Source organism: Lissotriton vulgaris, chromosome 3_1 (genome assembly GCF_964263255.1).
Source record: "Lissotriton vulgaris chromosome 3_1, aLisVul1.2, whole genome shotgun sequence".
Classification (NCBI taxonomy): Eukaryota; Metazoa; Chordata; class Amphibia; order Caudata; family Salamandridae; genus Lissotriton; species Lissotriton vulgaris.
In genome coordinates, this window is record NC_141689.1 from 2,016,342,531 (window position 1) to 2,016,486,709 (window position 144,179).

Here is a 144,179-nt window from a genome sequence, read left to right on the forward strand (position 1 = left end):
TTCGATCACTTTTGGGACAACAAGAAGAACCTTTGCTGAGGAGAGGAACCAGAGAAACTGAGGAGGAGACTATCCCAAAACTGAGTGCTGTTTGGGGGATTGGCCTGCAGTGATTGCCTGACTGCCAAAGAAAGGAGAAAGGACGTTGTGCTACTTTCAAATCAACTTGTAAAGGATCTCCAAGGGCTTGAGATAGAGCTTGCATCCTGCTGAAGTCTCATGGACAACAGACTTCACCAACCAGCTCCCCTGCCTTCCCTTGCTGGGAATTGAAGTGCCTGCTGTTGAGCTGGGCCTTCTGAGAGACTGCGTGTCGCTGGGAGCTGGAAGCTGGACTCAAGACGAAGAAGTGTGTTGCCGCCGCAGCCGTTGTCGTCGCATCACCGGAGAGGAGTGTCGCCGTTGCAGCAGACGTCATTGCATCACCGGAGAAGCGTACCACCGCTGCCAGCATTGCATCACCCAAAGCACCTCACATCACCGGAGAAGAGTGTCGCCTTCGCAGCAGACACCGTCGCATCACCGGAAAAGCGTGTTGCAGGGCCTATCGCGGCTCAGAAGAATCATTGAGTCGCCGCACGGCCGTCGGTCGTGCACGCATCATTGTCGCATCAAGAAGAAGACACCATTTTGTTTCATTACACCGGATCTTCATAGCATCATAGCATCACGGCTCTGCTGGCCACATCGCCACAGAAGTGCAGTAAGACACCGATGCATCACCTCCCCATGCTCAGAAGAACCCTATTATTGCGTGTAAGGAACCGACGTATCACCTTCCCTGCAACACTTTCGTTGTATAGGGTTACGCATCCAAAGGTACATTGAACTCAAAGTGTTGCATTTTAGATCTACAGAAAACTAAGTTTTTTCTACCATTTTTGAAGTACAGTATTGTGGATTTTTGTTGTTGGTGGTCTTGTGTTAAGTCTATATAAAAAAACGTATTTTTATACTACAACTGGTGTGGTGTCCATCTGTAGTGTTGTCACTGGATTACTATATGTGTTCACAAATGCTTTACACATTGCCTCTGAGATAAGCCTGCCTGCTCGTGCCAAGCTACCAAGAGGGTGAGCAGGGGTTGTTTTAGGAGTGTACCTACTTACCCTGACTAGACGCAAGGTACCCTATTTGGTCAAAGGTACCTAACTCTGCCAGCTAGAGACCCCCAAATCTAACATTGGTGGTCAGTGGTGAGGATTCTGAACTTGAATTTGTGACTCATATACAGCGATTGGTGAACACTACTAGTGAGTGCAGACCAAAACGCAACCACATACTGTTGGTAGATTGTTTTTCCTGGGATTTTCTATTTTTGCCAAGAACTGTCAAGTTTAACCACCATGGATAAAGAAGCATCTATATCATCTGTTGATTTTGATTGGGAAGAGGAGAAACTAGAATGCTACAATGTGAAACAGCTGAAGCACTTCTGCAGGAGATTTAAAGTTGCTATGATGGATCTCTCCAAGACGGAGGAGTTCCAAAAGGCGCTGAGGGCCTGGGTCAAAGCAAGGAATACCCTTGGGAATGAGGAGAGGGCTGAAAATGCAGAGGAGCAGCTGGAAGGGCTATTGGGTCCAGGGGGAGGAGAGCACCTTCCACAGCATTTACCAGTGTTTCTGCCAAGGGCCTGTCCCCAGAAGAGCTGGAGGACAGACATTGGAGGCAGACATTTTGGTGGATTTCAGAGGGTCTGGAGAGGGATTGGGGAGTGATCCTAAGAGGAGTGGCTCAGGTATCTTCCATCCCAGAGTGGTGGAAGTGGCTCAGAGTCGCCCAGCTTGGTCCCGGTGTAGTGGGAGGGTTGTAGGGGCTCACGTCCTGTCTCAGTGGAGATGGAGTGAGTGTGGGGCTGCATGTCCCAAGGTGCCCGAAACTCAGTCTCAGGGCCTGGATGGTTCTTTAAAGGAACACCAGGTGGGAAGCCTAGTCTGTCCGGATGGGCCACCCATTGAGGGGGTCCCCTAGTGTCTGGTGAACTGGGAGTGTCTGTAAGCAGGCCTCCATCAGTTCTAGTGTCTAGCAGTACCACTCCTCCGTGGAGAGTGCGGAAGTCCAGAGTGGGGGGGGGGGGGTGAGAGGGGGAATGAGTCCCCAGTGGAAGCACCAGTGGGTCAGGGGCCAGCCAGAAGGGCTGAGTCACCAAGGAATGACCATGGTGACATCACTTTTGTCCTGGGGGATCTAAACATATGTCACCCTCAGGGGGGCATATGTGCTCCCAATTAAGTTCTGGTGCGCCAGGCATGTGTTCAACCGCAGGGGTTGGTCCCTGGGTTAGGAAACCAGGTTCAGGTGTTGTCTGACCTGGAGGGTGGGACAACTGTAAACAGTGTCCTGACCGGTTGGTCTTCTAGGGGTACTACCCCTGAAGGGAGGGTGTAGTATTGTGGAAGGGGGTGCAGAGGGAGGGAGTCCTCACCTCTGACCCCAGTTCAACTGGAGGGTTTAGACCCCAGGTTGGACGACCAGGTTCAGGGTGTCCCCCCTAACCTGGAAGCCCAGTTGCAGGATAGAACCCCTGAACAGGTGGGTGAATTATGCAGGACTCCTGCTACAGGCACCCTGACAATTCTGGAAGGGGGTCCCACTCCAAATGGGAGAGTGCAGAGCCCAAAGGAGGAGGATCAGGTGTGGGAGAGCCCACCCCAGTCTCTTGTCCAGCCACCGGATACAGGCCCGGGGCTGGTGGGTCAGTGTCAGGATGTCATACCTGACCTGACAGGAGGGAGAGTAAACAATGGGTACCAAGCACCTGGGGCTACTACCCCCTGCTCTCTGATGCCACAGAGGTTTGAGAGCCCTGAGAGGCATAAGGCCTGGGTCTCATCACTGACAACTGTCAGTGGCCATTGTGGCTTGCTGTTTGTCGGGACACACCTGTGAGCAAGCTAAGGTTAGGTGTTGCACATATGGTGTCCACAGTTGAGGAGAAGGGTTCCCCATGGGTTAGCATGGTGGGCCCTGAGAGTATGGACAAAGGGATCCAAAAGGGTTCAGATTGGCGTAGAACTGGAATATGCCCGGCTGTTACGGGCCAGGGTCCATGTTCTATTGCCCAAAGCAGAGAAGCCCAACAGGGTAGTGTTTGACTTGGCCCTTTTTGCAGGGTCATCCCTGAACTTTTTGCCTTCCTCCTATATTCAGTTCAACCAGTTTTTGTTGGTTTTATGACTCTGGGAACTTTACCACTGCTGATCAGTGCTAAAGTGCATATAGTCTCCCTATTATAAATTGATGTATGGATTAGTGACTCCATGATTAGCTAGTTTGGTTTAATTGTCAGACCCTAGTACAGTGCACTGCATGTGCCCAGGGCTTGTAAATCAAATGTTGCTGGTGGGGTTGCAGCACCAGTTGTGCCAACCACAGAAGCAGCCTGTAAAATGTGTCTCAGGTCTGCCATTGCAGAGCTTGTGTGCAGTCTGGTACTGCCATGTTGACTGGGCAAGTGTACCCACTTGCCAGTCCCTGAACCTTCCCTTTTCTGCATATTAGTCACCCCTATGGGTGGCCCAAGTGCAGGGTGCATTGTAGGTAAAAGGTAGGACATGCCCTAGTGTGTGTGGCGTTTCCTACTAGTGAATTACAGCCATTTTTGTTTTTCACTATTGCAAGGCTACCTGTTCTCCATAGACCAGAATGCGCAGTTTGATTATAACAACTTATAGTGTTAAAGTGCATATGCGCTCTGCTAGAAATGGGGGTCCCATAGCGCACGCCAGCCGCAACGCAAGATGGCCGCCACCTGAAGAGCTCCGTGATATCGAGCTACACTCATAAACAAAGGGACCCCTTTTCTGCAGCGCTGCTGCACAGCAACAACGGCCTCATGCACCGGAGACAGCTGGGCATGCTGTGGCAAGTTTTTAGACCATGAAACGGTCTATTTGACTCTTTTTCCGCTCAGTTTGTTTTTTCCTCAATGCGGCCGCCATTTTGAGCATTTTATCAGTGCAGCAACTCATACGGCCAAAATGCTGTTTGTCTCTTCCCTTCAACTGTAATCTCTCTCCTTCTTCATGGCAGCCTGATTTTTTGGCCCTTACCATGCTGGTGGGATTGTTTTTGGCCACATTTACCTACATTTTTGTTTTCTAAATTTCCTCATTTTTAATTACAACAGTCTTGGCCAGCAGAGGAGATTTGGTCTTGTGGCTAGGGGTTCGTCCTGTGGATTACGGTTGTGCTTGTACCATTTCCATGCACTATTTTTTACGTGCACACCTTTTTGACCTGCAGTGGAACATCCTCTATCACCGGACCTTGTTAGCAATTTGCTACTCCCTTTGGACAGTAGCCTATTGGTGGCCTCAATTTCTGGCACCTCTTCCTAGTTACACCAGCGTTGTTCTTCCTCCTGCTTTTTGCATAATTTACGGCTGCATCTTTCCTATTGTACTTCAATTGCTGCTCCATTATGGAGTCTTCACATTCAAATAAATCTCAGGGGACCTCGTCTGGAGGGCGTAAAGAATCAACCACGGGTTCTGGTAAACGCATCAAGAAGGACCCACCCTCTCCCTCGAAGTCACTGCTTCCTCTCACGTTAGAGGATATGATGAAGGAATTACGCCTCATTCGTCCCTTTATGTCGGATACTGCTTCTACTCTCCAGAGGATAGAGGAGAAATGGTCCGGCCTTGATTCGAGACTTTCAGATGTAGAGCAAAAAGTTAGTGATGCTCACGGTGTTGTCGCTAAAGATGATAGTCTTACTAAAGAAGTTAGCCAACTTAAAAAGACCACAGAGGATTTGGAAAATCGCAACAGGGGAAATAACTTGCACGTTTATGGTATTCCGGAAAGTTCCAAAGGATCGGATATGATTACTTTTTTGAAAACTCAAGCCCTTCAGATCGTTGGTCTCCCAAAATCCATGGATTTTAATATCCTAAGAGCACATCGATTGAGGCCAGGCCAGAGATGCATCTTCTTCATCCAAACCAAGAGGAATAATTACCTATTTCCTTCTATACTCAGACATCATGGCAATTCTCAACGCTGCTAAGCAAAATAGGCAGATGCTCTGTTCTGGCCACAGAGTTTTCTTCAGTCAAGATGTCTCCAAGCCAACTGCTAACCGGCCAAAAGAATGCCTCAACCTCAGACCTGCTTTGAGATCCAAGAATGCCTGCTACGGTCCAATCCACCCTTGTTTCTTCAAGGTCACCTATAAGGACAGAATTCTGAGTTTTGAGGATCCAGCTGATCTCTGGAAGTTCATTCATTCTCACTAAAGAGAACTTATGGAACTGAGCAAACCTTAATTGTTTTATTACTGGTTCTTTGGTCTGTTATGTTGAGTTTTTTAGTATGTACTTTGCAAACTCTAACTGTGTCTTTGTTTGTTCTTTCCCATGTTTCTTTGGCCTCCCCCTTTGCAGATTTGCTGCTGTAGTGTTTTACCAGTGTTGCCCCTGTGTCAGTAATGTGCGATTCCCACTGCTGTATTATTCCCTATTGTTTGGTAAGTTCCCTTCATTTTGTCTCATTTGTTTACCTCTTTTTTGCCTTTGGACTGGACTTCCGTATCTCTATCTGTTATTGTGTGGTAACTTGTTTATCCTCGGTGTCTCTTCTATGTGTGGTTGTCTTGTTCTTCGTCGCCCCCCTCCAACTTTAATGTCTTTCCTTGTTTTGTTCTTTATGACTAAAGCCTTCTGGCTTTTTGTCATCCTCTTTTTGATATCCCTTTTAGGGGGACTATACTTCCCCCCTCTTGTCTCTTTCTTCTCCTCTTACCTTTCTTCTATCTCCTTCTCTTTAGGGTCCACTCCTGTTCTTCTTATACTTAGACTCTTTCAATTTTCCTTAAATATATTTCTTTTTTCTTTCTTTTGCTTACTACTATGGTTTCATCAAGTTAAACTCCTTACTCTCTTTACTCTATGCTACGCTTTTCGTTCATGTTTTACAGGCATTTTTCTGCTTTCTTCTATATTTATCCACTTGCTCTTCTGCACTGCAAACTCCTCTCCTTGTTGGTTCTTCATATCCTTTCTCTCCTTGTTCTTTCCAAATATAATACACTTTCCTGTCGCTTATTTTTCTATACATTTTACTCATGAAAGGTCTTTTCATGATTTCATGGAATGTTAAAGGTATGCGCAACCCCGTTAAGAAACAACGGGTATTGTCTCATCTTGCTAAATTGAATTGTCATGTAGTGCTGTTACAAGAATCACACCTTAAGTTACAAGACCTACCTTCACTACGTAAACATTGGGTGGGTGAAATCTTTTGCTCTCCAGCTGTGAATAATAAGAATGATTTGATAATCTTTCATAAATCTTTGAATGTTTTCCTACAAAATGAATTTACTTATACATATGGTACATGGTTATTTTTAAATGTCAAAGTTAATAATACTCATTTCTCTTTTTGCAATGTTTATGGTCAGAATAGTGTTGATCTATCTACTTGGAGTGACTTTTCTATTATCCTCTCCTCCCATTCCGCTGAAAATCTGACTGTGGGCTTAGACTGTAACCAACTTATGGACCCTTACCTTGATCGGAAATCTCAGACCAAATACGTCCCCAATAAGATGCAAAAAGGATTCTTTAAGGCTATTAGTACAAGGGGACTGGTTGACGCATGGAGCACAATCCACCCAGATGTTTTAGAATTTCCTTTTTTCTCACCTGTCCACAGATCTCATGAACAATGTTGAGATTGGCTCCATTCTTATCTCCGATCATGCCCCCGTCATTTTAGATATAGATTATCCCTCTTCTACGCCCATGTCTCGGCATTGGCGCTTTAATAATTCCCTTCTTTTGGACTCTCAATTTATTGAACAGTTCTCCCTATTTGCTCAAGAGTTTTTTCATCACAATTGCTCCTCAGTTTCTTAATATCATTTTCTTTGGGATGCTTTCAAGGTGTCTGCCAGGGGCTTTATAATAGATTTTGTGTCCCAGAAATAAAAGAAAGCTCTCTCAAACTCAACTTTGCTTTTAAAGGAAATTAAAACTTTAGAACATAAGTACTTGACTACCAATTGTCCTGACACATTATCACTTCTCATTAAAGCACAATGCAATACAACAAACAATCTTGGGATTCCGCTTGTAATAATCTTCTCAAATTCAATGCAAAAATGTATGGTGGTCGGAACAAGGCAGGAAGATCCTTAGCAAACTATCTAAAAATTAAAAAACAAAAATCCTAAATTACCTCCATTAGGGATAATTCTGGGGCTCTACAACTTTCAGATGCCAAGATCCTTGACTGCTTCACCGACTATTACACCTCCCTTTACACTCTCGAATCCCCCCTTCTCCAGATCATATAGATTCCTTTTTTAAAAATATTCCCAAATCCCCTGAAAGTCACCTTGACCTCACATCTTTGAATGTTCCTATTTCAGAAAAATAAATCATTGAGGCTATTACTCTTTTACCTAAGGACAAAGCACCGGGGCCTGACAGCTTTACTGTTCTATTCTTCATGCCCTTCAAACAACTTTTGGTCCCCCACTTCCTTTCATTGATCAATCATTTTCTCGCCATTGATGCATCGCAGGCAACGCTCTGCTTAATACCCAAAAAAGATAAGGATCCCTCTTTGTGTAAAAATTATAGGCCCATCTTCCTGATAAATATAGACTGTAAAATTTACTCTAAATTACTTGCCCTTCGCATTAACAAAGTTATTCCTGATCTAGTCTTTATATACCAATCTGGCTTCGTCAAAGGACGTTCTATCACAGACAATTTACATACTTTTCTTAATATCATTAATTTGGCCTCCAAGCTTGACTCACCTATAGCAGCTATTACCTTGGATGCTGAAAAAGCATTTGACAGGGTTAATTGGGAATGTATTTATATCCGGTGCTTTAAGATGGCATGGTTTTAGTCCTCCTATTCTTAATTATATTCAACTCTTATATTCTGCCCCCACTACTTCTGTTTGGGTAAATGGTTGCCAATCTCGTTATTTCCCTCTCTGTAGTGGGACTAGACAGGGATGCCCTCTTTCCTCACTCCTATTTATCCTTGCTTTGTAACCCTTCCTAGAAACACATCGACGCTCACCACATTACACAGGTTTTCAATTTCATAATCTTGACATCAAATATACTGCATATGCAGAATGCATTTTGTTATACATTTCCAATCCATCCGTTTCCTTACCGGTCTTCCTTTCCCTTGTATAAGATTACTCTAGTGTTTCCGGTTATACATTGAATATAGATAAATCGGAAATCCTGCCCCTAAACAAATTCTGTTTCCCTTCTATGTTTCTTTTTTTTAGGTTTCAAAGACCTTTATTGGTAGTTTACATGGGTACACAGCTCTTTACCTACAACCAGTTCTGTCCGGCAGCGTCATAACGTCACTGTCAAATAAACAAAATAAAGAGTACAAAACATAATCAGGATAACACAGCAAGTCGCCTACAACCTTTTTTTTTTTAAGGCTGGCCGCGTTGTACTAAAAGGCACTATGGCTTCCATCTAGAACGTGCACACAAACACAACATTCAATAAAATAGACAAGAATAGTGGTCGTGGGTGTGCCATAAACCTATCTCGTGACACTCTAACGTAAGGGGATATGCCAGTATTACACCTATGGATGTATTAGCTGTCTCCACCCTGGCTCCCCCTTCTATGTTTCTTGATTCAGGTTTTGCTTGGAACTCCAAACATATTAAATGTCTTGGTATTCTTTACTCCAATACCATCAGGGAGACTATTAAAATTAATCATTCTGATAATGTGAAAAAACTCTCCACTCTTCCTCTCTAGGTGGAATAGATTAGCTGCAATCAAAATGATGCTTCTCCCAATTATTAATTTTTACCTCTCTATGCTTCCTGTTTCTCTTCCTAACACCTTTTTCATTACCATTAACAGTTCCTTATCCAAATTTCATTGAAACAATTGCAAGCCTAGGATTTCACTGGCTCGTCTTCAACTCTCTAAGGGACTGGGTGGTGTCAACTTTCCTAATCTTAGACGATACCATTTGGCATTTACCCTGAAACTGATTTGGACCTTCTTATCTGAATCCACAATTCCACCAGCGACAGCATGGAGCCCTTTGGAACAGGCCCAATATTCTCCTTTCTCTTTTATTTCAGCCACCTGTATTTCCCAACCCCCGAAACGTTTCTCCTCTCCTATTTTAATTCACTCCAAAAAACGTACAACTTCCCTGTGTAGCTCTTACCTCCCTCCTGTAGATCGGTCCCTAGGCATTCCAATTTGATATAACAAACATTTATTGATCAATAATCGCGCTTTATTTTGGAAGGAATGGATTGACAAAGGCATTATCACATCTCAACATTTGATGAAGGATGGGTCCTTTATGCACTTTTCTGAACTTCAAACATCCTATCTCCTCTCTACACGTCTTTCATTATTCTTTAATTAAGGATTCTCTTACTCGTTTATACCTCCAGGAAAGACCTATGGTTACACCTGATCAACCGTCCCATCCCTCTATTGACTTTTCCACCCAATTTAAAGCTGCTACTATTTACAAGATATTATCCCACCCTACTAAGGTTAGAACCAAATCCAGTTTGGAACTCCTATGGGAAAAAGACCTGGACCTTGATCTTCCCCTGCATACTTGGGGCTCCCTATGGTCTAAAATTCATATCTCCTGACACTCTGCCTGCACCATGCAGACTTTATACTATTTTTACAACAGATTGTTTTTAACTCCTAATGAGCTGCAAAGATTTAAAGTAATAGATTCCCCAAAGTGCTGGTCATGTCCAAATGATAATGGCGATTTTCTCCATATGTTTTTCCATTGTCCTTTAGTTAAATCATTTTGGTCTCGTATTTGGTTGAAATTGAATGACATTCGGTTGACTAACGTTCCCTTTCACATTACACATGTTTTTCTGGGTAGCTATTCTCCTATTTGGGACACTCACAGTAATGTTGGCAACAGCATTGACTTATTTTTAGCCATCTCATTTCAGATCATTACCACAAATTGGAACAATACTTCAAAAATTTCGTTCCAAGCCTAGTGGAATCTATTGTGTCACCATCATAGATTAGGCCGTGCTTATGCTACCTCCACTGCTTTGGTGATTAAAAAAGATTTGTTATGGTTGCCACTAACTTCTTTTCTTTCTAGATTGCATAATTGATTATGCTTGGCATTTGCTACTGTGCTTTTATCTTTGATTTTATTTTATTAGTTTTTTTTGTGAACTGGTTTTGTTTACCTCATTCATTGGACTCTTCCTTTCTTCTTATATTTTTTCTTTCTTCTTCTTTCTCTCCCTCTTACTCCTTCTCTTTTTTCTTTTTTCTTTTTTTCCTTCTCTTTTCCCCTTTTTTTCTCAATTTTTTAAAAAGTATTTTCTCTTTGTGCAGCTTTTATCTTTTGAGGATATTGTTCTTGTTATTTTTTCCATGAAATACTTATGTTTTATGCTTATCCTCTTGCTACATGACTTTGTTGATGTTTTACTTTGATTACTACATTAATAAAGCATTCTAAACTTAAAAAAAGAAATGGGGGTCTCTAGTTGGCAATGACTGGCGCCAATGTCCAAATAGGGACTCTTCTTCCTATGTTATGGCAAGTCGGCTACCCCTTTTGACAACCCTGCTCAAACCTGTGGTAATGCAGCACAAGGAGTTAGGCCTATCTCAGAGGCAGTGTGTGAAGCATTTATGACCATGCACAATAAGGCAGTAACAACACCTCAAAAGGACACAACTCAAGGAGGTATAGAAAAATAGTATCTTTATCTAAAGCTTAACTCAAGACTCTCCAAACGTTTTAACAAATTATAACGCACGTAAATCAGTAGGGACTTAAAAAGGAAATAACGAATTCACCAGAACGTGGCACTGACTGTGTTCAAGGCCGGGACCTACGCGCCCCGTTGCGCACCAGATACCTGCTGTTTGAAGGGGACTCAGCATACAGCTTCTCGAAGAAGCAGAGACGGTGACATGCGGACTCCCAGTAACCACAAGTCCTGGCTGCCGTGGTCCGCAGCGTGCACCCACAATGATTCGGGCACCCTGGGACATATGGGCTCTCAGCGCCAGCAGCACGCGGCTGCGGTGGCCCGGGCTGGTGATGACAATGACTCTCATCATGCAGCTGTGTGGTGGGCTCACAGTGTCAGCACCTCTCTCTTAGCTGCAGTGGCCCACGAGACGATGGCGACAATCCTCAACAATGGTGAACAAGTTGCGGGCACACAGCGACGGCAGCTCTCCCTTAGCTGCGACAGTCCACAGGACAAATTACGATGATGCACAGATGGCAGCAGCTCTCTCTTAGCTGCAGCGGCCCACTGGACAGATCACGATGGCGCAAAGTTGGCAAAGGTGCGGGCACTCAGAGACAACAGCTCTCTCTTAGCTGCGATGGCCCACAGTACGATTCACGATGATGCACAGTTGGCAAAGTTGCGGGCACTCAGCGGCAGCAGCTCTATCTTAGCTGCGGCAGCCCACAGGACGATTCACGATGATGTACAGTTGGCAACGGTGCGGGCGCTCAGCAGCAGCAGCTTTCTCTTAGCTGCGGCGGCCCACAGGATGATTCATGATGATGCACAGTTGGCAAAGTTGTTTCAGCATTCAGCAGCAGCAGCTCTCTCTTAGCTGCGGCAGCCCACAGGACGATTCACGATGATGCACAGTTGGCAAAGTTGCGGGCACTTAGCGGCAGCAGCTCTCTCTTAGCTGCGGCAGCCCACAGGACGATTCACAATGATGTACAGTTGGCAACGGTGCGGGCGCTCAGCAGCAGAAGCTTTCTTTTAGCTGCGGCGGCCCACAGGGGATAACTGACATAATATCGACGGACACAATATCGAGTAGCAAAAATATCGGCGATAAATTATCGACAGCAATTATATCAAGTTCCTATATTTATTTAGGAAACTTCAAAAATATCGAGGACAAAATATCGAGTATATAAATTATCGACAACACTGATATAGATATCCAAAATATAGACTACAATAATATTGTTTTCTTAAAAAATATATAAAACACTACAAAAATATCGACTGCAAATATATAGAGAGCAAAAATATCGAAAATAGATGATTATCGACAATAGATTAAATACATTAAATATGTAAAATACTATAAAACTCTAGATTTAAAATTCATTATACACTCCACAATACATATAAACTTATAAATAAACATTTTTTGAAACACATTAAAATATTTAACCATTTTAGCCACATATCATCAAAACATTGCAGCATATATATAAATAAATACTATGCTTTCTACATATATTATCACATTATTATTACATATATTTGAAAAACATTAAAATACAAACGAGCTTTAATGCAGAAATCTTCACTGATTAGCATTCCCACAACAACAAACCAAGCAATTAAATGTAAAACAATTCAAACAAGCCAATGAAATGCTCCCTTTCTTAAAACATCCAATCAAATGAAAGAACAAATAAAATACACACTATAAAAGGAGTACATTCCTACAGCTATTTCCTGCTGCTAACTATATAGAAAAAAGAAGGCTACACTTTGACAAGGTTATTCCTGAGAAATCTACTTCAGAAAACAAGATTGCTACATAAATAATTCAAGTAAGTTAAACATTATTTTTATAAAAAAGCAAGTACTAGTCTAGAAATGTAACTATGTCTCTTAACAGTTTAAATAACATTTATTTTTCAACTTTAAGATTTCTTCTACAGAAATCTCTAAAACACATCAAATAACCTGTTACTAATTCTTTGCCACTAAATACTGAATGTAAGTATATATAAATGTTCTCTAACACACCAACTGCATTTCTTTAAAACTCTTTTGTAATAGCCATTTCTTCTTTATTCTATCTTCTTAACAGATATTCAGAATACATCCTAAATCTACTCCACCAAAGGCAAAGACTACACAATTTAAAAGAAGTAAGTATATCTGTTGGCTTCCTAAAAGGCCCTAAAATGCTAAAGCTTTTTTCTAATAGCCATTTTTTCGTTCTTCTATCTTCTTCACAGATAATCATCATCCATCATAAATCTACTCCCCCAAAGCCAAAAACTACATATTTTTAAAGAGTACGTATATCTGTTGGCTTCCTAAAAGGCCCTAAAATGCTAAAGCTTTTCTCTAATATACATTTTTTTATTTTCTATCTTCTTGACAGATATTCAGAATACATCCCAAATGTACTACATCTAAGGCAAAGACTACACAATTCAAACAAGTAAGTATATCTGTTAACTTCCTAAAAGGCCCTAAAATGCTAACTACAAAACAGCTTCCCCCTAGAAAAAGCTCCAAATATTATAAAAGATTAGTTTATACAATTCTTGCATTTCCTACCAACAGAAATAAAAGAAGAACATACAAGAAAAAATTTGAAAACATCTTTTCAGCATTTCTCTAAACAAGAAAAAATAACTGTAAGTATAAACAGTGAAATATAAATTCCTAAAACACATGTAGAACTATATTTTACATTCAAATATTTATCTTTCTAATTTTTCCTAGCACAAGTAGTAGAAAAATGACTGAAGGTGCTGAATTTGTAATGTCACAGAAAAATAAACTTCTGCTATGCTATATGGGGTATGTTTATAATCAGGAAAGACAAACAGGAAACAAAGGGCCACATTAGAATGACGGGCGGACTTTGCCCGCCCGTCATTCCATCGTAAATCGGGACCGCCCGCCATAAGGGCGGGGGTCCCGGGGGTGCTATTAGGATGTGCCGGTCACAGTGGCGGGCACATCCTGTATTTTCAGCATTGTGGCGGGCGGTGCTTTCTGCACCGCCTGCCACAATGCTGAACATGCACATTCACATTGTCATTTACGAACCTGCAAGCACCGTGCGGTGCCTGCTGCTTTGTAGATGACAATGAAGGGGGGTACCACAGGTACCCCCCATGTGCACCCCCACCTGTACTTCAGTCTGGAGGCCCGCAGGGGGCCCCCACAGTGAAGACCGCATGCCTTTCCGTGGCGGCATCGCCGACGCGGAAAGGCACTGTAAACCAGACATCATAATATGGCTGGCGGTGTCTATTAGACACCGCCACCATATTATTCCTTTTCTGCCACGGCCGCAAGGCGACCGGGGTGGAAAAGCGGCGGACGGTCTTTCCGTCTGCCGTGGTCCCCCCCGCCATCCTAATATGGCGGGGGGTAATCTGGTTATGATATTGGGCGGATTGCCTCCGCCAGGCTGGCGGAGGCAATCCGCCCGATATCATAATGGACCCCAAAGTATTTTGGAAATATACTAAATACTATTCAAATAAATGCTATGGTAGGGCTACTACTGAAGAAGCAAATGTATTATTTACTAGAGAGCACAATCACCCCCCTTATGTCACAGAAATGGAGATCAAGAATGCTTTGGAAAGTATCAAAGAAGCAAGTACTGGGACTAACAAACTAACAACACAGATCCTAAAAGAGGAACTTTTAAAAGTTCCTGCCCATGCTTCAGGTCAACTACCCTCAATTGACTCCCTAAAACGCACAATAGCACGCCAAAAAAGACTCACAAATACAACTCAACCTAACCCTAAAACATTTGAAGAAATTGTAATTTCCCCAGAAATGAGCATAACACATAATAAGGATAAATTTGCACTATTTGACAACGAAAGCCCTACCAACAGAATTATTATGTTTGCTACTGTAACAAATTTAAGGAAACTACAACAATGCGAACACTGGATGATGGATGGGACTTTTAATCCATGTCCTAAACCATTCTACCAACTTTATAGCATACATGGATTGTACCATCATTACAATATACCATTTATTTACTGTTTGTTACCTAACAAACAACAAAACACATATACAGAAATGCTAATTATTTTCCCCAGAAAATAATTATAGATTTTGAGCTAGCAATGATTAATAGCATTTTAAAAACATTTCCCCACACAGCAATACAAGGTTGTTATTATCATTTTAACCAAAGCATAGGGAGACATCTCCAAAAATCCACATTAGGGCGCCGATTCCGATCCGGTAAAAAGCGCTCCGAATTGCTGTACGGAGCGTTTTTCCCCGTACGAATGGTACCAGAAGGCGTCCCCGTACGAATGTGCAAGTACGATCACAACCTAATGCGGCACTCCGTACGCCCCGTAAAAAACGCCGTACGAATCGAAAGTCCATACGAATAGCAGTCGGCTGACGCTCGACGCTACGTCCGAACGTAAATAGACCGCGTCTCCCGAACCACAAAGTACGATCCGTGTTCCACACACTCCGTACGGCTCTTTTCCTACGAGAGCTCAAAACTACCGTAAAATCAAACTCCGGCACGACCCGCACCCCGGTACGCGACAAGCAGGACATGGACATCATCGTCCGTGTAATCCCTATCCTGTACGCCCACCACCTCGTACTGAGAAACCGACGACGGCGCAGAAGGTGAGTACAACGAAGTTTTACATACCTGTACATCTTGGAACACGCACACATCTCCATTTCACGATTGTAATGTCTAGCCATGTTGCGCCACACACTCCCGCACATCACCAGTGAAATACGGTGACCGGCCGTACCTAACACCCCCCCATGCCCACCAGTGCCCAGCATCAGAGTGTGTGCCTAACACCCCCCACCTCTGCCCCCCAGTGCCCACCAGTGCCCAGCATCAGAGTGTGTGCTTAACACCCCCCCACCAGTGCCCCCCAGTGCCCAGCATCAGAGTGTGTGCCAACACCCCCCCACCAGTGCCCCCCAGTGCCCAGCATCAGAGTGTGTGCCTAACACCCCCCCACCACTGCCCCCCAGTGCCCACCAGTGCCCAGCATCAGAGTGTGTGCCTAACACCCCCCCACAGTGCCCACCAGTGCCCAGCATCAGAGTGTGTGCCTAACACCCCCCCCACCACTGCCCCCCAGTGCCCCCCAGTGCCCAGCATCAGAGTGTGTGCCTAACACCCCCCCCCCCCAGCAGTGCCCCCCAGTGCCCCCCAGTGGCCAGCATCAGAGTGTGTGCCAACACCCCCCACCAGTGCCCCCCAGTGCCCAGCATCAGAGTGTGTGCCTAACACCCCCCCACCACTGCCCCCAGTGCCCACCAGTGCCCAGCATCAGAGTGTGTGCCTAACACCCCTCCCCCCACCAGTGCCCCCCAGTGCCCAGCATCAGAGTGTGTGCCTAACACCCCCCCACCACTGCCCCCCAGTGCCCAGCATCAGAGTGTGTGCCTAACACCCCCCCACCACTGCCCCCCAGTGCCCACCAGTGCCCAGCATCAGAGTGTGTGCCTAACACCCCCCCACCAGTGACCCCCAGTGCCCCCCAGTGCCCAGCATCAGAGTGTGTGCCAACACCCCCCACCAGTGCCCCCAGTGCCCAGCATCAGAGTGTGTGCCTAACACCCCCCCACCACTGCCCCCCAGTGCCCACCAGTGCCCGGCATCAGAGTGTGTGCCTAACACCTCCCCACCAGTGCCCCCCAGTGCCCTCCAGTGCCCAGCATCAGAGTGTGTGCCAACACCCCCCCACCAGTGCCCACCAGTGCCCAGCATCAGAGTGTGTGCCTAACACCCCCCGCCACTGCCCCCCAGTGCCCACCAGTGCCCAGCATCAGAGTGTGTGCCTAACACCCCCCCACCAGTGCCCCCCAGTACCCACCAGTGCTCAGCATCAGAGTGTGTGCCTAACACCCCCCCCCACCAGTGCCCCCCAGTGCCCAGCATCAGAGTGTGTGCCTAACACCCCCCCCACCACTGCCCCCCAGTGCCCAGCATCAGAGTGTGTGCCTAACACCCCCCCCGCCAGTGCCCCCCAGTGCCCCCCTGTGCCCAGCATCAGAGTGTGTGCCAACACCCCCCACCAGTGCCCCCCAGTGCCCAGCATCAGAGTGTGTGCCTAACACCCCGCCCCACCACTGCCCCCCAGTGCCCACCAGTGCCCAGCATCAGAGTGTGTGCCTAACACCCCCCCCCCCCCACCAGTGCCCTCCAGTGCCCCCCAGTGCCCAGCATCAACGTGTGGGCCTATCACCCCCCCACCACTGCCCCCCAGTGCCCCCCAGTGCCCAGCATCAGAGTGTGTGCCTAACACCCCACCACCAATGCCCTCCAGTGCCCCCCAGTGCCCAGCATCAGAGTGTGCGCCTAACACCCCCCCCCACCAGTGCCCCCCAGTGCCCCCCAGTGCCCAGCATCAGAGTGTGTGCCAACACCCCCCCACCAGTGCCCCCCAGTGCCCAGCATCAGAGTGTGTGCCTAACACCCCCCCACCACTGCCCCCCAGTGCCCACCAGTGCCCAGCATCAGAGTGGGTGCCTAACACCCCCCCACCAGTGCCCCCCAGTGCCCAGCATCAGAGTGTGTGCCTAACACCCCCCCAGTGCCCACCAGTGCCCAGCATCAGAGTGTGTGCCTAACACCCCCCCAGTGCCCACCAGTGCCCAGCATCAGAGTGTGTGCCTAATACCCCCCCACCACTGCCCCCCAGTGCCCACCAGTGCCCAGCATCAGAGTGTGTGCCTAACACCCCCCCCCCACCGGTGCCCCCAGTGCCCAGCATCAGAGTGTGTGCCAACACCCCCCCCAGTGCCCACCAGTGCCCAGCATCAGAGTGTGTGCCTAACACCCCCCCACCACTGCCCCCAGTGCCCACCAGTGCCCAGCATCAGAGTGTGTGCCTAACACCCGTCCCCACCAGTGCCCCCCAGTGCCCAGCATCAGAGTGTGTGCCTAACACCCCCCCACCACTGCCCCCCAGTGCCCCCCAGTGCCCAGCATCAGAGTGTGTGCCTAACACCCCCCCCACCAGTGCCCCCCAGTGCCCCCAAGTGCCCAGCATCAGAGTGTGTGCCAACACCCCCCCACCAGTGCCCCCAGTGCCCAGCATCAGAGTGTGTGCCTAACACCCCCCCACCACTGCCCCCAGTGCCCACCAGTGCCCAGCATCAGAGTGTGTGCCTAACACCCCCCCACCAGTGCCCCCCAGTGCCCAGCATCAGAGTGTGTGCCTAACACCCCCCCCACTGCCCCCCAGTGCCCAGCATCAGAGTGTGTGCCTAACACCCCCCCCCCACCACTGCCCCCCAGTGCCCACCAGTGCCCAGCATCAGAGTGTGTGCCTAACACCCCCCCACCAGTGACCCCCAGTGCCCCCCAGTGCCCAGCATCAGAGTGTGTGCCAACACCCCCCACCAGTGCCCCCAGTGCCCAGCATCAGAGTGTGTGCCTAACACCCCCCCACCACTGCCCCCAGTGCCCACCAGCGCCCAGCATCAGAGTGTGTGCCTAACACCCCCCCACCAGTGCCCCCCAGTGCCCCCCAGTGCCCAGCATCAGAGTGTGTGCCTAACACCCCCACCACTGCCCCCCAGTGCCCACCAGTGCCCAGCATCAGAGTGTGTGCCTAACACCCCACCACCACTGCCCCGCAGTGCCCCCCAGTGCCCAGCATCAGAGTGTGTGCCAACACCCCCCCCACTAGTGCCCACCAGTACCCCCCAGTGCCCAGCATCAGAGTGTGTGCCTAACACCCCCCCCCCCAGTGCCCACCACTGCCCAGCATCAGAGTGTGTGCCTAACACCCCCCCACCACTGCCCCCCAGTGCCCACCAGTGCGCAGCATCAGAGTGTGTGTGGCTAACATCCCCCCCTGCCCAGCTGTTTCACAAAAACACATACCATTGTGAACCGCATTACCATCTGGAGATTGACACATATGAACATACCTAAATTACAACTTGACACCAGCTCCCAGGCACACAGCAGTCACAGACATTATCACACAAAGTCAACTTCAGAAAATAACAAGAATTGCTTTATTCAGCTGCTTCAAAAAAGAAACGCAAATAAGAGTCCCTGCTCATTAAAGGCCAATGTCCAGTCCTAAAAAGTCTGAGCAACAGTTTGTACCTCCATGGGTGTGGGCACACCCAAACTTGCCTGCACATGGCGTTTAATCCGCAGTGGAAACGATGTGGCCACCATCTGTGGAATCCTCCGGCACCGCATGGACAGGAGAGGGAAGGACAGGCGGAGTGGGTGCAGGTGTAGTGCATTCAGCCACATTGGCTGGTGTATTGCCAAAAGTAGCTTCGAAAACCTGGCTGCACAACTCAGCCAGTGTGGAAAAACTACCACCTGAACCCGGGGACACATTGGGGGTGGAGGCAGAGGGCTGTGAGTCTGTACTCCTGGGTGTATGGATGCTTGTGTGCGTTGTGTCCCCTCTCCCTGTGGGTGTGCCTACATCCCCTTGAGATTGCGTGCGTGGAGCTTTGAGCTTTTTCTGACGTGTGGGTGTGCTGGGTGTGTGTGACCTGTGGCGTCTGCGTGCATGTTGTGTAGATATGGGAGAGGCAGAGGTGGATGGGTCTGAAGGATGGGGGGGAGACAGATGCTGCTGGGAGTACATTGCTGCCGTGAGTGTTGACTCTATGGCAGCCACACTCCGACATAGATCAGACATGGCCGATGACATGCCCTCCATGAACGACACCAACTGTGTAATCAGTTGTGTATGTCCATGGAGGACAGTCAGTATGGATGTCTGACCTACTGCAATCTGCCGGAGTAGGTCCACAGTCTCAGCACTGAGGGCAGCAGGGGACACAGGGGCAGGGGCTGCGGTGCCGGGAACAAAGGAGACACGGGGGCTAGCACGGACCCTAGGGACACTAACGACTGGGAGGGTGGAGATGGTACTGGAGGAGGGGACGCCAGCCAAAGATGATGGAGAGACCATTGCTGCATATTCCCCCTCCTCCTGAGAGTCTGACTCGGAGTTGTCGGCATGGTAAGATGTGTCAGTCACATGTCGTCCGGCCAGCAGACTCTCATCACCCTCCGTGCCACTGCCTCCCTCTGACTCCTCAAAGCAGGTGGCACTGTCGGTGTGTCCCTCTTCCTGGTCAGCACCTGTGTCCCCTCCAGATTCAGATGATGATGCTGTGGGCAAGGAGAAGAATAATAACATATCAGTCACCTGTACACATCAGACATGTCAGCTACAATTCATTAGTCTTCATTTCTGAACATGGTATGCATCATGAGTCACATGAGACTGAACACTGCACAATGATGTCTAGTTGTGGCCAATTGCGAGAGACACTACACATAATGTATAGTAGGATACAAGCAACAGTGAAGGGAAAAATCTATCATGAGCGACACAATGATGATTGACTGCCTGACAACAGGATAGCTGATGAAGCATCACAGCTCATTTACACACCCTGCCACCCATACCCAGACCTGCACATGTTGAATTTCCTTACACCTTGTGCCACATGGGAAAAGTCCTTCCTGAAGTGACATGTGATGCCATCCTGGGACCTGAACCAAGAGTAACATCACCTCACACTGGCATCACAGCTGTTGACACCCCAAGCCTCATTGTGTGACTGACCATCAATAGTAATTACAAAGAACATTTGACTTATTTGGCAACTATGCACACACGCACTGTCCAGTGTGAGTATGCATAAGCCCAAAATATTGCACATGTACATTAAGCACCTGTAGCCAACACAAGACTATTTGAAAGAGTACCATGGACAAAGGCCACTGAGGCTGACTCGTGCAGAAGACACATGTTTAGACTCAAGATCAGTGCCTAAATATGAAGAACGGCAGACACAGTGCACATGTGGTGCCACATGTAAGGTTCCAACAGGTGTCACAGATCCCCCCCTCCAACATGATGATGTGCAAAGGAAAATGCATACATAGACATTGCACCATAGGAGTACATGTGAAAAACAAACATCATCCAAAGCGCAGGTCAAAAGTGGATTAGGGAAAGGCATGTAAAGAAGCAGCTGCAGAAACTGGGACATTCTGATGCCAATGCATGGAGTGCCTGTCTGACCACAACACTCAAACTATGGGAGTGTAACCATGCCTTTGAGCACTGCATGGAGCATGTGACACACATCACAACAAACAGACATAAACCTACCCACTACTTGCTGCTGTCCCTCCTGCGACTGCCTATGGAGGTCTGGGAACACCACTTCCAGGACCCGGAGCATGTTGGGGGTGAGGTGGCGGGTGCCGCCATGCCGGCGTGGAGCTTCCAGCTTTAGCTGTACTCTGGCGATGCGGCGGCTCCAGCACCGGATGTCCTGCCACCTCTTCTTGATGTTCCGGAGCCTCCTGCGAGGCCCCCCTTCACTCCTGACAGCCCTGGTGATGTCCAGCCAGATTTCATCCTTCTCATAGGCAGATACCTGTCACAAATGTAAAGTAAAACAGCATCAGTACACCTGGTCCATGTTCCAAACACACACATATGTGCACAAAAAACTTGATGATAACAGGGCATTGTAAGCTAAACACATTAGCATTTTTGGCCACGAGTATGTGGCCTGTGAGCAAACACCACTGCATGACATGCCATTAAAAGGCTACAGATGACATGATGGGTGCTAAACACTCTCCGAGCATGGCACTCACTGAGCAATGTATGCTACGTCTGGGTGCACTGCAGCACGTGACACGCTGTCACACACCCCACTGCAACAAAGAACCCTCTAGTAACAACACTGTACACCCTGGCACTCACTCCCAACAACATTGCATCTAGACACTATACATACACAGTGGCTATAATGTCACACACACAACAGGTGCACACTCCAAGGTATTGCACACATCACTCACCTGATCCTCTGGTCTCCCATACAGCTTGCTGTAGTTAGGCAGGAGGGCATCCAGCAGGGCCTTGTTCTTACCATCAGTGAATGCAGGTGCCCTCTCATGCTAAGCCAATCAGGGTCCAGAGGATTCAGAGACAGCAGCTGTGGTTACCACACCAATGTTGTGCAGGCAAGTGCCCTACCACAGCCACATGCTGCCTTATATCTGTGCTGCAGAGGGGCTGTGAGTCCAAGGAGTAGTGTTTGATAGGCCACCATAGTTAGCATCCTACTTTCCATCCAATCACTTCACACATAAGGACATGACACACATATGCATGGTTTGAAAACTGAGCCTGAGCTGAACAACAACTTTTGCAACATTGTATACTTTTGCCCAACTGAATTTTCTCTAACACCTGTAGGAGGCTCAAAAAATTCAGTATCCATGACAACCTGGTTGCATTTTGATCTGTCCACTGTTCCCCTAGATGTTCCCTATGTATTTAATCAAATACCCACACAAGTAAGGTGACATTGCCGTTGCCAATGCAACCCATTCAATGGTGTAACGAGGCGTACACACGCACGTACCATTGGGGTACGCTTTGTTCGCGTAGGGCTGAAATGCAATAGGGAAACGAGGCGTACACACGCACGTACCATTGGGGTACGCTTTGCTCGCGTAGGGCTGAAATGCAATAGGGAAACGAGGCGTACACACGCACGTACCATTGGGGTACGCTTTGCTCGCGTAGGGCTGAAATGCAATAGGGAAACGAGGCGTACACACGCACGTACCATTGGGGTACGCTTTGCTCGCGTAGGGCTGAAATGCAATAGGGAAACGAGGCGTACACACGCACGTACCATTGGGGTACGCTTTGCTCGCGTAGGGCTGAAATGCAATAGGGAAACGAGGCGTACACACGTACGTACCATTGGGGTACGCTTTGCTCGCGTAGGGCTGAAATGCAATAGGGAAACGAGGCGTACACACGCACGTACCATTGGGGTACGCTTTGCTCGTGTAGAGCTGAAATTCAATAGGGAAACGAGGCGTACACACGCACGTACCATTGGGGTACGCTTTGCTCGCGTAGGGCTGAAATGCAATAGGGAAATGAGGCGTACACACGCACGTACCATTGGGGTACGCTTTGCTCGCGTAGGGCTGAAATGCAATAGGGAAACGAGGCGTATGTACAGTGCGTCAGACATGCTCAAGTGAACGTTTGTGTAGGCTGCGTTCCTGACCTCCTTCATGTCACCATTGGGAGAGTGACTCCAGGAAATCACATAGCAGGGATGTAGTCTACCCTCATGTTGACAATGTGGATGCATACATCAGCATGGCATCCTCACATCAGCATGCCCCAGGTGTGGCAGACATTGAAGAAGCACAGGGACTGTGACCTAGTGCCTCAGTTGATGTGTGAAGAGCTGTCAAGACGTGTCATTACTCCTTCAGCACATGTGCATCGCATGCATACAACACTTTGCACCGGCGTAACGTCTACAACATATTGCGATGCACATCAACACTGGACTGCCACACCATTCAGTACAGGGAACTGGCACATGATGACAGCAACATGCCCACTGTGACAGAGGTGTAATAGACGCACAGCATGACCCTGAGTCACCACGTCATGTGTGTGCCATATGTGATATTGTGCCTGCTGTTTGCATATGAAATGTTCAGGACAGTATCATATTACTCACCTTAGAATATCCCCACGTGTCATCTTGGACATGCCAATTTCCGCTGAGTAGTACACTTGTGTGTCGGTAGGCATTTCCTGCGGCCCACCGTGTGTTGTTGGCGTTGTGTGTGCCGTGATGACGTTGTCTGGGTACTCATACGTGACCTCAGCGTGCTGACGTCAGGTCCTCTGTATTAACAACACCTGCGCTGGTCCCGTATAAGTGTAACCTAACTCATTTTTTAAACAAGATCATAGTACGATCACTTCTGACCATTTCACTTGGATTGTCTGACTCAGGACGGTGCCAATAGGGATGTCCATTTCAAAGCCTGTGAGGATTGCAACCCTCTCATGTTGGTGACTGACCCTCACCGTCGGTGTCTTCACAGTGTGCACGTCAAGCAAGACAAGTAGATCTGCTCCGACTGCTGGGACCAGACATATGAATGCAGGTGTGATTGGTCACACATGCCGCTCAGATTCCAGCAGTTGTCCCTGCAGCACAATGGCTCATGGTCTGGACGTAGGAGGAGTGCCTGGGCGTGGGTGTTGAGACATCATAGCCCCTGGATTTTACATCAGTCCTCCAGGGCCAAGTCGTCAGGTAACCCATATATGTGAAAGAGATGTCATCACACTTCCAAATCAACACAATGCACATGCAATGCTGCATGGGATTCGGGTGACATCGCCCACGCGGCTCTGTCAGATTTGCAGCCGTTGTAGCCTGCACCACAACCTGTGGTACTCATGTCCATGATGTCCCTCACACCACCAAAGGCCTACGCGGCGGATTCGGGCCCAGCGGACCCGTCTGGGGGCACTTGCACGTCTGGTGATTTGCCCGTGACGCCATCACTCACTTCGTCCCTGACGCAGGCGGCGCATTTGTGCCAGACCCGCTGTGACAGAAAGGATCTGAATGTTGATCCTGGTCCTCGCTGGTTCATCTCACAACCTCACTGGCAACTGTCTCCCAGGTGCCAGCCTTTGCGCCGTTCTCGGGTGGTGGTGTCCCCGATACCACACCCTGTACGGCAGTGGCGTGGGAACTGTGCGGCAGTATACCGCCATTAATGCTGCAGGGGGAGGTTCAACTCCTACGAGCCGGCCACAGCTCATGACAGGCCTGATTATCAGGAAATGGGTGTCAATGAGTATTGGGAGGGTCTTGAAGACCCACTGACACATGAGTGTTGGTCCCAAGGTGACAGGACAGGTGGACTGGGGCATGCAAGCGGTCTGGACACCTAGCCAGACACTGGTGATGTCTCTACTCCAAACGTGTTAATGGATGAGCGGCCAACGTACAGTGTAATGTTTATGTGGGCGGCCATAGCCTTGCCCAATAATTTCCCCGTTGCCGCGGTGAGGACCAACCTCCTCACTGAGGTCCTTCAAGTGCAGTCAAGCTCCGCTGAGCGTCTGCAGGCCGATCCTGAGGAATGTACTGTATCTATATTGTTCTGCATGTACAGGCACGCTGCATGTTTGGCTGTAGATAGGCACGTTGTCAGACGACCACACCCCTCCCCGGACTGACCATGTGCCCTGTCCTCCCACCCCACCCCAGAGAGCATGGGCATCCAGCCCGCCAAATCACAGACCACATTCCCCGTAGCTCCGCTGTAGAGGGTATCCAAGAGGTCTGAGCAGTACGGACAGATGTCATCATCCTCCCTGAGTCTGGGACTGAGGTCTTACAACATCACATGCCTCTTTGTCCGCTTCCCACACTGTCTGTGGGACATGGTTGTGTAACTGCTGGCAGAGTGTGCGTTGTAGGTACGGGCAATACTTGGCCAAGCACTTGTAGGATGCCAGTCAGCAACACCGTATATCATCCAGTGATGGCTCAATATCCCCAACTCACATAGATGGCATCCAGGGAGGCAAATTTGTCTGATGATTGGTATGTATTCAAAGTCAGGAACATGCTACTTACTACTGTTCCATTATGATATTTTGTTACGAAAGGTAAGTAACCAGTTCATACATTTCAGTACATCTTCTGTAGGAGCATCCATATTGTGTCCTTGCCGTGATTACAGGGTTTCTAATGTACGCACACCATACCACTTGTGTTAATGAAGCGCTCATATGTGTGATTGCATCACAGACCATTTGTGACTAATCAAACATTAATGCAGTATGATGATTGTCATGTAATAGTTAGGGAAATATCACACCGCAGCATGACTATGTCAGAACTGTGCAAATGATGCCACATGTGGTGTGTGTATTGCTGTAAGCTGTCTGGATGTGCAGACAACCTCCTACTGACATTCACATGCCGTGTGTCACTGACATGATAAATTGTCATGCTCAATAAGACCTTTCCATCAGATATTTTGTATGCATGTCATATCCATTCCACAGACCACAGGTCTTGTACTGTTCACGGAGGAGTGGCTGGGAGTTGGAACATGTTACAACAGTGTGTCTCCCATGCCACACTCACACTTGTCTAGATTTGTTGAAGGAGTGTTGCTTGTGCCATGTACATTGTTATTGTCTTAGTCAGACAGTTGAACACATTTCCTAATATTTGTGTATTGCAGGGCACCCCCTCTGGAACGGCCGTTACCTGACTTGGAAGCCATGAGGGAACGCAATTGCATCCGTCGTTATCGCTTCACCAGACAGATGATCAAGGACCTGACGGACAGACTGGAGACTCGCCTGCAACCTCGACACAGGTATCCAACGGCGCTGACACCCAAGGTAAAGGTGATGGCAGCCCTCCATTTCTTTGCCACAGGTACGTTCCAATTGACCATAGCTGATGTGGGAGGGATGTCTCAGACCATGTTCAGCCGTGTATTGACAGATGTTTTGGCTGCGATGTTGCTCCACCTTGATGAATTCATCACATTCCCTACTCCAGAACAGTTGACAGATGTCAAGGGGGAATTCTATGCCCTGGGACGCATGCCACATGAAATTGGTGCAATTGATGGTACACATGTTAGTCTGGTGCCACCACAGGCTCAGGAGCAAGCGTATCGCAACAGGAAACACTACCACTCAATAAATGCCCTGGTGGTGTGTCTTGCCAACATGATTATCTCACATGTCTCTGCACGTTTTCCAGGATCGTGCCACGATGCTTTCATCATGAGGGCGTAGCAGGGTACCACAGATGATGCTGCAGCTGCACAACCACCGGGCATGTCTTGTTGGTGAGTATACTCTGTCAGCTATGTATGTCAGTATGTCACACCTTCTTCATCTGAATCATATTACACACTCATTTCCATGATGTGGATTTGCAGGAGACGCTGGATATCCAAACATGCCATGGCTAATGACGCCACTACGCAACCCCAGGACAGCTGCAGACCAGCGGTACAACAATGCTCATGGGAAGACCAGGCGGGTGATTGAGTGGACATTTGGAGTCCTGAAGAGCCGGTTCAGGTGCCTGGACAAGACAGGCGGAGCCCTCCAATACAGCCCACGCAAGGTGTGTGACATCTTCACTGTGTGCTGCATGCTTCACAACATGGCAGTGGAGAAGGCCGTGCCGCTCTACCTTGACCCTGATGAGCTGGAACATCCGCCCGTAGAGGATGAAGGCCTTGCCCAGGATACCAGTGATGAGGAGGTAGAAGATGATATCCGGAGTCACCTCATCCGCAACTTCTTCTCATAATGGTGAGTCATAGCTGGTTTTATGTAATACATGTAATACAGAGTTGCATGGGTAGCATGATGTGTATGCAGCAGACTGTATGCAATGTCACTTGGATGTCTGTAGTGCTGTGTCACACAGGTGCAGATGTAATGCAATACACATATGTGCTATGTGTCTACTTGGAATGTACAGGTGTACTACAACAACTGGATATTGAACAGGACATTGTCTGAATGACATTGTACAGAATTTGACCCCTTGTGTGCCACTCTCATCCACAGCTCACCCTGCCTGTTGTCCGTTTGGGTCATCGTGGTCACCCTGCTATTGCTGAAGATGATTGCAACGTCAGCCCAATCAACGGAGCATGCATGGACATGTGGAGAAGTCATTTTGGGTAAGGACTCATAAGAGGCTGTTTACCGTTGGTATGTGTTGAAACGTGTGGTACATGTTCATGTGCATGTAGTGCGACCATGAATACATGCAACAACAATATGTTACTGATTACATGTATGCCCACTCCCATGACAGGATAGTTACCCCATCTGACAGTCATCTGTTGTAGTTGTATACTCTGGTGGATGCATCAATGTGTGTAGACATTGCCACTGCAACATTGCATATACCATGGTTTGACATTGTGTCAGAGGTTTCAAACACGGACTCCGTGGGGGATTGCAGCATCACTGTGTGCATTTGAATGTGACTGGATCCTCACCTCCGCCTTGTGGGACAGTCCACTTTGGTTGCCATTCTACCATGTCGTGTAGGTGTTGCCCACTGTATGTTCCACATGTCCTGAGAACTGTCCTGTGAATCTGTGGACATGGATGCATTGCCCCTTGTTGCACTATTTCATGTCACTGTCATGTCGTTACCTCCGTGCAGGTTGAAAATACTGCTCCACCAGCCTTCACAGTGAGTAGCACTTCTGTTTTGAATCACATGATGCCATGTATGTTTTGCTTGAGACATGACAATGTTGGGATGATGCATATCTTAATTATTGTGTTGCACCAGTGGAGTGCGGTCATTCACATGATTCTCGAGTCCCGTGCAGCATTTATGTGCAATGGTAGGGTATCATTTTGTGGTTTGGTTCAACTTCACTTCCAGTTGATATTTCTTCTAACAGCATCTCATGTTTAGCTTAGTAATGCTATGTTGATAGATTAAAAGACTGGCTACAGAGTGCCTTCATTGCATGTAGGTAATTAGCTTCCTCATCATATGTGATTCTTACAGCTGTTGTGGTTGAAGTAAATTTTGCCTACATGGCCCTTATCGGTACACATGATCAATAACAGATATTACAGTCTACGTAAGTAGCATTGCCAACTGTTTTCATTTGTTTGTGAGGTCCACCGCATCTGAGCCAGTGAATGAATTTTTACCAACATACGTCTCATTGCATGATTGCTCACTTGTGAGCGTTTCACAATACTCTAATGGATCACAGACTGTCCTAGGTTTTATGTGTCTGTGTCATTGCATCGGATCTGATGTGATAGCATGATGACTAATGTAATGTTGTCTCCAGTCATTTTACTTCACAGGTGTGACTGGTACAGTGTATCACATGAGGTTTTTGTATTAGCAGTGACATGAGAATGTACACCTAATGGTTATTTGCCTCTGTTTCAGGTCTCCCTCCCAGCAGTTCCCATCCTCTCCTTCCGTCGCCTGATCACCCTTTTGTGTCTGTCATTTGTACTCAGACCAAGGGGCTATTTGGAGGTGGAACCCTTTGAGCATCACACCACTCTGATGAAGAAAGGTACGGCCAGTCCTTGACAGGCTTGTACCCAATATTACTGCTGCATTACAGGTGACATCATTAATAGTGTCATTTTGAGTCCTTGCCAATGCACATGTATGTTTGACAGTGCTCCATGGGCTCACAATGTAATTAGCTCATGTTGTGCATGACGTGTGTTTATTTTTAAGATTCTGCCGCCTTCATGTCAACGGACATGTCCTTCTAATGTGCATGTTTAGTATTTGGCATGTAGTATGCTTATGCTTGTTATGTGTTGATGTGTCCAGCGGGCACATGCATGGTGTTTGGGAAGGCTGTAATACTATATTTTGTGTAAGGTCGATGGCTTTGTAGCAGCTGTTCAGCTTTCCACACCCTAGCTGTAGTCTACACCTGCTGACGCTGTGTGTCCAGTGCCCCACTTGTCTGTAAGGGCCCTGATACAGTGACTGTGATCTTTGGTCATTACTGTGCCATTTTATTTGCATTGACCCCGAGTGAGTCAGACACTCCTGCCTTCACATTCACATGTAACTCTGTGGCTTGCAAATGCCCTTGCGGTATGTGCCCATTTGGCAAGTTGTCACACCCCTCCTGAAGTCATGTCTTCACTCATTGCTGCTGCATGCACAGGCACAATGCAACACACACGATCCAGGTACACAGACACCCACAGGATGACCCTCCTTCCATCCTTTTGTAGAGCATGCTCCTGCCACCCTACACACAGACAACACCAGACAATCACCCTCCTGGTAACACAATGCTTCTGACTCAGCCACTGCAGCTTATGTGTCTGTGTGTGCAGCACATACTGGCACAACTATGCAGATTCACATGACATTGGGTCTACGTACCACCAGGTCATGTGCCGTGTACAGCACACACACACCTTCCATAGGCACAATATTGTACATTGTTACCTTGTCAACACCACAGCAGGAAAAATCATCTTGCTAACAGTCACGTGGCAGTACACAACCTGGTCACACCACTTCGACATAGCTGTCACAGTCAGTCAAGTTGCCACAGGGGACACACACCATGACCACGTCTCTTGGGTGTGGTGTGATTTACCCAGTCTGGTGTAGGTATGTGTCAGACGTGGGTAGTTGTTCTGTATGCGTTGCTCCCATAACAGGAGTCTATTACTTGTAGCTACATAGGGGTAGGTCACCTAGTCAGGTGTGCATGTGTAGAGAGCAACAGCCCATTGCCCACTGTCTGTCCTGCCACCCTTGTCCTTTGCGCCATTCATGACATCCACAGTACTGCATCATGTTGATGATAGTTCACATAACCCTAGGACACAATTGTAGGTTCTCCCTACGTGGACAACTAGTTTTGTCACAATGATCTGTAGACCTCAATGTGACTCTCCTGGGCCTGGCTGTGATAGCAGTTTGGCATCCAAACCCCCCTCCAGCATTTACTATCCCACACAGTTGTGTCTTGCCATCCATGTATGTAGTTGTTAGTGATTTCTGACCGATGTGTGTCCTCACACGGAATCTGATACAAGTATGTGGATTGCTGCTGTTTGTTGTATACCCTTGCATTGTATACATTTGCACACACATATCATTTTATGCTGTGGTTCAAAGATAAATCGACAAATGCGTATGTGGTTCAGTGTATTTATTTGGTGATCTTGTGCATGAAACGTGAATAGGTGCTGTACATAAAGGGGTTGAATCCAAAGTTCAGCGGTGGAGATGAGATGCCTTACAGTTACTCTCAACAAAGTCAAGGCCACAGTGCTTGGCATCATCGGGTAGACTGTGACCAGCAAGTCCATGTGGGAGAGTCGCATAGGGGATACTGTTGCACCCAGGGGCAAAATGCCAGGTCCTGTGTCCTGGGAGTCGTGCATGGGCCATTGCCCCTCAACGTCTTAGCCGTGGACGACCCACCTTCCTTGGGGGGCCCTCAGGTGCAGGCCTGGACGATGCATGGGAAGCTACATCAGAGAGTTCCTCCTCCTCCGCCTCCCCCCTCCCTGCGGCTGGTGTCACACTTTGCCGTGATGTTGATGGCCTTGTGACACAGGGAGGGGGCTGCATGTTGGCAGCTATCTGACGTAGCGATTGGCTCATTTCCCGATGCACCGTCAAGAGCTGAGCCAGACTTTCCTCCACCCGTCCATAATGTTGTTGTTGCCTGGCTATTTGCTCTGCCTGCTGTTCTTTCACCTGGTTGAGGACCTCCGCAAGCTGGCCTACCTCCCTTGTGTCCCGCCGGTATGATGTTAGTGAGTTCAGGCATACCGGGCCCTGCAGCTGGCTGGCCAGATTCCCGCCTCCGCCTTGCACCTCTGCCACCACCCTGACCCACATGTGCACCGCCTGCGCTTGTGGGCACATCCGGTTGACGGGCCCCCCAAGTACTGGCAGAGTGGAGGTTGTCTGCCACCTCAGGGGCGCTCGACAAAGGGTGTCCCTCATCTTCAGACAGGCCCTCTGATGAATCATGTGCAAGGCTCTGACCTGTCTGCTGTGATGTGTTGGGAATGGTTCCGGTGGTTGGCAGAGATGTTTTTGGTACAGTTGCTGCAGGTGTTTGGGATCCAGAGGTGCCAGGTTGGTTGGGGTCATCCACAGTGCGTTGAGTGGCATGGCTGTCGGTGGGGTCTGTGTCCGGCTGAGCCTGGGACTGGGATCCTTCTCCCCACTGGGGGGGGGGTGGGCTCCACACGTTGCCCTGTGTGTGGGAGAGAGAGACACTGTTAAGGCAGTATCAAGTGACATATTGTTTATTTATCCATTATCTGCATCACTGTTCCACATGCTTTACATTCTTGTCATTGTTCAGTTGTGCATGTAGTGGTAGTAAATTGACATGTACTCAGGGGTATTTTCATTGCTGGACAGGCCCCAGGAAGGGCTCGCTCCCTCCCCGCATGACAGAGCCCGGACACCGGCTCTCCAGGTGCTACCCACAGAAGAAACCCGCAACCCGTCCCCTACGGGACGCCTGCCCCGAACATCTCTGTATCACTGGCCCGGGCCACCGTCAGCACCATTGCCTGGGCCCAGCCGCCATCTTGGACACTGCACCACGAGGCTGCATGGCCTCAGCTCGACCCCAACCCTGGGCCTGGCCAGGCCCCGACATCCCGGCACCACCATCCACCCAGGAGGTGAACGGACCACTTGGCAGGTCAATGGGAGGGAGGAGTGTCGATGGCTCTCCCCCGCCCCAGCCTCCCCGGGCGCTGGCTCCACCCCCCTGCTGGGTGTCTGGACTCCCTCATCCCGGACCTCCCGACCTCCAAGTGCGAGGGTCCGGACATCAAAGGGCGCCAGACCTATAACTGAGGCAGCTCCAGAGCAGGAAGGCAGTTGTATCCTGGAGTCGAGAGACACCGTGAAGAACTCATCCTTGACGGACTGCTGGCGCTGCCGCAGCCCTGCCTTGTGAACTGTCGTCCTGCCTGCTGGTGCTGCCGCGGCCTTCTGCAACCTTCATCCTCGTTGGGACCTGCTGGCGCTGCCGCGGCCCTTTGCAACCTACGTCCTCGTCGGGACCTGCTGGCGCTGCCGCGGCCCCTTGCAACCACCATCTTCGTCGGGACCTGCTGGCGCTGCCGCGGCCCGTTGCTACCTACGACCTCCTCGGGACCTGCTGGCGCTGCCGCGGCCCGACCTTCCAGAACGCCGAGCTCGAGGATTGTGAGCTACCCATCATTCCATCTCAAATACCAGATTGGTTACAAGACTGTCCCGCTACCCCCTTTCCCTTCCAGAGACTAGAATTGAGAGGATCCTCGTGTCCTGATCTCCTTGTACCGTACTACCTTACTTCAAGAGCTGCATATAAAAAGCCTTAACCTTATCTTTGTGTGGTGTCCATCTGTGGGGGGGAAGTTACTTGTCTGTACGATCGCTGGAGACGGCTCTCCCCGGAGGCCTCTCCCCTTGTCCTCGGCCGACCCTCCAGGTCCCCGTCTAACATTGGTGGCCAGCGGCGCGATCCGAACCAACGCGTAACCGTACAGAGAGTAGCTCACCCCAAGACTAAACCACAATGACAACCAAAGAGAGCGGATCCACAGAGAAATTCCAGATGGAAAAACTAGAAGATTACAGCCATCGAGAGCTAAAACAATTTTGCATAGAACTAGGCATTGCTACCACCGGTCTGAGCACGAAAGAGGACTTCAAACACGCCCTAGAATCTTGGGCGGAAACCGGTGCCGCCAGACCCCGGGACCAAAACGTCGAAGCACCAGAGACAAACACCACTCCGACCGAAGAAAAGAGAGCGGGTCTCTCCCGGGAAGAGATCCAAGAACGAGAAAAAAACAGACTCCACGAATTAGAGTTGGCACGGCTCAAGTTGGACGGAGAGCTGAAACTGGCGGAACAAAAGATGAACTTAGAACACTTACGGCTCCGAGAAGAGCGGGAAGAAAAGCAAAGACAAAGAGAACTCGAAGAGAAAAGACTGGCATACGAACACGAGCGCAAGCTAGCAGAGATCGAAATGCGAAAACAGAACAAAGAACTAGGGGTGCCCGAGCAACCGCGCACCCCAGGCGCTACAGAACAAAAGGTCCACATCCCCAAAGATGTCGTCCGAGAATATTATCGGAACGACGACATACAACAGTGGTTCAAGGCCTACGAGATCGCCATGACCTCCCACCGGATCGATCGAAGTGACTGGGGAGCCGGTCTATGGGGGAGGTTCGTCAATGAAGGCCGCGATGCCCTGCTACAGCTCCCGGACCATCAGATGACGTCCTATGACCACATGAAGGCCGCCCTCCTCACTCGATATGGGCTCACGCCCGAGATGTACCGCCAGAGGTTCCGCGACTGCACACGGATCCCGGGTACGACTTGGGTAGAATATGTGAACTATTTCAGCCGAGCCTTCGAGGGATGGATCAAGGGTAGCCGCGTAACCACCTACGAGCAACTCTTCAACCTCATTGTGTGGGAGCACCTCTCCAACAACTGCTTCGTCGAGCTCAGGCAGCACCTCCTCGACAGTAAATTGACTGACCCTCGGCAGCTCGCCGCTGAGGCTGACCGATGGGAAAGCACCCGAGTGGCCCGGAGTGGGCCAAACGAGCAGAACCGAACCAACCAAGGTCACCGTAGTCCCGAGGAGGAGGAGGAGGCCAGGGCCAGGGCCGGGGCAGAGATGCCGTCCCGGCAGCTCCCGCCAACAACACACCACCCCCGGCTGGTCGGGGAAACCCCCCGATGCGCCCAGGGTTCCGGGCCAACATTACTTGCCACCGGTGCCAGCGAATCGGCCACTATGCCAGCGACCCGAACTGCCCAAAGAACCAGACTCCCGGGCCCCGCCAGGTCGCGGCCGCCGCCCTAGGAGAAGAGCAAATCTCCGAAGAGCATGAAGAGTACGAGCAGGAGCAGCCCGAGTGGGAACCTGCCGCCATGGTCCTGGCTTGCCTAGGGGGAAGAGACATGATCCCGCGGGTCCCCCTACCCGCAAACACCAGAAAATACAGCCAGTGGGTGAACATAAATGGGCGCAAGGCCGAAGCCCTGCATGACACGGGGGCCAGTGTGACGGCCGTCCGCTGTCACCTGGTGACCCCAGAACAAATCCTGCCAAACGTTCTTTGCCCCGTCCGATCGGCCGACAATTCTGAGAGCCTGTGTCGGATGGCCTGTGTCCCCTTCGAATGGGGAGGAGTGTCCGGCATGCTAAAAGTGACTGTCCGCGATGATGCCCCCGTGGACTGCCTCCTGGGAAACGATCTCGAGAGTTCCCCGTGGGCGGCCGTTGAAAGAAGAGAACACCTGGGGATGTTGGGCCTCCCGGACTGGGCGTGCGTAACAACCCGGTCCATGGCCGCCCGTGCCATCCCCAGACCCGAAGAACCCGAATGGCCAGCACCTCCTCCCCCGATCACTCCAGAGGAAGACACCGTCCATACTGACCCCCCAGAGCAAACCCAAGAGGGGCTCGTTCAGCCCCAAGACCTCCCAGACCTGGCTCAGTGGCGTCAAGAGGGGGGACCCCGGGGGAAGTCCCCGAAAAGTTTATTCGGAGATCGCTCCGAGGAGTGGAGCCCGGGTCGCCCCGAGGAGAAGAGCCTGGAGGCGGAGCATACTGCGGCGCTGTCCGCGCGCCTCGGCTGGGCCGAGTGCTGAAAAGCTGAAAGCCGGAGATCCCGAGGGAGCGGAATAGACGGACTCCGCGGAGTGAGGAGGCTTCCTGACCGATGCCCTGGTGGCAAACACCATTGCTGGGCGACGAACCCCAACCCTGCGCCGGCGACCTTCCCCCAACCCTGGGCTTCGAGGGGTGACGCCTTGCGAACTCCGCGCCTGGAGGCACTGGATGGCGGAGTTCGAGCAGTGCCCGAGCCGGGCAAATCAACTGGTGGTGAAGGGAGACATCGGTCTCGCACTTTCCGGACCCGTTGCTGTTTGAGAGTCGCCCATGGACTTGCTGGCCCGGGCTGCCTCCTTGGGTTACACCCTCCCGCCATCTTGTCTTTGTGTAGCTGAGCCCAGTGACCCTTGCTCGCACCCCTCTCACACGGGAGCCTCGGTTCGTCGGGCACCGACTCATCTGCTGCCCTCCCTGGGAGTACGAGGCTGGAGGCCTCCACTTTGGACGTTGCTGCCTGCCCTGCTGGCCCGGGGGTCGTCTTGCCCAGGCCCGGGCCGCCATTTTGTCGCCTGTGACGCACTACCCTTGTCCCCGACGAGGGCCTCACATCTGGTGCCCGCGAGCGGTGGCGCTCGCCTACAGCAACTGACCCTAGGCTTCACCGGGGGCCAAGATGACTGGGAGACGTGGCGCGGCACGAGGAGATCGCACTTTGCCGGAAATGCTCGGCAGGTCCCAGCAACTACGCGACAGGGCACAGCCGTCCCCGGGGGCCTCCCGGGCATCAACGGACGCAACTGTGGGCGAACCACCAGTCACGAGGTCCTTCATGGAGGACTTATTCAGCTCCCTCAAGGAGGAATTTCAGACTCTTAAGACCGAGGTGGCTGGAGAGGTCCGGGAAGTGCGCAGGGAGGTCGAAGGCCTGGGCGAGCGGGTCGATACGGTGGAGACGGCGGGCCAACGTCGCGATGAGGAGATAACTCATCTCCAGCAGGACGTCCTCCGCCTCCGGGAGCAATGTGTTGAGCTCCAGGCCCACTCGGAGGACCTCGAGAACAGGTCCAGGCGGAATAAGATCCGGGTGCGAGGTGTTCCATCCGCGGATGAAGGTGCGGACCTAGTGGCCTATCTGCAGGACCTGTTCCGCGACATCTTGGAGGAAGAAGCGGATTTCCCGATCCGCATTGACAGAGCACACAGGGTGGGCCGCCAGCGCCAGTCATCGGCACCCCCGCCTGATATCCTGGCATTCCTGACGGATTTCCCCCTAAAAGAGCGCATCATGACGGAGGCCCGCAGGAAGCAGCCGCTGACCTTCCGAGAAAGACCTATGGCGCTCTATCAGGACCTGTCCGCCATCACACTGCAGAAGCGCAGGTCTTTCCGCATTGCTACGGACTTTCTGCGAGAGCATGAGACACCCTATTCCTGGGGTCACCCCTTCCGTCTTATCTTTCGATGGAACGGGGTGCTGCATCAGCTGCGCTCTTTACAAGATGTTTGTGGAGTACTGGGCCTTACTGCTACGGAGGGGGAAGGGGCTACACCCGCATGGCGGCGCCCCGAGCGGCGGGGCCGACGGAGATCGAGGAGGCGCCAATCGTCAGCGACGGCGAGTCGTCCAGACTCGCCCACCATCAGAGCGGACATGGCGGAGGCCCTGAGGACTGCGGCCAGGAACTTGCCTGAAGCTACTGGTGTGGCCCTAACGGCCTAACTTTTCTCCGGGGGGAGAGACTCTTAGCTTTAACGATGCTGGGCTGGGGCTGGGGGCTGGGGGGGCGAAGGGGGGGGTGTGTGGCTGGACGTCCACTTGACTGCTTTCTGCAGACTCGCCCGCTTGGGCTAGACTGAGACTATGGGGTGTTGTTTCCTGTTTTTCTTTGTTTTGGTTGGTTGCCATGGGTTGGCTCTGGGGGGGTTTAACTGTTGGTTTGGTGTGGGGGGGGTCCCGTCCGAAGTTGTCCGAACATGTGCGATGTTGCCTCTGGCCTTCCCTGCTCCCCTGCCCCGCGCGCCCCCTCCACTGATCCCTCGCTCGCTGCATAGCGCGTTGTTTCCCTGGAGGCGATGCCGCCCCTGAAAGTGGTGACCCTTAATGTTAAGGGTCTGAATAACCCCGTGAAGCGTAGGGCGATCCTTTCCTTGTTGGAGGGGTCGCAGGCGGATATCTGCCTCCTGCAGGAAACCCATTTACTTTCCAAAGATTGCCATAGGTTGCGCTCTGCCAAGTTCCCCACGCAACTCTTTTCCTCTGCTGCGACTAAGACTGCTGGGGTGGCCATTCTTCTAGCCAGCTCCTTCAGGGGGGAGGTGTTACATAAACATGCTGAGCAGAAGGGGAGGCTTCTAGTGTATCGCATGCGTCTGGGAGGTGTTGCCTTTACGGTTGGTTCGGTATACAGCCCAAATGACCACCAGGATCGTTTCCTGGAATCTGTGTTGGTGGACGTTACTGCCTCGCCCGATCGCCATATCATCTTGGGGGGAGACCTGAATATGGTCTTCGACTCCACCCTGGATAGGTCTGCCCAGCGCTTTCCGCAGACAGGGGAGCTTTCTAGGGCGGTACAGGACCAGCTTGCGGAAATGGACCTGCATGACCTCTGGCGCGCCATGCACCCCACCGATAGGGACTACTCCTATTTCTCCCACGCGCACCGCACGTATTCACGGTTGGATTACCTCTTGGTGAGCGGACCGCTTCGTTCGGCCGCCACAGCGGTAGACATCGGGGTCTTGTCCCTGTCCGACCACGCACCGGTTTCCGGGATCTTTGCTTGGCCGGCGGCCCCCCCCTCTAGGGGGATGTGGCGGCTTCGGGACACGCTTCTCCATAAGAAATCGGTTGTGAAGCGAGTGGAGGAGGTCATCCAGGACTACCTAACCCACAATAACAACTCTGCCACGTCCCTGGCAACGCAGTGGGCGGCTTTGAAAGCGGTCGTCAGGGGGGAGTTTATCTCCATTTCCTCGGCGGAAAACAGGGAACGCCAACGCAAGAGGGAGGAACTGACAGCGCAGGTTAGGGAGCTTGAGCAGGTTCACCGCCGAACAGGGGCTCCTCGTGTCTGGAAGCAGCTGAAGGCGGCACGGAAACTCCTCTCTGCGTTGGATCTAGATCGGGCGGAGTATGCCGCGCTGCGCCTGAAGCATGCCTTTTACACCGGCGGAGACAGGTGCTGTAAGCTCCTGGCCCATAGGCTTAGGGCTGCGCAGCAACGCAATGTGGTGAAGGAGCTGGTGGGAGTGGATGGGGTCCCGGTTTCCGGTGACGCGGAGGTGGCAGATACCTTTCGTTCCTTTTACGAGGCGCTGTACGCTGCAGAGCCTTCCCCACCGGGAGAGGCTGAGGCCTATTTGGAATCCGTGACCCTCCCGGCCCTGGACCCCTCCCAGGCGGACCACCTAGGGAGGGACATTCACGTGGAGGAGGTCATTTCCGCGATTGCACGGCTAAAGCATGGTAAAGCCCCGGGCCCGGATGGCTATACGGCCTTGTTTTACAAGACCTTCTGTCCCACTGTCGCGCCTCTACTGGCGCGCTTGTTCAACTCCTTCTCCGAGCCGGGAGCCATCCCACCGGACCTTCTCTCGGCGACGGTGTCGGTTATCCCCAAGCCGGGGAAGGACCGGACCCTGTGCGGCTCGTACCGGCCCATCTCGCTCCTAAATGTGGACCTCAAGCTTTACACCGGAATCTTGGCGGCCAGATTGGGTCTACACCTACCAGGTTTGGTGGAGGCGGACCAGGCCGGTTTTGTACCCGGTAGGCAGACGGTCGACAACACTAAGAGGGTGACGCACGTGTTGGAAAAGGCCTCACGCGTCCCGGGGGAGCGGATGCTGCTATCGGTCGACGCGGAGAAGGCCTTTGATAGGGTTCATTGGCCATATCTCGAGCTGGTCCTTGGGAAACTGGGGATCGGCGAGAAGTTCCGCACTATGGTCTTTAACTGCTATAGGAGACCATCTGCGTCAGTGCGTGTCAATGGACACAGCTCCAACAGCTTTGCCATTGAGCGCGGCACGAGACAGGGTTGCCCCCTCTCGCCGCTCCTCTTTGCCCTTTATATGGAGCCGTTTGCACAGAGGATTCGCGATAACCCGGACGCTATTGGGGTGACGATGGGGCAATACACGCACACTGTCAGCTTATACGCGGACGATGTCTTGCTGACCCTGGATGAACCCAGGCGGTCGCTCCCTGCCTGCGTCCGGGAACTGGACGCTTTTGCCCGTGTGGCGGGCTTTAAAATGAATATGACTAAGTCGGCTGCACTGGATGTGTCGCTCTCTGCCGACACCAGGCGGGACCTTCAGAGTCTCTTTCCTCTGCAGTGGTCCTCCTCCACGGTGCCTTACCTGGGAATTTTGCTTGCTCCCTCCCTGCCTGCCATGGTCGCGGCTAACTATTCCTCTCTGGGCAAAAAGATCAAAGAGGAACTCGGCCGACGGAACAAGGGCCTACTCTCGTGGTTGGGCCGTATCGCGGCGGTGAAGATGACGATACTGCCTCAGATTCTGTATCTTTTCCGCGCTCTGCCTCTCCAGCCCCCCGTGGGTTGGATACGGCAGACGCAGGCAGACATCTCCCGCTTTGTGTGGCAGGGCCGTAAACCTCGGATGAAGCGGGTCCTCTCCATGCTTGCCCCGGAGGCGGGGGGTCTCGGAGTCCCGGACCTCCGGAAGTACTTTCAGGCGGCGCAGCTCCGGTATTTGGTGGAGTGGAGCCGGTGGGAATCGGACAAACACTGGCTCTTTCAAGACCAGGCAGTTGCAGGCCGTACCCTCCAGGAGGTCCCGTTCCTGCGGCGCCCTCACCGCCCGCCTAATCTCTATGCCTCCTTCATCACCCGGGTCCCGCTAAGAGTGTGGGACGCGGTGTGTGAGCTGCGTGAGCTCACCACTTTTCCATCGCCGTTCACTCCCATTGCTGGCAATCCGGACTTTACCCCGGGTCTGGAGCCGGGAGCCTTTTCCCACTGGGTGAGCGCGGGTTGTAGGGCGCTTTTCCAGATCTACGGGCCGGAGGGCGTTCTCCCCTTCCAGCAGCTCCGACAGGAGTTTGGCCTGACGGAAGGGGACAGACTGCGTTACATGCAGGTCCGCCACTGGGCTCTTCAACCCCCAGTGCGTGACGCCGCTGCCCGTTCGATTACGCCCTACGAGCGATGGTTGGTAACCCGGACCTCGGACGCCAAGCTCATCACTGATTTGTATAAGTTTCTCCAACCCCCGCCGTTTCATTACCATAACCCAGGGAGGGAGCGCTGGCACAGGGAACTGGGCAGGACCCTAAGTCACAAGGAGTGGGACAGGATTGCGTTTCGGGCGAGGCACTCTGCGTACCACACTGGGCTGACGGAAACCTTCACTAAAGTGTCCACCTATTGGTACTACACCCCGGAGCGGCTCTATGAGATGCGCAAAATCGGCGATAAAGTTTGCTGGCGCGGCTGCGGACAGGAGGGCACCCTCACGCACATTCTCTGGGAGTGCCCGGTGCTGTCGGCCTATTGGAAGGAGGTCTTAGATGAGGTGGATAGGCATTTTGAGATCGAGCTTCCGCGCTTCCCCGCGTATGTCTTGCTAGGCCTCCCCAATGACTTGATGTACCCGCTGAAATCTCGCAGGGGCAGGCAGATTGCGATTGCGCTAGGCTCCGCCATCCAGAACATACTGGTACTCTGGCGCACCCCTACTGCCCCCTCTATCACTGGTTGGCTGCATAGGCTCTGGCAGGTACTGGGCATGGAGAAGATGTTGCTAACGGTGGCTGGGAATGTTGACCAGTTTGAGGAGCTCTGGCACCCCTTTTTGGCACTGCTGTCCACGGAATTTCACGAGCTCACGTGTCCACGGTATTTGCGCCTCCTTAGGCTGACGCCGCCGGCAGCAGCGGCGGAGTGAATGTGCGGATCGGGGGCCGGGGGTTGGGGGCGGGAAGAGAGGTTATATGCTTCTAATGCTGACTTTCGGACGGGGATGTTGGGGTATTGTTTTCTTTCTTCTCCTCCTTCGCTTTTCTTTCTTCTTCTTTTCTGGGGTCGGGGGGTTGGTGGGATGGTATGCTTCTCCTTTACTGTGTTGCGGGGTGCTATTCGGACTCGGCCTTGCCTAGGGAGTGGGGGTCTCCAGGGGGGTCGTTCACAATGCCTTATTGCCTTATGTCTTTGCCTTGTTACCCTCTGGGGCTTCCTGCCTCCCTGCTTTTCTTCTGACTCGCTGCAACGTCCCGCTACTTGTACTGTATGTTTGCTTGACCTCCTGCTCCCCTCCCCGTGTTTTTGTGCCTTAATAAAATACTTTAAACCTAAGAGGGGGGACCCACCCAGGAACAATTCCGGCAGGAGCAAAAGACCTGTCCCTCCCTCGAGGGACTCCGACAGCAAGCACTCGCCCAGAGCGCAGGAGACACCGCAGGGGCCCACTGGATCTATTGGGACAATGACCTACTGTACAGCGAGCAAAGAATCGCGGAGTTGGGGGCCAGTCGGGTGCTGGTGGTGCCTCTCCGCTTCAGAGACTTCCTTTTGAACTTGGCACATGATGTCCCCCTGGCTGGGCACCTGGGGCAAGACAAAACATACAACCGCCTGGTAACCCACTTTTACTGGCCAAAGATGCGAAATGACGTCTCCAACCACTGCCGGGCCTGCCCCACCTGCCAGGCCAGCGGGAAGAGCGGCCGAAAACTCAAGGCCCCCCTGCAACCATTCCCCGTCGTCACCACCCCGTTCGAAAGGGTGGGAATAGACATTGTGGGGCCCTTGGACCCCCGAACAGCACAAGGGCATCGATTCATCCTGGTCCTGGTAGACCACACCACCCGCTATCCCGAGGCCGTTCCCCTTCGAACTGTGACAGCACCAGTGGTAGGCCGAGCCTTAATGGGGATCTTCTCTCGAGTGGGCTTCCCCCGGGAGGTCGTCAGCGACAGGGGCACAAACTTTATTTCCAAATATATGAAATCCCTCTGGCAGCAGTGCGGAGTCACCTACCGATTCACAACCCCCTATCACCCGCAAGGAAACGGACTGGTCGAGCAGTTCAACCGCACTCTCAAGGGGATGATCATGGGGCTGGAGGAACCCCTACGCCGCCAGTGGGACGTGCTACTCCCGTGCCTCCTCTTCGCCTACCGAGAAGTCCCCCAGAAGTCTCTCGGCTTCAGCCCCTTCGAGCTCCTGTACGGACACCATGTCCGAGGGCCCCTCAGCCTAGTCAAAGAAGAATGGGAAATGGCCCCCCTGAAGACCCCTCCAGACGTCTATAAGTACCTCCTGACCCTCCGCAATCAGACCAGGCGATTCAGGGAGATCGCTAAAGCCAATCTTGAGGCCAGTCAGGAGGACATGAAGAAATGGTACGATCAACATGCCTCCTCCATCGAGTTCGAGCCTGGTCAGCAGGTATGGGTGATGTCCCCCATCGAGCCTTGTGCCTTGCAGGACAAATGGACAGGACCCTTCAAGGTGGTCGAGCGCAAGGGTCCCGTCACCTATCTCATTGACATGGAAACCCCCCGGAACCCTCTCCGGGTCCTCCACGCCAACAGACTCAAACCACACTTCGTGCGCTCGGAGCTCAGCCTACTGATGGCTACAGACAGTGGGGCGGAAGAAGACTCCGAGCCTCTCCCTGACCTACTAAGGACCCGTGAAAAAGATGGTTCGGTGGACGGGGTCCGACTCTCCGATGCCCTGACCTCGGAGCAGCGCCAAGACTGTCGGGCCCTCCTGCTGCAATTTGCAAACATGTTCTCCCTCACCCCCGGGGTCACCCCCTGGTGCCTTCACGACGTGGACACTGGGGACAGTCCCCCTATCCGACACCGGGCGTACCGAGTACCAGATCGGGTGCGCACCTGCATCCAAGAAGAAGTCTCCAAAATGCTCACATTCGGGGTCATCGAGCCCTTAGACAGCCCCTGGGCCAGCCCAGTCGTACTGGTCCCCAAAGCTGCTGCCCCGGGCACCACCCCCGAGCTCCGATTCTGCGTCGACTATCGGGGCCTGAACGCTGTCACCCGAACCGACGCTCACCCCATCCCCCGAGCAGATGAACTGGTCGACCGCATGGGGGCTGCCCGCTATCTAAGCATCTTCGACCTGACAGCGGGCTACTGGCAGATCGGCCTCACCCCCAGGGCCCAAGAACGATCCGCTTTCTCCACCCTGGATGGACACTACCATTTCAAAGTGATGCCATTCGGCATGAAAAACGCTCCAGCCACTTTTCAAAGACTTGTGAACCAGGTATTGGCGGGCCTCGAAGAATTCAGCACCGCCTACCTGGACGATATCACGGTATACAGCCGCCACTGGTCAGACCACCTCCACCACCTCCGAGAGGTCCTGCAGGCCCTCCAACGAGCCGGCCTCACCATCAAGGCCAGCAAGTGCCAAATTGGCCAGGGGTCCGTGACCTACCTCGGACACCAAGTGGGGAGCGGTCTGGTGGCCCCTCCCCAGCTCAAGATCGCTGCCATCCAGTCCTGGCAGCCCCCCGTCACCCAAACCGAGGTCCGAGCCTTCTTGGGGCTCACCGGATACTACCGGCGGTTTGTGAAGGACTATGGCAGCATTGTGGGGCCCCTCACGGAACTCACATCCAAGAAACACCCAACCACAGCCAACTGGACCCCAGACTGTCAAGCGGCCTTCGAGAAGTTGAAGGCCGCCATGTGCACCGCCCCTGTGCTCCAGGCCCCCGACTACAGCCGTGAGTTCATCGTCCAGACTGATGCCTCAGACCATGGCATTGGGGCCGTCCTCTCCCAACTGAACCCCGAGGGAATCGACCAACCAGTGGCCTTCATCAGCCGACGCCTACTGGCCCGAGAACAACGCTGGAGTACCATCGAGCGGGAGGCCTTTGCAGTAGTGTGGGCCCTCAAGAAGCTCCGGCCCTACCTCTTCGGGACCCACTTCCGGGTGCAAACAGATCATCGACCCCTGCAATGGTTGATGCAGATGCGGGGGGGAATCCCAAACTGTTGCGATGGTCCATCTCCCTGCAGGGGATGGACTTCACTGTGGAGCATCGCCCTGGCCAGGATCACGCCAACGCGGATGGCCTGTCACGCTTTTTCCGCCTCGACGAGGAGAGTCCCCAAGAGGATGGGTGACTCTCCCCGCCTTCAGCTGGGGGGGACGCATGTTGGACAGGCCCCAGGAAGGGCTCGCTCCCTCCCCGCATGACAGAGCCCGGACACCGGCTCTCCAGGTGCTACCCACAGAAGAAACCCGCAACCCGTCCCCTACGGGACACCTGCCCCGAACATCTCTGTATCACTGGCCCGGGCCACCGTCAGCACCATTGCCCGGGCCCAGCCGCCATCTTGGACACTGCACCACGAGGCTGCATGGCCTCAGCTCGACCCCAACCCTGGGCCTGGCCAGGCCCCGACATCCCGGCACCACCATCCACCCAGGAGGTGAACGGACCACTTGGCAGGTCAATGGGAGAGAGGAGTGTCGATGGCTCTCCCCCGCCAGGTGCCGATCGAGCCCAGCCTCCCCGGGCGCTGGCTCCACCCCCCTGCTGGGTGTCTGGACTCCCTCATCCCGGACCTCCCGACCTCTAAGTGCGAGGGTCCGGACATCAAAGGGCGCCAGACCTATAACTGAGGCAGCTCCAGAGCAGGAAGGCAGTTGTATCCTGGAGTCGAGAGACACCGTGAAGAACTCATCCTTGACGGACTGCTGGCGCTGCCGCAGCCCTGCCTTGTGAACTGTCGTCCTGCCTGCTGGCGCTGCCGCGGCCTTCTGCAACCTTCATCCTCGTTGGGACCTGCTGGCGCTGCCGCGGCCCTTTGCAACCTACGTCCTCGTCGGGACCTGCTGGCGCTGCCGCGGCCCCTTGCAACCACCATCTTCGTCGGGACCTGCTGGCGCTGCCGCGGCCCGTTGCTACCTACGACCTCCTCGGGACCTGCTGGCGCTGCCGCGGCCCGACCTTCCAGAACGCCGAGCTCGAGGATTGTGAGCTACCCATCATTCCATCTCAAATACCAGATTAGTAACAAGACTGTCCCGCTACCCCCTTTCCCTTCCAGAGACTAGAATTGAGAGGATCCTCGTGTCCTGATCTCCTTGTACCGTACTACCTTACTTCAAGAGCTGCATATAAAAAGCCTTAACCTTATCTTTGTGTGGTGTCCATCTGTGGGGGGGAAGTTACTTGTCTGTACGATCGCTGGAGACGGCTCTCCCCGGAGGCCTCTCCCCTTGTCCTCGGCCGACCCTCCAGGTCCCCGTCTAACATTCATTCTTCCATTCTCTTGACAATGACTGACACAGCCATTGCTGTGTCTTGTATTGCCGGCACAACACATGTTAAGCATTGCTCAGGTTCACGCAACATCCAGGATATGGTGAAAATCCTTATGTCTGCGTCAAGCATGCACATAGTTTAGATACAGCATGTTGATGTAAGACACAGGGCATCATAAATTTGCATGACATCAACTACTTTGGGTGTATTTTGCTGTTCCGTGATGGCCACAGAATGCCAACACCCCTGGACCTGTACACACACTTATCGATAATGGCTTTTGAATGTGTCACTTCTCTAAGACGCATCACCTTGTCAATACCCATGTCCATGTTGTTACTTACGTGCATCCACATCAGTCATGAGATGGGGCACGTGCATTGTTTGGAAGGCACAATGGACTGGAGCTTCTGCAATGTGCATGTCTTACTTGTATGCATATTCATATGAGTGAGTGTTTAGTTGTGATACATGACAATTGTGACATTGTTGCACTCCTATGCTTGTCCCCAGGGGATGAGTTTCTGTAAGGGGTGTGTATGACAGGCCATGTTAGTAGTTTGCGTGTGATTAGCAAGCCTCCATCGTTCATTATTTGGCTGCCCCCTGATGTGGCATGCTGGCATATTTGTGATTTTGGGTTCATGCACAGGATGTGTGACCTTGTCCTGGTGTTTGTGTTTGCAGTGATCACATGAGAGACTTGTGGTGCCTACACCTGTGCCCATTGTGTACTACAGACCATTCCCAAATGTGTGTCCTGACACAGTACATTGTCCACTGCAAATGGTGGGTGTGTTGCAGGCAATTAGTAGATGACTGCTGTCCCTGGACATTCATCTCTATGGTGTTTTGAAGGCCTGTGCAGTGCTTGGGTGCAACTGTCTGCGTGCCCAGGGGGCTGAGGTGAGGTGACCGAGGCAGGTAGACAGAGGGATGGAGGGAGACAGAGGGAGGGAGGGAGTGCAACAGGGGGAGGGGGCGACAGGGGGAGGGGGCGACAGAGGGAGAGGGCAACAGAGGGAGTGGGCGACAGTGGGAGTGGGCGACAGTGGGAGTGGGAGAGAGAGACAGGGATGGAGCCAGGTTGTTTGTGCGTGCTTGCTCGCTACACTGCATTACTGTGCCACAAAATGTTGCTTCTCTGGAATGCCGGGCCCCGGGGGAAGCAGAGTCGCAGACTAGTCTTCCCCCGGGGTCTTTTGCGCAGGGGATAGGCCAGGTAGGGGAAGGGGAGGAGTCAGGGGGTGGGTATTTAGGCACGGGGGAGGAAGGGAACTTCCTCTTTCTGTGCCTGGCACCATCGGGAGGGAGATCAAAAGGAGGTTAGTTTAGGGCTAGTTTTTCTTGGAGCTACCGTAGTGTCAGGTTTGGGTAGGAGTTCGTCCGGAGCTGTTTCACGGCAGCTGGGTTCTTTTTGTACAAGCCTGTAGTGTGCTTTTTGGCGAGATGTCGGGGTATCCGCGGAACAGGTCCAGGAGGCCTTGCTGTTGCTCGCGAGGGCCGGTCGGGAAGACCTTATCCAGCCGGGGGTTTTGGACCAGGCCTGGGTGGGGGCCACCAGGGGCACGCGCGCTGCCTCGGCCGGGGTTAAAGCCGCGGTGGTGGCCTGCCAGGATGATGAGCAGGACGCTGCGGGCCCGGATTGACGAACGGAGGGGGGGCGGAGTGCCGAAGGACCCGGCGCGAGGCGGGAAACGCAGGAGCCTGCCCCCGCGGGCCTTCCCTCCGCTCGAGTTTTTGCCTGGGGCCTCGGGGACGGCTGTGAGGGCCGCGCCCCCGCGCTTCCACCCCAAGGGCCTCTGCTGGTGCCGGCCGGCGCTACGCAGGGTGAGGGGCAGGCGGACAGCCTTTCTGGGCCTGCCCTGGAGCAGGCGGGAACACCGGGTGGGAGGGGGCCCTGGGTTTTCCGGGCGGCCGGCTCTCAATGATCCTGGGGAGGATGTGCTTAGGGACGCCTTGCGAGAGTCTGAAGGGCTGGAAGAGGAGGCCCCCATTGACCAGTCCACCGGCTATAGGGCTGGCACGCCGGCCATGGCGAGGCAGGTGGCGGTGGGGGACCTGGGGGGCAGGAGTGGGACCCCCACTCTGGTTCCCATTGGCGGGCCTGGTTGGGTTCCTGGTTTCCCGCAGGTGGGTTTCTTCCCCCAGGGGGCTGAATTTTTTGGCTACTGCCCGCCCCCTCCCCCTCAGATCTGGGGTGCCGCTTCCTGGGAGGACAGGGCCCGGGGAGAGAGGATCTTGGAGCAGATTCAGGAGGTTAGGTGGGCCGAGGAGACACGGGCCAGGGTGGGGGCCGTGTGGGGCCATGAGGTTGAGGGCCCTCCCACCCCGACCTCTGAGGAGGAAAGGGAAGCGGAGAGGGAGGAGGAGTCTAGGAGGGTCAGGGCCAGGAAGGCAGTGCAGATCCACCCCCCCAGGGGGGGTATGGCAGGTGAAGGGACGGCCAGGACAGCTTTGAGGCCCGATGGTGCTGGGGCCCGCTCAGGTTCGAGCAAACTGTCAAGTCAATCAGTCAAGCGTACAAAAGAGCCAGGAACAATTGTAGGGAGAGCCTACTCGAGGACAAAGTAAAGAAGGCGGACATACAGAGACCAATATGTATCACAACATATAACACGAATTCTGATCAAGTCACCAAAATAATCAATAAGAATTGGAAAATTCTGAACAGTGGTGACCTCGATATTCCAAAACCCATGTTCTCTCACAAAAGGGCTCAAAGTGTCAGAGACATCCTGGTACATACTAGACCAAAAGAGGCCAAGACCTCTGGCAAGTCCAGCTTGGCACAAGGACACTACCCCTGCGGTGGATGCAAGGTATGCTGTCTCACCAAGAAAAGTAAGAAACTGACTTTCAAGAATGGAACTACATGGGAGCAGAGAAGCTTCAGTAACTGTAACAGTTCAAATGTCGTCTATATGATCACCTGCCCCTGCAATCTCGAGTACATCGGCATGACGAGCAGGGCGGTGAAAATAAGAATAGGCGAACATAAGAGCACTATCAAGTGCAAGAAGTCAAGCACGAAACTGACCAACCACTTTCTTGAAAGCGGGCATAAACCTGAAGATATAATGTGGACAGTGATTGAGCAGATCGACCACGAGAAATATCTACTGGAGAAGGAACAAAGATGGGTTTTCCGTGTCCAGTCAAACAAATATGGGCTCAACAATGACATTCCGTGGGCCCAGCTGTAGACTACCATAACCACTTTATCGTCCTACAGTAGTGCCAACATGGGACCAACTATCATTTTGTATCCACCCTGAAGGACTGATGAATCTGATAACCATCGCACTCACAATCACCCTCGTTCCATCAAAGATTATGGGTGTACTTTTGTTAACATGAAGCGCGACCTTCGGGCTTAAGATTGTAAATAATTGTGAATTATTTAATAATGCCACTGCAGATACAAAACGGAATAGACATAGTGAAGAGACTACCTAATTTGCACACCCCGCGTTCCACCAGGGGCGGCCATCTTAGGTGAGCGTTCTAGTCTTTCCACACGTGTCCGGCGCTCAGGGAAGTCATAAGCAGCACTGGGCTTCTAACGCGAGCACTCTCCAGAGCGGCAGGACGGATAGAAGTAAGGTATTAACCTTGCGCGGCTACTGTAAGTAAAAGACGCTACCAGACGTCGTTAAACCCTGGTCTTAAAAAACGGCAACATTGCAGTAAGGATGCGTGCTCTGACACTATGGGCGCGGCTCTTTTTCCTTACAGATTACCGCATCGAAACACCTATCGACTGCCAGCTCATGAGGCACATTCATTCCGCCTCAGCAGTATGTATGAATTTCCGTAATGACATCTTGTGTGTGTGTCATGGTTTTTAAACGAACATTGGTCATGATATCAGCACGGTAGATAATTTTGCCGGGTGACTAATTGAAAAACGAATTCCTCTTTTTTAACCTTGTGTGTGAGCCTATGTGGGCATCGAGTTATGAATGAATGTGTGTGATAATATGAATCCGCCCTCAATTATGTGGGGCAACAATATGTTCGTTAAGCAAACGGACTCACAGGGGATGGCAGATTGCATCATCACTCTGTCCATAAAGCTTTAATTATAACCTTTATGAGTTGGGCATAACTTGAATGACCCGTGGGCATTGTGGCGCTACATATACGTCGTGTCTCGAATTGAATGACAATTGGTAAAGATTTGTCCTTTTTGTTTCCTCCTCTTTTCCTTACAGAGACCTATTTAGGTTCTTTTTGAGAATCTTAGCTTCCCTGGGCCAGCTCATGCCCTGAAGCATAAAACTATCAGTTTATTTTTACTGTTAGTTTTTAGGACGACAGGCTTACTATATTTAGCAACTGAGCTATTTTTTAGTAGGGGCCACTAGAAGGTCCTGATGAGTAAGCAGTAGGGGACTGCTTACGAAACATGTAGACCAGGTAGTGGCTATTTGCTCTACCCCAAAACCCCCTTCTTAACGTCCCCAGCTAGGGAAGTGAATAAATTGTTTTTTTTCCACTAGCCAGAGGATTTTTAACTTTTTGTTTTTCCCACACATTATTAGGTCCCTACACTTCACTGACACACCTCACCTTGCACCATCACATAGCCTTGTCACATTATCAGTGCTCCCGCGTAGTTCGCCAGGTCGTAGCACGCCCCGCCCCGTAGAGGGACGGGAAGACCCCAATGATGAAGCATGACACTATTGGATTTTTTTAGTGTGTGAGGGGTATTTTAACAAGCACATTGTGCTCTCATCTTTACCACCTTAAGAGAGAGTGAATCTTCCCACAATTCACAGAAATTAATATTATATTTTTTGTCACTTCACATTGATAGAATCCATTTGTTTATGCATGTTTTTAAAACCTTCAGATGAGCCGGGCATGGAGGGAGTGTAAACAGAAAGTGAAGCTGAGGTTAAAACTAACTCCATGGTATGTCAGTCCAGCTTTAATGAGACATTCAGGGGTCAGGATTAAGAAAAGTGTGGGCTATGGCAGGAAGATTCAACCTGTCATAGTCTCTAACTGGTCGACATGTTTCAGCCATAATGCCCTCCATAGAGATGACATGGCTTTCCTCAGCACCAAAGAAGTGCAAAATAAGGTGAGTCACATAGAAATAGCAAAAACGAGGAGAAATGAAAATATTTCTCCTTGTTACGCCTGCTCTGGGGAGGCACCCAATATTTACACATTCCCAGATGTATACCATCTGGTAAATCTGGTAAAATGTGTCAAAATCCATGGACATTGCGTGGGAACACCCACTGCAACACCCATGGAACGCTTCTTTGACTCTGAGTAAGGTAAGGCAGCGACTTGTGCACCTCTGCCTTACTCCATATCTATGAGGCCATGAAAGCCACGCAAAGCCACTTTGCGTGACCTCATAGATATGGGTCTGCACACTGTGCTTACTGAACGTCACAAAAGTGATACTCCGGCACTGCACCATGCCGCAAGGGGCTTGTAAGTAAACCCCTAAACCTGCATGCTTGCACAACCACGTCTTTTCTCACACTTTTCTTGTACATATGTATAGATGCAATGACATGCTTGCGGCAGCACGGTTTATGCTGTCTCTTCAATACAAATACACCACTCACACTATTCTCTCTCTCTCACACAATTTCTCTAGCCCCATTCATTCGCATCTAGTGCTTAAACGTCCTATCTGTTACTTGTAATTGATGAAAAATCCTGCATAGTTCCGGCAATGCATTTCTATAACGTCACAACTCTAGTGCTCGCACACATTGAAGCACTACCCCATATAGGCAACATGAAAGAGACACGCATCCCTAGCACTCTCCCGGTCTTGCGTGCTACCTATAAGCAACTACTCTTCAGTTCCTTGCTAGGATTCTGAAGAGCTGTATGAATACAGCTGCAATACCATACAAGGCGACTAAGTTTGATTACCCTGATAAATTGGTCGCCGAATCTTATGGCAATGCATGCAAATAAATACTTTATTTTCACTAGTGCGCTATACGCTGCAGATTGCTACGAAACTGTCATACAAGCATTGAGTGAGCAAAAACATACAACACACCCTAAATTGAAACACGCGGCATAAATCAAAATATTCCTACTACAATTATATTTTTTGTTAATTATAATTTTAGTTTATTAGAATAGATTCGTTTACTTAATTAAGAGCACTGTCAACTGAGCTTGAAATAAACGACGTATTAATTAGCTAGCTTCAGTTGTCTAAGATGTATTCTGTATCTGTATCACTAGATGGCGATGCAATACAAAAAATGGAATGCTCTGCCAGCGTATCAGTTGCGCGAATAGTGTTTGAACTAGGGTGACCAGAATTTTAAAAAGCAAAAAACCGGGACATTTAAAAAAAAAAAAAGAAGGACTATATATAATTTTACGTCAAGCGAGCGCATGGAAGGACAGTGCTCCTCAGCAGACAATTACAAAACAAGGAGTAAGAACATGCATACGATGCAATTTTTAAACCCAGAAGCTTGCCTGTGAATTAAATTGCTTTCTTGGAACAACTGCTAACGATCCCTGCTTTGAAAAACATAAAAAAACACCTCCTCCGTTCTTAGTAGACTCTATATAAAAAAAAAAACAGGGACTTGAGCTACATTACTCGAAATCTGCCCGGACAGCTGGTGCAAATCCGGGACGTCTGGTCACCCTAGTTTGAACGAAATAGCTATTGTTTCACTCTCGGGTCACCCCGTAGGGCGGTAATGCTTTAATTACGTACCTGAGTAATTGCATTACTCAAAGTATGTTGCCACCAGGGGCGCAGCTAGACCTAAATTTCGGGGGGTCGGGTGGGGGGGGGGGCGGGGGGGGGGGGGCTAACACTTCAAATGCTGGAGGCGGAGCCAAATTCAGAGTCAGACTAAAAATTGCTGGAGGGCCATCCTGACCTTGTGGTGGTATAACGCAAAGGGTTTATTTTTTTGCCGATACATTACAGCTCAATTCAAAGCACGCTGGGCTCTACCATTAATGTATTCATTATAGTTTTTAACAAGTTTTGCAAGAAGTTTAGGACTTTCTTAAAGGAATTCTAGTAGAACAATTATTAAATGTTGTATTTTAGTACACATTTAATGAGTTTACCTACTCTCACATGACATTTTTTTATAATTACAGTTTTGCCAACAATTAATGACATATGATGCACTGTAAAACACCTGAGGTCAATTGTATTGGCTTCAACCCATTAGCCGTTCAAAATACTTTTAGAAGATTTTTGGGTTCCTCCATCGTCCTACCTCCCAGAGTGGTTCGAAAAATTGTGGCAAATAGTGCAGTTTAAGCGCACTTCTATAGTTTTTATTCTACTGAATGAAATGAATGATTAACACCTTGGCTGCTTTGAGTTTTCCCCTCCTATGCTGAGCTTTGAGTTTCCCCATTGTTCATGACGAGCTCAGCTCGTAATAAGCACAGCTCCACTGAGCTTCATGACGAGCTGAGCTCGTCATGAGCAGCGAAGGGGTTAAAATTAATATGTGAAGTGCACTTTTTCCCTAATCAACCAGCCTGGGGCTGAGCAGTAAATGAAGGAGAGGTGGAGACTGCACTAATTTGGAAAATGCACTTTTTTTTAGGGAGGACTGGAGTCTCTGGAGCTCGGGAGCAAGAGACTTCCAATGCTTTGATGCCAGAAAGGAGCAGCATCAGCATCCAAGAGGTACTTGCCTAATGTTAGGAATGCAGGCAGTTGACTAATTTAAAGCATAGGATTTTGGAAAGAATATATAGAGTGATACAATGGTAAAGAAGCAGAGAATCTGCTTTATGGAGAGTGCCAAGATCTAGGAACAACACTTTGAAGTCACATTGTTTCACGTTCAAAGGCAATAGACAGTATAACAGTGAGTGAGAAGAGATTGTGAAGAAAGGGGGCAGGCCTCAGATGAGGCTTGCAGGGGGTTTTGAATGATTTGAAAGCAGGAAGCCCAAGATAGACTTCCATTATCTGGTTGTGAGAAAATAGTTGAATTGATAGCAGTACTATGATTGCAAGAAGAGATGGTTTTGCATAGCATGAGAATGCTGTTAATGCAAGAAGAAAATGTGCCTGATCTGTTGAACGAATGAGAAAAAGTCGTTGAAAATGAATTTGGGATTTTTTGCTGAGTCAACCTTGAGTGGGCGATGGGTCCAGCTCCCCCACCAAAGTGAAGACCATATCTATTCAGGGAAGGTTCCCTAAAGATGAAGCCCTCTGTGTTGACACTATTGAGTTTTGATTTTACTTGATCCAGGAGGCAACTGTGAAAAAGCAAGATCATAATTTCTCTTGGCAGACCCCAGATCATTGCTGAAGAAAATGATCCTATGATATCATCTGTGTAGGACATCACAGAGAAACTAAAGGGTTGTATAAATAAAGGGAACTTAATAAGATAAAGAGTAAACAATGTAGGGCTCAGAGAAAAGCCCCGTGGGAATCTGCAAGTGAGAGGTCTCGAACATAACTAAAATAGGGGGATGTGGACTGTTTATGCCCTCTTAGATAGAAAAAAGGTAAGACACTCCAGGGCATTGTCTTCAATGCTATATTGCTCCAAATAATTGGTATTTTAATACACATTTTATAAAGTTTAAAACAATCATGTTATTAAAGTGCATATGAATATCACCTTAAAGGACATACATTGTTATTTTAAAATGTACTCTTTCTGTGACATAGCCAATCCTTCTATAAGTGCAGACAATAAGATGTATACCTCAGTAAACAATGCAAAAAAACTGTGTTGGGGTCAGCTTTAACCTGTTTTTAATGGGTGATCACAACTATGCAATACCATAGGATACTGATTTGGACCCCAAGTAAACTGGGTCTCTCACTGGTCGTGAGTCTATCAAACTCAACGGTGTGTCTGCTGTTCCGGTGAGTAGTGTGTGTCCATCCCTTGATTATCTTCTGCCTCTTATACAGTCTATACTTAATTGTTAACCACATACCAGTATAGTCGTTTATGCAGTTGGGAGGACTGGCCATTGAGGGTGGCCTATAATCCGAAAGTCTTTCAGTTTACAACATTATTGCTTCCGCCTATCTGTTCCATAAATGTGTATAACTGAGTTTCTCACTGTTGTACATTCTGCCTCCACCCATTTCTTTGTCTTCCTCAACCAGTTTTTTTTGTTAAGTGCTATTGTTGCTTTTCATGGCATAGCTACGCTACATGTTGCTGCCACTATGGTCAAATCTGCACACCTAAATAGTCTTCCTTCTTTTGGCTCTAGGCATCAACACCATCATGCTCACCCTCCGAGTACAGTCTATTCTTTCACCCACAACTTGTGCTGTTGTTTGGGTCATGTTTCCAGTAGTCTAGTAGATTCCAGCGCTCCTAAAGACAGATGATGATCAAATCTGTCTTTAGACCCTCATGTCTTAGAGATTAATCTTTAATCTCCATATCTTTCTGAGCTTCCTTGGGGTGAGATAGTTTTGATGACAAAACTTAAATTGTATTAATTTGAAAAGGGCAAGGATGCCACTGCTGGCAAACATCTAGGAGGGCTGCCATCGAGTAAACCACTCTCTGAGAGTTCAAGTTCAACTGTCCAAAATGAAGCCATTTTGATCATGAGACAGAGAGCAAAGGCAACAATCTATTTGCTAGCAGCTGCCCCAGGATTTTAAACTGTATATTCATCATAGAGAGTGGTTGTTTCAAAGTCCTATCAAAACTATCACAGAAAAATTGCAGAATCACGACTAGAATCTGTCATTTGCGGAAGCATGATTAAAGTTTGAGCCCTCTCTAGCAGCACTTGTGCCCCAATTACTATGCTGATACACACTACCCAAATCATTAGCTTTAACACTTAGAATTTAGTCAGCACTCTCCATAATGTACCTCCACTTTCCCTACAATAGTCCACATTGGCATCCCTCACAGCCCCCCAAAATGTTGCATCTCACAGCACAGCCACCTGAGGTTTCCATGAGTGAATCCTAAAAGGCAATATAACCCAGGCCAGTTAAACTAAGAGCAGCCAGTGGGCCATCTTATTTTGCATATGTACTGAGCTTCAGCCACGAGTCCCATATTCAGGAAAGTTTCCGGGTCATTTGTGTTGCCACTAATCACCAATGTGCTGTCTCCTAAGGCACTGGTGATAAGCCCAGCGATGCATGGAGGGCCTCCACTGCTGCAGCAGCCCTCTCAGCTTGAGTAGAGTAGCGGATGGTCTGTCAACCTTTTGTGTTTTTCCCCTACGTTGCGGTCGGGATTTCAATCAGTTCTGGGATGACCAATAAATAGGGCTTCCAGAGTTTGTCGGAGCTTCAGCCCATTTCCATACTGCGGGTGTATCAGTATAGATGCGAATTTCCCATTGTACAAGTCTTTCAGGTCCGCTTAGAATGAAAACATGTACTTGAGGTGTAATTCAGGGAGTTTTTTCTTAACTTCCAGATATGCTCTCCTCTGTTGTTGCACCATTGGAGTGTAATCTGCAGAAATCAGTACTTGTGTATCATCAATTGTGTATGGGCCATCCAGGCCAGTCTGGAGCTATGGTGGTGCCCTGTCCCAAAGAACCTGGCTATCTATACTGTCTAAACTGTTTGACCCTGTGCAATTCCTTCACTATGGCTCCTTTTTCAGGATCATTATATTTTAAGGCACCTAGAAATAATTGTTCAGGATGCAAACTGTGCAGAAACCTCTCTTGCATGTTGTTTAACCCGTTAACCGCGGCGGTAATTCTGCCGCGGTGCGGGCGTTTCCGTGCGCAGGCAGGGCCGCGTCGGCTGATGGCAGCACTGGGGGGGGTGGGGTGCTGCCGTCGGCCAATGCCCGTCGGCAGCAAGGAAAGGGTTAATGTTCAATAATGAGGCTGAATCTATAACAATAAAGGTCTCATATAGGAGGCTCAATACACCTACATAGGCATGCTCGCCTACCACAACCTGTCAACTGGAAGCCAGGCTTTTGTCACAGCATGGTCATGGTCTGTTTCATAGCATGACTATGATTACAGTTAACCCTTCACTCTGCGAAAAATGCTGCACATCTTGCCGAAAGTCTCACTTATAGTGCATTGCATGGCCTCTTTAAGGAGCAGAACATGAAGAAAATTGCCATGCCTGCCCACTTTTTGGTAGTGCTGGTGTCATCTTGCCTAGCACACTGCAAGATGATGCTGCTTTGTCTGCAGTATAACAGTTAGCTCTCTTGTGGCAAGTGAAACAAAGTTGAGCAAACTCTGTAGTAGCATCAGATGACATTATTATAGCTCTGGCTGGCCCTTTGGATGGCAGTAGTTATAATATAGGCCTGTGCCTGTTTAACTGAGAAGAATTGTGTCAGGTAATAGGTTGCAAGTGTTATAGTTAGTAACCCTTCCCAAAAACATTCAGTGCTAAAGCTCTTTGCTCGGTGAGGCCCCCTATCTGAATGTTGGTCCTCATACCCTTTCCTTCCTCATTTTCGGCCCAGCACTCAAGGAATGAGATTCTGTCTTGCACATTGTCATAGTGCTTCCTGAGCACTCAGATCTCGTGTGTCAGTTTTTCTTTGGCTTCTGAAACTAAAACTGCCAGTTTCTTTTGATCCGAGTTAATCCTACATCAAGCATTAGAGTGTCAATCTCTGCTACCAGAGCTGCATGAGTATGCTTTAAAATGAGCAATATCGGTTCAATATGTCAGCAGTGTCCGCATTTGCAGTTCACCCCTTACCTCCATGCCCTAATCTTCAACTGTCAGCTCTCCCCTGTCTATTACCTTCTTCCATGCATGTCCACCCTTCCTCTTTCTTGCGGAGCGTGACTTTTTCTCACTGATTATTACCCTCATACACTCACCTTCCCCCTGCTCCCTCCCTCACTCCTATAGCCCGTTACTTTTGCACAGTAGCTCTGCCACACTTTCATCCATGTTTCCCTCCATGCTGTAATTTCCCAGCGGATTGCCACCTGGCCAGTCTGTTACCTAAACAGCGGGTATTTTGAAGTAACTGTTGGTAAAAAAAACCTGGGAACTTAAAAAAAGCTCATAGTTATTTTTGTTCGAAATACGAAGATCAAGCAGTTAATACAGGTATATATCCAGGGCCACTGGAGGTATGCAACTGTATGGCTGTGTTTTTTTTCGCATAGTTAAATATTTGCTGCATTTGCCACAAACTATCATCTGCCTCACAATACGCAGATGTTAACAGAAAAAAAAAATGTTTTTAGCTTAAACGTTCAAAAGTTACTAATAACGCAGCAACATGTTGCCACGCAGTGGGAGGACCTTTGCAAATGGTGACTGGTCACCATTCTGTTGCTTATTTCTGTGTTTGGGTTTTAAACTGGTATTAATGAGATGCAATCAATGTTTAGACAGTGTTAAAAAGTGTCAAAATTACAAACTAATATAGTAATGCTATCACAAAATGTGCAGCATTATGCCACATAATTGCAGCTTCACATTCACTGTGCTCCAGATGATGTCTTATTATTGTCTATAATATCCGAGTGTGCAATGCGAACTCCTCAAGACTACTATACTTTCTCTAACACTCGCTACACTGTGTTCATTTTAAACCCCTGTCATTTTTGTTTGATGACATTATAAAATAAAATGAAATTGCCTTAGCAAAAAAGTTGAGATGTGAGTGATTTCTTTTTTAAAAGACTAACAGCAGATTTGTTCATAAATTGCTATCCACTAACAAGCCTCGTCCTCATTTCCATCTGAAAATGTGGCAACCCTATGTATAGCATATCCCACTTTAGAATCATCTCTCCCCTACATTCTTTGCAAAAGTCTGTTGTGATGTGGTGTATTCCATTTTGTGTTTGCAGGATACTCTGTTCATTCCTGGACGGGGCAGGGGGACGGGGGTTGACTTTACTTCACACCTTTAAACCATTTACCTTTGCCAGTCTCCCAGCTGTTATCATGCAGATGCAGCCATTAAGGAATGAAAGGGTCATGGGGGGGGGGGGGGGGCGGCGAGTCTACTAAAAGAAAGAAAGGTAAATAGGATAAACACAGATGAAAGCTGTGACCCCCAGGGCTTTAGAACGGATCGAGTAATACCCTCGATGAACCTTGACTACTGCCTGGCAGCCTCAGCCCAGCCCACGGAACCTGACGGGGGGGGGGGGGCTGAAGCCCTTTCAGCCCAATGGTTGTTGCGCGCCTGGTTGCCACCCTAATTAATTAATTAATGTGACCAGGCGGCCTCTTTACATAATTAATTAGGGGCAAAACGTAACAAGGTGGTAATAAATTCTCCCTATATGTTCAGGGAGATATTTATGACCTCCGTTGCGTCCGCAACTCAGAAATGAGATTTATGAAGTCTAGCAGGCCACCTTGCCTGGTCCTAAATGGCTTAATAAATCTCGATTAACGCCCATGGTTTTTGACCAATTCCCAGACTTACAAGAACCTGGAGATACGCCAAAAAGATACAGCATACCAAGGAGCTACTTCCTCTTTCTCTATATGATGCATTCCACAGCACATATAGAAAGAGGAATTTGCCTCTCTGCATTGTTTTTGTGCAGAAAGGTGTCCCTTCCTATACAAAAACAATCCTGTCTGCAACACAGGCAAGGGTGCCTGCGTTTGCGCTAGACAGCCCGATTGGAACCAGTGTAGGGACAAGGACAGGAATGGTAGTATTCTTTTAAATACAGCACATTGCTGTCCTTTCCCTGTAACGCAGTGCAGCACAGTAAGGTGACTTGCTGTGCTGTGTTGCTTTACTTTGCCAGAAATATGGCCCTCAGTGTTTCTGTATAGCGCTCAACACATCTTGGGCAGTTCAAAGTGCTGAAGGCAGTAGATACTTTGATTTAGTAAACATCAAGTAAGGTACACGAAATTGTGTAGCAATACAAGTCATTTCTTAAAGTCTTGAACAAGGCTTTACTCCTCTCTTCAAAGAGTTGTAGTACTTCTCAAAAAGCTGTGGCAGGACAAGGAATATAGAGAAGTGCACAAATGCTTGTACTATTTACAAGTGATCTTCATTACTCCAAGTCGCAGTCCTCCTTGTCACACTCCTTACGAATGAGGCTCTTGCCATAGTGCACAGACCATGTTAACTCCCTAAACACAAAAAATATACTGTATAGAAAATGATTCTGCTGAACCACAGCATATTGACGTAAATAAAGGACTAACCCTTCCTCACATCTTGTTATACGAAAGCAACAAAATTAAATTCAGAACTACGAGCAGTACAACATAAAATGGAAAATAGGAGGGGGGGGGGGGTACATAGGGCTGTGACAAGGAATACTCTCAGTAATGAAGATTATCACTAAGTAATCTGAGCATTACCTCCTCATCTGCCTTCATCCTGCTCCTCCTTATTAATGAGATTGTATCCAAGCTAGCATCATTTTATATAAATGTTAAATGTCGTATACTTGTAAAGCGCACAGCTGCCCCAGCAAAGGGGCGTCCCGACGCTGTATACCGCTGGGGAACCCATCCTGGCTTTCCCTGTGAGATGGTCCCTCCTGGGCATCTCCAAGGTGAAGACAAGCATCCCCGGCGCTGATGGGGCCGTTAGTAGAGATTAAGCAAGCTATTGCCCAGAGTTGCTTAGTGGGACCCATAGTTGGAGTAGGCACAGAGGTGAGAATTATCAAGTCCGCTGACCATGGCTCAAGACCCTGCCGCGTCGGGAATCAAACCCTGGTCCAAGGCCGACCTCTGCTTCCGGTCTGCCGCCTCTAACCAGCCACACCACTCCACATATATGGCTACATATCAGATAATTAGAGAGGGTGTCAACAATTTAGGCTAAACCATGGTGCTTTTTTATTTTAGTTTTATATAGCACAAACTCCACAAGAAGGTATCAGAGCATTTTACATGCGCGTTAAAGACTGACATTCATTTTGTTAAGCACCAGGAGATTAAGTGATTTGCCCAGAATCACAGGATGTTGAGAATCCGTGCTGAGACTCGGACCTGGTTCCCCAGCTTTGAGGTCGACCGCTCTAGCCGTTAGGCCGCATCCTCTCCCTGCTTTATTAAACATTAAACAAATTAATGCAAAACTGAAGAGTTCAAAAATCGTTTGAACCATATGTGGGAAGCATTTGAGGAAGCCCAAGTAGCACCATTACAAAAGTCTTTTAGAGACAACTCCTGTGTATGCCATCCAAGAGGTAGATACCCTTCTTGTTGACCTACCCTACATTGTTCCTTGTAGGACAGATCCATTTAAATCATAAGCTAATGGAACAGTTTTCTTTATCCACCTGCTCATGGTATAAGAGGATGGGCAAAGCCCTTTACTGGGAGGGCCAAAAGTTATAAACAAAAATTGCACTTTCCTAAAATATGAAGTATGAGATATATAAATAGAAAAAGCTCTACATACTTTTAACAAATGGAAAAAACTCCTCCCCTTGTAAGGAGGGAGAGGGAAAAAAATCCATTTTAAATGAGAGATCTGGTTAACCACCTCATCTGGAAAGAATGTATCATATGGTTCACTAACCAACAAGGCTCCAATTTCTCCTGAACGCCTACCTGATGTAATGGCAACAAGAACAAAAGTTATGAATCTGGGAGAAACAGGATCCAGTAGTTCAAAAGGAAAATGGTGTAGAGCCCTCGGATCCAATGGTAGATCTCAGGAAGAGATGGGAGAGTTAATGACAGGTCTTTTGTAAGAAAAACGTTTCAAAGGCCTGGAGATATGTTTTTCTAACTCAAAAACATCCATACTTCTGAGGGTTTTAATGGTAAGGTGAAGATGGCTAACCGTAGTGAAAAACGGTTTCTAATGAAGTTCAGAATTAATGTAGGGGAGCAAGAAGAAGGAAGAAACCCATTTGAACCACACCAGTGTTCGAAAACTCTTCCAATTTCTATAATAATTCTTAAGGTGGATGGTTTTCTGAACTTCCCAGTCTAATTATTCTGGTCATGACTACTTCCAGACCCCGACCTCTGTATACCAGAGTCTTCAAGGCCAACAAGGGATTACAAACAGGTCCTGTGTATTCTTCTGAATGATCTTCCTCTGGATTTTGGATAGTAAGAGAATTGGAGGAAAGGCATAAACCAGGCCCTTCGTCCAGAGAACAGACAGATCATCCAGTGTCTAAGCTTCCGTGATGAAAAAAGGGAGCAAAATCTGGAAAGTAGCAAATTCTGCTCCATTGCAAACATGTCCACCCAAGGTAGAGCGATCCTCTGAATAAAAACCCAGCTCGATTGGTGAAGAAGAAGAATTGCTTTTATCTAGAAAGAGAAGATTGGGTTCTTTCCAGCATCCCTCTGAAATTGTGCTTTTCTATTTATCATAGAAAAGAAGAAGATGATCTCTCACTGGCTCAACATGGTCAGGATTTCTGGGTGGAGGAGTATTGTGTTGTTCCTGTTGGTTCAGGTTGGCACCCCAGCCATGCCGCAGGGCCGCAAACGTCCACTAGCCGATTTCTGAGACCCAGCATTTTTTTTTCTTTGGAAACCAGTGACCCCTCGTATGTAGACATGTTGGAGCCATCAACTTCCTAACCCTAGAGTATTTCTTGATCAAATCCTCAAACTGGGCTCCAAATAATGTAAATCCTGTTAAAGGAAGATGCCTCAGCAAAGCCTTTGGTGCAGTGTTTATCTTTCACGAACACAGCCACGTGTGTCCTCTAGCAGATACAGGAGAGGCTGATGTAGAAGCTGAAGTGCTCAGAAAGTCCAAAGAAATATCAGCCCGGAATCTGACATATTCTCCATTAATGAAAGTCTCCCCTCTTTCAATGCGTGCTGCATTCTACAGCACACATTGAAAAAGGAAAATGCCTGTAGTGATTGTTTTCGTGCAGGAAGGTGCCCCTCAATCAATCTCCCTATGTCGCAGACAAGGGTTCCTGCGCCGGCGCATGGCAGCTGTTTATGCACAAGCGCAGGGAAGAGCACAGGAATACGACATATCATTGTAAATATGTTGCATTCCTGTGCTCTGCCGCAGCATGGCGCAGCCAAAGGGCTTGTGGGCACGCTGCAGCACTTTCTTGTAAATCAGCCCCTCAGTATATTGTTTTTGTTCTTAGGGAATTGACATTGTCTGCCCACTGAGGCAGAAGCATCATTAGTAAGGAGTGGAACGAGTAAGACGGATGAGGAGGTAATGTGATTTTAACCAAAAGTTCAGAAAGCTGCTGTTTACGTACCCTACGTGCGGAACAGTTATGGGTGTTATTACGGAATTCTGGTGGGAGAAGGTCAATAGACACAAAAGAGCCGCAGTAAAAAGTCAATCTACGAAGGGGTCTTTTCAGCTTCAAGACGTCCACTAGAAATTCCTGATCAGAGATGCAGCTTGCAGCCGCTCCTCTGGCTGGCTTGAGCTTTTCCAGCGCTTTTCCCTTCACTCTCGCTTCTCAAGATAGAACGCCGACTGTGCAATTAGGCAATTTTATATCTACATCTTTTATTCTGCCCTGTGGGGTGCCACAGGGGTCTTCATTGAGCCCTACGCTTTTTAATATTTATGCATCCGAATTAGCACCTTTGTTCAGAGTTTTGATCTAATACCGACCTTGTATGCCGAAGACACCAATTGATTATTTCAACCATAGACAAGGATGTCGACCACTCTACCAAACTGCATGATTGCATTGTCGCCCTAAGTAATTGGATGAGCAGGCATTGCTTGAAGCTTACCTCGAGAAAAACCGAGGTGGTGCTTTTTGGAAAGATTTCTCCCCTTTGGTCCCCAGTTTGGTGGCCAAGTACATTGGGCCCCCTTTCTACACCGGTAGTAAAGGAGTAAAGCAGGGGTCCCCAAACCGGTCCTGGAGGGCCGGATCCGTGACAGATTTTTTGGATATCCCCATTGAGATACATGTAGTAATTTTAAAAATCTGGCAAGGATCCGGCCCTCCAGGACCGGTTTGGAGACCCCTGGAGTAAAGGAAAAAAAATTGGGGGTCATAATAGATGAGAAGCATAATTTTAAATCGCAGGTTTCTAAGGTGGTGTCATCCGCGTTCTTGACCATTAGAACCGTGTGTAAAATTCTTCCATTTATTCCGAAAATACAAGGAACGTTGTTTTAACCACCTTGGTTTTATCTAAGTTGGACTACTGTAATGCTTTATATATACAAACCTACAGTATAATCATCTTAGAAGATTACAATTGGTACAGAATGCTGCTGCCAGATTGGTGCTAGATGTCCCTAAACATCTGTCCATTAGGGACGGGATACGAGAGCTACACTGGCTGCCAGTTGCCCAACACGTGAAATTTAAGGCACTTTGTATAGCACACAAGGGACTTTAGAGAAGTTCCACGATTTCTATGGCATTCTTTTAGTTGGTACTCCCCCAGCAGACTATTACATTCAGCCAATGCCTTTTTGATGCCCACCTCCAGAGTCAGGACGATGAACTGGGGGGAGGAGCTTCAGACATAGCACTATTAGGCTATGGAATTCTGTCCGGCTTGCTCTTAGGAAGATATCTTCTCTGCTTGAGTTCAGGAAAAATCTCAAAACATGGCTTCTCAGAAACTAGTTTCCCCCTACAGTATGCGGTCCGCAAGCGCCTAGACACCTATGGTTTTAGTGCGCTAAAAACATTGTTATAACATAACATAACATAACATAACCTCAAGCCAGAACTCTGCGGATAACCCTGTGTTTCACGTCATCTATCAAATCTTTAGTTCACCAAGTACAGTTAACATTTGTCAAAAACTTTTAAATGTAGATTTTTGGGGGGAATAAAGTGTCAGTTTGAAAATTAAAAAAGGATCACATTTTAAATAAATTGCAGCCTTTATTTTTGCTTAAATTACTACTTAGAATTTAAAAAACGCAATTTTAAATATTAGAATGTAGAAAAAATATAAACATAGTGAATACCAGGTTGAACATAAAAAACCTGATCCAGTACTTGAAAATGTGTACAATTTAACAGGCTGTATGAAGATTAAAAGGACACCGTTTTTAGTTGTCTGGTTGTCTAAATAGCTGTTATCTGAGCAATATTCTGAGTTTCCACAGCTTAGATCCCTTTACTGGGGTTTTAATGTTCTTTGTCTCACTGGAAAGGCCTTGGCTGGCACTGTACCATGGTGTCCATAGGATGAGGGGATATGTTTGTAATCTATGCGCATTGCAAAGACTTGCGCTCTGCAGATAGAAAGATATTTTACTGGGTATACTCCCAGATTTGGTCCATTTTAATGTTGCTTTCTTTGGACCATGGACGTGGCTTTCATTAGCATAGTTTGTGCAGTGGCACCGGACTCAGAGTTTTGAGTGTCCACTGCACCCCAGTTATGGCCGTACTTTAATTCTCAAATAGGCGTAAGTGGAGCTTTAAGTAGTCCGGGCCCTCCAGATGCTCAGCACTGACAGTTCTAACAAGCATTTACAATGCAATGGTTTTGCCTTTGTTTTTATTTATGTGTTTTTTTTAAAACATAAATAAATGGCATTGTCATTTACAATGCCAATAGCGTAATCGCTCGCAAATGCATGACCTCTTGCATTTTACACCCACACAGAGCCACACACGCAAAGCCACACACACGCAAAGCCGCACTCTGCACTCTGCACTGGCAACAGAGGGTTGGCATGAGAGGGTAGGGAGAGCACATGGACAACGGAGGGTGGGCAGGAGAGGGTAAAGAAAGCACACGGGCAACAGAGGGTTGGCATGAGAGGGCGGGGAGAGCACACGGAAAATGGAGGGTGGGCAGGAGAGGGTAGGGAGAGCACAGGTCAACAGAGGGTGGGCAGGAGAGGGTATGGAGAGCACATGGACAATGGAGGGTGGGCAGGAGAGGGTAAAGAAAGCACACGGGCAATAGAGGGTGGTCAGGAGAGAGTGGGGAGAGCACACGGACATCGGAGGGTGGGCAGGAGAGGGTAAAAAAAGCACACGTCAACAGAGGGTGGGCAGGAGAGGGTGGGGAGAGCACACGGACATCGGAGGGTGGGCAGGAGAGGGTAAAGAAAGCACACGGGCAATAGAGGGTGGGCAGCAGAGGGTGGGGAGAGCACACGGACATCGGAGGGTGGGCAGGAGAGGGTAAAGAAAGCACACGGGCAATAGAGGGTGGGCTGGAGAGGGTGGGGAGAGCACACGTCACCAAAGGGTAGGCAGGAGAGGGTATGGAGAGCACATGGACAATGGAGGGTGGGCAGGAGAGGGTAGGGAGAGCACACTGACAACGAAGGATGGGTAGGAGATGCTGGGTCAAGCAAAATGACAAAGGATGAAATGCAGGAACAGAATGAGTGAGAAACACAGAGGGGGAGAAGTACACAAGGGAGCCAGCTGGAGGAAACACGCACTCTCATAAAGTGGTGCTTAAATAAAAAGAAAAAAGTACCACCTGAAATAGTGAGCCGTGGATGGACAGCAGTGCGTCGATAACGCTAAAGAAGAAAAAAAAAAAGAAATAAAGTAGAGGGAGGAAAACCTACCGAAGCTAAGAATTCCAAGCAAGCAAAGGAGAGTGACAATGAACCGAAGTAGAAATGGGCGGGCGCTAAGTCCACTGTAAAGTACCAAAACGTCTGGCAACAGGCAGAGGTGAGACATAATAAAAATAAAATGATGTACACAGTGGGCTTTGGATCCAGTCAGAGGAGTATTGGTCACTCACCTCCTGGTACAGGACAGCGAGGGGGGGGGCGGGAACGGGGCACAGGACAGCGAGGGGGGGAGGGCGGGAACGGGGCACAGGACAGCGAGGGGGAGAGGGCGGGAACGGGGCACGGGACAGCGAGGGGGGGGGGCGGGAACAGCACACGGTGTTCAATTATTCTCCTGGCGATGTGATTACTGCCAAAAGAGTCCACTTCAACATAAGAAATTCAAGGCATAGTGCATGTAATCAAAAGTTTTCTAATCCTCTTAATAGCACCATGCCCTGCTCCCAATTAGATAAAAGCCATACAGTAAACCTAAACTTGCTCTAAATAGTATGGCAACCACGTGCTTGGGCGATACAAGTCTGAATGCAACCCCCTGGGCACCAAAAACAAACAAGCAACGGAGAGTGAAAGGGGAGGGGGGGTGCGGAACGGACAGCGGGAGGGGGCGGGAACGGGGCACAGGACAGCGAGGGCGGGAACGGGGCACAGGACAGCGAGGGGGGGAGGGCGGGAACGGGGCACAGGATAGCGAGGGGGGGGGGAGGGCGGGAACGAGGCACAGGACAGCGAGGGGGGGAGGGCGGGAATGGGGCACAGGACAGCGAGGGTTGGGGGGAGGGCGGGAACGGGGCACAGGACAGCGAGGGGGGGGAGGGCGGGAACAGCACACGGTCAGCGGGAGGGGGGGCGGGAAGGCAATCATAGATATAATTAAATTATGTCCGACACCTGCTGGCTCATAGAAAGAAAAAAAACATGTTCGACAACAGCTGGCTCAATCTCGAGCCCCCACGGGGCTGCAGGCAGCTATTGGTACCATTACTCAACTGAACTACATTAATGTAATGGTCTTGGGGGTCGAAGGGCGACTGCCCGCCAGGCTGACTGGCAGGGATTACACTGGCAGATGTGTGAACTCGCCAACCTCGGAGGCGGACGGCAGCCCTGCTGTTTGGGAACAAGGCACGGGCTGGGAGGCGGGAGGAGAGAGGTCGGAAATGGAGGAGGTTAGGGCGGGGGCGTCTGGAGCCTGGAGGGTGCAGGTAGAGGGTACCAACGCCGCCCTCAGCAGCCAAGGCAGTGATAACATGAGAGCTTAACTGCTCTCCGAAGGTAAGTAACAGGCAGAGCTCATGCGGGTGACCGGCAAACCTCGTCCCAGACGCGGGATGGAGGCGAGTTACTCGTCAGCAGTTTGGACGGGCGGGGCCGGTGGATTGCTGCGGTTTAGCACAAGTGATTTCAAAAGGATAAGTGAGAGGCCGCCTGCCAGGCAGGGGTGATACGGGTTTCTCTTTCATAACAAGGTTAGCGCACCCTTTCACTGCGTTTGCTTCAGCTCTTCTGTCGCTGGTAACGTCGCAAAAACAGGCGATACCGCTACCGCAATGGCCCCGCCATAACCTAACTTGCCCTAAACTACCCTTGCCAGCAGACCAGTAACCTTTGGAAAGTGCTTTCTCGCCTGGGGGCCGTTCCTGTGGGATGAAGCTAAATGAATTTCCTTTCACTGAAGCCACGCCCAAACATCGACACTAACAAGGCCTTTCTCTTCTGACAGGACTTTGAAATCCTGCAAGTTAAACCCGATTCAACACTTTTAACCAGCCGATTGTTCACCATGAAGAGAGCAGGCCGGGATAAGAAAGGCGAAAATATGCACTTGCGCATTTTTACGTTTTATTTAACTCTTTTCTCCAGATGAGAAAATCATGCAGGTGAGCACGCATGGCAGGAAAAGTCACTTAAAATGTTTGGGAAAGCAAACATGTTACAACCTTGATGTTTTTATCAGCACTTACAAAAAACACTTTTTTGGGGAAAAGTACATTTTTTTGCTCGCCTGCTCTAGATTTACTATTGCGTAAAATACCAGCGACTTGTGAAGTTTTTCAAAGGGGTAAACACAATGGTCAGTAAATTTATGACTGGAAGTCTCATTTTAAAGTTACACATGCAGCAGAGAAAGGTTTATGAATTAGGCCCAGTCATCACTGTGAGCCCCCGTGCTGCCCTTCCTTGGTGAAAGCCTCACACCGGTCACGCTACCTGGTTCTGACTTGCATGGCCCTTACTGTATTATGCTGGCCAGCATACTGGTCAACTAACCCACATTTGGCGGTTGTCACACGCTTTATCGAGTTAATTCCCATTGATGGGATCACAGTCCGAAAGCCAGACTAACCCCACATTTTTAGGTCGAGTATCCCACTAGAGTGCATGTTTAAGCCGCCTAAGTCATGTAGGTCTCTCACCCTGCACTCCATTTTTCTCTCCGTTTCTTGACTGCTTCTCCCCACATCCTGCTGTTGTGCTCGGCGGTCTTCTCTCCTTTGGTTTCATCACACTCGCTCGCTGTGTTGCATTCCCCCCCCCACGATTGCTTTTGCATTCCCTTCAGCTCCTTCCCAGTTGCTTTTGCGCCCCTTCCCACGTGCCCTCCAACTTGTTGCTTCATTGTTTGCCCCCAACCTCCATGTGTTGCTGCGCTGTGCCCCAAGCCACATGTTTCAGCCGGCATAAAAAAATAACAGGTGTTCTAACTCCGCATCCAAAGTAACCCGAGCACAGACAAGGAAGGCGGGCATCAGGAAACAAGCGGGAGGGGGCGGGAAAGGGGGAGGAGAGACGCAGCGCCATTGCGAGGCCAGCATCAGGAACCCGAGCACAGACAAGGAAGGCGGGCATCAGGAAACAAGCGGGAGGGGGCGGGAAAGGGGGAGGAGAGACGCAGCGCCATTGCGAGGCCAGCATCAGGAACCCGAGCACAGACAAGGAAGGCGGGCAACAGGAAACAAGCGGGAGGGGGCGGGAAAGGGGGAGGAGAGACGCAGTGCCATTGCGAGGCCAGCATCAGGAAACAAGCGGGAGGGGGCGGGAAAGGGGGGAGGAGAGACGCAGAAGTGCCGGCAATGCCGGACCAGATTCGGGGGCGTTCCCGGCTTTTTGCTGACGTTGCGTGACGTCGGCAAAAGCCAAAGAATCTCGGGAACGCCCCCGAATCTGGTCCGGCATTGACGGACAGGCCCATCGTCCAATGGCTATGCTCCATTTATGGAGCTAGCCAATAAATGACGAGGGCCGACCCAAACCCACACTACAGTTCTCATTAGGTTTTCGCCTACGCGAAAAAGCTGCGCAGAGCGCAGCTTTCGCCAGGCAAAACCTTAAAAGCAGGTGCTGAGACGGGTCCCTATTCGGCTCTCCATTGTTGCCCTCACCCTCAGGGTGAAAAAAAAATCGTAACTCTGCAGCAATACCACCCTTTACTGCCTTTGATGTAACTTCAGAGACTAGTTAGAGTTCTTTAACAGTCTCAACATTTCAGAAGTTTTTTTTTGTGCACTTTTATATAGTGCGAACTGTACACGAAGGTATAAGGGCGCTTTCTATGAGCACCAGCTACATTGCACAAGGACATATGCTTTTTTTGAATCACAGAATGGTGAGCAGACACGAGGCTCGAACCTGCTTCCCTCACTCCAAAGTCTGCAGGCCTAGCTATTACACCACAATCTCTCCCACAAGAAGTGAGGCATTTTCAATATTGTATACAACAAATCTATAGTTGTTGCCTATTTTTCTTATGCAACTAACAGTCGTTGACAAAGCCAATAGTCCAGGCTTGTTGTAGGTGTACTGTTGCAATGACAGAAGCAGCAAAATATCAGACAGGCACAAAATACCACACTCTGCTAAGCTCTGATTTTTTGTCTGTATGTGTGTTTAAGCCACACCCTACATCAGCCACGCCCCTTTGAGAGACCCCCCCACCCAGTTCTTTCATCCCACTTTATGCCCTGGGCATAAGGAAGCCCATTTTCGGTTCTTGCATTGAGTTCCTCTGACTGCTTTACCACTGCTTTGACAAACATTCCCGTTACCCTGAGACTGGACATCTCTCTACCTAGTTAGGTCTGTGTGTTGTCTGCGTTGTATGGAAGCAGGATCGGACTGGCCTATAGAGTAATCAGGCAGTGCCCGCCGAGCTGTTCTGACATTACAATGTGTGGGCCGGTTTTATGGTCTACTGGGCCTGTTTTAAGGTCGAAGCCTACCAGACAGCACAGCTTTCTAGTTTTCTAAAGACATCTTGGGGACATTCGGAAAGCTTCCCTGGGAATTCATCCCGCCCATTGCTCACCATTGGCTTTGTGGTTCGTAACTCACATTTACTTACTTTCTATTTGCTGGCTTTATTTGTTTTAGGCTTCCAGCTTGAATTTGTGCCTTCCATGGAGCTTAGCCTGTTTCCAAGGGCCCTTGTATTGTTCCACTAGTGCACCTTTATGTAAACAGGCCTTTAAATCTGGTTCTTATCTTGTCACAGGTGCTGTACATTCAGAGGCAGAGGTCAAATGTCAGGCTTTGTCTTCCGAGAGAGCTTGGCATTTACTTTTCTCTCTCTGACTTCAAACGGAGAGGATTTATGTGACAATCATGCTGGGTACTGGGGGGTGTGTGAGGAAGGCTGTACAATGTTTTTTTTCTAGCACACAACAACATTTAAATGTCTGTAAATGAACTGTGCAGACATTTCAGAATATATATTGCCGAATTAGGAAAGAACAAATGAATCACATTTTTGGGTAATTCCTATGTGCTGTGGAGACATATATTTTAATACAATCAACACAAATCAATACACTAGGTGATGACATTTTCACACATTATCGTTTGTGTGCTGAATGGGAAACAGCATTTACAACACGAGGAGAATTTTAAAATCATCAACATTCTCAAAAAGTATTGGAACATTCTTAAGAAAGACCCTGACATCGCTGACCACATTGGAGAAAGACCTAGCGTTACATATCACAAAGCACTGTCAATATGAGACAAATTAAGTAAAAGTCACTTTGTAGCCAACCCCACAAATTGGCTAACAAAACAACAAATGGGCTTCACTCACTGCATCAAATGTAAAGCTTGCCAAGGGGGGAAAATGTAAAGGAGATCAAAGACTTCAGGGGAAGATCATTCAACATAAATAAAAGAATCACATGTGAAACAACATATGTTGTATATGTGAGTGAATGCCACTGTGGACTCCACTATATGTCCTCTTAAAAAGAGAACCCTGGAACATCTTAGAGCAATTCAAAATGGAGACATGAATTACGCTATTGCTAAACCCCCTACAACACATGAAGACAAACACTAGCACTACATCAGATATTTTGGATTAGCAACAATCACAAAGAATGAAAGAGGAGGAAAATGGTGATAAAATCAGTGATGTCACTGACCATTTCATGAATGATGCAATATGTGACGTCATCAGCAGTGCATTGCGGGGGGCGAGTTATAGTTAGCTGAACTAACTATAACAGGGGCATTTCTATGTTTTTTTACAAGTGAAATTTCCAACTAACTATAACATCTCTGAAACCTATGTTTTTTTCAGTGAATTTCTAAGGTTTTTTAAATGCTAATTTCTAACTCTAACGTGCCTGAAACCAATGTTTTTTTCTGTGAATTTCAATGGTTTTTTAAATGCTAATTTCTAACTATAACATGCCTGAAACCTATGGTTTTGTCAGTGAATTTCAATGGTTTTTTAAATGCTAATTTCTAAGTATGCCTACAAAGGTATGACGTGAAGAAAGAGGAAGAACAGCGCAGAAAAAAGCAAGACAAATGCTGAAAGAGTCCACAGAAGTCCATAAAGATGAACAAAAGTGCAGGAAGAAGCAAGAGATGTGCAGAAAGAACCAACAGAGGAGCAGAAAGTCCTCCTGTGCCCTCAACTTTTTACTGATGGGTACTAGTGGTAACTGACTCTGACTAACCAGGACCGGAGCCAGTGCTATGGTAAAAGACACTTAGAATGCAGTGAAAACACCTACATACACTAGGGAACACTATGCGTTGGGGTACCCTTGTGATTAGCATGACCTCCTCTGTATTTGTCATGAGTTAGTGCCTGGGTCATTGCTTAAGTACATGGGAGTGGATGATTAGAGTACCTCAAAGAGAGTGCATGGTGAATTTATAAGTGCTTGGGTTTTGGCGGGGTGATTGGTTAAGTACATGATGCTGGATGGGTGATTTGAGGAGTGCAAGGGTAGTGACAGAGGGATTTCTGGACTGTGTGGGTACAACCTGGGTAATTGGAGGACTGAATCAGTATTGTGTAGGTGGTTAGAGGTCTGCATGGATAGTGCATAGGGGATTGTAACAGTGCATGTGTTAGTGCCTGGGCCATTCCATGAGTACATGGGTACTGATTGGAAGATTAGAGTACTGCAAGGGGAGTGCATGGTGAATGTATAAGTGCTTGGATTTGGTGGAGTGATTGGATAAGTACATGGTGCCGGCTGCATGAATGAAAAAGTCCTTGGGTACTGACAGGGTGATGGCTGGACTGCATGGGTAGTGCTCAGAGGATTGTAGCAGTGCATGTGTTAGTGCCTGGGTCATTGCATAAGTACATGGGCACTGATTGAATGATTAGTGTACTGCAAGGACAGTGCATGGTGAATTTATAAGTGCCTGGGTTTTGGCGAAGTGATTGGATAAGCTCATGGTGCTCACTGGGTGATTGGAGGAGTGCATGGGTAGTGACATGGTGATGGCTGGACTGCATGGGTACTGCTTAGGGTATTGTAGCAGTGCATGAGTTAGTGCATGGGTCATTGCATGAGTGCATGGGTAGTGACTGGATGCTTTAAGTGCTGCAAGGAGAGTGCATGGTGAATTTATAAGTGCTTGGGTTTTGGTGGAGTGATTGCATAAGTTCACACATGTCACATCAGGCCCTGCCCCCTTCCTTCACCACTATGCAAACACACCCCTTACGGGTTTTAAGTTGGTGAATTAATTCTATTTGAAACCTGAGGGTCACTGGGGGCCAACTAGCCCACCAGGTGCCTCCAGTAAGCGCCACAGAGCTGCGTTGCAGAGAGGTGGTCCGAGGCCACGCCCCTTTTTACACCTCTCTGCAACACAAGACACAAGACGTACCTGGTGGGAAGTTGGGCCCAAGGGATCCTCAGAATTCAAGGGGACTTAATTACCCAACTTAAAACGCACCACAGGGCGCGTTTTCACACTTGTCACATTAGGCCACACCCCCTCCCTGCACCATTGTGCAATCGCACCCCCTGATGCATTGTACATTGGGGGATTAAGATCCCTTGAGTCCTGAGGGTCCCTAGGGTCCAACTAGCCCACTAGCTACCTCCACTAAGCACCACAGAGCTGTGTTGCAGAGTGGTGTACAAAGGGGGCGTGGCCTTGGACCACCTCTCTGAAATGCAGCTCCCTGGTGCTTACTGGAGGTACCTGGTGGGCTACTTGGCCCCCAGTGCCCCTCAGGATTCAAGGGGACTTAATCCCCTAACTTAAAACGTGCCACAGGGCGAATTTGCACACTTATCACATCAGACCACGCCCCATCCCTGCCCCACTGTGCAAATGCGCCCCCTGGAACATTGTAAATTGGGGGAATAAATCCCCTTAAGTTCAGAGGGTCCCTAGGGGCCAATTAGCCCCCCAGCAACCCTCAGTAAGCACCACAGAGCTGCGTTGCAGAGAGGTGTATAAAAGGGGCATGGCCTCTCAATACCTCTCTTCAACGCAGCTCCCTGGCGCATACTGGAAGTACCTGGTGGGCTAGTTCACCCCCAAGGTGCCTCAGGATTGAAAGGGACTTAATCCCCCAATATACAATGTGTCAGGGGTTGCGTTTGCACACTTGCTATGTCAGGGCCCACCCCCTTCCTGCGCCACTGTGTAAACGCACCCCCCTGGCGCGTTTTAAGTTGGGGATTAATTCCTCTTGAGTCCTGATGGTCCCTGGGTGCCAACTAGCCCGCCAGGTACCTCCAGTAGGCACCACAGAGCGTCTTTGCAGAGAGGTGTAAAAAGGGGCGTGGCCTCTGAACGCCTCTCTGCAACGCAACTCCCTGGCGCATACTGGAGGTACCTGGTGGGCTAGTTGGCCCCCAAGAACCCTGAGGATTGAAGGGGACTCAATTCTCCAACTCAAAACGCGCCACAGGGCGCGTTTGCACACTTGTCAAATCAGGCTACGCCCCCTCCCTGCACCCTGTTTTAATTTAGGGGATTAGATCCCCTTGAGTCCTGAGGGTCCCTGGGGTCCAACTATCCCACCAGGTAGCTCCAGTAAGCGCCACAGAGCTGCGTTCCAGAGAGGTGTAAAAAGGGGAGTTGCCTTGCACCACCTGTCTGCAAGGCAGCCCTGTAGCGCATACTGGAGGTACCTGGTGAGCTAGTTGGCCCCCAGGGTCCCCCAGTATTGAAGGGGAATTAATTCCCCATCTTACAATTTGCCACAGGGCGCGTTTGCATAGAGTTGCTGGGAGGGAGTGGGGCCTACTGCACAATGCCGGTCTTTTTATTATTTTATTTTTTTAGAAGGAGAAGGGGTGCTGTGTGGCCCTTCTTCGTTTTTCTTTTTTTGGGCCCAGGGGACCCCATCCCCCAGGGCCTGACCCCTTTTTAAAAAAAAAATCTAAACGTGAATGAGGCCAAGTGGGCCCCCCTCCCGTGGCCAATTCTGGCCCCCGGCCCCGGGGACCTCATCCCCCGGGGCATCGGCATTGCTTTTCCACACAGGGAGCTGCTGACATGCAGCTCCCCATGTGGAAAAGCAATCTGGTTTGGATTTTGGAAGCGAGAGCAGGAAACCTGCTCTCGCTTCCAAAATCCAAACCAGTGTTTGCAGTGTTTGCTATGGCAGGACGGGAGCCGCATGGCTCCCGTCCTGCCATAGCAAACAGCAGTGTCCCGGGTGTGAGCACCCTGGGACATTGCAAGAGCTGGCCTTGGGGGGTGGCGGTCCCCAGGGCCATCACAGGCTCCAGGAGGGGGGGCCACACGACCCCCCTCCCGATGTGATTAAAGCCCCAGGGAAGTGGCGGTCCCATGGGGCTTGGGGGTCTGTAACAGACCCCCGCATTTCCAATTTAGTGTCCTGGGGAGATGGCGGTTCCCGGGCGTGTGGGTGGGCTCAAGCCCCCCCACACAGGATTATTTTTTATTTATAAAACTAGCCCCAGGGGGGTGGTGGTCCCCGAGGCTTGGGGGGGCCTTGGAGGCCCCCCACACATTTATAAAGAAGCCCCGGGAGTGGCAGTCCCCGGGACTGCGGGAGGGCCGAGAGCCCTCCTGCACATAATTTGAACCAAGCCCCGGGGTGTAGCGGTCCCTGGGGCTGTGGGGGCCCCAACGGGCACCCGCATATAATTTCTGCAAATCCTCCCGGCACCTGGCCCACCCGGGGGCATCAATTAAACGAAGCGCGGGAGCCCGTGCTTCATTTTTTTTATTTCGGCTGGATTTGCGGTAGATTAAAAATAAATACTATTTTTGGCCCTGGGGTCCTTGTGGGACCCCCTGAGCAGGCCTAGGGGGTCAGAGTGTTTCTACCCTCCCCCCTTTTCTTTTTTCACCTTTGTTTTTCTGTTTTCTTGTGACTCGTTTCTACTGAGTCACAGGATGGCTGCCAACACTTCCTGGCAACTACTTAACGGATTTACACAATTTTTAAAAAGGTCGCTTTCTGAGCCTTTTTGCCAAATTTGGTGTAGTTACGTTCAGAATTTGGAAATTGATTTTTTTACTTTTATTTTTGAATTTCTCAGCAACTACTGAATGGATTTACACCATTTAAAAAAATGTCGCTTTCCGAACCAAGAGGTAAATTTGTGCCAAATTTTGTGTAATTCCATTCAGCAGTTCGAGCTTGAGCTCTAGCTAAAGTATCCTATGGAAATTAACATGGAGAAAACTGTTTTTGGGACACCCTTTTTTCTCAGCCCCTACTTGACAAATCACCCCCAAACTTTGAGCTGACCTGAATAGATCTTTTTCAGGAGAATTTCTCAAAGATTTGTCAAACGGTGCCAAAGTTAACGGCAAAACAAAAAAACGCCTTTTCAATAGAAACGAGGTCCTAACTATAAGTACCTTCTGGCGGCTGCCAGTAGGTGTTATATATGTAGACATTAGAGTTAGACTCATATTTCACTTGTACAAAACCAGAGAAACCAGAGAAATTCAGCAGTTATATTTTGGTGAGCTAACTATAACTCGCGCCCCTGCAATGCACTGCTTCTGACCTCACATATTTCATCAGATGGTCAGTGACCTAGAAAGGCTCTCACCTCATCTGGGTCTTGGGGGGTTCCCAAGCCAGAATGGTATCAATCTTTGCCTGTAGGGGCGCCACCTGGCCGCTCCCCACCTGGTGTCCCAAGTACACCACTGATCCCTGCCCTATCTGGCACTTACTGGCCTTGATAGTGAGGCCTGCCTTCTGCAGAGCCTTCAACACTTCGCAGAGGTGTTGCAGGTGTTCCTCCCAAGTGGAGCTGAACACAGCAATGTCATCCAGGTATGCTGCGCTGAATTCCTCCAGCCCTGCTAATACCTGGTTGACCAGACTCTGGAATGTGGCAAGGGCATTTTTCAACCCAAAGGGCATGACACAAAACTGGACGTGCCCCTCTGGTGTTGAAAAGCTGACCTCTCCTTGGCCCCCTCAGTTAAGGCAATCTGCCAGTACCCTGAAGTCAAATCAAAGGTGCTCAGATACTGGGCAGCTCCCAACCGATCCACATGCTCATCAGCTCTGGGGATGGGGTGTGCGTCAGTCTTGGTGACCGCATTGAGCCCAAGGTAGTCCACGCAGAAACGGAGTTCTGGGGGGCCACCGGGGTAGCAGCTTTCTTAGGCACTAAGACCACTGGGCTAGCCCAGGGGCTGCTGGAGGGCTCAATTACCCCTAGCGCCAACATCTAGGAAACTTCTTCCTTGATGCTAGCTCTGACCTTGTCAGCCAACCTGTAAAACTTCTGTTTCACAGGCAGACTATCTCCAGTGTCCACATCGTGGACGCACCAGTTGGTGACACCTGGGGTCAGGGAGAACAGGGGGGCTAACTGACCCAAGACCTGGTGACAGTCCTTCTGCTGTTCTGGGGTCAGAGTGGGTGAGAGTATCACACCATCCACTGACCCTTCTTGCTCCTTGGTTGCCAGGAGGTCAGGGAGAGGATCACTATCCTCCTCCCCTCCAGCATCTGTAGCCATGAGCATAGTCACTTCAGACCTCTCAAAGTGGGGTTTGAGGCGGTTCACATGCAACACTCTCAGGGGCTGCCTGGGAGTCTTCAGGTTAACCAAGTAGGTAACCTCGCTCTTGCGCTCCACCACCTCATATGGCCCGGTCCACTTGTCACGAGGCGCACAAGGCTCTACCGGCTCCATCACCCACACCTTCTGACCAGCGTGGAACTCAACCAGAGAGGTGTTCTGGTCGTACCATCTTTTCATTTCCTCCTGGCTAGCCTCCAGGTTCTCTTGAGCGAGCTTCCTGAAGCGTTTGGTCTGGTTGCGGATGGCCAGCACATAGCTGAACACATCCTGAGGGGTTTTCCCACAGGATTTCTCCCACCCCTCCTTCACCAGAGTGAGAGGCCCTCTGACAGGGTGGCCATATAGCAACTCAAAGGGAGTGAACCCTAAGGATTTCTGAGGCACCCCCCTGTAGGCAAACAACAGGCATGGTAAAAAGACATTCCACTTCCGCCTCATGGGCTCCTCTAGGCCCATAATCATGCCCTTCAGGGTGCGGTTGAATCTTTCAACCAACCCATTTCCTTGAGGTTGGTAAGAAGTGGTGAACTTATATGTCACCCCACACTCCTACCACAGAGACTTCATGTACCTAGAGAGGAAGTTTGTACCACGGTCGGAGACCACCTCTCTGGGGAACCCCACAAGGGAAAAGATCCCCATTAAGGCACGGCCCACCACGGGGGCTGTGACTGTCCTGAGAGGGACTGCTTCCGGGTACCGGGTGGCATGGTCCACCAAGACCAGGATAAACCTGTTGCCTAAGGCTGTCTTGGGGTCCAGGGGCCCCACGATGTCAATGCCCACCCGCTCAAAAGGGGTGCTCACCACAGGAAAGGGTTGGAGGGGTGTCACGCACTTCCCTCCACTCTTGCCACTGGCCTGACAAGTTTGGCAAGACTTACAAAAGGCAGCGACGTGCTTCTTCATCTGGGGCCAGTAAAAGTGGGTGACAAGCCTGTGATAGGTCTTGTCTTGCCCCAGATGTCCTGCGAGAGGCACGTCATGAGCCAGACCCAGTAGGAAGTTCCTGAAGCGCTCGGGTACCAACAGCACACGGGCTGCACCGGGCTCAGCGAACTTAGGCTCACTATAAAGTAAGTCATCCTCCCAGTAAATCAAATGTTCCTTGGACCCCAGGCCTGCTGCCTGGTCTGCAGCCTGCTGCCGCACACCAATGAGGGTAAGGGCTCTCCTCTAAACCTGGCAGAATTCCTCCCTGGAGGGACCACCATCTTGCTGCCACTGGGACAGCTCAGGCAATTCCCCCAGTTCGGCCACCTGTTCCCCTGTAGGTTCCAGGGCATCCCCCTCAGGTTCTGCTTCCTCCTGGACCGTGGGAACGGTGGGGGCTAGTTTCCCACACCCTCTACCCCTTCCTCTCTTGGCAGGTCCCTGGGCCATTGTTCCAGGCTCCAGTTCTGCTAATCCACCCCTACTGGCTGCCATTGCACGGGTGGTCACACAGATCCACGCAGGCAAGCCCAACATTTCCAAATGAGTTCTGTGCTCCACATCTTTCCATGGAGAGCTCTCCAGGTCATTACCTAATAGACAATTTACAGGCAAGGCATCACTTACAACAACTTCCAAAATACCGGAGACTCCTCCCCATTCAAATGGAACACGTGCCAACTTGCAGAGGCGTACTGAACTGTCAGCTGCCACCACAGGACGGAGTACAGTGGGAATGATCTGCTCTTCAGACACCCACTAACACCTGACAGATGTCACGCTGGCCCCTGTGTCTCTCAGAGCTTCTATCTCTTTTCCATTGATGATCACCTTCTGCCCATATTTCTTAGTGTTAAGGGGCAGCAAGGTTTCCTGGGCCATCTCTTGGTCTCCTAAAGAGACAAGGGTCATCACTGCTAACCCCTCCTCCCCACTGGAAATCAAATCCCCTCCCAAAGCTACACTGGCTAACCCCGGGGTTGGAGCACCAGTGGGTGCTGGAGGTTTGTTTGGACATTTGAGGGCAATGTGCCCCACCTCCCTACATGCATAGCAAGTAGGCATGTAGGGGGTACCTGTTGTCCTGCTTGCCCTTATGGGGCCAGGACTTATTAGGCTTGGGGGGTTGAGACTCCTTCTCCTGGGAACTATTTTGGGGCCCTTTAGAAGACTCCTTTTGATTACCCTTGCCCCCCACTCTTCTGCTGGGGACCCTGTCCACCTTTGGCTGGGGTACCGACCACCCCCTTGTGGACCCTGGTGCTAGTCCAGCGGTCCGCCTCCTTAGCAAGCTCACTGGGATCAGTTAACTTGCTGTCTAAAAGATGCTGGCTTAGCTCTGGAACACATAGACTACTCAAGTGCTCCCAACTAATCAAGTGACAATACCCCTCATAATCAGTAACTTTGCTGCCCTTTACCCAACCTTCCAGTGCACGCGTGTACACTCCACCCAAGTACTAGAATTAAGCTTCTTGAAGTTCCTAAAATTCTGGCGGTACTGTTCTGGAGTGAGCCCATACCTGAGGCATAAAGCCTCATTCATAGCGGGGTAGGATAAAGTACCTGCTGCTTCTAAGGGTGCCAAGACATCCCTCCCAGAGGCCTCAAAATGCTTCCACAAACCTGCCCCCCAACTCTTCTCAGGCACTTCATTCATCTTCAAGGCAAGCTCATACGATCTAAACAACGCATAAATATCCTCACCCCTCTGATAATTCTGTACCAGATTTTCTGGTATGTATACTTTACCCGCCTGTACTGGTTGTCCGCTGCCACTGCACTCCACCTGTTTAGCTTTAATGTCCAGCTCCCTCATGCTCAACTCATGAGCCAACTGGAGTTTCCTCTCTTCAAAAGCAAGAGCATTCCTCCTCTCCCCCTCCTTCTTTTCACTTTTAAGGCGCAGTCTCCTCTCTTCTGCTTGGGCTTTGAGTTTAAAAAGCTCAATCTCATGGGCCCTAGCTCTCTGATTATCCTCCAGCTCCTCTGGAGAAATAACCCTACTGGAGTGGTTGCTGCCAACCCTAGACGCTGGCCTATTCACTGTCAAATCACCGGATTCAAAAGCATTCACCTGTGTGCCTCCCTCTCCAGTAACATCTTCTGAATCAACATGTTTGGCCTCCCACCAGGCCCTTACAGCTTTCTGTAGCTCTTCCTTGTTTGAGCTGCCCTTCACTGGGCATCCAAGCTGTTTGCAGAATTGCTTCAGCTGCTCCTTTTTATAGATGAACAACTCCTGAATTTCAAATTCCAATTCTACTCCTTCGCTTACTGCTTTCTGAGACATGATGCTTCCTAGACTTTCAAAAATAGGTTTCACCAAAAAGAAAAAATCTTGTGTAATCTGTGCTGCTAAATTAGACTAGTGATGTAGAAAAAATCACTGCAGGTCAAGTGCAAATATTAGTTCAAAATCCACACCGCTGTCCAACAATGTTAGATCTGGGGGTCTCTAATTGGCAGAGGTAAGTACCTTAGACCAAGTAGGGACCCTTGCTTCTAGTCAGGGTGAAGGAAATACACACAGTAGATAACCCCTGCTCACCCGCTAGGTAGCTTGGCTCGAGCAGGCAAGCTTATCCCCAAGGAAATGTGTATAATAAATGCACTTAACACAAACAATGATCCCCAATCCACCACAAACTGAGACCACACAGTTGAGTATATTTATAAAAATATAACTTTATCTAGTTGCAGCAATTAAAAATCAACAATACCCAATGGTTGCTTCTTTGATAAAAGGTTGCACTTAATCTTGATGGTTGCACTTGTATTTAGGAAGGTCTTTTATAAAAGAATCGTCTCTAGTCTCTGTAAATCAGTATTAAAAATAATGCTACTGACTTATCTAAAATTAGCTCTTGAAATGGTTAAATAAAGCAATGCCAGTGTGTTTATCTCCTCAATGATGAGCCCTTCGATTTATTGGGCCCGAGCAACGTCAGCGCGCCTCACCGTTGGTTATTCTGGCACCACTGTGCCTAGCAGAACAGACCCGCTCCCAGCCCCGGCCGGTCCCAGCAGCCCTCCGCCCGCTCTCAGATCCTCGGGGAGCGGCGGGGAGCTAGCTCGGCGATCCGAGCAAGGACAAACAGGCCAGGGGCAGAAAGCACTCATGTTGCTCCCTCGGCGAGGTCGGGTCAGTCTTCCCGGCTTCGGCGCTCGCCACACGGCTCTTGGCTGCTGCCTCTGGGGTCCCGTTCACGCTACCCAATCCTGTTGCGGCCTTCACGACGAGCCTCCTCAGACGCCAGGGAGTCAGCCAATAGCAGTGCGGCTCCCGGGACAGGCCCTTCCGGACACAAACACAATCGGCCAATCGGGACGCAGCCTCAGTGATGACCCGGCGGCGCTAGGCCAATCCTAGCGCGGCGATCACTGAGGGGGCTCGTTCTTCTAGGCCAATGGGAGCGCGGCGGCTTCGATCTTCGCTGCCGCAGCTCCGGTCACGGACTGCAACTTTGGAGGGTGTTTCTGGCCCCGGGCCTCGACAGTGATTCGGCGGCAAGAGATTTTCAGGGCCACAGGTCACAGCAAGACCGTTTCCAGCCAGCAGATCATCGGGGGCAATTCTGTACGCAGGGAGGCACCACGGGCCTCTTCTCACCCCTGAATTTGTGCTGATGAGCACAACGATCTTCTCCCACAGCTAACAAGCGGTAACACGCGTTGGGGTAAAACACCACACGATCTCCTCAGCAGTTTGGCACTGCTTAGGAATCTTTTAACCCTGGGTTCCAGAACAGGAGGCCAGCTCTTCTCAGGCCCTTGGAGATTCAGTTAGGAGACACAGCACACTGCAAAGTCTCTGGAGATCAAGTAAGCAGGGTCACAGCACACAGCAAAGTCCCTCTTCTCCTCAGCTTCAGTTGGTCAGCAGAACAGGTCAGCCCTTACAGCACAAAGCAAGGCAATCTTCCTTCAGTTCTTCAGCAGTCCTTCTTCCAGCAGAGGTTCCTCTTGATTGTAGAATCTACTTTTCTGTTGTCAAGGGTTCTTCTCTTATCCCCAAAAAAGTCTTTGAAGTCTTTGTGCAAGTGGGCCCTGAGCCCGGTCTAAACCAGTTCTGGGTGTTTCTGGAGCCCTTGGGCTTCCTGGCTTCCTTCTTTCTTTCAGTATCAGGGACAGAGGTGACAGTCGCCCAGCGGGAGGTGGAGCCAGCATTTTGGTCAGGCAGGCACAGCCCTAGTCACTCCCAGGTGCTATCTCCTCCCACTTCCCTGGCAGCAGATGCAGCCTTTCATCCATGGGCTGACTCAGACAACCTCTTGGGGGCTCTGCAACCCCTGTCACCCTCAAACCAGACAATCAATCCACCAGCAGGCCCAGGCACACAGAAAGGTTAGACAAGAGAACAGCCACTTTCTAAAAGTACTATTCTCAACCACAGAATTTAACTCCTTCGATGCTGCTGATGGAACCGTTCCGTCACGCCCCTCGGGTGGGCTGTGCTGGTGACGGAACGGTTCTGTCACGGCCCGGCCGCCACGCCTGCGCGGCGCTGATTTCGCGCCTGCGCGGCAGGTTTAATTAAGCGGGCGGGGCCGTGACGGAACCGTTCCATCACAAGCACAGCTCACCCGCGAGCCGTGACGGAACGGTTCTGTCACCAGGGCGGGTGAGCCGCGCGCCCGCCCACGACCGTTAGCGAAGCGGCGGAATAGCCGCCGCAGCGAAGGAGTTAAAAACAACCTTTCCTAAAAGATGTGTTATTAAATTCTGAGTTCAAGGAAATCAATCACTTATGTCCCATTGTGTTCCTATGGGAAGATAGGCTGGTGTCCATTGGGACCAGCCTCCCCATGTTAATCTATGGAGCAAGATAACCTTGCAGCAGTGAGCACACAAAATGGCTGCTGCTCACTACCAGAGCATGTTACCTGCACTAGTACATGCTCTACCTTACCCATTCACTGCACCCTGCCCAGGGGGGTACCTTGAGCCTTCCATAGGGGTGACTGATGTGCACTGACAGGGAAGGGTTAGGCCCAGCCAGTGGGGACACTGGCCAGGCGGACATGGCAGTCCAGTGACTGCACACAGGCGCTGCGCTGGCAGGCCTGAGACACCATTTTAGGGCTACTTATGTTGGTGGCGCAATCTGCGCTGCAGGCCCACTAGTAGCATCTGTCATCACCAGCCCTGGCACACACAGTGCACTTTACTAGGGACTTCATGGTGATACAAATATGCCAATCAGGTATACCCAATCAATATGAAAATTTACACAGGGAGCACTTACACTCTGGCACTGATCAGCAGTGGCAGAGTGTCCAAAGCATCTAAACCAGCAAAAACGAAATCCAGCACAGCATAAAAAATACAGGAGGCAGAGGCAAAAAGATGGGGGAAAACCACGCCAAGGGTGTCAGGTCTAACAGGCATCAATTGCCGAGGTGATTCCCTACGCTGTGATCACCCTCTCCAGATGCGTAGATTAGTTGATTGTCAGCTTTGGAAGTTGTAGGGTGTTAAAAAAGGTGAATTTTATTTCTGTGGCCGGGGGTGTTCCAGCCTTGTATAGGCGTTCCTAACATTTCTGAAATTCCATCACTATTGCCTTCGGATCTCAGATGGCAGGGATAGTCCTAGAAGAATCTTGTTGATGGAGTTGGTAAGTCAACAGCCTACCCACCTTTTCACCCCTTGAGCAATGTCTCTGTCATATGCGGGAGAGGCCGCATGATACATCACTCTGCCTCTGTGGTACAGGGTGTGTTCAATTGGTATTTAGCCAGTAGAAGCTCCGGGGAAATGGACGGGTCCAGTGACGAAAGCGTAGGCAGTAGTCAGGGAACCGATCCTCGCTTTCAGCTGCCGCCTGGAGTCTGAAAGCCTCCATTTGGTCAGTGCCAAATCCCTAATCAGCATACCCTGAAGCAGGGCCTTTCCTGCACACCACAACGTCTGCGCCGAGGTCACCAAACCCCTATTATCTTCCAAATATCTTTTTACATATTCTGTGAGGCGACATTTTGCCTCGAGGTGCTTATAATGGGAGGTATGGAGGCTCCAAGATCCTTGGGGTGTATTAAAACCCTGGTCTGAATGCAGCTCTGCAATGCCACGATCTGAGACCCCACAAGGGGTTATATTTGCATCTGTCAAGGGTTGGGCTGCTAAAGGGGTACAAAGGAAGTAGTCAATGCGAGTTTGGATGTTATGGGGGTAAGAGGTGAAGGAGTAGTCTCTAGCTCGTGGGTAAAAGAGCCTCCAAGGGTTGCAAAGAACAGGACCCTGCATTAGGTCTTTTAGGGCTTGCCTGTCCCCATTATTGTCTGTGTCTGGCCTGCTTGATCTGTGCAACAAAGGGTCAAGATTAATGCTCCAGTCCCCTCCAGTGATGACTCTGAGGGTGCCAAATGATGACACCCATCTTCCGATCTTAGAAAGAAACCTAGACTTAGATGTCTGTGGGGCATGCACAGAGCCCACATTTACAGTAGGTCCCTATATTGAGAACTTGGAAAACACATCGCTACCATTGGTGTCAGACCAAGTTTGGAGGATTCTGTATGAGAGGTGTTTGTGGAGAAGAATAGCAACACCCCTTTTCCTAGGTGGACCACCTACCTCAATGTGTCCCCACGATGTAGGTTGAGATGCTAGTGTTGAGGACCCGGCCCATCCAGCCCCACCATATCTTATCGCGCTCTGTCATAGTCAGGTGAATTTCTTGAAGGAGGGCAATGCCGGATTATGTTGGCTCAATAAGATGAGAGTTTTCTTCTTCCGTTTGATGAAATGTGTCAACCATATATGTTGAGGGAAAAAACCTTCAAGGGTCTTTGCGGCAGGGGATACGCCATGAGATCAGTGTATGCCATAGTACCGCGATGGCAAGTCTGAATGGGGACGTCTACCAGCATGCAAGAGGCTCACCAAGAGTGAGCTACTAATATAGGTTGAGCTAGTTGGGTGCTCTCAATGGGGAGTAGGAAATGATAGGTATGCGCAAGATGGAATAGCTGGTTGGAGAAAAATAACTACAAGAAACGTCCAGTGTGAGTGGAGAAACCGGTGTCTATGAATTTGAATTTGAATTTAAAATTATTTATAAAGCGCACGTTCACCAGCGGTTTCATGGCGCTGCAACTAACAGAAATCTGGGCGAGGGAAGCCGAATCTGGGTTAAAAGGAAACAAAACTGCTAATGAACTAATTAAAAAAATTAGTAAACAAATGAGCTTTGAGCTGTTTCCGGAATTGCGGATAAAGAGTTAAGGCTCTAAGCTCAAGAGGCAGGGAGTTCCAGAAGAGAGGAGCAAGGGTCGCAAATTTCGATCCTCCCCATTTCTTCCTCCGAAACCGTGGGACTGTAAGAAGGGATTGAGTGGATGAACGCAGTTCCCTGGAGGGAATGTAGGGGATGATCTCGGATGAGATAAAAGCCGGTGCCGTGCCCAGTCGTGCTTGGAAGGTGATGGAAGCAAGCTTAAACTGGACACGCGCGCGGACAGGGAGCCAATGTAGGGACCTGAGGAGGGGAGTGATGTGGTGAGACTTTGGTAGTTTAAACACCAGGCGCGCCGCCTGGTTTTGGATCTGCTGCAAACGCCTTAAGCTATATGCAGGTATACTTGCATATAAGGCGTTGCCGTAATCCAGGCGGGATATGACCATTGCCAGGGTGATCAATTTCAGAGCGTCAAAAGAAAAGAAACTGGACATCTTGCGTATAGTGCGCAGTGAAAGAAAGGAAGTAGAAACCACAGAACTAACCTGGGAGTGAAGGGTGAGTTGAGAATTGAGATTAATGCCTAATGTTTTTACTGAGGTAGAGGGGACAGGTGGAGAGCCTAGGGAAGGGGGCCAAAACAAGGAAGACCAGGGGCTGGATGAACCACCCGTCAACACCAGCTCAGTCTTGTTTGGGTTGAGTTTCAGATGGTTGTGGTTCATCCAGTCCCGGATATGAATCATGATAGATTGGAAGTTAAGAACAGAGGCAGGGAAGAAGACAGATTAAAGACAAGTTGGAGGTCATCCACATAATTAAATACGGTGAACTCCATTTGCTGCAGTGAGAAAATAAGAGGGGCGATGTAAAGATTAAACAAAAGAGGTGAAAGGGAGGAGCCTTGGGGGACCCCGCACTGAACTTTCCGAAAGTCCGCATAAAAATCACCCAGGCGAACTGCCTGGGTGCAGTCCCTCAGGAAGGAGGATAACCATACCAGCGCGGTGCCCCCGATCCCCGCCGCCCTGACACGGGAAAGCAAGATGGTATGATCAACCGTGTCAAAAGCGGCTGAGAGATTGAGGAGAACCAAGGACTGGGTCTGGTTAGTGTCCATTCCCTCCCTGAGGTTGTCGAGGACCGAGAGGACTACGGACTCCGTAGAGTGTGCGGGCGGAACCCGGCCTGGCGGGGGGCAAGAACCCCGTACTTCTCCACAAAAGAGCTCAGAGCGCAGGTGACATGGCGCTCGAGCACTTTCGCCAAGAAAGGCAGGAGAGAGATGGGGCGAAAATTGGCGGGGACTGAGGGGTCTGCGCCCGGCTTCTTCAGGATGGGAACAATGACTGCTGTTTTGAGTGGATTGGGTACCACGCCCTGGGAGAGAGAACTATTGAGGAGGTGAAGGGGGAGGTCTGGACAGGTAGTAAAGATGTGACGGAGAATGTGGGCAGGGCAGGGATCTAACGGGGAGCCGGATTTGACAAGGGGAATTATGGAAGTCAGGGATTCCTTGGTCAAGGAAGGGAGGGTAGTGAGCTGTCCCTTGGGGGGAGGACACTGGGGATCCACAAAAGTAGGAGAGGGGAGAGGGATAATGGCTTTAATGGTGGCTATTTTCTGAATGAAAAAATTGTTTAGGGAGTGACAGAGTTCCTGGGAAGGGGTGGGCTTTAGAGTGGTTCTGTCGGAGAATGCCAGGTTGTGCACAATCAAGAAGATTTCCCTCGATTGGTTCTCAGCTGCGAGGATTTTTGAAGAAAAATAGGTTGTTTTAGCCGCCAAGATAGCCTTTTTATATTGATTCAGGATGTTAATGAACTCCAATCGCAGTGAGGGGCAGTAGTTTCTCCTCCAGGCCCGCTCCGCTCGACGTACCGCTAGTTTGGTGGCCTTAAGATCTTCATTAAACCACAGGTTGGCATCCTTCTCCCGCTTTGAGGTGACCCGTTTCAGAGGGGCAATAGAGTCGCAGCCTGAGGAGAGCCACTGTTCAATGGCCGTGACCTGGGAGAGGGTGGATAGACCTTGTAGGGAGGGGTAGGAAGTGGTGAGTAGGGTGGATACATTTTCAGGGTCTACTCGCCCCCAAGCGCGGACTCAGATGTTCTTAGGAAGTGGGGGCTTGACTGGTGGGTGTGTGGGAAGGGCAAATGAAATCAAATGATGGTCTGACCACGTACAAGGTGAGATGGATAGGGACTCTACGGGACAGTTCAAGTACCAAATCTGGTCTAGGATATGACCCTTGACATGGGTAGGAGAGTGAATATGAGATATAAAGTTAAGAGATTGAAGGGTATCTGAAAATTATTTTGAGGATGGGCATTCTGCGGGGTCTGAGGGCCAGAAATTAAAATCACCCAAGAGCAAAATGGAGGAGTTGTTAACTGTGATCGTGGCCAAAACTTCCAGAAAATCGGGGAGAAACAATAAAGGGGATTGAGGGGGACGATAGGTAAGTATGCAAGTGAGGGGGGGTGTGATAGAAGTGGTGCGGATAGCCAGGTACTCCATAGTGGCAATATCTGGCAAGGAAAGAGTTTGAAAGGGGAGGTCAGTTCGGGCGATGACCGCAACGCCGCCCCCAGCTCTACCATTATGGCGATCCGCGCGTAGAGCGTAATATGGGGCCGGGAGAGTGGCCAATAGAACGGGGAGGGAGTCATCGCAAAACCATGTTTCTGTTAAAAAAAGAAGATCTGGTGCATGAAGGTCCAGCAGCACCGATAGTTCATGCAAGTGGGCTACTGCAGACCGGGTGTTTAAATAGTATACTGAGAGGGTTTAAAGGTTCCAGGGTTAACATCACCCCCCGAGGGGTGAGGGGGAATGTGTTGTAGGGGAGGGATGGCGGGAGAGGGAGCAGGAGACAGGCAGAGAGAAGAAATGCGGGAACAGGTAGTGGCTGGTAAAGGCCATGGGCCCTGGAGGCAGCGGAGTTGGGCGGGGGAATAGGTGATAAATTGGGCAGAGTGACGTGCCCCTAGCCCCGGACAGCCGCGGACGGGTGCAGACGGGTTTGCCTTAGGCGCGCCTTCGGCGCGCAATCGTCGCGCCCGCTGCGCCCGTCCGCTGCGCTTCCGGCCCATACACATCGTTTTATAGGGGCATTTAGAGGAAGTGGAGAAAAGAAAAGGGGCGTGGCCGGCGAAGTGGGCGGAGCTAGCTCGCTCGCTGTTGATGGCGGCAGCGAGGGAGGATTCCCCGTGACAGTGTCAAGATCGGCTGTCTGGGGGTCAAGAGTCAGGCTGGAATCCTAGCTTTAGTGCAGGTAGGTTAAAACACAAAATTACACAAGTTTTAAAATTCAATTAGCAGCGCTCCCGGCTTTCCACCTCAGGAGAATGTAAGAGTGGACGCGCTAGTGATCAGCGCGCCCTTTTAGCCTGGGGGAAGGGGGCGTGGCCGGCGAAGTGGGCGGAGCTAGCTCACTCGCTGTTGATGGCAGCAGCGAGGGAGGATTCCCCGTGACAGCGTCAAGATCGGCTCTCTGGGGGTCAAGAGTCTAGAGGAAGGAATAGGTCCCGGGACTATAAGGGGACCCCGGAGAACCTAGAAATTGAACCTGTAAATGGGGTGCGAGAGCAGACACCACTACCGAGGGGAGTGTGGCCACCCACTGATAAGGGAAACTCATTGGGGTCTGTATACTCGGAATAATGCCCTGAATGGGCAAATAACAATGAAGGAAGATAGCCCTGAAAAGCAAAGGTGAGAGTGGATCCCCACAGTACCTAGGGGCTGCAGTCTAATTCACCCTATTAATACCATCTCTGTTACCTCGCCAGTCTCCCGCCCCTGAAAAACAGCATCAGCAATAAATTAGGAATATACGATACATCAAATCACTCACAATCTCTCTCCCAAAGGAATATGCAATCTTGAAGTAAGAAGAACAAAGGGGGTAAATGTTGCCCAATTACACAAAGATGATTCAAGGCACTAATAAAGCTTATAGAACAAGTACCACTGGGTGCCATCAGGGTCCCCTCAAGTCTTGAGGGGCGACCCTGATTTATCTCTTGGGTGGATGACTTTCCAGATTGTGGCCGAAAAATTTGTGACCATTTTTGTGTGACTGAATCCCAGTGTTAACTTCATCCAAAGAAGTGGAGACATCCCCTTGGGTTGCTTCCTGCCGGTTCGGGGACGAGCAGGTTGAGGAAGCCACAGAGAGTAGCCCCCATGTTAGTGTCATTTAAGGCATCCAAAAAGGACTCCAGATCTTTCAGTTTGTGGTATTTGGATGTTTTGCCATGGAAAGTGATGAGCATGGTAGTGGGTTCCAGTAACCCGTATTTAATGTCCTTCTTTTTAAGTCGAGGGCGAAGAGCCAAGAACTGTTTCCATTTGCTGTTGGTATGGGGTGAAAACTCAGCTAAAAAACGGAACTTTAGTGTTCTCATGCTGTCATAGTTTTTGGCTTCCTGGAGGATTTGTCTAGCCTGCTGATGCCATACACAGCATTCCAAGACTTGTTGTGGACAATGGTCGTTGGGCACATGCTTGGAGCGAACCCTGTGAGCCCTATGAAATTCCAGTTGTGGGTCTATGGTAAGGTTCAGAAGATCAGGGATCAAAACACCTAAGAAGCAGGGCATATAATGTTCTCAGTGCACTCTGGAGGCTAATGATCCTGATATTGTCGTGGCGACTGCGGTATTCCAAGTTGATAATTTTCTCCTGCCTATACCAGATGTCTTCACCTCAGTCCGGAATGGCATCTAGGCGCGATTCCACATCCATCTGCCGCCCCTCAACAGTAAACAGTCTGCCCGAAAGGAGTTGATGTCACCTTGCAAGGAATGTACTTTCGAGCTCATTGCGAAAACCACGGAGGAGATCTGTGCAATGGAACCTTAAATCTCAGCTGGTTCCGTTAGTAATTGGTGAGTGCGGACTCTGGAAAAGCAGGGGCTGGGGAGGAGCCGGTAGATGGCACCTTGACCTGAGCTATATTAGCTATGGCTTCTGGGAATGTAAGCGGACAAGCAGGTTTGGATTTCAACATGAAGGAGGGGCATTGGTGATTAAGGTAGGCACAGAGAATGAAATAGCCCAATATGCCGGAGTAAGTCAGGAGTTGAGACAGGACGGTAATGCTTGGCACCCTGAGGGGGGTGGTAACATCCATCTCCTGTGGAGGGCAGACCAGTTAATGACTCTTGAATCAGGAATAATGTTCACACAGCGGATGGGGGCCCTATTCCAAGTGTCTCTGATAAGGGGGCCCACAAGACTGCAGGAGCACCGGAGGGAACATAGAGAGCTGGTCACAATATGTTCAGGAGAGGAAAATCAGCTGTGTGGTAGAAAAAAATCTTCCACAGTTCTACACATGAAGGTGATATAAAAAGAATATCCAATGGGTTGCAGCCTCCTAGGGGCCTTCGCAAGGTTGTATGGCTCACCAGTGGAAGCAATGCATTGTGGCTGTATGTCCCAAGGGGACCGGGGTACCCGGGCTTTCCGTTACTATACTCTGACTGACAGGAGGTTTAGGAGTAAAGAGAAAAACTGGCGCCTTGAGTAAGGGTTTAAGTGAGGGTTTTATTGGGATATAAGTCTTTCTTAGTAGAGGGGCTGCTCAGTCCCTGGAATGAGCTGTGGGATCAAAGGGAAATGTAGCTTGCTCCAGCTTGGCTTTATTCTTCCAGTGATGGCGACGGGTACCGGTGGGCTCCGGAAGGGGGACGTCTCTCCCCTCTATTCTCCTCAGTCCGGTGCATGAAAGAAAGGAAAATCGGACCAGGAGACTAGTATGACCGCGGTGCACTAGTCAGGGCCGGGAGTGAGGGGAACCAGTGATAGTGCGTCTCGAGGATTATATACAGTCCGTGAGGTAAGAGTGCACGTGAGGGGAAGGAAGGGGAAGCTTTACACGGGGCTTTACAAATTTACACACAGGGCTGGTTCCTCCGCCCCACCCAACCCGCCACACGACCCCGTACCTCTTGAAGCCACGCTCCTCCCGTGGGAACGTGGCAGGGCGAAGAGCGGAAACGTTGGCCTCCTGGCTTCTCGGTCCCAGTCTCTTCTTCCTCCTCAGTATCCTTCTGGTCTCACCTTTCTCCGACTCCGACTCCAGCCTCCTCCAGGGAAACGCCGTCCGTCGCCTCTCTCCTACTTCCTCCTTTTGACGTTCCGATGCTGCAGAGGGGCGTGGACTCTTCCTCGTGGTCCGGACAGTTAAAGGGGCCGAGTGTGTTGACATCAGCTGGCCAGCCCGACTCTGGTTCTTTCGGTCCAAGTGCATTCTGGTAGCTGTTGGGAAAAGGGGCAAGGTGAGAGGGGGGTGGCGGACCACCAGTCTGTTGGTGTAGTCGTGTCCTGTCCGCACACCCTGTCACACTGTATAATCTGCAGTTGATCCCAGCTCCAGATGGTGATGTTCAACACACCGTGGCCCTCCTTGTACCATTGCAGAAATATAGACATGGAAATCAAAATGGTGTTCTTCACCCAAAAAACTGACCTGGTTACTAATTTCAAGTGTAGAGTATAACATGAGGTGATTGCACTGTACATAAGTCTATTTCTAGTAATGTACTCCAATTTAATTGATATAAGCCAGTACTCTACAATATTATTAAAACTTTGGCTTTCTTCCGCATGCAATCTTCTTCATATTCTACAGATCATGTAAATAACCTGGTTTGGGAAGCTGCTGTTAAAAATGAAGGGTTCATGGAACCTGGTGTTGCTGACTCAGTCAGTCAATAGGCTTTATTTCGATAAAAACATATCTTAAAAAGCTTTACATAGCACAACAATGTAAAAACCAGAACATGTAAAATGCATCCACAAGATTAAATAAAATAGTACACATGACATCAATAAATTACTTAAGAAGGTTTAGCTAAAATGACCATAATTGAACAATTTCATTAAGCCTTTTTGATCTGATCGACCAAGCCCAACTTAAAAATGTTGACATACCGCACACGAACAGAGGCCGGGTGTCGGACGTCAAGATTCGCAGTGCGACTATGTGGTGTCTGGTGCCCAACTCCTTGCACAATGGTTTTAGCCACCTAGATCTTGGGGATTTATAGGCGGGGCATTCAAATAGGAGGTGGGCAACAGACTCGTCCCTAGACGCACAAAATAGACCAAAAGGTGAGGTTTGGGCCGGGATTTTCCAGCGGGCAGTCAATTCACCCACTGGGAGCATGCCTACTCTAAACTTAAAATACAGAGCCCTATCTATAGATTTTAAAATTATGTCGAGGTAGGGTTCGCTAAGGGCCACGTCCTTGATCCTAAGGAACTCACTTGTTGCTCTACATTGTTTGGGGTCAGTGCTACTCTTTTCCAATACCCAGTTCCAATAAATATTCTTAAGGACCGATTTAGGGGGGGCAGATCTAGTAAGCCAAGCTTCCCCGAGCCCCAGCTCCCCAAGTAGGGATTTAATGTACCTGAGCCACCCAATTTTGGACCAACCAGGCATCGACAATACTTCCAGCAGACCTTCCGCATAGCTGGCGAGTTCGGGGACACTCCACAATCGGGCCCAGAGTAATAAAGGACGCAGCTTTGCCTGGTCTTTAATTGAGCGGCATCCCATATCGATTAGCAGGGGTAGCGTCTGGGTACTTTGTGGGAGATTCATCAGGTCCTTCAGGAATTTATTCTCGGAACAAGATAGCTGATCAATGTTATGGGTTCCCCAGAGCTCTGCCCCATAGAGTGCTGCACTAACACCTCTCGCCTTATATATATCTATCACAGGGGCAATTGGTTTGAAAGAGGACGACCGCTGTTCTTTCATGAGAGCCCCCACAACCCGGGGATACCTAAGTAATCAAATTCCTTAACCCTTTCCAGGGGCACCTGGTTTAGTACAGGAGGCCGTCCAAGATTTTTGGGGGGTTCAGTACTAAGTATTTTGTCTTTCCTGTGTTAATTTTACGCCCCCTACTTGTGCAAAAAGTTTGGAAACTGTCCAGGAGACTCTGTAAACCCACAGGGGATTTAGAGATCAGGAGGGTATCTTCAGCGAATATGAGAGTTGGTATTCTCTTGCCCACCAGGGATGGTGCGTCAGATGGATTTTTCAAAAGGTGCTCCACCACTCCGTTCACTTACAATGAGAACAGAGTGGGGGCAAGGACACATCCCTGGCGGACGCCCCTATTCACTTGTATTCTGGCAGTCTTCTGACCCTGCTTACCCCACCTCACCTGCGCAAAGTTTCCCGTGTGGAGCTTCACCAATAAAGACAATATATAAGCGGACAACCCCAAGTCAGACAGTAACTCCAACAGGCGATCCCGGGGCACCAGGTCAAAGACAGTCTTTAGGTCAATGAAAGCGAGATAAAGACTGCCTTTGCCTAGTACGATCACCTTCCAATATAAGAGCAGAAATCTAAATGACTGCTCGATAGTCCCGGTGCCAGACCTAAAGCCTGCTTGGAAATCAGAGAGGATTTTATTGTCATCAGCCCATTGGAGCACTCTCCCAAGAACCACCTTTCCTGCAACCTTCTGAGTTAAATCGATTAGGCTTATGGGACGATAATTAGCTGGGTCGTCTTGACCTCCCTTTTTGAGGATCGGGACGACCTCAGCTCCCCTCCAGGAGTCTGGGATTGCCGCACCATGGTAAGTAGCATTAAGCAAAGATGAAATGAGTCTCCCCATTCTTTCAAATTGAGGCGGAGCAAATCCCCCGGTAGCCCATCTGGGCCTGCTGCTTTGTTTGGGACGAGGGATTTAATCACATTCAACACTTCCTTAGCTGTAAAGGAAAGATCTTCACTTATCCCGGAGGGGCCCAATGGTGGTAAATTGATCGGCCCCTGCCCTACAACCAGGTTGGTAGTATAGAGGAGAGAGAAGTGATTAAACCATGTCTCCTCAGAGATGTTACATGTTATGCGGGTATCAGCAGGCCTATTCCTAGCCCTTACTAGATCCCAGTAACCCTTGGAGTCCGTCCCGCACTAGCTTCCTTCAAGTCACACCAGAACTGGTCCTCCCACTCTTTCTTCGCTTCAATGATGGAGTACTTATACTCCTTCCTAGCAACACGAATCAACTCAGGTTCCTTAAGTTTAACGGCTTTCAGTAGTGCCCTTTTCGTCTGCCGACATTTCTTGGAATACCACCCCAGATCTCCCTTGGGTCTCCGGCACTCCCTTTCAGGGGGCCCGACTGTCTGTTACAAATGGATCACTGACATAATATCGAGGGACATAATATCGACTACCTAAAATATCGGCGACAAAATATCGACAGACAGAATATCGACTTTGCATCTACAAACAGGTAAGTAGAAAAATATCGAGTAAAAAATATCGTTTACTAAAATATAGTTTATAAAAATATCGACTTTAGTAAAAACAATTTTAAATTAAATTAATATTAAAAATTATTTACTAAAATATACTTAAAAATACTTAAATTAACTTATAATAATTAAATAATTAATTAAAGTTATAAAAAAATGTTTTTACAATCATATTTGTTAAAACATATATATATATAGTAACATAATATAATTAAAAAATATCCAATATTATTACCGTAGGATAGCGGAAGTGTAAAATTACTATTCCCACTCCAGAGAGTGCAACAGTAGATAAGGCGTTGGATAGCGTAGAGGTAAAAATTACTATTCCCACTCCAGAGAGTGCAACAGTAGGGAAAGCGTTGGATAGCGTAGGGGTAAAAAATACTATTCCCACTCCAAAGAGTGCAACAGTAGGGAAAGGTTGGATAGCGTAGGGGTAAAAATTACAATTCCCACTCCAGAGAGTGACCCAGTAGGGAAAGCGTTGGATAGCGTAAGGGTAAAAATGACTATTCCCACTCCAGAGAGTGCAACAGTAGGGAAAGCGTTGAATAGCGTAGGGATAAAAATTACTATTCCCACTCCAGAGAGTGCAACAGTAGGGAAAGCATTGGATAGCGTAGGGGTAAAAATTACTATTCCCACTCCAGAGAGTGCAACAGTAGGGAAAGCGTTGGATAGCACAGGGGTAAAAATTACTATTCCCACTCCAACGAGTGCAGCAGTAGGGAAAGCGTTGGATAGCATAGGGGTTAAAATTACTATTCCCACTCCATAAAGTGCAACAGTAGGTAAGGCATTGGATTGCGTAGAGGTAAAAATTACTATTCCTACTCCAGAGAGTGCAACAGTAGGGAAAGGGTTGGATAGCGTAGGGGTAAAAATTACTATTCCCACTCCAGACAGTGCAACAGTAGGGAAAGCGTTGATAGCGTAGGGGTAAAAATTACTATTCCCACTCCAGAGAGTGCAACAGTAGGGAAAGCGTTGGATAGCGTAGGGGTAAAAATTACTATTCCCACTCCAAAGAGTGCAACAGTAGGGAAAGCGTTGGATAGCGTAGGGGTAAAAATTACTATTCCCACTCCAAAGACTGCAACATTAGGGAAAGCGTTGGATAGCTTAGGGGTAAAAATTACTATTCCCACTCCAAAGAGTGCAACAGTAGGGAAAGTAGATACTTCATATATTATTTAAAAATATATATATATATTAATATCTATAAAAAAATTAATTAAAAGTAATTACCATTTTAATATAATATAAAAATTCATTATTTCCAAATACTAATTTAATTTAATGATTACAATTAGTTATCTAGTAATACTAATTAATTACAAATTAACAATTAATTAATTTGTAATTAAAAACTTACTTAACAATTAAAATCTAATAAATACCCCAAAAAAGTTAACATATGTAATTAGTTATAATTAAATTACTTCCCACCCTATTCCCCTATAAACCCACAACCCACTACATAAAATAAATTAGTTAAATTAACATAATTAGCAATTAATAAATTAAATAAAATTAATTGTCAATTAAAATGTAATTAATTACAAAATAAAAATTAATTAACAATTATTCATAAACAAATACCAATAAATGAATTTACATATTTAATTAATTATAATTAAATTACTTCCCATCCTACTCCCCTATAAACCCACAACCCGCTACAAAAATAACATGAATTAAATTAACATAATTATCAATTAATAAATCAAATAAAATTAATTGGCAATTAAAATGTAATTAAATACAAAATAAAAATTAATTAACAATTAATTATAAACAAATACCAATCAATAAATTTACATATTTAATTAATTATAATTAAATTACTTCCCACCCTATTCCCCTATAAACCCACAACCCGCTACAAAAATTACATTAATTAAATTAACAAAATTATCAATTAATCAATTAAATAAAATTCATTGGCAATTAAAATGTAATAATTACAAAATAAAAATTAATTAACAATTAATTATAAACAAATACCAATAAATACATTTAATTAATTATAATTAAATTACTTCCCACCCTATTCCCCTATAAACCCGCAACCCGCTACAGAATTAAATTACGCAAAATTTAAATAACATTAAATTCATTAATTAAATTACATTATAACATAAATAAACACTTTTAACACATAAAATACGCTATAAAAAATTCAATATTATTACATTTTCGATATTTTTATTAACCTATATTATGTACTGCGATATTTTGACTATCTATATTTTAAATTTCGATATTACATTACTTACCTTCAAAACGATATTTTTGATGTCTATATTCTGTCCATTCGATATTCTGTCCAGCCTATATTTTGTACTCGATATTATGTCCATTCGATATTTTGTAGTCAATATTTTGTCTGTTTACCGTTACAAATAGCTTTTCCAGGGCATTGATGATGTCACAAAAAAGCAAGGATACCTCAGGGGGATCCAAGGAGGTGGTTTCCAGCCGGGACAGGGCCTTTCCCAAGAGTGCCCCTATATTCTGAACCTTCCCCTCATCCAAGGCAACCTTACACCATTTGAGGCGCCTCCCACAGTTTGAGGGACAAACTTCTCCAGTTGTCCGCAACACAGAGGGTCAGAGATAGTGAATTGTGGTCTCTGTCCGTAGTGGACAGGACTTCCATATCACACATAAGGCCCCACAGCTTAAAATTCAGTAGGGTATAATCTATCCTCGATGAATGGTCTACCCTGTTGAACGTATGTGCTCCACAAGGGTCAAATATTGGCCTACCATTCACTGCCCTTAGACCATATTCCAGAGTTAGGGTATTAAGCTGGATGGCCCGTTGGGCCCACCTCTTTATGGGCGATATAGTTAAAGGTGGAATACCCCTCCTGGCGTCCTCATCTGAGATACCCAAGATGTCCTCTGCCGCAAGGGGCTCAAAAGTGCAATTAAAATCCCCGGCAACCATGTCATACATGTCAGTACTACACTGGCTAAGTTCGTCTTCAAGCCCAGATAGGGTTGGGGAAGGTGAGCCACCTTTGGTGCCCCTAGCATAAATATTGAATATCTCCAAACTACGCCCTCTCTGGGGCCCCCTAACTGATAATCTTAATAAGTCAGGAGAGTTAATTTCTCTGTGCCTGATATGACAGCCCAGGGAAATGCTGACCCAAATAAGTAGGCCTCCTGAGGGGCGACCTCTCCCAGTAGGGGGGGAGATTGCTGGAACAAAATACGTGGTATATCCAACCTTGTAGCAAGGCTCCAAACACCAGGTCTCTTGGAAGATGCATATCCCAAAAGACTCAATAAATATGTTCCAGTCTGGAAGATCTAATTTTCTGGAAATACCCGCTATGTTCCAGCTGACAAACCTTACGTCACTGTTTGCTATAACTTGCTCTACTGGAGACTGCAACAAGAACATGCCAGGCCCAAATCGGGACTCCAGTGATGTACCCTCCGACTCAGCCGGCCTATAATTACTCTCAGGTTGGGAACAAATAAGTGCAAGCTTGTTCACGGGGCTGGATAAAAGTGAGGGAGGGAACTCGGGGGGATAAAGAGGCCTATGTAGTGCACCATGCTCAGATACCTTACAGCCTTCAGACTTGTTAACTGCAACAGGAAGCCTCTCCTCGAGAGGTAGAACATCAAGTCAACAACCCCGCCCCAGCCTGTGAGGTCTGAGGCCTCTATTTGGGGTGTAGGGTCTAAGGGAGTGAAGATCATGGGAGTGAGACCCTCTAACCCTCCCCCCAAGGTATGATAGCTAGCATTCTGTGAAATTGCTGGGTGAGGATGGAAATAGCTAAGATCGTGAGTGCTAATTCCTGTGCTACCTTGGCTGGAATGTTCTTTACAGATAAACCTTGCTACCCTAGCATCCCTAAAATTGACCAGAATGCAATCACCCATCGTGTCCTTCGTCCTATTTGCTACCCAACTGACCCGTCTGACATGAAGGACCTGCCCATCAAATGAACTATGCAGAGGTCTGTTTTCCCTTAGCCAAAACATAGTTTTGTTTTTAAGTTCATCATACGATACATATTTGCCCGCCTTCTGCTGTGGGACCCCGGTAAGCACCACTACGTAAGGCTGGCAATAAAGGGGTAGGTTAATGTGGAGAGGAATAATTGCTCCCTTCTCAGCCAGAGTGGGCATTTTCGGTTGAACAGGTGGATTACAATTCTGGCCCCCTCTACCTCCCACGCTGTTATTGATGATATTGCTCTGGGCAGGAAGACTTTGACGAGGACCTTGAGTCCTTTTATTCAAGTTCAGATTACGGTTGGGACTTATTGGGGCATTGGTTTGAATAAGGCTACCATCGACAACAGTCCCCGCATATGCGTTAACCCCAGGGGCTGCCCCTGATGCTTTAGGTGCACTCGCCTCAACGGGTGAGCGATCCACCTGGGAGAATTTTTTCACCTCGGACCCACCCTCCCGGTTTTTAGATTGTAATTTGATTAGGGTCCTGAGTGAAAATAAATTGTTGAGAGTGGCTTGCTCGAATCTATTCAGCCTCTCCGTCAAGACTTTCACTCTTTCAAGTTCCGGGAGTATCAAGGATTTCATTAGTTTCTCAATTTGGGCGATAGGGGGTGACTGGGGTAAGGAGCCTGCGTTCGGAATACGCTGTGGATTAACATTCTCTTGCTCATATGGGGTACATAGCAACTGGCCACCAGAAGACGAAATCCCTTGCGACCCAGAAGGAACCTGCTTCACCACCACCCCCAGCCCCATTAGTTTCACACAACCCTTAGAGCAATTTCCTCTGAACTTCTTGGGGGGTTTGGGATGGCTACCCCTTCGATAGCTTATAGTTCTTTTCCTTTTAATAGGTGCTGCTCTAACTCTTTTGGCGGCCGCTACCTCTGGTTGTACAGGGGGACCCTCATGGGAAATGGAGTTACCCAGGGGGGCATGAAGCACTGGAGGCAAAACAGACCCCAGTGTTGGCTGTGTAACCGAGTGCCTGCGGGATTCGAGGGCATTAAGCCTCTCCAGGCTGACCCTTATGGCACCTGATCTAAGCTGGTCAGCACTAGGAGTAGCTATATCCGAGAGCTCAGCTGTATGAACAGGGGAGGCTGCCAGTACCAAGGGTCCAAGGGAGGAGCGTTTATGATTAAGGGGCTCAAGAGAGAGGCTGAGCTCAGTGATGGCGATCTCTTTCTCGATAACAGAGAAGGCTCGAGTAATAAACTGGTCCATTGTGCCACTTACATAGCCACCCCCCCTCATGCTCTGGCATGAGGAAGCGCACTTTACTATATGAATCGCCCAGCGACTAAACTTATGGGATAATGCTGGGAACAAGGGTGGAAACCTAATACCTGGTAGTGTCCAAACTTTAGGGGGGTGGCCCAGCCCAGCCACGGCCAGCCCCGGACGGCCACAGATGGTCCCGCCCTTGTCCTGGGCTTCTCCCGGGATGCTCCTGTGTGCTCCCGCACAGCGGCTAAGGTCACAAAATGTATACAGTCAGCAGAGGGGGCGATGCTCTAGCCCCTCTGTAGGTGTGTAGGGCAATGAGGCTCCTGGGAGATGGAGTCCTGGTAGGGGAGATGCGCATGGACTCGCGCTCCCCTCCCCTCTCCTCGGGCGGTAACTTCTTCAACCCCCCAGCACGCGGAAGAAAGAGCAGCAGCTGGACAGTCACTCAATCCCAACACCTAGCGCAGCGGCACCCGTGAAGCGGATGTGGCGAGGTGTAATGTAGGGTAGGCAGGGGGGCGTGCTACAGCCCCTCTGCAGGTGTGTAGGGCAACGAGGCTCCTGGAAGATGGAGTCCTGGTAGGGGAGATGCATGTGGACTCGCGCTCCGCTTCCCTCTCTTCGGGCGGTAAGTTCTTCAACCCCCACCACACGGAACAAAGAGCAGCAGCAGGACAGTCACTCAATCCCAACACCTAGCGCTGCGGCACTCGCGAAGCAGGTGCGGCGAGGTATAATGTAGCATAGGCAGGGGGGTGTACTCAGACCCCTCTGCAGGTGTGTAGGGCAACAAGGCTCCTGGGAGATGGAGTCCTGGTAGGAGAGATGCACGTGGACTCGCGCTCCGCTCCCCTCTCCTCGGGCGGTAAGTTCTTCAACCCCCAGCACACGGAATAAAGAGCAGCAGCGGGACAGTCACTTAATCCCAACACCTAGCGCTGACTCTGATTAAAGGACAAAAAACACTACTGAGCTTCCAGAATGGCCGATACTTTCAGGTTGTGGCTTTTGTACTTGAACTGGACGGCAGTACATCTACTATTTTATTTGCACTTTTCTACCACTCTCAAGAGATAATTCCCACTTCATTAGTGTAATTGAAGATCTCCACTTTGATACCTCCAGATGGTGTTGAGACAGAATATCGAGTTGCAAATGTCGACTTATACAAATATCGAGTTGGAAATATTGTGATTCAGAAATATCGATAGCAAGAATATCGTCGTTGTCAAGAATATCGAATTTAAGGTAAGAAATATCATTTAAAAAATATAGAAGTCATTAATATTGTTTGCAAATTATGTCGTGGTTAAAATATCGATTTTTAAATTAGTGTTATGCATTGTAGTTTATAGTTTAAATGTATGGAATGTACTTTTTTTACCTATAAGTATTGTTTACGTTTTTTAATATATGTGTTACATTTTTAGTAGTTATTAATTTTATTTTAATTACATTTTGTGTTTTTTAGTTGTGCAGTGGGTTGAGGGTTTATAGGGGAATGGGGTGGGTAGTAATCTAATTATAATACATTTATGATTATTTTTTATTTATTTAATTTAGAATGTATAGTGTTAATTGTGGGAAGTAATTTATTTGTAATTAATTATTAATTAATATTAATTAATTGAGAATTATTATGGTAATTGTGTAAAGAAAAAATGTAGGTGTGGGTTGTGGGGTTTACAGGGGTAAAGGTGGGAAGTAATTTATTTTTGAGTTATTAATAATTATTTGTTGATTTATATTAATGAATTGATTGAAAATTAATAATGGAAATTGTGTATTTAATGTTAGGTGCGGGTTGTGGGGTTTATAGGGGTAAAGGGTGGGAAGTAATTTATGTTTAATTCATTAATAATTGGTTGTTAATTTATATTAACAAACTAATTGATATTAATTATGGTAATTGGGTGATTTTCTTTGGGTGTGGGTTGTGGGGTTTATGGCGTAAAGGGTGGGAAGTAATTTATTTTTAATTAATTGATAATTAGTTCATAATTATTATTGATTAATTAATTGATCATTAAATATTAAATTTGCATAATTTATTTTAGGTGGGGGTTATGGGCTTTATAGGGGTAAAGTATAGGGAGTAATTTATGTTTAATTAATTAATAATTGGTTGATCATTAATGTTAATTAATTAATTGATATTTAATTAGGGTAGTTTATATTTTTTTGTGTGTGGGTTTTACTTTTTTAGGATAAAAGGGTGGGGAGTAAATTAATTATATGCACTTTATCATTAGTTTTTATATATTATTAGTTTTTTAATTGAAAATAAGTTTTAATTGTGAAATGCATTTTGTTATAGTTTAATCTTATGAATGATTTTTGACGAGTATAGGGGTAAAGTGTGGGAAGTTTATACATTTTTGTGAGCTTTAATTTGTTTTTTTAATTAATAATATTTCTTTAATTGGTAATTAATTATGTTAATTATTTAAGTACATTAAAAAAATAGATGTGGCTTGTGAATTGTGTAGTGTTATGGGGTAGGAAATAAAAAGAAGTACATTTATGCAATAATGAATGTTTTGGTTCTAAATAATTTCTAATTAAAGATATTTATTTGTTTGACATTTTTTGTATTTTATTTAATATTATATTTGTAGTTAATTGTCATATGCATTTAACATTACAATATGATCTTTTTAATTTGTAAGATTAAATATATTTGTATTTTAATTTTTTATATATTTATATATGTATTTATTTATTTTGTATTTTAAATATTTTGTTTGTTTTTACTTTTGAACTAACTGGAGTGAGAATATTAATTGTTACCCCTTTGCAATACAACATTTTCCATATTCCATATTTGGGAATAGTAAATGTTATCTTGCCACTAGCCAACACTTTTCCTGCTATTACACTTACTGGAGTGGGAATAGTAAGTTGTACTCCTCCACTATCCAACACTTTTCCTACTGTTGCACTGATTGGAGTGAGAATAATAATTTTTACCCCTGCACAACTCAACACTTTCTCTACTGTTGCACTGAATGGAGTTGGAATAGTAAGTTTTACCTCTTCGCTATCCAACACTTTCCGTACTGTTGCACTCACTGGAGTGGGAATAGTAACTTTGACCCCTACTCTGTCTAACACTTTTCCTACTGGAGTGGGAATAAAGTTTACCCCTCCGCTATCCAATACTTACCCTACCGTTGCAGTAATTGGAGTGGGAATAGTCATTTTTAGCCCTAAGCAATCCAACATTTTCCCTACTGTTGCACTGACTGGAGTGGGAATAGTACGTTTTACCCCTCCGGTCTCCAACACTTTCCCTACTGGTGCACTCACTAGAGTGGGAATAGTAATTTCTACCTCTCAGCTATCCAACACTGTCCCTACTGTTTCACTGACTGGAGTGGGAATAGTAAATTTTACCCCTCAGCTATCCAACACTTTCCCTACTGTTGCACTGACTGGAGTGATTAATTTAAGCTTAAAGATTTTTAAATAGTCTAATATTTTAATTTATAATAGATTGTTTTTTAAAATTGATTTTATGTTATTGGTATATATATCTATATAGATATATATATATAAGTATATATGTTTAATATATATATATATATATATATATTTATTTATATATATATATATTTAGATATGTGTATATTTTTATATAAGTTAAAAATGCCAAATTATAATGAATAGTTGATTATTTTAAAGTAAATAGGCATATATATGTTGATTATTAAGTATGTGTTTAATTTTTTTACATTAAGTTTATTTGTTATATTTGTTAAAATGTTATTAAATCTACTTTTTTAAATTAATTTCATTATTATTAAATATATTTAATATTTATTATTTTATTTTATATATATATATATAACGCTATGAGCTGTTTAGCGGCCCCCAGCATGTGTAGCGCCAGAATCCAGTCCCTACGGGTGAGTGCCTTCAGATTGGCAGGCTTGATGACCAATAGAATCGTGCTTGTGGCTTCAGGCAGAGGGAACCCCAATACCCCTTTAATATGGCTAAGGACCTCCTTCCAGAACAGGGTCAAGGATGAACACGCCCACCAAACATGAATGAAATCTCCAGATGCAGTCAGACACCTCCAACACAAGGGAGAAGACGCAGGAAACATCTTATGCAAGCGCGTGGGCATATAGTACCATTGAGTCATAATTTTATACGCATTCTCCCTCTGCATGATACTGCGATAGATTTTGGGGATATCCGGCCATAATCGGTACCACTGCGAGGATGTGATTTCCGCGTTGGACATCAACAGCCATTACCATTGGTACGGGTGGGAAGGCGTTGTAGGAGGGTGCTGCAGGATCTGATAGATCCGAGATACCAGACCCTTGGATTCGTCAAAAGAACGAACCATTCGCTGTTCTCTAGGTCCTTTCTCTCCTCTTTCCTGATTCCTTCCTTTTCTTCTCTTTTGCTACCCTTGCCGTTCTATTGCCTTTTCCTATGCACCTGGTTGTAAGTTGGACCACTCTGGTCCTGTAGTTTTATTAGTTCCAGTTGCTGGTCTACACTCGGCTCTAGAGGCCAGGTTTTATTGGCAGTGACTATTACGCATGACAGAATGGCATTTCTATCTTCTGACGCGGCCGGCCCTATTGGGTGGTAGGCGGAACGCTGTGTATAATGTTGAGAAGCAAACACACTTTTCATGTTATTTTACTGCATTTCCTCTGACGCGGCCAGCTCCTGTGGGGTTGTAGGCTTATCGCCGTGTATATGTCACTTTTTTGCGTACTCCCTTCTTCGGGGTGAAATAAAAACAGACTTCAAATAAAAAAAAAGAACGGACCAACTGCTCGAAGGGGGTGAAGGTGCGGGTAGCTGCCTGTTGTATCTCCAGGCCAGATACCCAGTGCCGCAGCTGGGCGTACTGCATTCCCGCCTCCAATGGGCCACGGAACTCCTCTCTGCATTGGGCGAATGTCTTGAGTGTGGCCCCTCATACAAATCACTGATCACCCTGCATCCCCCTTGCGCCCATTTAGAAAAGGCTCGTGAGCGATGGGCCGGAGGGAATAACAGTCGTGAGACCTCTGCGCGCAGCCACCTTGTCCCATATATCCAGTACCATTTTATTGGGCACCACTATATAGGCCCTTCTAGAGCGTGCCGCCCGTAAGCATGGGCGAATTTTGCGGATCTCGCGTTCGCGAATTTTGCGGATTTGCGAACTCGCAATCCGCAAAATCCGCGAATTCCCGCGAATTTGCGGATTTTTTTTTTTTGTGTGTTCGCAATTGTTTCTGCCAGTTCGCGAGGATTTGGTACTAGTTCGCAATTGCGAACTTACTTGTCGGCTCGCAACGGTCGCGACTATGTTGTTTCTACGTCTGGTTCATCATCACAGCCTCCCAGCACCCTCTGTTTTACCACTGGCACCCTCTCTTTGACCCATGCCACCCTCTGTTACATCAATGCCACCCTCTGGTTCATCATCACTGTAGAAGATGGGGGGGAAAAGCAAGCCCACCTGCCCTGCTTGAACTGACATGAATTAATTTGGGGTTAGTTTATTAACAACACCTGCCCTGCCCCAACTGACAATAATGAATTAGGGGCTAATTAATGTGTCACTGAAAGAATTTAAAGTTCCAGCCTGGCACCTGCTTGTCTGCTCCTTTAGCTGTAAATCAGGACCTTTGTGGCATACAGTTAAGGTCAGAGCAGGGTCACACAATAGTTGCAAGCAGGCAACCGAATTCTGGAGGGCCCCCTCAGGAAACACTACAAAGAATCGTTACAAATCATGAGGTTGACCTTTTGCACCTGCTCATTGCTTTTGCTTTTGCTGAAATCGTTTTTCGTTTTTTTTCGCGCTATTCGCGGGGCGCGGCGTCGTGCGAAACCGACCGCGGAAGCCGCCAATTCGTGCGAATGAGCATTTTATTTTTTTGCGGCTTGTTGTTTCGCGAGTTTTTTTGCAGTATTCGCGAGCCGCTTGCAGCGCAACACGCGAATTTACCCCAAGGTCGAGTACGGGCGCGGCCATTTTGTTTGCGTGACGTATTTCCGTTTCCGCCCGCTATGTATAATCTTGCGTAGTAAGCGCATTGCGAGTAGAGGTTCGCACGAGATCGCGCGGGAGATCTAGAGGTTCGCACGAGATCGTGAGGAAAATCTCGCGCAAACTTACTTTCGCGCTCGTGAACGGGCGCCGGCCATCTTGTTTTTCATTCATTTCCTGTGTCTGGGCATGGTGTTTAATCCTCTTGGTATCTTTGCCATCCTTTGCTTGTTTTCAGTTTTTTTTTTACGATTTTGCTTCTTATCTATCCCTCTCTTTTCCTAGCTGTATATTTTTGTCTTTTCTGCTATTTTTCTTTACTTTTAAACTACTTTTTTAAACTCTTTTCTTTTCTTCTTCCCTATCCTATTCTTTCTTAATTTTCTACTTCTTCCTACCTTACCTGCCCAGACCATGGTCAAGCCAGGCGCCGTGAAGCTGCCCAGGCACTTGAGGGCCACAGCCTCGGCGGGGAGTAGTGCTGGACCCAGTGGCAGGACAGCATGCGGGAGATTGAGGGGGGAGCAGGTGACGCGACGGGAGATATTCAGCCCGGAGGAAGTGGGCGCGCTGGTCTACTTCGTCCAGCGCCGCCTGCCCAGGACCATCGCGGGAGGCGGCAGGATCGCGGCCGGCGGCTACAACATGCGGGAGCGCCGGAAGCGGTGGGAGAAGGTGTGCTGGGCCATATCCCACCTCTACGGGGTCCAGCGCACCTACAGCCAGGTCACCCATCGCTGGACGGACCTCCTGGACCGCGAGCGCGACCTGCTGGACCAGCTCGGCTTGGAGATCCCCGGGCTTGGTGAGTAGTAGTAGCCATTTAATCACTCACTACTATGATGTTTTCTCCTGCTCTGTGTTGTTGTATTGCAAATATTTGTTTTTTACATGGAGCAAGCCAATAATGCCACTGATGACGATTACATTGTAGTTAAATTATATTTCAAAATCTTCTGTGCATTTCAGGTGCACTGCTCTCCTTCTCAGTGGCGTTGCTACTATGCTTATTTGTTTTCTATTTCGTGGTCTCATTGGCCTGAGTAACTATTATGTATGAGTGTACTTTACAGAACTGCGTAATGCTAGACACTAGGGGGCAGATTACATTTACAAGCCCCTTGCGCCACGTTTACGTTGCCTTGCGTGACGCAACAGCGGCGTAAACGTGCCGCATCCCTGCGAGTCATTTACAGCATGACGCATCTAGGGAGATGCGTCACGTTATAAAGCCATGGGCCTGCACCACAATGGGTGCGTTCCTAGTACGCAGGGTGGGCGGTCCAGCGGCTGTGCGCCTCGCAAAATTGCCTGCGTGAAATCTACAAGATTTAACGCAGGCACTTCTGCGACGCTGCTACGTCAATTCAATTCCTTATGTCTGCTCGAAGCAGGCGAAAGGACTGACACAGCATGTTAAGTATTGGGTGGCCCTGAGCATTACTGGAGTTGCATTGCGTTGGCGACGTGACTCCAGCGATGCGCCGCTCTTACGTGACGAGATGCGTCACGCAAGTGCCTACCCTTGCGCCAGGGCGCGCCGCATTGTAAATGAGGCACATCTGCCGTGTCGCAAGGGTAGTTTTGCGTGACGCATTTGATCTGGCGCATCTCTGGAGATGCGCCAGAACGCGTAAGTAAGTATGCCCCTAAGGGGCAGAATTGCAATTACCGTCGCATTCCTGCAAAGTAGCAGGGATGCGCCATTAATTGTGCGGCCCGCTACCACCACCAAACATGGTGCGCCGTATTTGCAATGCGGCGCACCATGGGCCCAAAACGTCACCGAAGCTTTACTGCTGGAGTTGCGTCGCAACGATGGCGCAGCTCCATCAATGCTCTGGGGTACCCTATCTCCCCAATGCTGGGTCAAGCCATACGTCTGCTTCAAGCAGGTGCAGGGTTTGTGTGACGCATCATTGTCCTAAAGGTGACTGATTGATATTTTGTAGATTTCCCTCAGCCACTATTAGGATGTGTTCCAGCGCAGGAATGCCCTCCCTTGCGCCGGAACGCCCCCTGATGGCGCAGGGCTTTATAACGGGATGCATCTCCCAAATGCGTCACGTTGTTATAATATTATACGCCGCACCATGGCGCCCTTTTTTGTTTAGCTGCTGCGTCACAAAAGTCACGCAAGAACGGCGCAAAAGAGCCGCAAGGGCTTAAATCTGCCCCTTCCTTTGTACCCCTGACAATAAGAAAAATAGTGGCGGTGGATTGATAGTTTGACTATTTAAATGACTGGTAATGTAGCAGGCAACTGTTAGTGTTGTCACTGATCTGACTGAAATCACAATGGAGTTTGTCTGTCACTTTGCGTCTTGCCTGCGGACTGCTGCCTGCCAGTCCTAGGTGAACGTTTCAGTACTTTGTTTAGTGAGTTACGTGACTTTCGAAGTCACAGGTCCGCAAATAAATGAAAAGTAACCATAATCAATATAATTTCGCGGAAATATTTTGTTATTGTTCTTTTGAAATGTTTGATTTGGTTGACATTGACAAGCAACAATCATCCATGTTTTCTGTTCTTTCTTTCATGTTGTACGTCAGCTCCCCCCAGGGGCGAGAGGAGGACACAGGAGCAGCAGGCGGCGGATGCTGTTCAACAGGGCCAGGATCGGGCAGGCGAGGGCTCCTCTGCTGGCCCCAGTAAGTTTTCATTTTAGACTAGTACCTATTTTTCCTAGCGTTCCTCATTTGACTTTTTTCAAAATTGTCTTTGCTCTTCTTGTAGACTGTATCTAAATTCTTATCCTGCCTCTACTATGACTCCCTGTGGTATTACTAGATTATTCTTATTAGTCTGTCTGTGTAGCTAACTAAGATTGCACGGTTGGCGAAACTCCCATGATTCTAGTCAGCAATAGCTCTATCAACTTAGTGCAGTCCTCTGGGATTGTCCATAATGTCTTTTGAAGTGTTCTATCTGGACTCATGCTTGCAAAAATTGCAAAACCTTTCGCTCAGTCACTCTAGTCTGGACCAAAAAACACAGATTGTATTTAAGTTTAAAAGCTTTATTAAAAGTAAACACATTTATTAAAATGAAGTCATAATAAAACTAAACGTTTAACTGATAATGGAAAAGTGGTTAGTGCTGACGATTAATTGAAGACATTTTTTGTGGTCGAGCCGAGCTCTCACCTGGTTTCAACTTGATCTTGTTGTTAGAAGTCCATCTTCTGTCTGTGTGGGTAAAAATGGTGCGTGTTAAAAAAACAGCCTTCATCAGTTGTGCCAAAAAGTGCAGCAAGACAACCTTCCCTGGAAAAAGGGACATTTTTTTTAACTTTAACGTAGACAGTCACAAATTACATTGTTTTCACATGTCTTCATTCCTAGACCAAAGACTAGTGAGTGCTTTATTCTAACATTCTTAAATGTACTTTGTAGGTGGAACATCTGGTGGCGGGGCCAGTGTGGAGGTGGTGGTGCTCGACACGGAGGCGGAGGGCGATTCTTCAGGGGAGGAGGCGGCGGCTGTGAGAGTTGAGACGGTGGTGGTGGCGGCCAGAGGTAAGCTCTTATATATTCCTTACTTATTGAGATTGAAGACTAGCTGGGAAGGCAAGAATATGAGATGCATGGCTGGGTGAATGATGAAGCAATGATGGGTGGAAGGACAACAGCCTGGGTGGGTGACACAGAAACTGTATGTGTCCATATACCTGGATCATGCTACTATCTGACTCTTAGATAGCATATGTGTATCTAGAGCAGGGGTACTCATAGTACGGCCCGCGGGCCGGTGGTGGCCCGGCAAGCCTTCCTTGGCGGTGCGCAGACCTTGCAGACAATCACTGCTCCCCCGGCCCCCACAGAGCAGAGGCTTTTTTGTATTTCACCTGTTAGCGCCCCTGCATCTCCACTCTGACAATCACTGCTCCCCCGGCCCCCACAGAGCAGAGTGGAGATGCAAGGCCACAAAGAGGTGAAATAGAACAAAGCCTCTGCTCTGTGGGGCCGGGCAAGCAGTGATTGTCAGGGTGGAGAAGCAGGGGCGCTACAACAAACAAAGCCTCAATAATATGTTAATGGTCTTTTAAAGACCTGTTAAGTACTTTGGTGTTGTTGTCTGTGTGTGCGCGTTGAGGAAGCGGTCTCAACCCGGGCTGAAGGCTGACACAGATAGACACACACACAGTGAGATGACAGAGGGGGAGGGAGAGGGAGGGCAGGAGAGAGAGAGAGATGGAGGGAGGGCAGGAGGGAGAGCAGGAGGGAGAGAGATGTATGTAAATGCTGGGTCTGGTGGCTCAGTGGATGAGGGCATCTGCTGCAGGGACCTGTGTGCAACCTCATGGTCACAAGTTATCGTTTTGCTTTAGCCCCGCCCCCTCTGACTCCGCCCCCACCAGTGCGGCCCTCGGCCCCAAACTACACTGTAAATGTAGCCCCTGAGAGAAAGTTTGTGAGTACCCATGATCTAGAGAGAGTAGACGGTCAGTGGATGAACTAAGTGTAACTTTGAAGAGCATGTAACACTGCACCCGCACGTCCGTTCCAGTGTAGGAAAGGCAAGGAAAAGAACTTTTAATTTTGTCCAAATACTACCATAAATAGTAGCAGTAGTTTGTATTGCAAGCACTGCATAGATCCGGTTATTATGGTGGCCACTCCCTACCTCTCTTAATAAGTTTAGTAGTACTCAGTCATTCATGTGTGGATGTATCACTGGTCACTCAATAAAAAGCAAAGCACCTAAAGTCATCCCATATATAAGCAAAAACATCCCATGTGAAGTGATAGATAATCAGATTATTTATCTTCTTCAATTTTCCATTTCTAGTACTCATTTCCACTGTAGGGTGAAAGTTAAATCAATTAAGCAGTAGCCCTTGAGTTGTAACAGAGTATTCTCAGTGCCACCCGTAATAGAAAAGTAAGAGCTTCACCACCTGCATGTACTGGACGGGTACAGTAACGCAACGCAAGTCTAGGTCACTCCTCATGGCGTGCGTCTCTTTTTCTCGGGTGCAAGTTTACTGCGCTGGCATTATGCCGGCTTGCAGAAAATAACGTACCAATTTTCCAAAACAAGAGATAAGAAGAAGAATAAGACTGGTGTACTTTCATAGTCGACTCCAATGGAAGTCCACAGTGCTCGTAGAATTTGTTCCTTAAACTCCCACTAATGTTAGAGCAAGGATGAAGAAGTGTGAGGTTAGATAGATACTGGCCTCAATAGTTATGTAATGCGCTTGCAAGTTGCTAGTTGTACTGCAACACAAATTTCTGCTGAATGATTGAGTTAATCTTAAAGAGCATTGGTTACAGACTATGTCTTTCTTTGTTCATATAGATGCTCCTTCCAAACGAACAAGGAGGAAGGAGCTGGCTAGAGCGGCCCGGCAACGGAGGATCGAGGCCACTGTTGCGGAATATCGGCGGCTGGTGGCCCTGGAGGACGAGGAAAGTGTGCAGTCGACAACAACAACAACGTCGTCTGCATCGGCCTCCGTGGCCCCACGGGCTGCCACCCAGCACAGTGGTCCACCCAGACTGAGCCGGGCTGCCAAAGGCAAACGCCACCGCCGAGCAGCAAGGCCAACAGCTGCCTCTCACAGGCATTGCACCTGCAAGGCAGTGAAGGCACGCCTGCGCCGCACTACCCTGATGGTGTCCCGCCTTCAGCAGGAGCTCGCCTTGCTCCGCGAGGAGCATGATGCCCTGGCCCAAAAAGTTAACAGCATCCACCCATAGTGTCCCTTGCCCCTTTTTTAGAGACTTTTGGGGGGTGGGAATTGGGAGTTGGGTTTTTGGGGACTTTTGAAGGACAATCGTTGGGGTTAGGGAGGGTCTTGCGGGAGATTATTTTGTTAGGGATATAAATATACTTTTTCAAACTTTATCTGAGCATACCTGTTTTTTACTGCTTGCCTGGTGGGTGGGGGTTTAACGTTGACTGTTTTCCTGAAAGTTTAGTTCCATTTTCTTCCTTTAAGTGTAAATGCCCAAATGTTTTCAACACTAAGTGCCTCTCACAGACTAAGTGAAGTGAATCCAAGAGTCCTAGGACTTTAGTAGTACTACCTTCAGTCTCTCGTCTCTCGTACTAATACTCCATTATACCCCCAAACCACCAAACGCTTATCTTACCTGTAATTTGTGTTTGAAAGTAGGGCTAGACCCAGGGCTGGCTCCACGGGAAACACCGAATAAGGTTGGCAATCTTGGTCGGATAAAATTTCCTCATAGCGGTGGTACTAGTGGTGTGACACAGTGGCAGTTGCATGCCTATGAAAAAAAAAGAAAATGAAATCTGGTTTGTCCTCCTGAGCAATTCAACGGTACAACTGAGAATATAGCAGGTGACAGAAGTACAGTAGAGCAGTGCCACATTGTAGCCTAACAAATGGTAAAGTATAACTACTAATTCGGTTGAAGTTCTTTCACATTAGCAATGGTTCTTTGTCAAGCAGAGTAAGAATATATCCTCGGATTTCTTCACCAGCCTGTTGCTATCACCTTATCCTCCCCAGCAAGTGTGTGGATTTATTGCTGTAATAATAATTTAGTCACACATCAATCAAAACCACACAGCCCGGGGGAAGAGGGTTAGGGTTTGAAAAATGGATGGGTACGGGGGTTTTTGGGAAAGGTTTTGGGAGACAAGAAAAAATAGCACAGCATAGACAAACAATTGTGAACATAAACAAATCTTTGGGTACAAACCTATCCATCAATCTTTGAAAGTGCATGCACTACTGCATGCATGTCAGTGAAAAGTAAGTAGTACATTCGACAACTGTGGAAAGAAAGAATGCGCCAGTACAGGGCCTGTGTGGAATTATTGATAACGATATTCAACATAAGGTCTCTGTAGCCAGATACCCGAGAGCCTTGCTGGTCACTATAAATCCATTCACAACAACACTCAATGGGGTTGGTCTGGAAGGTGTCAGGTTTACTCCCCGTGATCCAGTCGATGCAAATATGGTTCCACCTCCAAATGTCACCAACACCCAGAAGTGTAAACACAGGGTGTTCGAGCCATTAGGCGGGGGAGAAAAATAACAAACTAAAATAAAAAATGTGGGATGGGTAAAGGTAGGGTCAGCAGGGAAAGGATACCTGTAACAGAAGACAAGACAGGCATCAGTGAAGTGCTGTCCTAACATACAAGGCTACTCTCATATAGTCTCACTAAATAACCAAGGAAGTAGACAAGTACCTGAGCACCAAGAAAACATGACCTTGGATAGGAAATACTATAGCCCTTCTGCCACAATCTGTGAGGAAGGCCTAAGAAACACATAAACATATAGTTAACGAACACACTCCTGTCGCACCAAACACACTCGCGTTATACTAAGACATCAAACCCACTACTCACAACATACCACAAACATGGTAGAGGACTCAATGTACAAAGGGGGTTCCAAATAGTCAAAGCAAAGATGTATGGTCCAACAAAAAGGAAGAGGGAAACGGTAGTGTGTAGGAAGCAAGAACTACAACACTGCGCTCTCTAAGTAATGACCCAGTAGAGAATCTTTGGTGACGGTCAAACAGAAAAACGTAGTTGCGACCACCACTGAATTCTGCCAACAACACACCCCACGGTGCACTACACAAAGAGAACTGGGGTAGCCTGTAGTTACCTCACTACATGCCCAGTTATGGAGGTCCTTTGAAATACACAGTTATACAACGGAGACGCGTAGTTGTCCTTACTACCGCGCTCCGTTTTAATAGTACAAAAACGATCCCCGATGTGAACGCTAACACGTGGTATAGACCGCCACTGTGCTCCGCCACACACAATTCAACCAAACAGGAATTCAGCAAAGGTAGAATTCTGTTAGAAAACAGTCACAGAACCTCCCTTAACAATCCGTTCAGGCAGTAATCAGCTGACCGCACGGGCGGCCGAAGAGTTTAGAGCGGCTTTACCTGAAGACGCGTGAAGTCCGTCTACCGCCAAGGACAGAACACGGAAGCGCTCCCCACTGAGCCTCAGGGGGGGGGGGGAAGGTGATAGTCCACAGGAGACACAATAGAAAAGCATGCAGAGCGTCCGCTCTCATGCCGGTGCAGAACAGAAACCAGAATAACGCGCAACAGGAAGCGTGTCTGTTCCCCAGATAAACTTCCTGCAAGTCTCCCGCCTACTCATGGGAAATGTAGTTTCATAGTACGGTAGGCGCTTAGGGGCTGCGTAACCTGACAGAAGGTATAGTAGATAGAAAAGGAGAAATTGCTTTTTTTCTAGGTGTCCCCTCACTCACCAGGGTTGCCCCTTGGTGACATGCTTCATCATTGGGGCCATCCCAGTCCCCTACGGCCTGGGGCGTGCTGCGACTTGCGAATTACGTAGGAGCACTTACAAATGACTATGTGTGGTGCAGATGTGATAGTGGAGTGGACTAAGTGATGTGTTAAGGGATCAATTTAGAAGCCGAGAGAGAGCCAAGAAATGCAGTCACAGTCAGAGAAAAAGGCAAGGGATACTGTATCTATGTGGTTGTAGTGGTCCTGTTGGAAGTGGTAAGTAAGTTGCCTGCAGAAAAAAAATCCTCCTATTAGCGGCACTCCTCCATTGCAGCCGACGCTTCGTCCATCGATGTTGGTCACCAGAAGACACCCTGTAAAAAAAAGCACAGCATAGACAAACAATTGAACATAAACAATTCTTTGGGTACAAACCTATCCATCAATCTTTGAAAGTGCATGCACTACTGCATGCATGTCAGTGAAAAGTAAGTAGTACATTCGACAACTGTGGAAGAAAGAATGCAACAGTAAAGGGCCTATGTGTAAATTATTGATAACGATATTCAACATAAGGTCTCTGTAGCCAGATACCCGAGAGCCTTGCTGGTCACTATAAATCCATTCACAACAACACTCAGTGGGGTTGGTCTGGAAGGTATAGTAGATAGAAAAGGAGAAATTGCTTTTTTTCTAGGTGTCCCCTCACTCACCAGGGTTGCCCCTTGGTGACATGCTTCATCATTGGGGCCATCCCAGTCCTCTACGGCCTGGGGCGTGCTGCGACTTGCGAATTACGTAGGAGCACTTACAAATGACTATGTGTGGTGCAGATGTGATAGTGGAGTGGACTAAGTGATGTGTTAAGGGATCAATTTAGAAGCCGAGAGAGAGACAAGAAATGCAGTCACAGTCAGAGAAAAAGGCAAGGGATACTGTATCTATGTGGTTGTAGTGGTCCTGTTGGAAGTGGTAAGTAAGTTGCCTGCAGAAAAAAAATCCTCCTATTAGCGGCACTCCTCCATTGCAGCCGACGCTTCGTCCATCGATGTTGGTCACCAGAAGACACCCTGTCCACTGCCTGCCTGATGCTGAATTGTGGCTCGCTACTGTGAAGCCTGACTCCATCCTTTTTTCCCCATTGCAGAGACTGAAACCCGGCCTGTAATTATTCAACGAAAAACAGGAAGTGATATAATATTACAACACCACTGATAAATAAATATAAGGTATGTAGGCTGTGGAGTGCAAAAAGTCACAATTTGATTTTCCTAGTAGATAGTACAATATTTTTGAAAGTGAGTACTCTGAGTCACCTTTTGAAGGATAAATAAGTATGGGCAAATTAATGTAGCGGATCTTGCCCCTCAAGCTAGGTGTACTGTAAACTGTGTTTTAGAACAAAATTAGATCTTCCTAGCAGTGCTCCCACCCAGACCCTTACTAAAGCCAGTCGCAAAAATGTAGAAGACCCCCAATCAAATCTCAAAAAACGAGGCCTAGCAGAAAACTGGTGACAAAATTTACTTTGAAAGTAAAAGTAGGCCGAAGTACCCCCTTCCTAATTACCCATTACCCACCGTGGATTGCATTCAATTTCAAACCACTTGCAAGCAACCAAGCAAAAGTAGCCATAGCCAGCATCGCTCCAAGACTCGAAATCCCCCCCACTCAAACACATGCAATAGAAATACTGCTAACCCTAACGAACCCTAAGTTAAGAATAGTGGCAAAGGCTTTCTTTAACTATGCCAAATCCCCCCTTTCCCACCATGGATTTTCTTCAAATGACTTGCAACCAAAATTACACATTCTCACGAGTGCTCTAAGACCCCAGAACTCAGTTGGAAAAATCTAGAACACCCCGAAACACATGCAATCCTGCTGCTAGGGCTAACCCTAACGAACCCTAAGTTACAAAAAGTGCCAAAACTAAAGGCTTTTCCGCGCGGATTTTGTCCCAACCACTTCTACCCGGTATTAGACCTTCCCAGGAATGCCCCAAGACCCGGCAACCCACCCGCCAAGAAGCATAACACCCCCAAACAGGCCAAAAGCAAAATCTCATACTTGCAATTTTCTGGGCCTTCGGTCCAAACGCGCTGCGTAGCTAGGCCATAAGTCGGGGTTGGCACGACGGATTTCCTGAAAAGCAAATGCAATCAAGATTAGAGTGTCCCAGCAATGCTCCCAGACCACGAAACTCACCCACAAAGAGACGGAACCCCCCTAAGAGCACCTCAAAGGCAAGCAAGTCATCAAAAACACACAAAAAATTCCGCCTGGGATTTGGTCCAAAACACTTTTATCCGGTATTAGAGCTTCCCAGCAATGGCCCCAGAGCCGTCAACCCAGGAGAAAACGAGTAGAAGACCCCCAAACAGCCAAAGAGCAAAAGTACAAAAATGGGGACTTAGTCAATTTTTCACAAATTTCCCAAATCACTCCGCGCGCGCTCTGCAGCTAGGCCCTAAGTCCCCTCTGCCACCATGGATTTGCTTCAAACCTCTTGCAAAGTAAAGTATATATAGCCAGCAGTGCTCCCAGACCACGAAACTCACCCACAAACACCAGGAAGCCCCCCAAACAGGCCCCCGAAAATGCTACATAGAGCAAAATGTCAGAAATAGCCAAAAAAAAAATCGGCCTGGATTTTGTCCCAACCACTTCTACCCGGTATTAGACCTTCCCAGGAATGCCCCAAGACCTGGCAACCCACCCGCCAAGAAGCATAACACCCCCAAACAGGCCAAAAGCAAAATCTCATACTTGCAATATTTCTGGGCCTTCGGTCCAAACGCGCTGCGTAGCTAGGCCATAAGTCGGGGTTGGCACGACGGATTTCCTGAAAAGCAAATGCAATCAAGATTAGAGTGTCCCAGCAGTGCTCCCAGACCACGAAACTCACCCACAAACACCAGGAAGCCCCCCAAACAGGCCCCCGAAAATGCTACATAGAGCAAAATGTCAGAAATAGCCAAAAAAAAAATCGGCCTGGATTTTGTCCCAACCACTTCTACCCGGTATTAGACCTTCCCAGGAATGCCCCAAGACCCGGCAACCCACCCGCCAAGAAGCATAACACCCCCAAACAGGCCAAAAGCAAAATCTCATACTTGCAATATTTCTGGGCCTTCGGTCCAAACGCGCTGCGTAGCTAGGCCATAAGTCGGGGTTGGCACGACGGATTTCCTGAAAAGCAAATGCAATCAAGATTAGAGTGTCCCAGCAATGCTCCCAGACCACGAAACTCACCCTCAAAGAGACGGACCCCCCCCTAAGAGCACCTCAAAGGCAAGCAAGTCATCAAAAACACAAAAAAAATTCTGCCTGGGATTTGGTCCAAAACACTTTTATCCGGTATTAGAGCTTCCCAGCAATGGCCCCAGAGCCGTCAACCCAGGAGAAAACGAGTAGAAGACCCCCAAACAGCCAAAGAGCAAAAGTACAAAAATGGGGACTTAGTCAATTTTTCACAAATTTCCCAAATCACTCCGCGCGCGCTCTGCAGCTAGGCCCTAAGTCCCCTCTGCCACCATGGATTTGCTTCAAACCTCTTGCAAAGTAAAGTATATATAGCCAGCAGTGCTCCCAGACCACGAAACTCACCCACAAACACCAGGAAGCCCCCCAAACAGGCCCCCGAAAACGCTACATAGAGCAAAATGTCAGAAATAGCCAAAAATAAATCGGCCTGGATTTTGTCCCAACCACTTCTACCCGGTATTAGACCTTCCCAGGAATGCCCCAAGACCCGGCAACCCACCCGCCAAGAAGCATAACACCCCCAAACAGGCCAAAAGCAAAATCTCATACTTGCAATATTTCTGGGCCTTCGGTCCAAACGCGCTGCGTAGCTAGGCCATAAGTCGGGGTTGGCACGACGGATTTCCTGAAAAGCAAATGCAATCAAGATTAGAGTGTCCCAGCAGTGCTCCCAGACCACGAAACTCACCCACAAACACCAGGAAGCCCCCCAAACAGGCCCCCGAAAACGCTACATAGAGCAAAATGTCAGAAATAGCCAAAAAAAAATTCGGCCTAGATTTTGTCCCAACCACTTCTACCCGGTATTAGACCTTCCCAGGAATGCCCCAAGACCCGGCAACCCACCCGCCAAGAAGCATAACACCCCCAAACAGGCCAAAAGCAAAATCTCATACTTGCAATATTTCTGGGCCTTCGGTCCAAACGCGCTGCGTAGCTAGGCCATAAGTCGGGGTTGGCACGACGGATTTCCTGAAAAGCAAATGCAATCAAGATTATAGTGTCCCAGCAGTGCTCCCAGACCACAAAACTCACCCACAAACACCAGGAAGCCCCCCAAACAGGCCCCCGAAAGCGCTACATAGAGCAAAATGTCAGAAATAGCCAAAAAAAAAATCGGCCTGGATTTTGTCCCAACCACTTCTACCCGGTATTAGACCTTCCCAGGAATGCCCCAAGACCCGGCAACCCACCCGCCAAGAAGCATAACACCCCCAAACAGGCCAAAAGCAAAATCTCATACTTGCAATATTTCTGGGCCTTCGGTCCAAACGCGCTGCGTAGCTAGGCCATAAGTCGGGGTTGGCACGACGGATTTCCTGAAAAGCAAATGCAATCAAGATTAGAGTGTCCCAGCAGTGCTCCCAGACCACGAAACTCACCCACAAACACCAGGAAGCCCCCCAAACAGGCCCCCGAAAACGCTACATAGAGCAAAATGTCAGAAATAGCCAAAAAAAAAATCGGCCTGGATTTTGTCCCAACCACTTCTACCCGGTATTAGACCTTCCCAGGAATGCCCCAAGACCCGGCAACCCACCCGCCAAGAAGCATAACACCCCCAAACAGGCCAAAAGCAAAATCTCATACTTGCAATATTTCTGGGCCTTCGGTCCAAACGCGCTGCGTAGCTAGGCCATAAGTCGGGGTTGGCACCACGGATTTCCTGAAAAGCAAATGCAATCAAGATTAGAGTGTCCCAGCAATGCTCCCAGACCACGAAACTCACCCACAAACAGACGGAACCCCCCCTAAGAGCACCTCAAAGGCAAGCAAGTCATCAAAAACACAAAAAATTTTCCGCCTCGGATTTGGTCCAATCCACTTTTAGTGCTTCCCAGCAATGGCCCCAGACCCGTCAACTCACCTGCAAAGAGGTAGAACAACACCCCCACAAGTGCTGAGTCTTTCTTCATTGGGCGTAAACCAGCCCTCTGCTTTGATGGAAATAGGAGTCTGGAGGAGGAGGATAGAGGAGCATGTTCTTCTGAACTTGTGAACCTGAGGAATGCAGACTGCGGCACCATCAAATCAATTAGCAAACAAGTGAAGACAGTTCTGCTGATGGGCTTGTTTTTGTGATTATCTGATTAAAGTTTGAATTATATTAACTGTGCACAACAAAGAAAGACAGACACACAGGAATAAAAGTGAATAAGGATGAAAAAGAAAGTTATTGATTCGTTGTCTCATTTTCAGGGCTCGAAGTCGGTATCACGGTCCAGGAATAAGAATAAGGCTTCGTCATCATACTCTGCGAATTCAGGCAGGGTGAGCTCAGTGTCACCTGACAGAGTAGAAATTCCCTCATCTATGTTGCTGGCCACCTCCTCTTCATCCGGCACGCTCTCTCGTACTCTGAAATCTGGTGGTATGAGGTGCTGATTCATCTTGATCATTGTTAACCTCTCCACATTTGTGGGCGAGAGGCGGCTCCGTTTGGGAGTTACAATCCCACCAGCCGCACTGAAAACCCGTTCAGAAGACACGCTTGCGAGTGGGCAAGACAAGTAGTTTAAAGCCAGGTTGGTGAGCTGTGGCCACAATTCTTTTTTCCCATGCCAATACGCCAATGGGTCAGAATTAACATAGACCTCTGTTGAGTCATTCAGATAGTCCTTCACCATCGACTCAAGGTCCTCATCCAAGGTTCCTCCACTTTGCTTAGCTCTTGCTGTGCCTCTGACCTTTTGAGAACCAAACCCACGCAGAGCTAGCCAATCCTCTTCAGCCTCCAATGTTTCTGTTGTCTTTCGTGCAGATGATCCGGTTGCCGGTGTCTTTAACGGCTGAGAGGTCACTTGTGCCACAGCCACAGGTGCAGAAGTGGATTGTTTTGACTGGGGATGGCCTGCTGATGTACTGCCATTTCCTTCAATTTCCAGCCGTTCTGTTTCAAACTTCTTGGCTGACAAGGCTAGCCAACGTTTGTACTTTGGAACATGTTCATCATCAAAAGGAAAGAATGCTTGGCCTGCCAGCGCCTTTTTGTAGCGTGGATCCAGAATAGTAGCACAAATGTAATGCTGTTCTGAGTGGATCTTTTTAAGACGTTCATCACCTTGTAGGAGCTCTAATAATTGCTCAGCCAGAAGCAAAGAGTCTTGGTTTTTATCTTTTCCAAACACAGAACACACCTCCTTCAGTTGGTCCTCCAGCATGTACAACAATGGGATAGCTTTTCCCAAATTAGAGTCCTCCTTGCTGACTGCACGCGTGAAGAACTCAAAAGGACGAAGCATGCGTGTCAGGCTTTCAACTATGTTCCATTGCGGCCCACCCATCCTCAGCTCCTCTGCACCCTCTTTAAGGAAATATTGATCGAGTTCCGTATACTGCTCATACAGACGCTCAAGCATGTAGAAGGTTGAGTTCCAACGTGTTACCACCTCCTGGATGAGTGCTTTCACTGGCATTTGATGTTGATATAGCAGGCTCCTCAGCTGCTTCCGGGCCTTAAAAGAATGGCTGAAATGCTTGCACATTTTTCGGCAGGTGTCCAATACACTCTACGCTGCACTGCCTTTATTACCCAAGAATTTTTGGACAACCAGGTTTATACAGTGCGCCAAACACGGCACTCTGAAATAGTAACCGTCCCTCATGGCCTTAACTATATTGGCGCCATTGTCCGTGGAAACATAACCAACCTTGCGTTTTAGTGGGGACAGCCAGTTAAGGACCTTTGTGTTAAAGACATCCAAAATGTTTTCTGCTGTGTGACGTTTCTCCAAACCAAACATGGCTAGTGTTGCATGTTTCCGAGCACCTTTAAAAACAATGTTCGTGTCAACACCTGCGTTTAGCTTTGCTTTAGCCCCTGAAAAAGAGACCCAGTGTGCAGTGATGCACATGTAATCAGCGCCTGCGCCACTGGTCCACATGTCTGTTGTCAGATGTATAGTGTGAACAGCACTCTTCTGCAAAGCTGCCCCAATCACCTTCAGAACATCTTCATGTAGTGCTGGAACCGCAACTCGGGCAAAATAGAACCGGCTAGGAACCTTCCATTTAGGGCAGAGCGCTGCCACTAATTCTAGAAAACCAACCCCTTCTACAAAAGAAAAAGGGAGAAGGTCCAGAGCTAGCATTTTAGCCAGCTTAGTGTTATACAGACGGGTCATTGGGTGGTTGCGTTCATATTGCGCTTCTGTAAACAACATCTTTTTAATGTTGCCCTGGACCAAGGATTTACGGGATGATGATGATCTCTTCGACCCAGTTACGCTCGCTGATGAACTTTTCCGCATTGATGTCTCACTCTCTCCCACACTCTTAGTGTGGCTCCCATGGGGTGTGCTGCTGACATGGGAACTGGGTGTAAGTGAAGTGTTTGAATCGTCTTCTACCTCCTCGTCATCAGCAGATGAAAAATCAACGTTTTCATTACGTGCAATTCCGGCTTTCTTGACCGCCTCTAGGTGCGGAAACCATTGGACAGGGTGCGCTCTCTCAAGATGACCTCTCTGGCCTCCGGTACCATAGTTAGAACCAAGCTTACCACGACTAAATCGAAGCTTACAAAGGCTACAAATGGCTACGTTTTCCTTTTTTGGGCAAACACTAAAGAAGTCCCAAACTGGAGACTTGAAATGTCTTCGGGGGCCGGAGGAGGCGGCGATACTGGTGGTGGTGGTCCTACTGCTAATGCCAGATGAAGTGGAGGATGTGGATTGCCGAACTTCAGTACGTTTTGCACTTTCACCACCACGAATTGAGGTCGAGGACGAGGTGGGTACCTTCTTGCGAAGAAATATGGAAGCGGTAGGTTTTGGTGTACTACTTAACTCCAAATCTAATGATTCCATTTCCATTGCCTCCTCGCCGACATCATCATCACGCTCAGCAGCTTCTCGGGATAGGGTCAAAATGTCTCTTTGCTGCATGCCCGGTGGGGCTGCAGTGACCTTTGTGATGACTGGCTCGTCGTCATCGTGAGAGGCTTCATCACCAGCAGTATCTGTCACTTCTTGTTGAGCCTCATCACACTCCATAGGTTTGAGTTTTTGGACGACCTTCCTTTTACGCTTAGGTACCGGTGTCAGATCATGGTGTGCCTCACTGTCAGACCGCAGTTGTGGTTCCCAAGACAGATCACTTGCATCAGAACGAGGTGGGCTTGAAGAAGATGTAGACACCCCCCTTGATCTTTTCCTTGCTAGGGATGTGGAAGACAATGAATGATCATCAGGAGGAGTGGCTTCCAATGATACCTCGGCTTCATTGTCGATTTCCTGATGTGCCCCTACTTCGGGAGGAACAACTATTGTGGGCACTTGTGAACCTCCATGCACCTTTGCTTGCGCATCTCCTTTTGCTGCCTCTCCTTCCACATGTACTTGGGCGTGTACTTGCACATGGTGTTGTTGTTGCGGCTGTGGTTGTTCAACACTTGTCAGATGAGTTACAACAACCTGTGTTGATTCAGGGACATTGCTGCTACTTTCTTGCGATGAGCCAACATCACTGGTCGATGGTGATTGGAGAAGTACACTGACTGCCTCTGAAGCACTCAAGGGCTTTGACTTAAGTTGGCGTGGTGGTGGAGGCACTGAACCCAATGGAGCAGGGGTGCTGCTCCCAGCTTGGTCCCCAGCAGATCCTGCTGCTGCAGGCGTACTTTTTTTTTTGCTCCCAAAAAACGTGGCGGGTGGCACACCAGCCTCCTTGGTAACTTGCTTCTTCTGCTCCTTACTAGCAACTTTCTTGCTAGAGGAGCTACGGAGAACTTTCTTTGGGGGCGGGGCCATCTTCTTCAGAGCAGGTCAGACAGCAGGCCGCAGTTGCACGAATTGTAGAGTTGTCTGAGGCCAGACGTGACGTCGCGTGACGTTATGCTGCACACACACACCGCTGCAGGACTTCTTCCTGGCACTGGTGGTTCTCTTGAGTCTTGTGCACCTAAAAAAAATGGAAGACAGAGGAACATCAGTTCAGTTATAGAGCACAAAAAAATCGAAAAACACTGCAAAATCAGCACAATCCCAATCCATCCATGCCCTCCATAATGTTTAAATTCAAGACAACCCACAGAAAGACTAGGCCCATGCAAGACTCACTACCCCTGGGCATAAATAAAGGTTGAAAAGTAGGCAAAATGGTTGGAGGCCTAACAACAAAGCCTGCATTCAAAATGGCCACTTGCCTGCCAGCACATGGCCGGTGCCTGTAGCTGCACTCAAAATGGCCACCAGCCACATGGCATGTCCCTCCCCATGAACACCCCCAAAAATCGAAAAACACTGAAAAATCTGCACAATCCCATTCCATCCATGCCCTCCATGATGTTTAAATTCAAGACAACCCACAGAAAGACTAGGCCCATGCAAGACTCACTACCCCTGGGCATAAATAAAGGTTGAAAAGTAGGCAAAATGGTTGGAGGCCTAACAACAAAGCCTGCATTCAAAATGGCCACTTGCCTGCCAGTGCCAGCACATGGCCAGTGCCTGTAGCTGCACTCAAAATGGCCACCAGCCACATGGCATGTCCCTCCCCATGAACACCCCCAAAAATCGAAAAACACTGAAAAATCTGCACAATCCCATTCCATCCATGCCCTCCATGATGTTTAAATTCAAGACAACCCACAGAAAGACTAGGCCCATGCAAGACTCACTACCCCTGGGCATAAATAAAGGTTGAAAAGTAGGCAAAATGGTTGGAGGCCTAACAACAAAGCCTGCATTCAAAATGGCCACTTGCCTCCTAGCACATGGCCAGGGCCTGCCTGTACCAGCACTCAAAATGGCCCCCACCCACATGGCCTGTCCCCATGAACACCCCCAAAAATCGAAAAACACTGCAAAATCAGCACAATCCCATTCCATCCATGCCCTCCATGATGTTTAAATTCAAGACACCCCTCAGAAAGACTAGGCCCATGCACCACTCACTACCCCTGGTCAAGGCCCCAACAACAGGTCAAAAATCAAAAAACACAGAAAAATCAGCACAATCCCATTCCATCCATGCCCTCCATGATGTTTAAGTTCAAGACAGCCCACAGAAAGACTAGGCCCATGCTAGACTCAAATACCCCTGGTGAAAAGGCCACAAGTACAGGCCCAAAAAACGAAAATCACTGAAAAATCTGCACAATCCCATTCCATCCATGGCCTCCATGAAGTTTAAATTCAAGACAACCCACAGAAAGACTAGGCCCATGCAAGACTCACTACCCCTGGGCATAAATAAAGGTTGAAAAGTAGGCAAAATGGTTGGAGGCCTAACAACAAAGCCTGCATTCAAAATGGCCACTTGCCTGCCAGCACATGGCCAGTGCCTGTAGCTGTAGCTGCACTCAAAATGGCCACCAGCCACATGGCATGTCCCTCCCCATGAACACCCCCAAAAATCGAAAAACACTGCAAAATCAGCACAATCCCATTCCATCCATGGCCTCCATGATGTTTAAATTCAAGACAACCCACAGAAAGACTAGGCCCATGCAAGACTCACTACCCCTGGGCATAAATAAAGGTTGAAAAGTAGGCAAAATGGTTGGAGGCCTAACAACAAAGCCTGCATTCAAAATGGCCACTTGCCTGCCAGCACATGGCCAGTGCCTGTAGCTGCACTCAAAATGGCCACCAGCCACATGGCATGTCCCTCCCCATGAACACCCCCAAAAATCGAAAAACACTGCAAAATCAGCACAATCCCATTCCATCCATGCCCTCCATGATGTTAAAGTTCAAGACAGCCCACAGAAAGACTAGGCCCATGCACCACTCACTACCCCTGGTCAAGGCCCCAACAACAGGTCAAAAATCGAAAAACACAGAAAAATCAGCACAATCCCATTCCATCCATGCCCTCCATGATGTTTAAATTCAAGACACCCCACAGAAAGACTAGGCCCATGCAACACTCACTACCCCTGGTGAAAAGGCCACAAGTACAGCCCAAAAAAACGAAAATCACTGAAAAATAAGCACAATCCCAAGCCATCCAGCCCCTCCATGATGTTTAAATTCAAGACACCCCACAGAAAGACTCAGTCCACCCACCACTGAGTACCCCTGGGCAAAAGGCCCCAAAACAGCCCAAAAATCGAAAATTCCAAAATTTTAATTGCAGCAACTGTATTGCCCCAAACAAACTTACTTGTAAAATTTCTAATCCAACAGTGATCCAAAGAAAGTCAAAAAGGCCTCAAATCCAAATATCCAGCAGCATCCACAAAAAGTAATCCTTCCAGCTCCAGACCCAAATGAAAAGTGACCAGGAGATGGACAAAGCACTGGGAGGAGCCTGCTGAACAGGAACAGGAAGTTGAAGACTGTGGGGCACTTCCTTCCTCCCACCCCCCTGCCCCCCTCCCCAAAATGGACTCCTCGCTAAAAAAGTGCAGGCAAATGTCAAACTAAGGAGTTATTCAGATAAAAATCATCATTTCTAGAAGGTTTATGCTGCTTGCTGGTGGATTTCTTGTGCAGAATTGCAAATTTATATTTTCGCTCGCCGCATCTCAAATCTCGCAATTGCGAAGTACCGCGAGACGTGATCTCGCCGTACTCGCGTTGACAAACTATCGCTGGCAAGCCGTGATGACGTAATCGCGCTCGCCAATTCCCGCGGGATCACACAGCAAGATCCAAAATGGCGCAGCACTCGCAAACTATCGAAAAAAACAACTCGGCAAACGATGATAAACGCCGCGCGCCGCAAAAATTGTATCACCAACGCCGCGCGCCGCCAAAAAAATCCGCTGCGTGCGAATTTGCGGATTTTGCGGGAAATCCGCAAATCTCGCGGATTGCGGATTTCCCGAAAATCCGCAAAATCCGCGAGCGTAACGGATTTCCCGCCCATGCTTAGCCGCCCGGTGGAGCCATGTAAGGTCCCAGATAGCTCGCCCAGTCACCACCCGGTCCATATGCAGCCATACCTTCTCGTTCTCAGTCGTCGTCCATTCCACCGCAAAGCGAAGGTGCGAGGCCCAATAGTAATCCACGAGGTTGGGGCAGGCCAGCCCTCCCCTGTCTCGCGGTGACATAAGAAGGTTATGAGAAAAACGTGGCCAACTCCTGCCCCATATAAAGGCCGTAAGTTCTCTTTGGAGGCCTTGTATATCATGTAGCGGAATAGGTGTGAGGAAGCATTGAAAGAGATATAAAACTTTAGGGAGGACCGACATCTTAATGGCATTGATTCTGCCCAACCATGACATCGTCAATGGTTTCCAACCCCGTGCTCTTCTAGGACAGCCTTCCTACACTCCCACCAGTTTACTTGAGTCCATGTATCTAAGGAGGAAGTCAACTGGAGGCCGTGATAACGGATGTGGTTGGAGGCCCATCGATACGGCGCAAGCTTCTCTAGGAGTGGTATCTCCTCCTTGGGAATGGTAAGATTGAGGGCCCAAGATTTGTCATGATTGATTTTAAGGCCTGAGGCCCGCTCGAAAAGCTGCAGCAGAGAGTGAAGCGCTGGGAGGGACACTTGGGGGCGTGTTAATGTAAGGATAAGATCATCTGCAAAGAGCGCTACCTTGTTCTCACGACCTTCAAGGGAAATTCTGTGGATATCCGTTGCCTGCCAGATCAGCTCCGCTAGGGGCTCCACTACAAGGGCAAACAACAAGGGTGAGAGAGGACACCCCTGCCTAGTACATCTATGGATGGAGAAGGGCGCAGTGAGCTGCCCATTTACCCTAATCCTGGCCTGCGGAGCGAGATATGGCACCATGATCCTTGAAACCATGTTCTGACCCAGTACGACTTTTTGCAAAACCGCCCGGAGGAAGGTCCAGTCCACCCGGTCGAATGCCTTCTCTGCATCAAATGACAGTAGGCAGGCTGGTATATTCCAGTGATGTGCTTTCCCCACTAAGTGCACAATTCGATGCACATTATCTGCCCCATGCCGATTGCGGATGAAGCCAACTTGATCCGGCTCTATCAGTCCCGGCATGTGGGGATCCAGGCATTTCGCAAGCAGCTTAGTATACATTTTAAGGTCTGTATTTAACAAGGCTATAGGTCGATAGGAAGCACAAAGCGTGGGGTCCTTTCCCGGCTTAGGCATGAAAGCTATCTCCGCCATACCCATGGAGGACGATGGTCCGTTCATGTCGGTAAAGGAGTTGTACAGCCACAAAAGAAAGGGCCGAAGTTGTGCTTGGAACATGCGGTAGAAGGACAGGGGCAGGCCGTCTGGGCCCGGCGTCTTCCCAAGAGGAAGGTCCCTTATGCTGCTGTTAGCTTCTCCCCTGTGAGAGGACCTTCCAGGGTCCTTGCATGCTGGGGGTGTATCGGCGTAGAGGTATACCGGTTCAGAACGTCCGTTACCAGATCCAGTGATGGTGTCTCTGCCGTATAGAGTGCGGCGTAGTAAGCTCTGAACGAATCGCTTCTATCCCTCTCGGAGGTAACTCTCATCCAATCTGGCAGCTGAATATTAGCTATATGGGCTTTAGCTGCCCGTGCCATCAGACGTCTCGCTAGCAGCCTTCCCACCTCATCCCCCCATCAAAATACCGCTGCTTCAGGGCCAACAAAGAATTTTCCGCCCTATTAGTATGCAGAAGTCGGAGCTGTCCCCGGAGTTTAGCGAGCCGTCGCCTAGACGCCAGCGAGGAACGGTACTGATCCCGCTTTTCGGACAGTTTTATGTCCTTTGAGAGGGTATCTTCTAGAAGCCGGGCCTCGCGCGCCCGCACAACCGAGAGAGAGGTGATGTGCCCTCGGATCATGGCCTTGAAGGCGTCTCATACCACAGGAAAGGGCGTCTCCGGGAGATCGTTACTAGCGAAGTAAGAGTCAATGGCAGCCATATGCTTTACACATCTGCTGAGTCCCAGAGAAAGCTCGGCGGCAGGTGCCACTGCATATCACGGGTCCTGCAGGAGCAGCTCAACAGGGGCATGATCAGAGTGTTCCGATGCCGACCGGCCCAATACCGCAGGAGTGAAGAACGTCCCAATCCTCTACCCTCACCGTGACCCCCAACACCCGCAATCAAAACGGATGGTGGAGAACACGACACTGGGAGAAGGTGGGTAACAAAACAAGGGAACCCAAGGTCTTGGAGAACACAACTCGTCTCCTCTGGCTTCTTGGCAGCTGACAGCTTGACACAGACGAGACCGCTAAAATGAAAAAAGGGGACAAGATTAAACACACCCCTACTACTATTACCAGTGCCAAGTACACACACGAACCACCGACCTCCCTGCTTACCCCAGATAACAAACGGGAGTAGCTTGATACGAAACAGGAATTCTTCCACTGCAATCGTATTGGTTGTTTCTTGCATAACCCCAGACCAACCACGCCCCCTCGGGAAACACCGAGAATGACAAAGGGGGTGGAATTCACAATTCTTAGGACAAAAAGGGACAGGGGAAAATTGGTATCAAGGGAATACGAAAGACACCCAAAAAACCCCTGGAATCTAAAAAAGAACACAAAGGTAGCGCAAAAACGGTCGTTATTCAGCTCATTCGTGAAACCACCCAAACACAGCGTACAAAAACATGGTTTGGATACAAAAAGGGATAATAACGGGACGTTAAAACTCAAAGGAAACGCAGGCACGAATCTCAGAACGTCACCGAAGATCAAAAACAGGTCCCCACAAAGGGTTCAGTAATGCCCAAGGGAATAGGAAAATAGGGGAACAGGGGAAAAAGGGGATCAAAACCCAGCACTAGAAAAGACCGCTGGAACGGAGCTCGAAGGAAGGGAAGCAAGGTAGAACCACAGGAACAGAAATCACACGGCAAGGGACCAATAAAGAAACCAAGCACCTGTTTCCTGTTGGCAGCCCCCTTTTAAAGCGAGACCTAGGGAGCGTCCATAAATTCGCATATGCACTTGGCACTTTTAAGAAAAAAACGCTGAGCGGGGAACTAGACAGAAGGATCCAGGCCCCCTTGAACCCCAACACAGAGAGCGATATAGCAGACATAGATGCTCCTAGCATGTCCTGCATCAGTGCATGGGAGATAAATAAATAATCAATACTGGAGTACGAGCGGTGGACATGGGAATAATACAAATAGTCCCTCACCTCCGGGGAGTGATACCGCTACGTGTCCAACAGGCCTAAGTCCGTTATCTGTGTGCGTAGCGCTGAAGACATAGTCCCCATCTCACTAAACGAGGCTTCACTGTGATCTATTCTAGGGTCCCATACTAGGTTAAAATCCCCCCCCAGGATCAGTAAGGGGTCGCCCTGTGGCACATGCTCCCGCAGAATTGTCCCGAGGTAGTTGTCCTGCATCTGGTTCGGTACCTATACATTACACAATGTAATGAGGTGCCTACCAATCCCAACACTTACTCTAATAAAGCGTCCATCCCTGCTCCTAAAGGGTTTAGCTTCCCCCCGCCTGATGCCATTCCTGCACAAAATAGCCTCTCCTGCCATTTTGGTGTCCACTGCAGCCCAGAATTGGAGGGGGTATTTAGGGTGCGCCATGCGCTGCACATCGGCTTGTAGGAGGTGGGTTTCTTGGAGAAATATGATGTCAGGACTATGCTGCAGAAGATAGCGCCACGTTTGCCGCCGCTTATTGGGAGAATTCAGGCCCTTGACATTAAGCGTTAAGACTTTCAAGGGGCTAGATAGAGTCGTAGTCATGATTAAGTCCAAATTGGTCCGTTCCGCTGTCCCCTACTCAATTTCAAGGAGGACGCACGAGGACGGAAAGGCCTACCCATCCCCTCCAGTACAATGTGCTGCAGCCTCAGGATCCCCCGACCGTCACACTCAAGAAACAAGAGGAAGCGAGAAAAAAAGCTAGGAAAAGACGGAAACATAGAGAAAAAAGAGAAAAACCCAACAGTGGCCAATGGGCCAGGCCATCCTGTTCCAGAAATAGGACATCCTACACCCGAGGTTTGGATAGTCCTAGAGATGTCACTCCCACAGGAACAGCTAGAGGAGGGCGATACCCCTTGACCAGCGCATCCAGAGAAGGAGCTCCGGCCCCCCCAACATTGCAACCAGGTGGCTAACACAATGACTGATTCATTAACTCAATAGTCCCGCCATATAAGGCGGAGAAACAGCCCCTGATACATAAAGTGAACATAATATGGCTGCATTAAATTCAATCAAGGGGTCTGCGGTTGTTGTGTAGGTCCAGCTGTGTCACCCTCTAGAGACCTGATATGTTCTATAATGTCCTGCTTGGCCTGTGATGCTGCTTGTTCATCAGTAGGCAGAGATCGTCGGCGACGTCGCACTGTAGACCACGTTGGTTGAGCAGGAATCCGTGTTGTGATTGGGGGTCGGGTGGGGCTGGCCGGCGGCGAGGATGGGAGTCGAAGTAGCTGCACCGCCTCCCTGTAGGATCGCACCACCCTCCGCTTGGACTCCCATGCAAATATGAGAGCTAACGGGTGCCCCAATTGATAAGGAATGTCCATGCTCCGCAGCTTGTCGGTGATTGGTTTAAAGGCTCGCCGTCTTCTTAGAGTGTTGGGCGACAGATCCTGAAAAATCTGGATCCTATGTCCATCATATGTGAGGTCCTGCTTGGCACGCGCCACCTTGAGGATGGCTTCCTTTTCTACAAAAAAGTGGACTCTGGTGAGGATGTCTGGCAGAACTCCCGGCCTCCCAGCAGGCTCCGACACCCGATGGGCCCGGTCCAGAGTCGGTGGCGAGGTGTCATCATCCCCCCAGACTTCATGTAGGAGCTGAGCCACGTACGTCAGGATGTCCTTCCCCTCCACTCCGAGAGGAACCCGCCTGATCGCAGGTTGTTCCGATGACTCCAATTCTCTAGGTCTTCTTGTTTTAGTTGTAGTTCAATATGCTGCTCTTCCAAGGTGGCCAGGGGTTGCCATATTTGCTCCTGGTCCTCCGTGCAGGCATCAACAGTCTTTTCCAGGCTATCCACTCGGTCACCTAGATCTGGTAATTCATTTCTCAGCTCTTTGACGCAGGAGTGCACTTCAGAGCGCAGGGATCCAATTTCCATTTTTAACTCCGACATGAAGGAGGTCATAAACCCTTGCGGGACCGGCGGCGAGTCCCCCCCCCAGGCATAGGGCCCGCCTCGATCGGAACAGGTGTGTTCGTCTTGCCCTACATGGCTACCACTGAGTTGTCCTTGGTAATTGCCCCCGGGGCTTCTTTGCTCCCTTTAGAGTGTGTCATTCTTAGACGGGAAGTTCCCCACAGCGTGCCGACTTTCCGAGGCAGTAAGGGTCCACAGCAGCGTTCACAAGACCATGTAACGAAGGAAAAGGGCTTGGGTTACTCACCATAGGGTTCCCCAGGGGGATTCACAGCCTTCGCCACAGCCACTCCCCAGTCTCCCCACTAGGCCCAGACAATCTATCTTACCTGGGTCCACTGCCCTGGGCGCGTGCGCTATTGTTCCGATCCTACCAGGGGGGGGAGCGCGGCCCGCATGCGGTAGTCCAGTGGGCGTGCAGCAGACTCCAAAACCAAGGAGACCCGCCGTCCACCCCAAGGGATCTTATGCAGCAGGTTGAGGCGCCGTCGCCAGATCTAGGCACTGAGGGATCCCAATGGACATCCCCCACTCAGCCTTTCTCCAGACCAACTAGGGCCAAGCTGTCATCAAAGTCAATCCACTGCGCTCCCCTTCAGCGCCCCACCAGCTACTACTCTCCTTCAAAGGCAGTCCTCCTCCTCCCCGGCCCAGCCAGTCGCACCTGAGCCGAAGGCCTGGTCCCTCCAACTCCGATGTAGTCCAATGCAGCTGCTCTAGGCGCAAGGAGCCCTCCACAAGCCCTGGTCACCACCTTCCCACAACTGCTGCATCACAGGCCTTCACTCTCTCACCGTCCAAGCCTTTAGCAGATGCAAGCTGCAGCCTCTATGTAGGGATAGGGAGAAAATGCCACTAGTCCAGCAACCCCCCCACTTGGAAGGTGCAAACGGGTGGTATGGGGCACTCGCTTCCCACTGATGGCCGCTCGGTCCCAGCGCCGCCACTACTCACTTGGAGGGCCTGTTCCAAGGCCAGTAGCAACAGGGCGCTCAGCTGGGCAAGGCCGAAGAGAAATCTCGCAGGATGCCCCACAACACACTTCAATCCATGGGGCTAGAAGAACGAGGATTCCGCACCCGCCACCAGCGCCCCCGCCGATGCAGTGGCCAAAGAGGAGCTACACAGGCCCCAAATGGCGGTTGGGCGGCGAGTCAACAAAATCAGCCCCTATCCACACGCAGTAGCAGCCTCCGGTTGCTCCCAACACCTCATAAACAGTGCATAGCAGAGGAGTTCCAGCGGCCCCCACATCTCCGTGCCGCCTTTGTACCTGCTGGCGAGACCCCCCTCTGTGTAGCAGCCACGGCCCAGTGCACTATAATTGCGGGCCGCCGCCGCTCAGCGGGAGAATGGCAGGCACGACCGCAGGCAACCAGAACTCTCCCAGCCCACGCGGCCCCCTCAGGCCGCCCACGGGCCCTACATTGTCGCTCCTCCCGGCCCCAGGCAGGCCGGCCACAGAAGGAGGCACAGAATCAGGTTGCTGGTGGTGGCGGCCAGGCACCTCGGCGCTCAGCCCGGCCGTGGCCCCCGCTTTCCCTCAGCTGCGCTGATCCCTCATCACGGAAGCCTCTGGGGGACGATCAGTCTCAGCAACGATGGCACAGCAGCCCCCTCTCCGCCGATCGCGAGGCCGTCCAGCTCCCGCGCTGCTCCCACAGGACTCAGAGGACGTGTGCTCGCCTCAGAGGTAGGCTGGCCCAAGGCACTTAAGATGGCGACCCGATCCTGTCAGGACACAAACACTCGCCTGCAGGACCCGAGCAGGCTCACCACTTCACAGGTCCAGGGGACAAGGAGGCTCAATTCCAACTCCAAGAGTCTTCCGCCAAACAGGGGGCCCCGTCAGAGCCCCCTTGCCGCTATCAAGCTGCTTAAAAAAGAAGAAAACATTGGCGGCGGTCCGGAGTTTTCACAACACACGTCCTCCTCTATGTCTAGTCGGGGCACGCCCCTCGCATTCTACATTTTTTCATTGATATTTTTTACTTCGCAATTTTTTACATTGATATTCTGTCAGTGAACCCTCCAAACAGCTCCTAGCGACCAGGAACAAAGTCGTTGTATATGAACATCATAGAGCTTTAAATGAAAATGAGTACTTGGCCGCTGGCAACCTTCATTAAAGTTGCAGCTCTGGCAGGGCCGGCTTTAGCGCTTTTGGCGCCTGGTACGACAATCATTTTTGGCACCCCCACACCCCATGACCACCTCCTCAGATTCTCTCACTAATACCGGGAAAATGTGTCCTTCATCAGTGGCGTAGCTAGACCTGAGACAGCCCAGGGCAGTACCTGCGTTTGCCACTCACACTGGGACTCCTTGAAGGGGGAATGGGGGTGCTGGCGAATCCACAGATTGCCGCCCGCAACGGTGCCATACTGAAGTTGAGAGCTGGGGGAATGGAATTTTACCATTTTGTCACCGACCTCAGTGACATTTTGTCATCCCCCTCCAATCATGTGTTAGTTATTGCTAAACATAGCGGCCCCCATAAGGTCAGCGCCCCCTCCAAAGGTCAACGCCCAGTGCGGCCGCACCGGTCGTACTGCCCTAAAGCCAGCCCTGAGCTCTGGGGTAGATGATGGCAGTAGATGCTCTCTAACACAATGGCCGCCAATGGCCTCTGGTGCTCCGGCTCTGCGATAACTCAGACGGGAGGGAAGACGGCGATAAGCCCACTCAATCCGACATCGAGTTGGAGTTTCAGGAAAACAGCTCCTCAGACCTTCAGCGCACCAACCCCTTTGCATGCTAACCATGTGGATCTTGTTTAGACTATTTTAGTATTTTCCAGATGGGCCTCTACCTACTCAGGGGAGCTAGGGATGGGCCGCTATCTTTGTTGGAGTCCAGCTCGCGCCCCTGAATGCTTGAATAAACTGTGAGAATGCCTGCAAACTCAATATATTACTACCATGAGAAACTCTTCAAATGTATTCCCTAGTAAAAAGGTTTCTTCTTGCTTGTTCCTTATTGGTGCATATCCTGATTGCAATGTACTCATGTAGAATGTATGAAGGTCTTTGTTAGAAGTCCTTTAATAGGACTTGTACAGAATGCCTTATCCCTCACCCTTCGAAGGCGTATCCATGCCGAAATTTACACAGAACTGTAAGGAGTTCTTTGTAGCCATGATGTGTATGCTTAGCTACTAAAATTTCTCATCATCATCAAAATGGAACACATGTAGGCTCCAACTTGTGGCACAGCATTGTTCAATTGCATATGCAGTCGTTTTTCAACTTCTTCACTGTTTTATCATATTTCTCCTATTTATATCCATTTGCCGTTTTCACATTCATCAATTTTTCCATCCACATGCCAGGAAACGCTATTTTCAAAGTTTCTCATGTTAATGTAGGGCCATCCGAACCTCTTAACATAAACATGTACTGAAGCCAAATCCGTTAAAAAGCAGTTTTATTGTGACCCAATGTATTTCAGGCCTCTGGGGCCTTTTTTCAGGGGTGACTGCTACTGACTAAACATCACAGTCCCTCAAACGAAGAGCGAAATAACCTCTCTTTTTCCAACCATCTGCTTTTAAAACGTGTTTTGCGCCTCTCCCTCCGTGAACTCCCCACTTAGCTACTAACATTTCTCATAGCATGTTCTTTGTAAATTGTCTATCAATCATTTATATAAAGCTTTGAAACGGCAATCCTCGTCTCTCATTCTTATAAAAATGTTTATCACCTGCTACTGAGCTTAATCAATTTGACAGAGGTTGACGTGCCATTTGGGGAGCACCAAAGTCTGTATCGAGACAACACCGCTACCAGGTCTAGCCGTTGACGTGCCCCATGGGTTAGATTTTAGGATAAGTTTGCGTGCCAAAACCTCTTACTGTTGATTTCCCTGATATTAACACCATTAAAAAGGCTTTATTTGGTTTATGCAGCAACCATAAAAGCAAAAACATAATTTTAAAACACACATATATGAACATCCAATGCGTATGACAGTCCAATTAATAGTAGTGCATAATACATTTCCTAGCAGCCATTTGTTAAAAACAGTATCCAATGCATAAGGCAGTCCAATTAATTAACAACTATAATAGATTTCCTAGCAGCAATTGATTTTAGGATGTAAGAAGACACATAAAAACATAATCCTGGGTCATTAAATGTAACCAATTAGTTCATAGCAGCATGGGTTGTTCTCACATTACATTTTAAGAATGTAGGTTTCAGATAAAATCGCATTAAAAGGGAATAGAACTCACAACATAGTAAAAAATGGGTGGTGCTTTGTTTGGATATCCCATCACAAGGACATAAAGTAAACGGACACATTGTTGTGGTGGGAAAGGCAACTAGATGGAGTACTATGCCTGGTCTCAAGCGAGTCAAAACAAAGCGATGTGATGGCCTAGTCACTACTGTCAGGTAATCTTGGAAGCCTCTTCTAACCTCCAGCTGTTGATAAAATACAAGAGTGGCTTGCTTCCCAATCACTCTCCTGCGAACTTCATTTTGATGGGTTAAAAAGGTGTTTTTAATCTCCTGTTTGGATATAAGTGTAACACAACCAGGGTCTCCCTAGATAGAAAGATTGAATAAGTTACTAAACCAATCCCAAATATTTTTCAGCCAGGGGACCCTGTAACTTTTATCCAAGAGTAGATAGTCTCTAATGATGGTTTGGGTAAATTTGGTCTCCTCTTTAGCCCAAATGGATCTACATAAAAGTAATGGCCGCAAGCCAATAAGATCCGATAAGTAATAAATGCCCACTTCACAGTGTATAATTTCGGTGGATGCTGATGGCGGTAAGCACAAAAGGCGTTTTAAAAAAGAGTTTTCTTCAAGCTGGAGTGCCTGTATACGATTATGGCCCCAAACTCCTGGGCAGTAAAGGGCTATGGGGACACATCTGGCCTTGTACATGTCAACCATAACCTTAATACGACGGGTACCTAGCTTGGCTGCAAATCTGAAGATCCCATGGGCGCTCTTGACCATCTTGGAGCATACATTCACAAGTTTGTTTGCCTAATTCCCATTTCCTGAATATTTTACCCCCAAAAAGCAGAAGTAATTGACCAATTCCACAGGGAAATTCTCTATATAAAAAGTTTTACATTTCTTGGGTTTCTGACCACAAGCCATTACAAAAGTTTTGGTCTTGTTTATTAACAGTTTCCTACTCTTGATAAAAATGCTAATATTATCCATTAGTCGCTGTAGGCCAAGTGGGGTTCTGGAGAGCAACACTGAATCATCTGCATAAAGTAAGATGGGTACGGGGTTTCCAGCTATTTGTGGTGCATCTGCCTGTATCGACTTAAGGGCTATGTCTACATCATTCATAAAGAGGGAGAAAAGAAACGGTGCCAAAACACAGCCCTGGCGGATGCCTCCTTTGACCTCAAAGTGTGCTGTACACTCCCCCGCTGTCCATCGCACCTTGCTAGAGAGTTTCTCATACAACCTTGTTAAGAAGAAAATTATTTCTTTGGGGGTACCTAGATTGAGCAAGGTTGGCCATAAAATAGAGTGGTCAACAAGGTCAAACGCACTGCTAAAATCTGCAAAACACAGATAAAATCATCCCTCTTTAGCCTGGGTATATTTACCTATCAGAAGTTCTAGGTTAATACATTGCTCCTGGGTTCCCAGACCTTTTCTAAAGTCATATTGGACTGGGGAGAGAATCTCTTTTTTTGTAACCCAGTCTTCGAGTCTTTCCAATAGTATTCTGCTCATTACTTTAACTGAAGAATCCAAAGGCGAAATAGGATGATAATTTTTTGCTTCAGTTTTGATACCTTTTTTAAAAATAGGGATTATCACAGATCGACCCCATGACGGCGGTATGGGCTCTGTTGCTGCTAAGTCGAAAACTCTGGTTAAAATGGGGCTCCATAGAGCTATTTCACTTTTATAAACATCAATAGGAACCCCATCTGGGCCTGGTGCTTTACCTCCCCTACTGCCAGTCAGTCCATCTTGGACTTCCTCAATAGTGATATCTGGTGGCAACACCGGCCACTGACTTCCTACTATACTTTGCAAATAAAATACATCACGGTCCGGAGGCAAGATGGCCGCCGGACTGATGTGCTGAGAGGTCGCACTTTTCCTCTCTCCCACAATGAGTTGATACATTGAGAGGAATAAAGTGTCACCCACGAAGGAGAGGTATTAATGGAGACTGGTCTTCACTGGCTTGAAAGAGTATCCCCTAAAAGACAAATATTGCGGATTGGAAAGGTTTGGATCCGTTTGAAGGAAGGAATCCTGAACTTTCTAACTAAGCAGCAGTACATGGCTCCTAAACCGCTCACCCGTATGGCTAACCAGGAGAAAGTAAAGGAGGGAACCAAGAAACCCCCTGATACCCCGGCGATAGCGAAGACTGGGGTAGCTGGCAGCTTGAAGGGGGATTCCTTGACAGGGAAGAATACCGGCGCGATCAGGAAGATAATCCCCCCCCGGTGGAAAAAAACAAGAAGAGTGAAACACGGAAGCAAAATATAAATCCCAAGCTGACCAATACAGCAAATAAAAACATTTTTCCGAAGGGAGACGAGCAAAAGGCTCGAGAAACGAACATGCGCCAGCCTACCATGACGGAGATTCTGTCCGGGAAGCCTACCGAAGCAGTGGCTGCAGAGATGCCAGGTTCTCTACGCGAGTCGGACGCTGTCACTCCGACGGCTGGAAACGTCCTCGAGGACGTAATCGGCGAGGAAGACGCTGCAAAGGTGGTTGCCAGGCAACGGGCCGAGTCGGTGCGGAGAGAGAGTCAGAACGCTGCAGCACCGCTGCAGGCAAACGGGGCACACGCTGGAGCTCGCGCTGACGAGGAAGAACCAACTGGAGATAGAGGTAAAGGGGAGCTCGTCACTGGAGGCATTGGAATGGGGAACACAGGCGCCATGGGAGACACCACAGCGGATATGCTTGGAGCATTAATGCAAGTTGAAAAAGAGATTAATGACTCCAGGAAAAAGGCTGGTTCATGGGGCAGCCGAGAAAGCTTAGTAAGCTTAGAAAAACAAAGCCTTCCAGGGGAAATTAATATAATCAAACAACTCCACGGGGGGGAGACTGTACTTCCCTAGAGGGGGAAGGCAAGTTTTACTCTGTGAATGAAGATTCTGAGTCATTATCATCAGTGGAGTCTAACACAGAGGAGGATGAGGGCACCGAGTCAGGCATAAGCACATCTGGCAAAGAATCTACAATGAAAAAGAGGAAGCATACCAAGGTGGAGAAACGTCTCCTATGGGACTACTCAGCGACTTCTCAAGTATACCAGGAGGAGGACACGCATATAAACATGGCGGAGAGAGCATCGAGTGGCAATATCCCTTCCCAACAAGACCCTTTCCAGACTCTGTTCTCGACCCTGAAACAGATGCAGAATGAAGCAAGAGTAGAGAGCCGCAGAGCAAGACAGGCGTCAAAGAAAATACAGAACAGCCTAAGGAAGGTCAATAAATTATATGATGAGCTGGTGGACAGAGTTACAGAGGTTGAGGAACGGACAGGCAAGCTCGAAGATGACGTTGGGAGGTGGGAGACATTTAAGACAGAACACGAGAAAATGGCGGAGGACATGCGCTGGAAGATGGAGGACTTTGAAAATAGACAGAGGAGGAACAATGTCCGCCTCCTGGGTGCGGCGGAAGGGGCAGAAGGGCAGGATGTCAGGCAATTCGTGATAAATCTTTTGAGGGGGGCATTCCCAGAATCCCAATGGCAGTGGGAAACAGAAATACAAAGGGCGCATAGGTTCCCATTCACAGTAAGGAAGATGGGCGATGCAGGAGGAGCAGGAAGAGGGGGGCAGAAAAGCCATCCAAGGGCAATACTTTGGAAACTTTTTGCTCAGGGAGGAGATTTTGGGTAAAGCTAGGCCAGAGAATAGGAGGACTTTTGAGGATAATACCTTTTTTGCTAGGCCTGACTTCTGCCATTTTACTGTAGAGAGGAGGTGGAAGCTGAGGCAGATGATTGCACCATTTCAGGCTCTTGGTATGGAGGCATATCTACTTTACCCTGCCAGACTGAAGGTAATTGTTAGAGGGAAAACTTGGATGTTTAACTCTGAAATCAAAGCAGAGCTCTTTTTAGAAGAGATGAAGAAACAGAACAGAGGATGAGAGGCCGGATAGGACATAGTGGGATTCGTGGGTGACATGGCAAAGTTTTTGATTGGGAGAGGGAAGCGACTTGCACAACACAAGGCGGGCACACATAGGTCGGCTGACCTATTTGCCTGTAAGGGGGGGGGGAGAGCAGAGCAGGGGTGGAGAGGGAGGGAGAGGGTGTGGGGGGGTGGACTGACAACTGTTTGGTTATGATTTTGCACATTGTTATGTTTTTGAGTTACAGTGAAAGTACACAGACTGGTTTGTTGGCAATAGACAATGTTTATCGTGGCTGGTATTTACACATGATTACACAATGGCATGTAGGATAGCGTCAATTAATGTGGGCGGTTTAAATGACCCAAATAAGAGGATGAGGGTGGCTGCATATTTAAAAACTTTGCGATTGGATCTGATATGTTTGCAAGAAACCCATATAGAGCTAAGTAATATAAACATTATGGAGCAACTGGGGTTCAGGTTACTGGCTAGCTCTAAACAAGAAACTAGGACCAGAGGTGTAGCAATTTTGGGTAGACATAGGGATGTGGTAGTAGGGAAGAAGAAGGAAGATAAATGGGGAAGATGGGCTATAGCAGAAATATGTTTCAGGGGGCAGAAAAGAACATTAGCTACAATCTATGGATCTACTGAAGATGACCCAGAGGTATTTCAGTTTCTTGATGCGGAGTTGGCCCAGTGGCCTGAACCCATAGTTTGCTGTGGTGATTTCAATATTCATGATTTGGAGAGCTCATTTACACGAACTGATGCAGTGTATAGAGGGAGGAAAAGAAAAGTGTTCAGGGCTCTGGCGGATATGGCTCTGCATAATTCATTGATTGATCCCTGGGTAAAATTACATCCTCATCTTGATGGAAGCACTTTTTTCTCTGCCCCACATAAAGTATTGGTCAGGCTTGACTATTTTCTGATAACTAGCTGTATATTATCTGACACACAGGTTGAGAAACTTCCTAGGGTGATCTCAGACCATAGCCCAGTAATACTTACCATTAAAAATAACCATATACCAAGAACACCCACACAGTGGACTTTTGAGAGAGGCCTTTTAAAGGATCCTATATACAAGGAGCACATGACGGAGTGGATTAAATGGTTCTGGGACATCAACAGGGGGACAGCAGCTATAGGAATAGTCTGGGATACATTCAAGGCGGGAATAAGGGGAGAAACAATTAGCTTCGTCCTGGGAAGACAAAAAAGAGAAAGGGACAGGAGAGAGATGGTAGAACATACATTATTAAGGGAGGAGGAGAATTTAAGTAGGGCAATAAGATTTAATCTGCCGCTAGAGGACTGTCTGCTTACAATAATAGCCCTAAAAGCTGAGGCAGTGGAAGGTCTGGCCAGACAGGCAGCAGATAGCTTCTTGACTAAAAAGGAAAAAACATATGAGCTTAGTGAGAAGGTGGGGCGGGTGTTGGCAATTAGAACTAGGCAGAGAACAGCTGAAGCGGGAGTAAAAGAAATACGGGATGCACAGGGAAATTTGGTCATGGAGACTAACTTAATAAGAGATGTCTTTAGGAGATTTTACACAGATTTATATACTCCAGAAGATTCACCAAACCTAGGGGAGATTGAAGAGTACTTGGGTGATATATCCCCTCCGACGATATCAGAAGAGGATAAAGAAATATTAGATAGTCCTATATTGTTAGAAGAATTGGAGGAAGCTCTTGGCAGTTTGCCGGTAGGTAAAGCAACAGGACCAGACCAAATCCCGCTCGAATTTTATCAAATATTTAAAAATGTACTCCTGGCAGATATGTTTATAACTATGAATCAAGCACAAGCAGGGGAACCAGGGAAACATGGGGGGGGCTGATATAATAGTTATTTTAAGAAAAGGAAAGCCACCAGAAATGCCAGGGTCGTATAGACCAATTACATTAATGAATTTGGATATTAAAATATATTCTAAAATCTTAGCAAAAAGATTGGCTGGAATCATTGAGCAGTTAGTAAATCCTACCCAACATGGGTTCATACCTGGGAAAGGGACTACGCAGCATGTAAGGACTGCGATCACGGTGTTTGACGCTGCAGATATACTAGGTGACCCTGTCGCAGCACTTTTCCTTGATGCTGAGAAGGCATATGATAGGGTCGCCTGGGAATATCTTTGGTATGTAATGAGGTGGTGTGGGCTGGGGGAACCCTTTATAAAAGCTATACAGGTTTTGTACAGGAACCCAGCAGCAAGAATAAGAGTGAATGGGGGGCTTTCAGATAAAGTAAAAATTGCTAGGGGTACTAGACAGGGATGTCCCTCCTCTCCCCTGCTGTTTGCACTATACTTGGAACCACTACTGCGCAGGTTGGAAGAGAATGAAAGGATACCGCCAATGAGGATAAATGAATGTACGGTGAAGTGCTTAGCCTACGCAGATGATGTAGCAATCTTAACTCCTAACCCTACTTTCGCTATAAAGGAGGTGGAGATAGAGGCTCAGAAATTTGGAAAAATATCTGGGTATAGTCTAAATAGAACAAAGACTCAGATTATCAAGAATAGATATACTCCTTGCGCGGATGATAGGGTGATTAACTCAGCGGTATATATAGGAGTAGTATTAACGGCGAGTTTGGAGAGGATAGTAGAGATGAACCTGGCCCCTCTAATAGGTAAAGTCAAAAAAGATCTAGAAAGGATGAACAACCTGCACCTCTTCCTTATGGGATGTACAAATGTTGTCAAGATGCTAATCCTACCTAAATTTTTATATTTTTTTCGTACTATCCCTCTAGTTTTTGAGGCTAGATGGTTTAATTTGTTAGAAAGGGTGCTCAATAGATTCATCTGGGCACATGGAAAAACCCGAAGAGCTTACAGGTACATGACCCTACCAAGAGAGAGAGGGGGTTGGGAATCCCCGATTTTAGGCTGTATCAGATGGCTGCAGCACTACAGTATATGCAGGGCCTAATCGGGGGTGGAGGAAGTGACATAGGGGTCATGACTATGTCTACAGAAGTCTATGCTATTACACTGGGGGTAGAGGCGGAAAATAATCTTTTAAATAGAGTGGAGTTTGGATATTATAAAAGGACTAGGTTTAAGACCTTGACGGCAGCTTATAGGATATGGAATGCATTCCTTAAAAAAATGGGAATGGGGAGATATAATAGGTATGTTAGGCTCTATAAAAATATATCTTTTCCGGCAGAAATATTTGCAGATTCAACGATGTTGGGTTGGACACAGAAAGGGATAGAACAGATTGGGGATGTAATGAATGGGGACGGGGTAATACAGTTTTCAGACCTTAGCGCTAAATATGGGATTGAGAGGAAGGACTTCTTTAAATACTTGCAGGTAAGGAGCTTCCTATCGCACAAGCAAGGTGGTAGGGAGGGGTTTAACAGGAATGAAGTACTGGAAAAGATAAAAATAGGAGGGGACTGCACAATTAGATCTTTTTATGCAATTTTAATGGAAGGGAAGGTGGACGATTTGGAGAAAGTTAGCAACAAATGGGTCGGAAAATTGGGAGTGGACCCCGGAAGTTTGCAAGAATCTTTGAATTTGGGATGTAATATTTTATGCTCTGGACCCCTGCAATCACAGCATTATAAGACGTTATTTTCATTATACTATACCCCAGCTAGAATAGCCAAGTGGGGAGGGATCACTGGTATTACCTGTCCCCGCTGTAATGTAGGAGATGCAGATATCATTCATATGTTTGCCACTTGTCCTCAGCTGTATACCTTGTTTAGAAGCATAGAAGATTTTATTAATAAAACTCTTGATATAAGAATCAAACTAACACCTAGGATGATATTGTTTGGAATAGATAATCAAGATGGATTGGACCAGAAAGAATTTATGTTTATAGCAACTGCAGTACTGAGACTGTCAATAGCAAGAGTATGGTTGGACAAGGTACCCCCGGATATGCAAGTTTGGCTGGCAAACTTACTAGCTAGCTATAATCTCGAGAAAGCTATATATGCACGGAAGGGGAAAAAGGGAAGGAGACTTGGGTTGAAAATTTGGGAACCAATAATCAAATGGAAGGAGAGGATGGCATTGTAAGATATTGTAAATGTAAATGAATAGTAAAGGTTAGAATTTTGATCTATGATATTGTTATATAATTATATTAATTATACTGTTTATATTGTTTTCGAAACTTCAAACCAGAGATGCATAATGGATGTAATTTGCAAAATGTACAAAAGTATGACATGTAAGTCAATGTGCAAGTTAATAAGAAAAAGGGAAAAATAAAAATATTAAAAAAAAAAAAAAAAGCAAATAAAATACATCACGCTCAGGTGGATTAAAAATACTGGAGAAATGTTCCACCCTCGCGTCACAATTTATATGCGAAATAATTTGGGGAATGAGTTATTCTTTAGGAACGGTGAGTTGACAGTTTCCCAGAATAACTTTATCTGCTGCCATGGTTAACTTATCCCACGATAACTCTTGGAGCTTATTTTTTCTTGCCTTAAGAACCAATTTGTAGTTATAGCTTGAGTTTTTAATGGTCTCAGCATTTCTATATCTACTACCCAGGGCTTGTTTAAGTTGGTTTAGGGCCTGGGTACAGTTATGATCAAACCAACCTCCATTTTGTATACTATTTCCCCTAAAAGGTGCAGTCAATATCCCCTAAATTATGGCATTTATTTTTTGAAAGTTGGCTCATAGCAATGGGGATTAACGTCCTCATTAAGGCAATAACAATTCTTAGGCTCGCATTTAACGACAATTTCTTTTAAAACCTTTGCGGGGTCTACGCCAGCCCATTTGCTTCATTTCCAATTAGGTCTGATAGGGGTAATACTAGTTATCAAGTCATGATTTACTGTCATTTTTGAACCCCAGCATAGTGTTGACATGGAGATACTATTATGGTCACTCAATACCTGCTAGTAATTCATGGAGTAGAGCACAAGTAACTGCTGCTATTTGTAATAAGCATATGATCAATAAAAGAAGACGCATTTCTCCCAGTAAACGTGGGAATTGTAGCACCATTCATATCCCATGCACATTGTAATAATTCTAGGTCATATTTGGCCAACAATAAATGAAGAGCTCCTCCATAATCGTTATGTATAAAATGCATACTTTCGTCTTCCTCTCCATGGATGTTCCCGCAGACCTTAATCATCGACAATGGACAGGG

General features: G+C 48.5%; 1 protein-coding gene across 1 annotated transcript; it reads left to right on the plus strand.

Annotated features, from left to right (window-relative positions):
- Positions 1 to 1,346: 1,346 nt before the first annotated feature.
- Positions 1,347 to 111,292, plus strand: LOC147728739 (uncharacterized). Its single transcript, XM_086963853.1, has 5 exons — positions 1,347 to 1,697; positions 12,848 to 12,908; positions 107,993 to 108,091; positions 108,836 to 108,958; positions 110,745 to 111,292. The coding sequence occupies exons 1-5, from the start codon at positions 1,347 to 1,349 to the stop codon at positions 111,143 to 111,145; spliced, it is 1,035 nt and encodes a 344-aa protein (XP_086819979.1). The 3' UTR covers positions 111,146 to 111,292.
- The last annotated feature ends 32,887 nt before the right edge of the window (positions 111,293 to 144,179 follow it).

Excerpts from the sequence above, each read along its gene's own strand:
- LOC147728739 (XM_086963853.1), top strand. The coding sequence starts at position 1,347 with ATGGATAAAGAAGCATCTATATCATCTGTTGATTTTGATTGGGAAGAG. Across the intron at positions 12,909-107,992 it reads GACTACACAATTTAAAAGAA|CTCCCCCCAGGGGCGAGAGG; the intron begins GTAAGTATATCT and ends GTTGTACGTCAG. Across the intron at positions 108,092-108,835 it reads GGGCTCCTCTGCTGGCCCCA|GTGGAACATCTGGTGGCGGG; the intron begins GTAAGTTTTCAT and ends TGTACTTTGTAG.